Source organism: Stegostoma tigrinum, chromosome 46 (genome assembly GCF_030684315.1).
Source record: "Stegostoma tigrinum isolate sSteTig4 chromosome 46, sSteTig4.hap1, whole genome shotgun sequence".
NCBI classification, from domain to species: Eukaryota; Metazoa; Chordata; class Chondrichthyes; order Orectolobiformes; family Stegostomatidae; genus Stegostoma; species Stegostoma tigrinum.
The window spans coordinates 6,097,684-6,241,862 of NC_081399.1; the positions used below are offsets into that span (position 1 = coordinate 6,097,684).

At 41.8% G+C, this 144,179-nt stretch overlaps 3 gene segments (V, D, J or C); all 3 read right to left on the reverse strand.

Annotated features, from left to right (window-relative positions):
- Positions 1-49,923: 49,923 nt before the first annotated feature.
- LOC125449504 (T-cell receptor beta chain C region-like) lies at positions 49,924-95,933 on the reverse strand. The segment is given in 7 exon segments: positions 49,924-50,675; positions 53,474-53,580; positions 56,376-56,396; positions 56,866-57,210; positions 73,736-73,780; positions 94,151-94,450; positions 95,068-95,933. Coding segments are annotated over 7 exon segments (891 nt in total).
- A 1,536-nt stretch (positions 95,934-97,469) lies between these two features.
- LOC125449535 (T cell receptor alpha variable 5-like) lies at positions 97,470-98,469 on the reverse strand. The segment is given in 2 exon segments: positions 97,470-97,831; positions 98,371-98,469. Coding segments are annotated over 2 exon segments (408 nt in total).
- Positions 98,470-118,522: 20,053 nt separating this feature from the next.
- Positions 118,523-119,503, reverse strand: LOC125449536 (T cell receptor beta variable 30-like). The segment is given in 2 exon segments: positions 118,523-118,950; positions 119,337-119,503. Coding segments are annotated over 2 exon segments (474 nt in total).
- Positions 119,504-144,179: the final 24,676 nt, after the last annotated feature.

The window sequence follows — 144,179 nt, forward strand, 5'->3', positions numbered from 1 at the left end:
ACATTTAAGAAGTAAACAATAAGATTGAGAAAGAGAGCAAAGAAACAATAACCCTCACGCCATTCTGGCCGTCAGGAAATTTTCAATCAAGGCATGGTCTAAAGGCTGAGCATGTACCTGGCACCGTTCACAGTCCCAGTCAGAGGTGAAGCCCAGCAACTTGTAAAGAACGTCCCTCTCTATTATACAATGCAATCAACAGCCAGCAGATACAGAAACACAAAACTGCTGGCTGGCATAGAAAGCAGAAGATGGGAAAATAATCTGCAGGTGCTGTTTCTGGCTCATGAAGGAATATTCACTTGACTCATTCAAGGTCATACGGATTGTCCATGGCCCTTTAGCCCATTCTGTACAATCTAATTTCTCATGCCCCTGTCGAATATCATCATTAACTTTTAGAGCATTGGTCCATCCTATAGAGCACCGCATCCACAAACAGCCATTCCCCCACCACCAACACTCAGTAGGGGCAGTGTGTACTATCCACAAAATACACGCAGAAATTATCCTTACACAGCAACTTCCAAACACATGATCACTTCCATCTGGAAGGACAAGGCAGTAGAACCTGGAAACACCATTCCTGCAAGCTGCAAATCCCCCACTCAGCTACTCAACATCCTGAATTTGAAATGTATTACTGTTCCTTCACTGTCATAGGCTCAAAATCCTGGAATTCCCTCCCTAAGAACGTTGTGAATTTACCTTCAGCATATAGATTACAAAAGTTCAAGATGGCAATACAATGCCACCATTTCAAGGGGCAGTTAGGGTGGGTAATTAATGCTGACTGAGCCAGTGACACCAACATTTCCTGCATTACTACAAAACAGAAGTAATTTCATCATCTGGAAACATTACAACGCACCTGTAAGCTTCGTTGGAAAGTGTTATTTATTTATTTATTTATTTATAATGCGAGAAATTCGTGTAATCAGAGAATTTACTGCTTTACTGATGTTCGCTCTGAATCTAGACAATGTTGCTACGTAAATAAATGTGTTTGTACAACAACTTAATCTCTGCAGCATATAACCAACTGTCTTGAAGTGATACAGAAAAGGCGAATAATCGTCAGGATGGATTTCTTGAATAACATAATAAAAGAAATTTACAACAACAATTGACCAAAGGAGAACGAAGTTCCCAGAAATGGTGAAGAGCAAAATCACAGACTTCCTTCTGCTCTCCATCTCTGGGTCTCTGCAATTGTCTTCTTTGCTCTTACGCTTTAGCCTTTTCCGGACGCGACTGGTCACTAAAATATGCCTGACTGTCACAGCATTAACCAACAGAATTAAAGTGAATGGCAGTAAAGGAGTCAAAACTGTGTCAAGCCAATCTAATGCTACCCACCAAGTCTTAGTCAAGTAGCTTGATTTTGTTTTGCAGTAGAATGGCACGTTGTTGATTATCACCAAAGGCTCATACTGAAAAAAGAAAGGGATGTTTTTCAAACAGAACAGGGTGCAGGTTGTTCCTAGAACCACAGTCGCAGTTTTCTCAGTACAATATTTTATTCTCAGCTTCTGACAACAAATGGTCACAAATCGATCAAAGGTGAAAGTGACGGTGAACCAGACAGAGCAGTCCCTGGCTGCTCGGAACAGGATCCCAGTAACACTGCACGCAGAAGTGATGGCCAGGAAAGATCGTGGGTAATAATAAGTGCGAAATCTCCTCAGTATAATGTCAGTGATAATGACCATCAAATCGCTGGCAACCATAAACACCAGGTAGCGAGTAGTACAAGGGGAAATGCCACATTTTCCCTGGGAAAGGGTAACAATGGACAGCAAATTTACTGTTAAAGACAAATAGGAAAAGAAACTGTGCGTTACTCATCATAAATTCCTCCCATCTGTCGCAAGACAGCAGCAATAAGATTTTACCACCTAAAACCATCCCACAGTACGAGTTTGAATTTTAAGTTTTTCGCACCCACCTCAGATTGTCCTCTAGCCCATTCACTCAAAAGACAAAGGAGCTTCGACAGGGATTTAAATCACAGCAACCCCGACAAGAGCAGAAAGATGTTTGTGCTCTTGTCTTGTGTGCCAGGTAATTTTGATGTATTGTGCTGGATTCTTACACTTCTCAGCTCCAACTCTGGCAGGCACAGAAACCCACTAGAAACTTCATTCCCAACACAGTCGTAAGCCTGGTGATTTTAACTGTAAATCGACCAAAGTGCCCCTTTCTTTTGAATCAGGTGAAGCCCTGACCTTAGCATTCAGCTAAATCCTAGTAGCATTCATCAAAGCATCAAGAAACGGGTCATCAGAACGTGCCTAAGATTTCAGACAAGACTACTTCTTATGTCTTATACAGGGATAGCATAGCAGAGCACACAGGGTTCCCTTAGAGGCAATCAGTGGTTGTCAGGTCTGCTGTGACTTTAGACTGTGAATCTGCACATCTGTACAGACAGTTATAGAGTCATACAGCATGGAATCAAACCCTAAAATCTACCCAGTCCATGCCGATCATGACCCAAACTAAACTAATTGCACATATCTGCTCCTGGCCCATATTCCTCCAAAACTGTTTTATTCATATGTCTATCCAAATATCTTTTAAACATTATAATTGCTTCCACATCCATCACTTCATCGGGATGTTCATTCCGCACGTGAACCACTCTCTGTTTAAAAAGTTTGCCTCTTATTTACTTTTAAAACTCTTGTTCCTCTCACCTTAAAAATGTGCTCCGCAGTCTTGAAATTCCCCATCATAAGGAAAAGACAAGTACCATCAACTTGATTTATACCTCCCAATATTTTATAAACTTCTATCAGATCACGTTCTAACCTCCTACCATTTAATTAAAATGAGGTCCCAGGCTATCCAGCCTTTCCTTATGGGTCAAACCTTCCATGACCAGCAATATGATAAACGTCTCCAGGTACAACGATCCGGAGGGCAACCTTTTCCAGATGTGAATCTCCTGACTAGAGATGGTGAGGAAGAGAGAATTTCCGAAAGGAATGCCTTATGGTTGAAGGTTTACAATTCAAAACAGGTGAATATCCTCCAGTTCCTTTGCTAACAAAAAAAGGAAACGCTGTAAATTTTAAGCAGAATAATTGATCCAGTATCCAATGGATATTGGATCTACCACCCTTGTCGCGCAGTACAGTTTCCACACATTTCTCCTGAATGGCCTGGCCCTTATTCCGAGACTATGTTCCCTAATTCTAGAATTCTCCAACCAATGAAGATAATTTATCTTCTCCTGTATTTTCATTTTATTATCTTAGAACATAGAACATAGAACATTACAGCACAATAGAGGCCCTTCGGCCCTCAATGTTGTGCCGAACTGTCATACCGATCTCAAGCCCATCTAACCTACACTATTCCATGTACGTCCATATGCTTATCCAATGACGACTTAAATGCACCCAAAGTTGGCGAATCTACTGTTGCAGGCAAAGCGTTCCGTTGCCTTACTACTCTCTGAGTAAAGAAACTACCTCTGACATCTGTCCTATATCTTTCACCCCTCAATTTAAAGCTATTATCTTGTAGGAATTCCCTCAGATCATTCTTTAACTTATACAGTTCTCAATAAAACAGGGCTGATTTGTGTAACAAAAACAGAAATAGCTTAGCAGTGCTGGCAGCATCTGTGGGGGGCGAAAGCAGAGGCTTTTTTTTCAGATCCAGTGATCCTTCGTCAGATATAAACTTTCATGATCTCTATTCATATCTTCAAACTGTATGAAATCTGAAAAGATGACCGAACACCAAGAGAAGCAAATGCTGCAGCAAAAGTGAATTTGGGCGTTTCTGCCAATGGAGGATCGCACTGACAATGCCGCGCAGTGAATAGTTGTCACAGTTTTCGTGTCTGGGTAAGGCTGTCAAGTCGATGATCTGGAGACATTGTTGTTCAAAACCTAAAACCAGAGAGCAGATCAGCAACAGGTTAAAACAAGTTCGATTGCCACAATGCCGTACCAGGAATACCAATAATAGCAAGGATGGTGTAGAATGCTTTCTTCACTTGCTGGATTAGTCGAGTCATTTTTCCGTGCAAGGTGATCTGTCCCTTCCAACAGCTGATGAGCTTTTTGTTTGCATTCCTAGATGTTGCCTTATACATTGTGGAAGCTCCTTGGGGAAATTAAGGTTGCTTCATTGCTCAGCTTTGTTGCTGCTTTTCGAGTTTCCCTGAATGAACAAATGACTTAAAATGACATGTTTAATCTCAATTATGAAGGATTATTTTCCTGCTTTTCTTTTAAAAGGAAATAACAAATACAGAACCTGAAATTTACCGGCAAAATCACTGTACACTCAAACACCATGAGTATCATCCCAAGATCACAAGATATTCGAACTGATGTTGCATTGATACAGTTTATTCCAAGTGTGAAACATATGTCTCACAGCCATCCTTTGTACTCAAGAAGCAGGAGCTGCCCTCTTTAAAGACAAACAATTCACTCACTGATTCAAATGTGATGCTTCTCCCACACTGAATGTGTGCATAGCTGACGAGGTCAGCACTTGTCTCCCATTCCCAACTGACCGGGATATGCTGTCACACGATAGACGAAGTAAAATGAACATGCTGCCTTTCCAGAGGAATGCAATCTCATTGAACAAGTTAGATACATCACTTACATAACTTTTATTGACACTGTCCATTGAGATACATCACTAATCTCACCCTTATTGACACTGTCCATTCAGATATGCCACTTTCATAGAAGACACATTTAGAGCCTATACAGATTCAATGGCACAACTTTGAGGGGAGTACAGGAGCAGACGGACCACGAGGTTCACTTAATTTTCTGAAGGTTGCCAGGCAAATTCAAATCATTGCTACCAAGGATCCGCACATTTATAAATATTGGCATAGCGGGTAAAAACATGTATCCGATGCTACGTCTCTACAAATCATTGGTCAGGTACATTTGGAATCCTGTGCTCAGCACTGGATTCGTTATTTAAGGAAGGACGGTAGCTAGTCGTTGGCATCATTGCTGAGCGTTAGATCCAGAGACCTTCGTAATATTCTGGGGTCCTGCGTTTGAATCTTGCCACGTCTGGTGGTCAGATTTCAATATGATTTTAAAATGTCTGTATGTAAGTGTACAATGGTGATCTTTGTCTATTGTTAGGAAGGGAAAAAAAATGTTGGTTCACTGATGCCCTTTGAGGGAAGGAAACTGCCACCCTTACCTTGTCTGTCTGACATGTAATACCAGAACTACAGCAATGGGATTCACTCCTGAACTGCACTCTGAGCAGCTAAGATGAACAATAAATTATGCCGAGCGAGTTACAGCCTCATCACATGAATGAATGAAGGAGAGAAAAAGCCCTGGAGGCTGTTCAAAGGAGATTGACGAGAATGAATCCAGAAAGGAACGATTTCATATAGTAGGGGAATATAAAGAGACAGAGAGCAGTCCAGCATGGGAACGGGCATTTTGGTCCATCCATGCTGGCCAGACATCCTAAATTAAGCGAGTCTCATTTGCCAGCCTTTGTCCAATATTTCTCTAAACCTTACCATTTCAGATACTCATCCAGGTTCCATAAAAATATCATAATTGTACCAGTCCTTATATCCTTAACACCCTCTGAATGAAAATGTTGCCCGTTACGTCCTTTTCAACTCTTTCCCATGTCACTTTAAACTCATACCCTGCGGTTTTTGACTCGCCCATCACAGGGAAAAGGACTTGGCTGTTCAAACTAACCACGAATTTCATGATTTATAGACCTCTAAAAGATCATCCCTCAACCTGTGACAGTCGAAGAAAAACATTCCCCGTTTACTCAGCTCAAACACTCCAAACTTGCCGCCTTTTTTTGTAAATCTTTTCTGAGCTATTTCCAGGCTCACAACATTTGCCCTATAGCAGGCAAACATAAATATGAGCAGCATTTCAAATTTTGCTGAAGGAATGTCCTGTACAGCAGCAATATGACTTGCCAACTCCTGAACTCAACACACTGACCAAGAAGGTCAAGCTACCCAAATGCCATCTCTATCCTGTCTATCTGCGGCTCTGCTTTCAAGAAACTGAACCTGCGCTCCAAGGACTCTTGTTCTGCAACATTCCCCAGGACATCACTATGAAGTGTATAGTCCCTGCCACGATTTGCCTTTCCAAAATGCAGCACCTCACATGAAGGAAATTAAAATCTATTTGCCATTCCTTGGCACATTGACCCATCTGATTAGGGTCCCATTACACTCAGAGGTAACCTTTTTCACTGTCTTCTACACCTGCAACTTGGTGTCACCAGCAAACTAGCTAACATGCCTCCAGTGTTCACAGCCAAATCATTTAAACTAATGAAGAAAAGCAGTGGAACCAGTGTTGTACGTGGTGGCAAAAGACTGGTCACAGAGCTCCAGTCTGAAAAGCGCATCTTCACCAGTCTCTGTCTTCTGCGTTTGAGCCAGTTCTGTATCCAAAAGCAAGTTCTCCATCTGTATTTCATATAATCTAAACTTGCTAACTAGTCTACCATGTGTAGCCTGGTGAACGCCTGACTGACATCCATATAGATCACTTCCACCCCTCTACTTTCATCAATCCTCTTCAGTACTTCTTCATAAAACTCACACAAGTTAATGAGACATGATTTCCCATGCAGGAAATGATGTTGAAATTGTAACCGTACTGTAATATTCTACGATTCTTTAAAACTCTCAAAAGCAGTTTCCCATTGATCAAAGTCACTTCATGTCCCTCCTCCCACTTGTCTTAATTCATCATGGAATATCATTTATAGGCTTGTAGTTAGCTCAGCTGGTTAGAGTGTGATGCTAAGAACGCTGATCCCCATTAGCTCTTCCAAATTAAATGATATCTTCCTATCCTCATGCTGACCAAGTCTGTACGTTCTCAGCCACGAGTTTAAGGTTGAGGTGGCATGGCTTCTCGGTATTTGGTACTGCTGCCTCACAGTGTCAGGGATCTATGTTCGATTCCACCCTCAGGTGACTGTCTGTGTGGAGTTTGCACATGCTCCCCGTGTCTGTGTGGGCTTCCTCTTACTGTCCAAAGATGTGCAGGTCAAGTGAATTAGCCATGCTAAATTGTCTGCAATGTTCAGGGGTGTGTGGGTTATAGGGAGGTTGTCCTAGGTGGGATGCTCTTTAGGGTTGGTGTGTACCTGTTGGACTGAAGGGCCAGTTTCCACACTGGAAGGATTTTATGATTAGTCAGACACGGCTTCTTTCCTGCATGAAAACACGCTAATTCTGATTGATAAGGTTATGATTTTGTAATTGTTCTGTTATTACTTCGCAAATAATTGATTACAATACTATTCCGACAATATATGTCAGGCCAAACAGCAGATTGTCACACACTTTTTGCCTCCCTCCCTTTTTGAATAGGATTGTCTCATTAGTAGTTTTTCAAAACTCCAATACTTGCCCAGGGTCCAAGGATTTCGTAAAATTACACCCAATGCACCCATTATCTTTCTGGTTGGTTGTTTTCAGATCTAAGGATTCAAACATCAGGATGAAAGGTATTGTTGCCTTCAGTGTCGTTAGTTTCTCTAATACTAACATTCCTGTAATGGTGGTGGGAGTTAGTTCCTCACCCTTGTTTTTAGTGTTCATGGGATGTTCAAAATATCTTCCAACTTAAATACTGATGCAAAATATTTCATTAGCTGCCATTTCTTTCAATGTCCCTGCAAACTGTGAAAGGAGATTGATGAAGCACAAAGCATCGTTCCCTGTCTTGAGCAACCGAAAACGAGAGGTGATAGTTTCAAGCAAAGTGGAGTGGGGAGCGGTGTTGATTGGAAACAAATATGAGCAGAATTTCTTTCGCTCAAAGGGTGGACAATCAGTGGAACCCACCTCCCATAGTGCAGCGGGTGCCAGGGCATTTCAGGGGTGGATAAACAGATTTTTTAGTGAGGGCTGGGCTAAAGGGTTTTGGATAGCAGGCAGTTAAATAGAGTTGAGGCCGAGCTGAGATCATCCACGATCTCAACGAATAGTAGATCATGCTCGAGGGACTGAATGGCCTCGTCCCGATTCTACTTTTATTATTATGGCCACTAAGTATAAGTGAGTCCCGTCATGGGTTTTTACTACATTTGAACGTAGAAGAGTTACTTTCTGAGGGAAGAAATCTCTTTTCTCCTCTTTTCTCTTCCAGGCATGAGATCTGTGTTAAACGTTGAGGTGAAAATTTTCCAAAGGTATCAATCAATACTCTGTGGGATTACTGGTGGATTAGTGAGACTAAAACATCTTCCAAACTGAGTGTATTCTTATTAATGTGAGAACAAATCACGACAGCAAATTAATTCACTCATTATTGAATATATCTCTGTTCATTCAATTCTCAATCCAATCACAATAACAAACAGGGGGACTTATTTCTGGCAATCGACACTGTTGTTCACTCAAAATACTTCAGTCCCACCTCCTGATTTATTATTTGTGTAGTGATGCATCTAACTCAGTAACTAAACATATCATTTGAGAGGGACGCTGTGGGGTTACTTTCCTGCGTTATTTCATAGTGAACATTCATTCAATTTACTCTGCAGTTCAGCGTGTTGTAGAATTCAGCTCTTAAAGGACAGGCAATCCCCAGAGTGTGAAATGGCTCCATTACATTTGCCAATCAATTTGGGCAAAAGTCAGAACATAATGCAGGACAATATAAAGCACCTGCTCATATTAAAGGCCACGTTTGTATGTTGCATATTTCAAATCGTGTGCAATTGCCTTGGGAAGTAAGAGTGTTCATAGGTCGGACGACGGTAAATATGTGATCCCCTGCAGAATATCGGAATGTAACTAAACTGCACTGATTGTTTCAATAGCATTTAATTTGATTTGATTTATTGTCACGTGCAAAGATAGGTTTTGTTTGCAAGCAAGTCAGGCAGCTCACAGCTAGCAATGACGTACTGATCACAGGCAGTGTGAGGCTTATAGGTTATACTGCATAGAAGATGTGTGAAACACGATCAACATTAACAAAATCATTATTATGTGAAGCTAAAGAGTCGGTTCATCAGACTAATAATGGCATGGAAGAAGCAGTTCCTGGTTGGCGCGTGCGTTCAAGCTTCTGCATCTTTTGCTGAATGGAAGAGGTTGTAGGAGAGCGTTACAGAGTGGGAGGTGTATTTGATGATTTTGGTAGCTTACGCGCCGAAATTGCAAGTGCAAATGGAGCCCATGGATGGAGGTTGGCTTCCACGATAGTCTGGGCTGTGAACGTAACTTTCTGTAGTTTCTTATGGCCATGGGCAAAACAGAGTTGTGCACTTGCATAGTGTCTACTATGGTGCGTCTGTAAAGGTTAGAGAGGGTCCTTATGGAGATGCTGAATTTTCTGTGCCTTGAGTGTTGTTGTGTCTTCTTTATCATTGCATCACATAGCAATTCCAGGACAGGCTGTCAGTTGCCATCACTCCTAGGAACTTGGAAGCTCTCAAACCTCGAAATACCATGGTGACATGAAGGCTCAGTGGTTAGCACTGTTGCTTCACAGTGCCAGGGATACAGGTCCAATTCCACTCTCGGGTGACTGTCTGTGTGGAATTTGTATATTTTCCCTGTGTCTGAGTGGCTTTCCTCTGGGTACTCTGGTTTTCTCCCACAGTCGAAAGATGTGCCAGTTAGGTGGATTGGCTAATCTAAATTGCCAGTAGTGTTCAGGGGTCTGTAGCTTAGGTGGACAAAAGGGGGATGTATCTGGACGACACGTACCAAGAGTCAGTGTGGGCTTGTTGGGCCAAAGGGCCTGTTTCCATACTGTAGGGGTTCTAAAAAAAGCCTCAGTTCCATTGATGTTGTTGGGAGCATATTCTCTCCTTTCTTTCTGAAGCCAATGATCAGTTCTTTTGTTTTGCCAACATCAAAGAAGAGGTTGTTATCATTGCACCACAAAATCAAGCCATCTACCTACTTCCTGTATTCTGACTCATCGTTATTTGATATCTGCCCTGCAGCCCTGCTGTCATTAGCAAATTTGTTCATGGTGTTCATTTGGAATTTGGTAGCGCGGTCGTGGGTAAACAGCGAGTACAGCAGGGCAACTAAGAATACATCCCTACGGCATCCAACTTGAGGGTTATTGTGGTTGAAAACTGATTGCAGTCTAGGGATCAGGAAATGAGAGATCCAGTAACAGAGGGCAGAGTCGAGACCTAGATCTCAGAATATTGAGATCATTTTGGTTGGGTGGAAGTTGTATATTGTTGAAGGGGGAGCTGTAGTCAATGGGTATGAGTCTTATGTAGGTGTCATTGCTGCCCAGATGTTCCAGAATTGAATGCAGTGCTATGAAAATAGCATCCACAATGAACCTGTTGCATCAGTAGGCAATTTGTAGAGGATCAAACACTCCAGGATGCTTGAGTCGATGTGTGTTATGAATAGCCTAACATTGCACTTCAGGATTATGGAAGTGTGAGCCATTGGACTGTCATCATTAAGGCATACTGCACGTGCTTTCTTTGGTACCTGGATGATGGTGGTCTTTTTGAAGCAGGTGGGGACTTTGGATTTTAGGAGGGAGTGGTTGAAGATGTCAGTCAATACCTCTGGCAGCTGATTTGCACAGGGTCTAAGTGCACAATGGAGACTTCCATCTGAGATCGTTGCTCTCCTTTGGTTGACTCTCAAAAAGTCTGAACATATGTCTGCAGCACTGATGGAGGGAAAAGGTGTTTCCAGGCATTTGCGGCAGTGGCAACACACCAATGGTATTCTGCTTGAAGCAAGCATAGCAAGCACTGAAGGCGTTAGGGAGGGATTATTTTTTGTCCATTCTCATTTTGTATCCCATTATGTTGTTGGGACCTTACCACAGGTGATAAGTGTCTGTATGGTTGATTTAGGCCTTTAACTTGATCCAATAATACCTCTCATGCCTATGATGAACAAAGTGAAATAACTCAAATCAATACACAAGCAAAAACAAAATCATTGGGAAATATTTTACAGTAACTGTAGAGAGAGAATGCAGAGTAACCATTCTTCAAGAATGAACACACCAATTCAAACAGCTTCGGCTAGCCCTGACAAAATCCTGATGGAACTCAATGAAGAGAAAATTGAATCCTATCGATGGGAAAATAGGAAGACTGAGATTTTCTCTTTTCAATGTTAACAAGTCATGAAATCTTGAAATATTGGATTAAAAAATTAACAACTGACCTGGTATGAGTTTCTGTTTGCTGCCGAGATTTACAAATTAACTCTGTGTCACCCATTGCCTACCCAAACCACACCTCTAAACCCAATGGCATTCTTCCCCCATGTGACTTTTCTAGCAGATGTTATAATATTACAGTATGAAGGTTCTGAATGTAACATCGTACGATATTGTAGAGAACAAAGAAGAAGATCGGGGAACAATATAGCACAGAACCAGGCCCTTCGATCCTCCAAGTTGAGCCAAAACATCACACCTTTCTACAGTAAAGCTGTCTTTACTTACAGGATTTGTATACCTCTGTTCCCTTCTCATTCATGGTTTTGTCCAGGTGCTCCTTGGATGATGCTATTGTGTTTGCTTCCACTGCCTCTTCTGGCAACACACTCCAGGTACTCATAACTCTTTTATGTGAAAATCTTGCCTCGTAGCATTTCTGTTGAACTTTCCCTCCAATAACATAAACATGTGCCCCCTAGTAATTGACACCTCCAACATTGGGAAAAAAGCCTCATGCTTTCCACTATATCCATTCCATTTACAATCTAAAAACTTCCATCATGTCTCAACCTTGCTGTCTGTATAGTGTGAATTATAGTGAACATTGGCAGACAGGATGATATAATGGTGAATTGTAGCGCAATGGTGGTGCCTCTTCTACACCGGGAAATCTGGGTTCAATTCCCATCTGCTCCAGGAGTTTGTAATGACATCTCTGAACACATTGATTAGAAGAGTGATTTAAATTAACCTGGTGAAATGTGATTCATATTTGTAGGAAGTACGGAGAAAAGCATAATGTCGCTGTTTAAAATGTTGAAAAAATTCTAATGGGAATGATAATATCCTGACACAACAATTGGATATTTAATCAGAGATAATGGGATGTGAGTTTGCTCGCTAAGCTGGAAGGTTAGTTTTCAGACGTTCTGTCACCATTCTAGGCAACATCATCAGTGAGCCTCCGATGAGGCGCTGGTGTTATGTCCCACTTTCTATTTATCTGTTGAGGTTTCCTTGGGTTGGTGATGTCATTTCCTGCATTGGTGATGTCATTTCCTGTTCTTTTTCTCAGGGGATGGTAGATTGGCTCTAAATCAATGTGTTTGTTGATGGAGTTCTGGTTGGAATGCCATGCTTCTAGGAATTCTCATGCGTGTCTCTGTTTATCTTCTTCTCAAAACTCGCGAATCAGAGTTAACCTAAGATGCTGCTTGGCCTGCTGTGTTCATCCAGCTCCACACTTTGTTGATTGGATATTTAATGTGAGGTTGCAACCAACAAAGAGGACAACTGGTGTGCTACAGGTTATGGCCAGAAGATTGGAGGAAAACAATGAGGAAGACTGATGGGGTTTGGGTGAGAAAATGGACACTATTAAACAGGCAGGCACACACACATATTTACCAAAGGCCAGAGATGTTGGATAAATGTTGGGACCCTTGGTTTCCTTGATGTTTATTGCTTCCTGAAATACAGACGCAATATGAAAAGACGTTAAAAACAGTAAAGTAGGAAACTGGCAACTGCTAACAAGATAATGTTGAACGTCAGAAAGATGCCAGGATGTTGGTGGAGTAGATCGATAGATAGAAGATGAAATCCAACGTGGAAAAGTGTGAGGTGATAGATTTCGGTCAGAAGGGCAAAGTTGATCAAACATTTTAGCATTTAAAGCAAAAGAGGCTTTGCAGGCAAAGACATGCAAGGGCAGACATGGATTTCGATTAATGTCACTATATAATCCTGTCTGCCAATGTTTATAATATAATTCACACGATACAGACAGCAAGATTGATGGTAGACCTGCTAGAAGTTTTTAGATTGTAAATGGAATGGATAGAGTGGCAGGGGAGGTTGAGATAATATCTCTTTAAAAATCCTATGACTTAGGCCTTGTTAACAGTTACGGAGACTGCAAGAGCAACGAGATGTTGTTGTGCTTTTATAATGCACCAGTTCACGTTCAGCTGAAGCATTGTTTCCCGTTCTGGAAAGCACGTGATTGGAAGCATTGTGGAAACAATTGAGACAATGTCAAACAGGTTGAGAAGAAATCTCCCAGAGATGAGAGTGCTCAGTATGGACCATCGATTGGAGGAGTTGGGGTTGTTTCCTGATGAGCAGAGAGATCTCCGTGTCCACGTACACAGATCCTTGAAAGTTGCCACCCAGGTTGACAGGGCTGTTAAGAAGGCATACAGTGTTTTAGCTTTTATTAATGGAGGGATCGAGTTCCGGAACCAAAAGGTTATGGTGATGCTGTACAGAACTCTGGTGCAGCCGCACTTGGAGTATTGTGTACAGTTCTGGTCACCGCATTATAAGAAGGATGTGGAAGCTTTGGAAAAGGTGCAGAGGAGATTTACTAGGATGTTGCCTGGTATGGAGGGAAGGCCTTATGAGGAAAGGCTGAGGGACTTAAGGCTGTTTTCAATAGAGAGAAGAAGGTTGAGACGTGACTTAATTGAAACATATAAAATAATCAGAGGGTTAGATAGGGTGGATAGGGAGAGCCTTTTTCCTAGGATGGTGACGGCGAGCACAAGGGGGCATAGCGTTAAATTGAGGGGTGAAAGATATAGGACACATGTCAGAGGCAGTTTCTTTACTCAGAGAGTAGTAAGGGAATGGAACACTTTGCCTGCAACGGTAGTAGATTCGCCAACTTCATGTACATTTAAGTCGTCATTGGACAAGCATATGGACGTACCTGGAATAGTGTAGGTTAGATGAGCTTGAGATCGGTATGACAGGTCGGCACAACATCGAGGGCCAAAGGGTCCATACTGTGTTGTCATGTTCTATGTTCTATGTTCTAATATTCTGCTGAGGAAGGATCGGAAGGAAATCTACAAAATGACGTGAGATCTGGGCCAGATTAGAGGAATTAAAGGTTCCCACTCACCAAGAGATTCAAAACCAGAGGTCCCAGATTGAGGGGACTCAGTTAAAGCTGCAGAAGTAAGATGGAGAAAATACTGATTTCATACAGTGAGTGGTTAGGATCTGGAACGCCCTGCATGAGAGCGTGGGGAGACAAGTTCAATTCACATAAGAAGGCAAATGACATGCTGTCCTTCGTTGCCAGAGGACTTTCACTCTCTCTCTCAACCTCTCTCTCTGTCACACTCTGTATTTCTCTCTCACACACACACACTCTCCTTGACTCTTTGTCACCTGTTCACTCCCTCAGCTTGCTCTCACACTCAACCTCCCTCTCGTCCGTCAACCCTTCTCTCTCAGCTTTCTCCATCTCCATCTCACTTTTCCCCCCTCTTCCCCCTCTTTCTGTCGCCCTTTGACTCTCTCAGCTTTCTCTCCCATCCTTCCATTCTGTCACCCTATCTCTCTTCCTCTCAAAAGCCTTCTGTCTTCCTCTCTTGTGCTCCCACACTTGTTCTTTCTCACTTTCTTCTTTTCCCTCCCTCAACTAATCGCTCTCTCACTTTTTCACCCTCCTACCATTTCATGACCACTTCCACTTTCTTTCACCCTCACTCTCGCTATTGTCCTCTTTCTCTCGCTGAAGATTTCTCCCTCTATTGTTCCTTGTTTTTCTGCCTTTTTTTTCTTTCTTGCCCTTTCTCACTGTCTCACCCTTTGTATAATTTTATCAGTCATTTTCTTTCTTACTCTTTCTCGTCCTCCAGTGAAATTCGCGTCACTAGCGGATTGGAACTGAACAAACTGCTGTGAGTGAGATAATATGTGAGGTAGCCTTTGATTTACCAGGGAAGCTGGGGAAATTTGCATCATTGTGCAACTGTGAGGAAGCTGGGCATTGATTTTCATCATCACCTGGGCTGTTTGACTGTGTGTTACATAGTGGGCCTGGGAGAAGCGCATATAAAGCCTTCCCCATACTGGGTCATTAAGGCAATGCTGACAGGCTCCTTTCCTTAGATTACTCCCTCAGTTACTATGGATTTCTCACAATGATTCTGATGATTTTTTTTTCCAAAGCTGTTACAAACATGGAAACATAGAAAATATGCGCAGTTGTAGGCCATTATACTATAAAATGAACAATTGTAAGGGTTCATTTGGATACACAGCATATTCCTGTCTCTGGAGTGAATCCCTCATGCAGTTCCCTAAAAGGATTGATTCGAATGAGAATCCGCCACAACACGTATCAAATTATTTGAACAAAATTTATCAAGCCCACGCCACTTTTGTTATTGCACTTAAATCATGTGTTGCTGGAACCCACTTCAAACTTTTCAGTCCTTCCTCAGAGAATTAATTGTGTGTTCACCTGAAAAATGAATCACAATAAATTACCGATAAAGAGCAGCTTCTGAGATCAATAATGGATAATGATGTTACTATTTTTTTGACATAGTGGTTGCTTTTACTGCACTTTGTAAAGAAAAGAACGTTATTTATCCACGAGAGATAGCCACCACTGGCAAATGCACAGTTTCTTGAAAGTTACACCACAGGTAGGCAGTTTGGAGAAGAAGGAGGTTGGCACGCTTACCTTCATCAATCATAACATTGACTACAGGATTTGAATTCAGAAAAGATTAACAAGGGTCTTATCGAGTCTGGAATGTTTTATTTATAAACAGAGGCCTGAGTAGTTGGGACCTTTCTCCCTGGAGTATAAGGTTAATGAATTCATGAGGAGCATAGATAAGGTGAATGGCCCAGATCTTTTCCCGTTGGTAGGCGAGTCCAGATCTCTAGGGCATAGATTTAAAGTGAAAGGGGAAATATTCAAAAGGGACCTGAGGGGCAACTGTTTATCACAGAACATGTTGCACATATGGAATAAGCAGCTGGAGTAGGTGGTGGAGGTGGCTACAATTCTCACCTTGAAAAGACATTTCTAATTTTCTCACCAAACTATCTTGTGGAACCCTATCGATTAATATCTGAAAGTCCCAGTTTATGACTTTTCAGCATTACTGCATTCACTGCCTGTGTCACTTCTTCAAATAACTCAAATAAATTTATCAGTCACAACCAGCCCTTGACAATGCCTGTTGACTGTGTGGTGTTAACTTATTTTTGTCTTGGTGTATATTGACATTATTCCATATTATGGCCTCCATCCATTTTCCCACCATTGTTGTCAATAGTGACATGTCTGCAGTTTTCTGGTAATCCTTTACCCATTTCTGAAATCATGGTGTCATATTTGAAATTATTTGGTCCTGCGTGACTGTTCATGTTTTCAGAGAGGCCTGAAAAGAATTCTACCAAGATCTCTGCGATTTGCTCCTTTCTCACCCTCAGCAGTCTAGGCTGAATACAAAGTAGACCTGGTCACTTGTCTATCTGGAATGCTGCCAACGTTTTTTAAGATGTCTACCTTTCCTATCAGGATACTGCTCAGCTGGTCAACACACACATTTTCAACTGGGTCATTGTCACCATCCCTAAATGTAGTAAAGCAAAATGTTCAGTTAGTACATTTGCCGTGTTCTTTGTTTCAGTGACCAGCTTATTCATAATGTTCCTTATGGGCCCAATGCTATCTTTCATTAATCTTTGACAATAACTTTGCAAATATATTACTTAATTGAAAGCTGATATGCCATCATTTCCTGATGGATTTTATCCTATGTTCAGTGACGCATGGACAGTGACAGTAAAAATGAGATCAGTGATTTTGCTGGACGGGGAATAACAATAAACGTGAGGGTTCTGATGTATCTGGATGGACAGTGACAAAAAGGAGAGATCATTGAAGTATCTGATGGACAGTCATGATAAGAATGAGTTCAGTGGCGGATCTGAAGTGCCATTTTTATAAGAAGGAGATCAGTGATGTATCTGAATGTGGCGTCCAAGTAAAAGTGAGGTTAGTGGCGTATCTGGATAGACAATGACAATAGAGTGAGGTCAGAGGTGTAACTGGATGGATTGACACAATAAGAATGGGGCTAATGATGCATCTGGATGGATAACGACAGTAAGAGTGAGGTCGGTGATGCATCTGAATAGAGAGTGACAACGAAAGAGTGGTTAGTGATGAATCCATTGTTGGAAACATATCTTGTTCTCTGAGTCCTCTTTCTTCTGGAAAGGCAATATGTTCTCCTTCATGGTCCTTCATGTGGCTCCAGATCCTGGGGAATTGATAAACCCTCCAGTAAGCAAACCAAGCCTCTCAAAATCACTTGGCTATTGTCCAATTAATGGCAGAATTTATCTATAATTCCAAAAAACAGTTTATGCCTCTCGTGTCCAGAATTTGATCCTTGTGCAGTGTTATTCTTCAATGTTCTGCTTGTCAGGAATTCCGGGTTTGAATTCTTATACAATTTACCAATTTTAAAGTTGTGGTGTGATGTTGTGGATGCTCTTTTAGATTGTTCCATCCACAATTTTGCAAGTTTGCCTTCTTATCAAAATCTTCTCTGTTCCTTGTAGCATTTTGCATTCACTGTTTGATGACACAGCTATCCTGTGTCTGTTTAAATTTGTCTACAGAACAATAATTTGTCCTTGTGAGGTAAAGCAGCTAATTATCAAACAGCTGTTAAAACATTTTTGTTCATGTAGCCTTGATACAATCTTTTCACAGTCATGGCTAATTGCTTTCAATTCGTACGTATTTTTGCCTTTGTCCTTTAATAGTCTACTCTAGACATAGTTATTGCTGCTTCTTTCAATCTAAAAACATTCATTAACTTTCTGAAGTTTGCATAATTACAGTTGTGTATTATTTTTAGTTTGATGAGCACTCGTATAAGTAATCATTTTCCACCATATCAGTTCACATTGAAGCTGAGTTAATGCACCATGCACAATTTAAAAATGCACCATTTCATTATGTAGCACATGTATATCCAATAATAAAAGAGTTAAGAAATAATGATCAGTAAATAAATCATTAATGTACTTATTATTAGTTTAATAAGACAAAATTAGAGCAATAAATGTGCCATGTATACTTCTCCACTCCAACTTAAATATTCTTAATAGAACTAATTCCCTTCTCAACTGTTCTGTTTGTTGCTGACAGCAGAAGATGACAATAATGGAAACACGATAGACCCAAGTACACACAATAAAAGTAACAACAAGATGTGGAATTAGTGGAACCATCTCTATATTCCTTCCACAATTCCAACTAAGAATGTTCCTTTGTGTTTTTAATGTCTGCCTCTATTCACAGGCAATTCTGCTGATCTTTAACATGTAACTTGTGTATTTTTTTTCAAAATCCCTAATATTTCTTCCATATGTTGCGTTTACAGGGAAATATGGGCAATAATTTTGTCAATAAGACATAATTATTTCTCTAGTTGAATTAGTCACCTTCAAAAGTCGCAGCTTTCCTCTTCCTAATGTTAATCAATTCCATTCTTCCTGTGTGCATGATGTACGTAAAATGTTGACTCTGTGATAGTACAAACCAGGTTACAATAATGATATTCTTTTAAAGATGCTTTAATACAGTATTATCCTTCAATTGGATCTCCGTCTCTGATTATGTTGTCTCAAGTGGTACCTGAAACTTTGAGTGTACCATTTCATTATCACTAAACTCAAAACCGTATGTGGTTCATCCAGTTATGCAAATGGGATATGGACAAGCAATAAGTTTATCAGTTATTGACATTCCTTAATTGGTGTCCCTGCGACATTTACCCTTTACAGAACATAGAACATATAACAATACAGCGCAGGACAGGCCCGTCGGGCCTCGATGTTGTGCTAACCTGTAAACTAATCTTATCCCAACCCCACCCACACTATCCCATCATTATCCACATACTTATCCAAGGACTGTTTAAATGCCCCTGATGTGGCTGAGTTAACTACATTGGCAGGCAGGGCGTTCCACGCCCTTACCACTCTCTGAGTAAAGAACCTGTCTCTGACATCTGTCTTAAATCTATCACCCTTCAATTTGTAGCTAAGCCCCCTCGTACAAACTGAAGTCACCATCCTCGGAAAAAGACTCCCACTGTCCACCCTATCTAATCCTCTGATCATCTTGTTTGTCTCTATTAAATCCCCTCTTAGCCTCCTTCTCTCCAATGAGAACAGACTCAAGTCCTTCAGCCTTTCTTCATTGGGCCTGCGCACCGGACCAGGCAACATCCTGGTAAATCCCCTCTGCACCTTCTCCAATGCTTTCACATCCTTCCTGTAATGGGGCGACCAGAACTGCACGCAATATTCCAAATGATGCCGCACTAGCATTTTGCACAGTTGCAGCATTACATCATTGCTCCGGAACTCAATCCTTCTACCAATAAAACCTAACACACCGTAAGCCTTCTTAACAGCACTATCAACCTGGGTGGCAACTTTCAGGGATCTATGTACTTGGACACCAAGATCCGTCTGCACATCCACACAACCAAGAATCTTTCCATTGACCCAATATTCTGCCTTCCTATTATTCCTCCCAAGGTGAATCACCTCACATTTATCCGTATTAAACTCTATTTGCCACCTTTCAGCCCATGCATGAGGTAGAACCTGCCAAAATCTCACCCAGATGATGCTTTCAATCACTCCAATATTTTGTACTATTGTTTAACAGATTGCATTTTCAGCTATAACAAGAATCCTTAGCGCAAGACCTGTTCTGTTCCTTGCGTACATGGAACATTAGTGATTACCATTGTTAACCTCTTTAACTCACAGACAGAAATTTTACTTAAAATTCCTGTCCCATCTGCTAATTTCCTTAGATAGTAGGAACTGTAGGCACTGGAGAATCCGAGATAACAAGGTGTAGATGTGGATGAACACAGCCTGCCAAGCAGCATCACAGGAGTCGGAAAGCTGATGCTTCAGGGACAGGAAGGGCCCTTCTGAGGAAGGGTCTGGGCCCAAAGCATCAGCTTTCCTGCTCCTGTGATGTTGCTTGGCCTGCTGTGTTCATCCAGCCCTACACTTTGTTGTCTCTCATTTTCTTATGTGTCAGGTACGACTCCAACCAAAGAGTTTGCTCCCTGATACCCATTAATTCCAGCTTAGCTAGAGCTCCTTGATGTTACATTCCGTCAAATGCAGCCTTGTTTTCAAAGATTGCATTCTCATCTCATCTCTGGAATTCAGTTCTTTTTTCCCCATGTTTGAACCAAGGCTGTAATGTGCTCAGGATTTGAGTGGTCCTGGTGGAACCCAAACTAATGATGAAGTGAGTGAAACACTGGGTTACATTGTGCAGTCTGTGTTGCTTTCTCTCATTTATAGGTAATTTAGTGATGAATATGATCTATCCCTGGGAAACGTGTAGCCTCTCCCCCTGCACCACTCGCGGCCTGAACAAACAGCAATAAAGCACAGGAACAGGCCCTTCTACCGTCCAAGCCTGCACCAACACATTTTGCCCTTCCCCAGTCTAAAACTGTTCTCACTTGACATGATCTGCATCCCTTTATTCCCTTCCGATCTGTATGATGTTCCAGGTGCCTCTTGAATGCTGCTACTGTGTCTGCTTTCATCATTTCCTCTGACAGCGAGTTTCCAGGCACACATGAAACTTTATGTGAAAAAACACGCCTCACGCATCTCTTTCAAATTGACCACCTCTGCAACTTAGATCTGTGTCCCCTAATAATTGACAAACCCACACTGGTAAATTACATCAAACGTTCCACTTTCTCCAGTAAAGTTCTGCTGCTGATGATGATACACAATGTCCAGTCTTGAGTTGTTCAAGCAGCTCCAAATCAGTTATGGTTGGCACAGTGGTAGTGCTGTATAACAGAATGTAAACTTGAAACTTGATCTCAGCGACGACTGTGTGGCAATCATTCCTGCTGTCAGGTGCAGATGCATATTGGCTTAATGGGCTTTATGAGTTCAAGATACAACATCCATTTGGGTTCTAACATCGATTGTAATCTTGATGAAATTCAGATACAATAATCGTTGAATCCTGTAGTGTGTGAATACAAAGGACACTGATCACTTAGCGCGCATAGCAAAAGGACAGCAGTCAAACCGTTCTGAAAGAGACGCATTCATATTTGGAATGTGATCCTTGCAGGGTCACAGTAAAATGAAGTACATCTTTGAAACATGGTAAGGTCCGAAGATTACATTCTTCTGCAGGTGGGATGCAGCTTATAACTCCTTCCGTGCCCTATATTGCAGGCAACTGAGTCTCAGTACTAAAGACATTCTACTCCAACAGGGAATTAAGTGTCTGTCACAATCTATTTGTGGATCTTTGAGAGAAAATTTTAAAAAAGCTTCAGCATTTTTAAGCCTTGAGATTCCTGAGCCGATCTCACCGGGAATAAATGTAAAACTTTGAGAACATAGCGCTTCAGGGCTTACTACAGAGGGATTATAGAACTGAAGGCAGATCACTTCATACAGAAAATGCATTCTCCAATTGATCATATGCTGAAAGCATTTTACCTGATTCTAGCCATCATTGGAGTTCCTGGTAAGTGACTCTTCCCACTGAGTTTGCGTAAACCTGTGTGTGTTACTTTCTTGTTGCCCTCTGTGACTAACAATGTTGCATGCTGGTTAAGTGGTAACTCCTAAACAGACACCAAGTGATAGCATTTTGTTAAATAAAAATGACCTGCGTTCTATCTAAACGATCAAAACATTGTCTTGATGGAGAATCAACCTCTTAATGTAATTCACAGTCTGGCTGATTTATCTTTTTTTTTCGAGTCAGCAAATATTAAATCAGATGTCAGGGAAAGCAAATCTTGAATGAAATGGTACAATTAAAATCGATACCTTTCTAGCCTCATTGAACATAATAAATATTAAATAAAACCAGAGAGGTGATAGGTTCTTGGTCGAATCTGCATTAGTATTAGAAACAGCTCCTTACTTAGCACAGTCTAATGGGACAAACATAGTAAAAGTCAGATATTAGCAAGTCAGATATAAGTTGGAGTCGGGGTGAGAGTATTGATTTTAAACTTCAGATTGCCATGACTCCCTTTATTCCATGAACATTCCATGAACTTTCCAACCTGTACCCACTGTGCAACAAGAATTTCTGACCATCAATTTCCATTTTATTTTCACTCATGCCTAATTTGGTGGTAATTGTCATCTTGTCCCAGGGAAATTGTAGGCTCTCCGCCAACAATACTCGCTTCTTGGTGGCTACGGCAATAGCTGGTCTCCTAGTCATTGTCACTGACGTCAAACTGTATCATCTCAACGCTACTTATTTCCCAGTGTCCTTCCTCAACATCATTCCCGTCTGCAGTATTCGCTATGCCCTGCGCCATGCAGCCACAGACTGTTCAGTCTTGTACACCGTCACTTTTTCATTTGATCGATTTGTTGCCGGAAGCTGAAAACAAAGTACTGTAGCAAGAAAACTGTATCCGTGGTTCGAGCAACAACTTACATTTTAATCTGTTTGAAAAACGTCCCCTTTTACTTTTCTGTTAAGCCTTGGGAGATACTCAAAGATGTGCCATGGTTCTGCATTATAACTCCAAGCTATTATACTGACCCCAGATGGATGGGATATGACTGGTTTGCTATTGTCTTAACACGTTTGCTCCCGTTCATTTTCATTCTGCTGCTCAATGTTCTGACGGTCAAACATATTTTGGTGGCCAGTCGACCCCGTGAAGGGCTGAAGAGTCAGAACAAGGGAGAGAATCATCGTGACCCAGAGATGGAGAGCAGAAGGAAATCTGAGATTTTACTGTTTACCATGTCTGGCAGCTTTATACTTCTGTGGTTGGTGTACGTTATTGATTTCTTATAGCATCACAGGAACGGATCCTAATGATTATAAGAATGTCGAATATATCTTAGAAGAAACTGGAGTTATGCTTCTCAATTTAAGTTGTTGCACAAACACTTTATTTATGGAGCGACTCACTCTAAGTTCAGACATCAGATCAGGCGTGCTATGAAAAATGCATTTGCATCATTTATCCACTTATTGAATAAACAAAGCAACGACAAGTCACGTTTGGATGCCAGTGGATGCTCTTCACCTAAGAGCAGTGCACAATCAAGCTGGAGCAGTGGATGTAAAGGAAATATCGGAACGATCTCTGCAGTTTTGGAGAGGAAACAGCAAATATAGTCTTTACTGGTTCAATGCCATTCAAATTGTTTCAAAGTAAACTTGTTATTACTAAAGAACAATACCTTGAATGCTGGAAATCTTTTTATCTACGTCTCATATTTGGGAAGTATTCGATATGTCTGTCTCCCCTCCATTTATTTTAAATGCATCCGCCGGTGTCTCTGACCTGACCAACATTTATTTCTCATCCCCAATTACCGAGAGTGCAGTGAAGAGTCAACCACATTGCTGTTGACCGGGAGTCACATAGAGGCTAGAGAAGGTAAGGATGACACATCCCTTCCCTAAAGATGAGTGAAGAAAATGGCTTTAGCAAGAGATGACAATTGTCTCATCAGACTATAAATTCCAGATTTTTAAAAGTTGATTTTTAATTCTACCCTCAGCCATATCAGGATTCAAACCTCGGTTCCACGGAGTCTCTAGTCAAGTTATAACCCTACTAGGCCAGCACCTACCCAGCGAAACGTCAGCTTTTGTGCTCCTAAGATGCTGCTTGGTCTGCTGTGTTCATCCAGCTCCACACTATGTTATTTCCTCTCACCTCTCTGTTTCACTCTCACCCTCTCTCTGAGACTTTCTACTTTTCATTCTCTCTCCTTTTGCATTTCTCCCTCTTTCCCTACGTCCGTTTTTCTTGACCTATCTCCTGGTATCCTATTTCAGTCTGACGGACAGGGAGCGAAAGGAAACATCAAGAGCTGCAAGCTCGCTCACTGCGTTACATATATCAACCAACTGCATTCTGGTACAAAAAAAATTTTATTTCCAGGCCAACAGTTTCAACCTTTCTCTCGGACACAAGAGTTGCACCTTGAATTCTACAAGGCATGCCCTCCAACCGACCATTTCAGGCATGTGGCAGTGTCTCTACGGTCACCAGTTCTTTATCTCCCGTCAGTGGACAACCCACGGAGAGCGAATTCTTCCAGAGTTCACTGCCCAAACTTAATCTTGCTCTATTTTCCCAAGTTTGTCATTCCGTATGGTCGCCACCAGAGTGCAGTGTTGCCCAACAAATGGCAGCACTTTAAGGGCCTGTGACCGCTCCTCCTCACATTAAGGGCCTTTCAAACGCACTCGAGTATGGCTGTTTTCCATGTTCTGTGGGGCTGTCACAATGTCGGTTAATCGCCTTGCTCTATCTTCTGTCATACCACTCAGGATTATTTGGAAGTGTGTTGTGATTTTGCAACGGAAGCTTCCCCCCGCCCCTCACAACTACTTCCTCTCACATTCCCCTCCTGATCCGGACGAAAACTTGTCAGCCTGAACCTGGAGCTAATTTCATCACTGGCCATCTTATATGTATACATTTGTGTGTGTGTGTGTGTGTGTGTGTGTGTGTGTGTGTGTATATATATATATAAATATATAGATATATATATAGATACATAGATAGATAGCTAGTTTACACACCATGTGATGCATGGTTGGACGTCATTTGTGAGGTGCTGTGACCTACAGAAAAATACATCCACTGGAAGCAGCAGAAAACGTGAATGCCAGTGTGAGAGCTAAAAACACAGAGAGAATTAAGAACTCATCATCGTGTGGAGCTAGAGGAACACAGCAGGTACAGCGGCATCAGAGGAGTAGGAAAGTCAACGTTTACGGTCGGGGCCCTCCTTAACGTAAAATGTCGACCTTTCTACTCCCCTGGTTCTGCCTGACCCTCTGTGTTCCTCCAGCTCCACATTGTGCCCATCTGACTCCAGCGTCTGCAGCTCTTGCTATCTCCAAGAGAATTAAGACCAAGATATAGGCTCATTGCGTTGGGCAGAAACCTATAAAGAAAGAGAGGGAGAGATGAAAATAACTAATGAGACATAGATTTAGCGATGAAGAAACGTTATTGGAGGAATGCTGGAAAAGAGAGGGGTAGAAACAGACAAGAATCAGGAGAAAGAGAAAGAGCAAGAGAAATGGGGAGATAGGGAGAGAAGTAAGGGGGAAATAGGGATGCGGAACAGGAAGAATGGGTGTGAGATTTAGGAATAAACTTTGGACGGAGAAATGCAGAACAACTGTGATAACTATTTGGGGAGAGTGAGAGGTGAAAACATATGGAGAGTGATGGAAGGTACAGGGAGAGGGAGATTAGAGAAGAAAAAGAAGAGAAACAGTAAGTCAAATCCAGAGAGAGATGGAAATGGAGAGAGGAGTAGAGTAGATGACTAAAGTTAAGGAGCAAGAGATGGAGAGGCAGAGGAAAGGAGAGAGAGAAAAAAAAATTCCGAGAGAAGGAGAAAGGAAGAAGTTTAGGGTACGAGAGAGAGAAATAGAGACGCTGAGGGAAGTGAAACATGAGAAGAAGGGAGAGGAGATGATATTTATGCTTGCGTGAGAGAGGTATAGAAATTTCAGGAGAAAATGCCAAGGTAGTGGAAAGTATGTCATGACAGTGAAAGAACAGAAAGAGTCAGGGAGCATAGAGATAGGGCGAGAGATACAGAGTTCAGTATTGATGAGATGTTACAGATACCAACGATTGACAAGGATGAACACTCTGAGAGAACGAATAAGTGAGGAGTATGCAATTGATGCAACCAGGAATAAATCTTCTATTGTTTATCTTTAATTTTCTTAAACAGAGGCTGTACAGGACAGATTACACCTATGTACACCTTACTCCCCACCCCCATCTTATGTCTTTGAACCTGAATGTATCACCGTGGATGCAAGCAATTTGGCATTGTGCCAGCTTGGCTGATTACACCACAACAAAAATGTTCCCTTTGCCAACGATCCTTCCATCCCCAAGTACCGTGTGGATGAGCAACAGATTCGATGGCACCATGTAGCCACTCCTGATGGGGAGTGTTCCCAGGAAAAGAGGAGCTTCAGTCTCCCAGAACTAGTGAGCAGCCAAAAGCTCTGCTGTCCTGGAAAGTTGGTCTGCTCCAGACAGCAATGAACAGAGTTCGACCTGTTTGTTCCTAGTTCTATTGCACTGCGAATGCTGAGCAGCACTTTTGAGAGGGGACCAGGTTAATTGTTTTCGGTGAGTTTCTTCCAGGAGGTTATGCTTCTCTCAGCGACCAAAGTTGTTAATTTTTCATTGATCAGGAACTGAGGGCTGGAAGATTGAGGAAATTTACAAGAATTTTTACCAGTAGGACTTTTGGAATGTTTGAGCTTTGCAGGCAGGCAGAATAGGTTGGGATTATTTTCCCTAGAGCATAAAAGGCTGAGTTTCATAAAATTAGCAGGGGCATGGATAGGGTGAATAGTGGAGGTATTTTGCTCCACGGTAGGGGAGTCCAAAACTAGAAGACATGGTTTGAAAGTGAGAGGGAAAGTATTTAAAAGGGGCCTAAGGGGTAAATTTTCAAACAGAGGGTAGTATGTGTATAGAACTAGCTGCCAGAGTAAGTGATGTAGGCTGGTACAATTACAGCATTTAATTTATTTTCAGTGTGGGTGCAAGAATGGGAAATGTTTAGGGGAATATGTGCTAAATACTGGAAAATGTTGCTAAATCAGTTCAGGGTATCTGATTGGTATGGTCGAGTTGGTTTGAAGACTCTGTTTCCTTGCACAATGACTCTCTGAGTGAAGCAGTGTATCATGACAAGGTCATTTGTTTGAAATATGGAAGGTGATAAGGTGGAGAAATAAGAGAAAGAGTAGATGGTAAAATTAGTGAGATGGATAGGTAGAAAATGGATGTTAGAGGACGTGAGTGCAGTTGGTAGAGATTCAAGGAGACCAATAAAGTGCTGCAGCGAAAGAGAAAAGAAGTAGGAAGGAATGAAAGTGGGAAAGCAAAGAGAGATGGAAAGAGTGAAACAGAGAATGAAAGAAATACAGCAGCGTAAGGAGGAGATAGCATGAGAGGCCAACGGAGTGAGCGAGAGAGAGACAGAAAATGAAATGAGAAAGTTATTTTTCTTAAAGAAGGGTTTCTGGACTTAAACCATTAAGTCTGTTTTGTCCCTCCACGGATACTGCTGAGTTTCTCCAGCAATTTCTGTTTTTGTTTGTTTCAGGCTTCCTCAGCTCTTTGTGTTATTTTAAAGGGAGAAAGATGCATAGAGAGCAATATTGTGTTAAGTAGAGGGAGTAGAGGAGAAATGGCAAAAGAGGGAGAAAGCGAGACATTGGGAAAAAGATTAAACAATAAGAAGTCAAAAAGCAGAGTACAGAGAAATGGACAGAGAAATATTGTAAGAGGAAAGGGGGAATGGAAAGCCAGTGAGAGAATCAGAGACAGGGAGAGATAGATTACCACAGAGTAGAGTCAAAACAAATTGGAATAAATGTATTTTTGTACAGACAGAAAGCTGGAGATAAGGACAGGGGTGGGGAGAGAGAGAAATAGAGTGCAAGGGAGGGAAGAAAGGAGTTCAAGATGAGAGAGAGAGACAGAAAGATTTGGGAGGAAAATATTGAAGAGTGAATGCATCTATTCAAACAGGAGACTGCTAAATGTGTACTGATTTGGAAAGGAGGCAGTGAATAAATGAAATGGATACTGAGAGCTAGAGATCAAGAGATAGATGCGGGAGAAAAAGCAAGAAAGAGATGGCCATGGAATTGCACTGAATGCATATAAACATAAAGCTTGGAGATGGATTTAGTAGCTGAAAGGAGAATGGACAGCAGTGCAGATTTTGCATTGGGAGGGGAGGCAACATTAAATGTTATTGGGTCAGATTTGTAATCCCAGGAGAGAAAACAATCTCGATATTAGGTTTTTGGATCAACCAGCCTACAGTGAACTGCTGAATAAAGTAATCTCTCATAAGGTTCAACAGATGCCCCACTGTCCCTCTAGTTGCTGTCTTGCTCTTTATGTACTTGTAGAATCTCTTTGGATTATCCTTAATCTTATTTACCTAGGTTAACTCAAATCCTCACGTTGCACCCCTGATCTCCCCTTAAGAATGTGCCTACACTCTTAATAATTTTCCAAGAGATTCATTTGAACATAGTTGTCTGTATTTAATATGATTCATTTTTTTTCATTCTTTACTAGAACATCAATGCCTTTATTCATCTATTGTTCTCTAATCCTGTCAGACTTATTTTTCTTGAAGTCTTCTTCGTTATCAGAAGTCCTTTTCCCTGCAAGCAATCGGCTTCGAACTGTATTTTTGAAATTTCTTGTCTTATACCATTAACATTTGTCTTACTCCAATTAAAAACTATCATCTTAATGGAAGTCATTTTTTTCCATAATTATATTAACACAGATGGAACTATTTTCACTAAACCCAAAGTGCTCCCCAGCCATCACTTCAGTAACTTGTTGTGATTGATTATACAAAAGAAGGTTACATCTTGCTCTTTCCCTGGTAGGAGCATTTGTATATTAATTTCAAAAATCCTGAATACATTTAACAAAATCTTCACTATCCCAACGTTTAGCATGATTGTAGTCCCAGTCAATATTCTAACATTTATCTCAAGTCTCTCTACATATTTGTTCCTCAAGTTCCCTCTGAATGTTGTGATATCAATAGTACAAACTATCAATCTGACAATTCCCTTTTTATTTCTAGTTTCAATCTATATATTTTCAGCGAATTATTTTTCAGAACTATCCCCTCTAGTAACAGCAGTAACATTTTCCTTAATCACAAATGGCGATACACTTCCTCTTTTGCTTCTCTTTCTATCCTTCCGGTAGTTATTTGAAATCCAGAACATTGAGTTGCCAGTCCTGCCCATGCGTCAGGTTTCTGTAATAACTATGACACCCCGATTCCATGTTCGTAAACATGCTCCGAGTTCATCAGCCTTACTTGTAAGACCCCCTGCATTGAAATAAATAATTTAATTCTTCAGAGTTATTTCGTTATCAGACTTAGTCAGTCTTTTCTAATAAATGTTTTCTGTTCAGATTCAAAATCATCTGCATTTATCTTTGTATTCATCCTCTCACTTAGGATTCCTCCACCTCTCCCGGTCATATAGATTGCAGTAAAATTTGCAAATCTTCTGGTCAGGACGTTGAGCCCCTTCCAGTACAGGTGAAATAAATCATTTTTGAAGAGGTATTTTCTGCCCCAGGAGAGATCACAATGATCCGAGTGTCAGAGTACCTGATCATTACACCACCTCGACAGACATTGAATAATCTCACTTATCCTTTTATCTTCTTGTTTTCCTCATTCCATCTTGGCAACACCATTAAATCAGAGATTACTACCCCAGAAGCTTTTTTTTCATAATTCTTCTACCGAACCTCTTATATTTGCTCTGTAAAGCTTTAATCATTTCCCTAACTGTATCATTGCTACCAACATGTTCAATAGCTTCAAGCTTCTCACTCCCCTCCCCCTATTTAAGAATGTGTTTTAAACGTTTTGAGATGTCCTTTATCCTGCTACCAGGAAAATAACATACTATCCTAGATTCACGCTCACTGCCACAGAATCTCCTGTCTCTGCACCTGGCAGGACAGTCCCCTATAACAATTATCCTTTTATTTTTGTTTTCAATCTCCACCTAACATAAAATTCATTCTTAATGCCTAGGATCTGACTGCCTCTTCCATTTTCCTCTGAGAGACTATCTTTTGCGACAGTACCAAAAAGAGCTGATCTGTTTGAGAGGCGAACAGCCACGAGAGACTCCCTAACTGCCTTCTTACATTTTCTGACATTCATTCAACTCATTGATTGATCCAAGTGTGTAATCACTTCTCTAAATCTACTAACCATCTAAATCTGTGCCTTTTGTATGCTGCCAATGACATAAAACTGTGAGCATAGCTTACAATAGCACATTATATATAAAATAAACCATTGTTTCTTACCGAAAGCATCAATATTTGTCATCCAAGCAAAAGAAATAAAAGTAATCAAACATATAATTCTTAAATGAAATCAGTCATTTAGCTGAACAATCAAATTTCAAAAAAAAAATCCTCAAGTGCTCCAGCAGACAGCTTTTTAGACTTCTGATTTAAAAATTATCTCACTCCAGAGTTGTCCACGTGGCCTCTCCAAAAGCTCCAGAAACATAACTCTGCTTTTGACAAAAGTCTCCTCTACAATGTTAACAAAAAAATTTGTTTAACAATGTTTTTATTATAATAGAGCCAATAATGAATCAAAATAGAAATCTTATACTGTTAAAGTGTAACAACAGTAAGAAATCTGGAAGTAAGATACTTCTAGGACTACCCAAAAAGAAACTCATTAACACAACACTATTTCAAAAAGAAAAATCGCATGCTTTGTTTTGTGTTTTTGACTGTAAAAGAATCAAAAATGAATCAAAATAAAAGTTTTATTCTGCTGAAAGGTAATAACTGTTAGAAATTTTGAAGTAATTCTGGAAATGAGCTTGAATTTCAGGAGAAGCTGCAATGTAAACATTACTTTCAGTCTGTCACTGTAGAATTTGAGTTGAGTGAAAAGTTTAGTGTGATGACCCTCGAAGTCAAATAGTCAACAAATGCCCATTAGTTTAAGAAGCATTTAGACAGACACATGGGAAGGCAGATAAAAAAGGGGCATGGAATATATGCAGGCAGATGGACTTAGTTTTAATGGCATCAACGCCAGCACAGATAGGTAGGCTGAAGGGCCTGCCCCTGTGCTGCACTGTCCAATGTTGTATGTTCTGTTTTCCGTGTTCTATTTTCTATGCCAGGCGTATAACAGATACAAAAGTTAGTATAAAATCATGCACAGATATGGTTGGCCTGACTTTCATTGCTAGCCTGAAAAAAAGTCATATTTTATGCATCAATAATTAATATGTTTTATTATTTCCAATTTCTTACAGGACTATGTGAAGGAAAAGGTAAGCATTTCACTGTTCCACAGTCACACATACACAAAAAGGCACACACTTGCATATATGCAGATGCGTACATACATACATAAAACACATACACGTACATATATACAGGTACACACACAGAAACAGACACATACACACACACACACACACACACACACACACACACACACACACACACACACACACACACACACACACACACACAGATGTTATTAGCAAACATGAGCTAAGTCTTTGAAATGAAGTTACTAAGATGCTAGATACATTTGAGCTGCCTTCTGGAGCTAGATAGCACATAGTGCTGCTCCTGATAGTCAGTGGTGAAGGGAGTGAATATTTGTGGATGTGGTGTCAATCAAGCGAGCTGCTTTGTCCTAGAGAGTGACTGCTTCTCGAGTGTTGTTGGAGCTGTAACCATGCAGGCAAGTTGGGGGGGGGGGGACAAGTGGGGAGTATCCAATCACATTCCTGACCTGTGTCTTGTAGCTGGTGGATAGGCTTCGTGGAGTAAGGGGGCTTTCAAGTCCAGTCGAGTTTTTGATCAATGGTAACACCCAGCACATATTTGTTTATGTTCTTACGTTATTGAACTGTCTAGTTTCTGTGTTCTTGAATTCCACCCTCTCATTCAGTGCTGCTATTTTCAAATGAGAATCTTTATAATGATTGTACGATAAAGGTTGCTGTCTGTTTGCTTGCCTTGCAGTGAAGCAGATACAGAAACAGCAGATTTTTGCAAAAACTACCTATATTTTACTCATCTCCAAAGGCATCGTATACATGACCACAGTCAGCATCCTGCTGTTCAAGATGAAGGTATGTATCACGCAGAAGGTGCACCGTATGAATTCTTTTTCATCTAGTCGTCCACAAATTTCAACACATTTCCTGCTCCTAGACTCCACTGAGACATTTTTTCCACATGTCGATGGGCCTAACGGATTGAAACCATCTATCACTGGCCAAATGTTACTGGAGAGATCACACGCAGGCTGGGTGATTGTTTTTGCACAAAATAACCCTGAGTTTCTGTAGCTGCTATTTGTACACACCGCCATGTTTCCTGTCTTGGGCTTGGTACAGTTCTCCAGTGAAGCTCAGTGCAAGCTGGAAGAACAATCTTAATTTTCCTCTTGGGGACTCTGCGGCCTTCAAGATTCAGTATTGAGTTCAATAGCTTTTGGTGCTGAACATCGTCCTGCAAAGAAAGAAGGGAGCAGAGACAAAGTAAAAATGAAGTACAGGGGAGATAGGGATGCAGCTGGTAATAGAGTGACGGACAGATTGCAAGGCAGATGGAGTGCATTATCATGAGAGATAAACAGAGTGGAGAGAGGGAAAGCAAGACTATGAGAGGAACAGGCAGAGACGGGAATTTAGAAAAGTGCTGAAGGATATTAGAATGGTTGAAAAATTATAGAGAAATCTTATTCCTGACAGGGAGAAAGAAACACGAATAAATGAGTCAATAGTGTGCATGAGAAAAAAAAGATATAGAACTTGGGAAAGGATAACAATGCTCATTTAAGTAAAATAAATTTCAGCCTACAGCCAGGAAGGTCAAGTGTAAGGTTATTTTTTATGCACCCTCTGCTTTGCCTCACTGCCCCATTCTTGCCCCTCAATCCAGCAATATTGTCCCATCCTGTCTCTATCTAATTGTCCACTTGAGATTTGCTGTTGAATCTATTTCCACTTCCATTCCTGAGAAACAGGTTGTTTGCAAAACTCAGCATCAAACAATATATCCGTGAGTCCCTCACTCAGATTCATTCAAGAATCATACTAATCCTACTTCCTCTGATTTCTTGGGTATGTCTTAAGGCAACATTCCATACGTGACGCAATTTGTTTCTTGACCCATTCTAGTTTTCGGGAAAGCTGGAAAAATGTTTTGATTGAAGAACATCATAAAACAAATCATGATTTAGACAGTAGCGCACAAAACTATCCCAAAGAAATTAGAAAGAAATAAAATTTATTTGTAACGTTCATACATTGTCAGTTTCTATTGTTGATACATGTTTTGCTGTTTTATGCATCTGGAATGCTCTCGAGGTGGAAAATAAAGAGTTGTCAAACATTTAGGAATAAAAGTGTTAGTGTTTCTGTCTGAAGTCCTCCTTCATTGTTTTCTCACTTGGTAACTTGCTGGCAGAGGGTATTAACATTTTGTAGATGGTTTGATCAATTCAGATTTTCCATTTTGCTCAAAAGAGTACATTTGATTATAGTGAATTATTTGGATATCTATTTCCCTTGCTCTCTCTTTTGTATTTCATCACGAGAATTGTTATTAAACAAAGTATTGACATATTTTGATGGCTTGTATTTTGTCTTGGTGATGCTGGTAAATGTTTATGTCCCGGACATAAAAGACATGCAAGATGGTGTTTGGTCAGATTTATTTCAAATAAAACGTTCTCAATGAGGCAAGCATTAGTTATTGACCTCATATTGCCTATGAACTGTTTGGCTTACTAGGTAATCGTAGAGGTCAGTAAATCATCTATGAATTCCTATGCCTCTGATATCACCAGTATAGCATGGATTGTTTTGTGAGGAATGGCTAAACAGACTGGGACTCTATTCACTGATGTTTAGAAGAATGGAAGGTGATTTCATTGAAACATACAAGAATATTAAGGGGGTTGACAGGCTAAATGCTGAGAGGATGTTTCTCCACACGAAAGAGACAGGAAATAGAGGGCATAGTCCCAGAGTAAGGGGGTAACAATTTAACAAAGGGTTGAGAGTCATTGGAACGCCTTTCCACAAAGCGCTGCGGTAATAAAGTCTTTATGCATATTTAAGATTGAGATAGATTCTTGATCAGCCAGGAAATGAAGTGTGACAAGGAAAAGGCAGTGTAATGATCGAGAGAAATGTTGGATCAGGTGTGATCCTATTAATAGTGGGAAAGGCTCAAATGGCCTACTCCTGTCCTGATATGATACTTTGGTCTGGCTATTACATGTAGACCATAACAGATAATGAAGGCAGGCTGCCTTGCCTAAGGTGGATGAATAATTACTAGTTTTCAGTTATTACTCAGATTTACATTCTACCAGTGTCCGAGATAGAACTTGATCATATATTCCCAGAGGGTCATTTTAGGTCTGTGGAGTTTAGGTCCAGTAGCATCATAAGTAACACAAGGCAAAGGTAGGTGAAGAGGTCAATAAATCATAAAGTTTAATGTCATTGATTAACTGAGGTACAGAAGATAAACATACAACATGGGTGCAGGAGTAGGCTATTTTCAAGATTGCTCAGCCATTTAATGCGATCATGACTGATCAACCAACCCATTCAGCCCATAAAGTCTGCAACAACCACCTGAAGAGCAACTCATCCAAATGTGGCACCCCACTCTATACCAGCATCTCTGCATTTACCAGGACTGATCCACCTGGCCAACATAGCCCTGGGCACCACTTTGCAATTTACCATACACAAACCACATAATGTGCACATCTTTTGACTGAAGGAGGAAACTGCAGCATGCAGCAGAAACTCACACATATATGGAGAAAACACACAAACTCCACACAGTCAGTTACCCAAAGTTGGCACTGAACATGGGCCTCTGGCATGGTAAGGCAGCAGTGCTAACCATTGATCCACCATACCACCCATTGTCCTGCAAATTTCTATTTTGATTTGCACAAGATAGGGGTTCTGCAAGGTACTTTGTTATGAAAAGAAGTACAAGCATATGAATGGAATATAATATGCTGTAAATGCATAATTTGCAGATTTACTCAACAGATGGTAATTTCATGAATACTTGGTCAATTGCAGAAATACATCGCAGACCCAGAGCCCAATAGGACGGTGGAATGGCAAGGAAAGAGTAAAGAGTTATAGAGCTAAACAGCATGGAAACAGACTCTTCAGTCTAACTAACCCTTGTCAATCACGTATACCGCAGTAATGGCCATAGTGTCTTGTGATCTGGCAGCAGTATTCCTACTCCTGAGGTGGCCTAGGTTCAAATTGTTCTGACTTCAGATTTGCACAAATTTATGTGAAAGACTTAATGGAAAAATATCTAAGATTCGTGGATTTGGAGACAATGACGAGTGGTATTATCTCTGGAGTGTAATTCCAGGCACCCAAGTAATATTCTCGGGATCCTGATTTGAATCCTGCTGTGGTAGAATTTGGATTCTATGAAAGTCTGGAATTAAGAGTCTAATGATGATCATGAATCTATTGTCAGTTGTTGGAAAACACAATCTGTTTCACTTATGTCCTTTAGGGGAAAAGAACTGCCATCCATACCGAGTCTGGTTTACTCTATAGTGCCTAATGGGGCAATTAAGGGTGGGCAGTAAATGCGGGCCTAGCCAGTGGCACCCTGATACTGTGAATGAATAGAAAAAAACATGAGAGTGGTAAGATCTCAGCGTGCTCAAATATCATTTAGAGCTGGATTCTGATAGAAAGGAGCCAAGGGACTATTTAAAACAGGCTGACAATTAATTCACCTGAAAAGGTAAGACAGAAACAGCGAGTGAAGAGGGAAGCTTAAGTTAAGCACATTGTTAAATGCCTGGAGTCACTGAGAAGTGGAACTAGGTAACTCTTATAGTCCTCAGATTTTTTTTCCACAAATATCAAGGATTGTCATAAACACTATTAGTGCTATTATCTTTTGAAACAGAACGCTTGCAATTTCGTTCTTCAATTGAATGTCAACTGTCTCCTGGGCTGCTTTAAAAACATATTTCTGGACTATTAGTGGAGGCTGCTTGCTTTGTTGCATGACAACATAATGATTTTGTCCGTTAACCTATTTCTGTGCTATGAGTAACATGAATGGAAAAATTCAATGCCTGTGGTTTTCTGCAAAATATGTTTGATTTGCTCAATGTTTAAGCCGCAGACTGATCTGCTTTGTTTTTCTTCTCTTACATCTGCTGACCTACTTAATTGCTGGCAGCTGTATTTTAGCAACCAGGCAACCAGCATGCATGCTTTCTGTTTCTCTGTGTGATTTGATCATGTTTCTGTCTTTCTGCAAGTGCGTCAAAAATAATGCTCTGCTAGGAAGCTAGCAAGGACTAAATTTGACGAATCGAACTGATAGGGCAGACAGGAGAATTTATGCCATACTACTGTGCTGTTGAATGGGCGATGCAGTTCTCTTTGAAATCTGACTTTCTTGTCTCTGCCCAAATGAGTCCAGTCAGAAAATGTTCATAGGAACATGAAGCATACGGAAGAATTATGGTAAATTCAGTCCTTTGTGCTGTTCCTGCCATTCATTCGGACAAGGATTCTGGAAATCCCTCCCCAAGGGCATCGTGGGTCTATCTGCAACACATGAACTGCAGCATTCCAAGAACACAACGCATCACCAATTTCTCAAGAGACAGTTAAGGACTGGTAATGAATATAGGTAACCCAGCGTCCCACAAGTGAATATATACAAATGCAAGATCATGTCTGATTCGGCTACAGGTTCTAGTTCTAATGCCCTGCCTGCATCCTTGACTCCCATCTCTCAAAACACAATCTAAGTTGATTGGCAGTGCATTTAAAAACCCAGTCCCCCCTATCAATTAGTGAAAACAGTCTATTGTTGCACTAAATCTACCAAAATGGTTATTTAAGTTCTGATCAAAATTAATGCAAGAAGAGGCGTGCACTTTGATGTGCAGTCAATTTAATAAGTTAATCTGCTTAGTATATACACACATATATATAATATATACACGCATATAAAGTAGCTTAACCTACTTTATAAGCAAACTAACGTGCGAATTTATTAACTTGAAATACTTTGTGTACAAACTAAAGAACAAATGTATAAGGTTTTCGAGAACAAAGCTATTAGCATAGACTACCTTATATAGACGCAAACTTATGTGTGAATCCTATTCCTATAAAAGACTTAATATATACAAACAAATGGGTGAATCAATTGTCTTAAAATATTTGATATACATACTAACAAATGAATCGATTCATTTTGTCTTCTTTATACAAATGCAACAAATGAGCCTCCCTGCTGTCCAGTTGACTGAGGAATGGAGATGAAGACACTTGGAGCTTTATCTCACATTCAATTACCCTCAACCTGATATTGAAAGTCCAACAAGTGAGACAACGTATCTGATGATAACACCATTATGAATATAATGTTACGTGCTGCATAACTATTTCTTAGTCCTTTCATGGGTATTCTATTGTGCAAAAACACGTTGGAGAAACACACCCGGGTGGGCTCTGTGTTGTTGCATAGTACAGTGTCTTCCAGATTGTGTACGCTCTGGTAAAATTACCTCTAGATCTCCGAAATTTCAATGACTATAGGCCCAACTTTTTTTTGGAAATTCTTGCAATAGTATTGAAAGGTCATCTGATTGATTAGTTGACATTGATCAAACAGCTTGATGGGGTGGTGAGAGAGAAACAACATCCTGGAGGGCAGGGGCAGTCAATTCCTCAGAACAATTTTGATTTAACACTCTGATAACCGGGTTAGAATCTCTACAAATTGGAAGCAGGCCATTCAGTCCATCAAGTCCACACTGAAACCATTCCAACCACACCACCTACACTACCCTGTCCCTGTAACGCTGCATCTCTCATGGATAATCCACCTAATCTGAACATCTCTGGATGCTGTAGGCAAGTTCAGGATGACCAATCCACTTCAACTGTATATATTTGGACTGTGGAAGGAAACCAGAGCACCAGGAAGAAACCATGCAGGCATGGGGAAAACGTGCAAACTCCACACAGATAGCCACTTGAGAATGGATTGATCCCTGGCGCTGTGAGGCACCAGTGTTGACCATTAAATCACTGTGCCATTCTGCATTATAACAGGATGGATCTTATCAGTGAGCAGTGGCTGATGGGTGTTCTCTTCTGGAAATGGGATAATACCTGTATTCTGACTGTCAATGAAACACATTCATCTGTTAGGCGTGATGTAGGAATCATTTTGGAGAACAGCACTTTCTTTTCTGGACGAGCAGCTAACTGTGAAGAGAAATTTGTAATAGAGTGCTTGCAAGATTCTTGGGGGACTTGACAGGGTAAAGGTTGAAAGTTATTTCCCTTGTGAAAAAGCCTAGGACCAGAGGGCACAATCTTAGGATGAGGGACATTTAATTACGATAGAGATGGGGAGGAAATGTTCTCTCATACGGTAGCAAATCCGTGGAATTCTTTGCCACAGAGGACTGTCGAAATATGATCTTTAAGTATATTCAACGCTAAGATAGATTCCTAATCAGCAAAGGAATTAAAGATCATGAGGGAAAAAAAAACAGGGTAGTGACGTTGAGGGTGATCATATTGAATGGCACAGTAGACTCAATGAGCTGAATGGCCTATTTCTGCTCTTACATATTACGGTCTGATAGAGCTAATGTCACTCACCCATATTGTTCTGTTCTCTCCGAAATTATATCATTTACATATTTTATAACTGTCCAGAATTCTTGACCTCAACATGTCTATGCACTTTTCTCTTGAGGATAAATATATTTTTCTCTTAACATAGTAATCTATTGATCTTAATTTCTGTCTGTCTGTCTATCTATCTATCCATCTATCTGTCCATCTGTTTATCTAAAGATTTAAGAAGGGCCTGACAAGTAGTGTGTTTGTGGAACAGGATGCCAGAGAAAGTGGTTGAGCCATGTATAATAGTAACATTTATAAAAACATTTAGATAGATACATGGATCGGAATGGTTTAGAGGATATGGAACAAATGCAGGCAATTGGAACTCACTGACTAGCCACCATGGTCAACATGAAACCATTTGGGCCAAGGGGCCTGTCGCCATTCTTTTTACTCTGTGACTCTGACTCTTATCTATCGGTCTGCCTGTTGATCTACATTTCTTTCTATCAGTTACTTATCTATCAATCAATCCCAACTGATCACGCCATTTTGTCACACTACTTATCAAAACATTATCATTCTATCTTGATAGCTACCCATGTATCCTCGTGCTTCTTCTATTTATTGCTTGAATTATCTCTCACTCGCTATTCACTACCTCCCTGACCTCCGACTAGATAAGTTATAACAAAACAAAATGGAGCAGTGAAATTCCACATAGGGGTTTCTTTTTCCATTCTGAGTTCAGTAAGAAAACGACTTTGAGCGAGAAAAGCTGCTGGGAATAAATTGGATTGATGTTGAAGGAAGCTGAGGTCGGAGTAATTTATTCCTAAGGCGATAATGTCAAATACTAAGGCACATAGTTTTAGGGTGGGAAGGGAAAAATGTGAAGGAGATGTGCGAGGATTTTTTTTAACACAGTGTGTGGTAGGTTCTTAAAATGTGCTGTTAGAAGAGGTGCTAGAAGTAGATACGTTCGTAAAATTTAAGAAGCAATTAGACAGACACTTGAACAGGCTGGGAACAGAGGGATATAGACCATGTGCAGACAGATGGGAGTAGTTAAAACAGCTTCATGGTCGGCACAGACAGGGTCAGGCGAAGGGCCAGTCCCCCTGCTGTACTGCTCTATGTTCTAAGTTAAAAAGAATGTAGAAAACGAATAAGAGGAAGGCATATGGCATAAGACGGAAAGATGTGAGGAGTAAAGGTGAAAATAAAGTGTTAGTGAGAAGGAACACTCACCAAAGAGCAAGGAAAAGAAATAGAAATAACGAATGAAAGAGTAAGATAACTGAAGGATAAATAGAATGAAAAAGGAGCAAAGAATACTAGAAACAAATGTGGTAAGACACTTGAAAGTTTTTTTTTCGGAGCGAGGGAAAGAATGAGCAACAGATCGACTTAAACAAAGAGCAAGGAAATATTGATAATTGAACGAATACTAAGCTAACTTGTCACTTAAAACAGAAGGCCTGAGTGACAGAAATGACAGATATATTGTAGAAAATGATGTTTAGCTGCAGAAATATAGATTGATTTGACCAAATGCATCTAGCAGCGCTATTTGGCAGTTGGAGGAGTCACTGAGACATGATCATTAAAGAAAAAATGTGAGCAAAGAAATTGATCAGCCGCTCTTCAAACAGAGACTGCAGCGCAACAGGTGTTACATTCAGTCAAACCACAGTTACACCAGGAAACAGAACTACTTCTCGCAAACCTGAAGCACCCATGATAATGGCAAGTTTCAGTGCGCCACTCGAAAGTTTCAAACCAGCATCTTTTGTTTGACTTCTCCCTTTGCAGCTGCATTTTTTTTTCACGAGAGCCTTGTTTTGATATGTTGTTTTCCAGTGATACAGTGAAAAATAACAAGCCAAAGTAGCGAAGGACATGAATTTGTGATTCAAAACATGCTGTAATGTCATGTCCTGCAGTCCGTCAGCCAACTGCTTTCAGTAGAATGACATTTAGAATGCAGTTTATTGTCACATATATGCAAGTACAGGAATACATGAGTAAAGAGGCCAATGCACATGATTGCCAACTTAGGTAGAAAGATATCCAAGTACCAAACCTAGGTATAAATTAGAATAATAATAAATTAATTAACATAATAGTTCAAGCCCGAAAGTTCTAAAGTACGCATTCCATTCTGGTTTTCACCTCGAACCCAGGAGTCTGTGCTCAGCTTCCTTCAGGCTGGGCGTGCATTGCGCCTGTTAGAGGAATGGAAATAAGTAAAGAGAGAAAAAGAAGAAAAAGGAGGGTGGGGGCTGAACGAAAAGAGGAATAAGAAAAAAGTAAATGGATGGAGCGGACGAGAGAACCTACTGGCTTAGGAAACCTACTCAGCCGCCAGTAATTAAATTTCATTTTGCAAATGCCTTAAAATCTATTTTCTCTTCTTTGATATGAACTGGCATGATTTCTTCTTTCTCACTGCTCATGCGAAATGTTTCCACCCAGTTTGTCGTCGCAATGAAAAATCAGAGGAAGAATCAGCAAATATTTTGTGGAAGTGACTGATGGTGAATAACAGTGTGAGAAAGGTAGACTATGAGAGAGGAAGATGCAGAGAGAGGGAGGCAAATGCAGAATATAGAAACAGAGAGACGCATGCAAGGTGAAAGAATGAAAGAGCATCTTGCGGGAAAGGGAATGAGACAGAGTCAGACGGAGAAAAGACAGAATGACAAAAATGAAAAATCAATGCAGGATAAAGAGATAGAAAAAAAATGTGGAGCATAGAACATAGAAAGTCAGATGTATCTGGGCAGCTAGACGTGTAGAAGGAATGGCTTATACAGCATATAGAAAGACAATGCGTGTCAGTCGTTGGAGTGGGAGAGGATCAAGGAATGTTAGGGTTGGAAGTATGAAGAAATGCACAGAGAAAGTAAAGAATTAAAGATTGAGGAGTACTTGGACATGCTTCCTGAAATAGGTCCCCACAGGTTCATCAAACGCCTGGAAAACTCTTAGAATTTTTTGAGTGGATAATGAGCCAGTCTGACAAAGTACAGCCTGTACATATGGTTTGTATGGATTTCCAGAAGGTCTTTGGCCAGGTGCCACACAACAGGCAGCTAAATAAGGTAAGATATATATAGTGTAGGAGGATGGGCTTAGATTAGTTCACAGGTCGGCGCAACATTGAAGGCCAAAGGGCCTGTTCTGCACTGTATTGTTCTATGCTCTATAGAATAGATCATCATTCCTTCAGTAACACTGGGTGAAAATACTGGAACTGCCTCTCTAACAGCCTAATTGTGGGTGTAAAACAGCAAATGGGCTTTTGGAGTACTGTTCACTGTTCTGGTTGCTCTTCTGTAGGAAGAATATTATTAAGTTGGAGAGGGTGCAGAAAAGATTTACAAGGATGTTGCAAAGACTGGAGGGTTTGAGTTATAAGGAAAGGTTGGATAAGCTATGACCTGTTTCTCTGGAGCATAGAAGGTTAAGGGGTGACCTTGTAGAGGTTAGTGAAATCACGAGGGGCTTAGATAAGGTGAATAGTAAAGATGTTTTCCCCAAGTTAGGGGAAGTTCAAAACTAGAGGATAACAAACTATCATGAATAGAATATTTGTTGAATGGCAGAAGGCAGAGAGTTTGATTAAAGAGGTATTTTTCAGGATATCGGAGGAGTTCCACAGCGGTCGGTGTTGGGGCCACAACTATTCACGTTATGGACTAACAATTTAGGATAAGGAAATGAGGGCATTGTTACAAAGCTTTCAGATGATACAAAAAAAAGGCGTAGAGACAGGTAATGTTCAGGAAATGGGCAGGCTGCAGAATGACTTGGACAGACTAGAAGAGTGAGAAAAGAAGTAGAGAATGGAATACAGTATGGGAAATTGTGATGTTATGCACTTTGCTCGGAAGAAAAGAGACCTGGATTATATCTGTAATGTGGAAAAGTTTTGAACATCTGAAATTGATAAGATCTATGGGATACCAGTTTAGGATGCTCCTCAGGTTAATATACAGGTTCAGCTAGCAGTTAGGAAGGCAAATGCAATGCTAGCTTACATTTCAATAAGAATAGAATGCAAGAGCAGGGGTATACTGCGTTACAGTATCTGATCAGAGCCTATTTGGAATACTGTGAGCAACTTTAAAATCCATTCTTAAAAGGACGTAATGGCCTTGGCGTGAGACCAGAGGATATTTACAAGGTGATTCCCAGGGATGAAGGGCATGTACATGAGGAGCAGTTGAGAACTCTGGGCCTCTACTCGGTGGACCTTAAAAAGGATGAGGGGGAATTTGATTGAAACTTACAGTGACAGTCAGCAAAATAGTGAACAAGGAGAAGACGTTTCCACTAGTAGAGGAGACTCGTACCCGAGGGTACAGCTTCAGGATGAAGGGACAATCTTATCGAACTGAGATGAGGAGGAATTTCTTCAGCGAGACGGTGGTGATTCTGTGGAACTGATTGCTGCAGAAGGCTGTGGAGATCAATCATTAAGCATATATTGACAGACTGAATACAGCTTCTTGACTAGTAAGGGGATGAACAGTTAAGGAGGGGCACAGGAGAATGGGATTGAGTAACACATCAGCCATGTCCAAATAACAAAGGAGACAGAATGTACCAAATGACCTAATTCTGCCTCTACAGGTTATAGTCTTAGGGCGTGTGTTAATTGCACACACATATGTCTTTGTCAATAAAGAAAGAACAGAGAGGAAGTTGCCCGGGTAGAATGACGAATGGGGATAATGAAAAACAGACCTCAGAGGCAGACAGTGATAGGAAACTAAATAATGATCAAAAGATAAAGAAAAAGTTCAGCGCTAACCGTCCAAAGAAATCTCAGGGAATACAAAGAGACAGAAAATGATTCTCCTTCTGTCAAGTTGAATGCCCTCAATCAGCAAAACAAGCAGAAATTGTAACATTCTACGTCCGAGTAAGGATATGTTGATACCTCTACCCAGTATCAGTCTTATTTCCAGCCTGTTTGCAAAGATAATGTGTGCATGTCCTGGAAGGCAGTTGTCAGCTGCATTCTTAGTCATCATCAAACAGAATGGGCAGGGCAAATCCCTTTGTGCAAAAAAAGAAGAGAGCTACAGGCCAACGTGGTGAAGGATTAGAATGGATGTTGAAAGCTTAGGCATAAAGAAGCTGATTCCCTTTGGGGGTGTAAAATGCAACTGAAATCGTAACTATCACAAATATGAACATTGATTATAATAGCCAACTGACAAATTCATGGGGAAACTGCTTTGACCAGAAAGTGTTAAGAACCTGACCTTCAACCTAAATTGGTATATACATATTATTTGTTCATCATATGAGGGTAGCTCAAGATAGGTTAGAAATTATTGTTTACCCTAACTACCTCAGATCAGGTTGTTCTGAACTGCCTTCTTAATCTACATGAATTGTCTGGTAGGCAAGAAAATCCAACAAGCTGTAGGGAAGTGAGATGAATTTTTTTGCTTAAGTGAGAATAAAGGAATGGGAGAATACTTCCAATACAGGAGAGGGATTGCCTTTCATTTGATGGTGATTGCATTGATTTGTACCCAATGTGGCATGGTGGCTCCGTGGTTATCTCTGCTGCGTCAAAACAACAGGGACTTGGGTTGGATTCCGGCTTCATGCGACTGTCTGTTTGGAGTTGGCCTGCTCTCCCCTTGTCTGCATGGGTTTCATCTGGGTGCTCTTGCTTCATCCCACAGCCCAAAGGAGGGCATTACAAGTGGATTAGCCATGTTAAATTGCTTCATAGTGCAAGCTAGATGGATTAGACATTGGAAACGCTGGGGTGCAAGGATAGGGTAAGGGCATCGATGTGCAATTTACTTTGAAGATTCAGTGAAACCTTGGTGAGCTAAATGGTGTCTTTCTACACTGTACGTTCTATGTTGTCGTGTTCATAGAGGATTTGGTATGGAAGATGTCAGACCTGTCTTGGTGAGTTAACAGCAGTGCAACTTATCAATGGCACACAGCTGCAACGCAATGTATGAGTGGAGAAGGGGGCACACGTTGACAGTGATGAATAATATAGTAATCAATTGGGGTGCTTTGTCTTAGGTAGTGCCAGTATTGTTGTAGCTGCATTCATCCTGGGAAGTAGTCTATTAAAGTCCCAACATGCATTTGGCAATGAAAATATGAGCCACCCTGTACAAGATTCCTCTCCAGGGTAAAATCAATGAATTGTGGATGCTGGAAATCTGAAGCAAAAATACAAATTGTTCGAGAAACTCAGAAGGCCTGGTGGCATCTGTGTCAGGAAATAAAAGAGCTTCAAGTCCCATGTCCTTGCACCAGAACTGACAACAGGAAAGGGAGATAATTGCACTGATGGTGTGGTTTGTGGCACAGAAAAGAGGGTGGGCGGGGAGGTAGGGATAGTGAATACAGCATGTGTAGACAGAACCCAGAGAGTGAGGGCGGTGAGTGTCGGGAGAGAGAGAGAGAGAGAGAGAGAGAGAGAGAGAGAGAGAGAGAGAGCGATAAGCGCTGGGTTGCTGGGTAGCACGCTAACAAGAAATGCAAATGATTCATAATTGGTTGGCTTGCTAGGAGCAACCAATCCAATTCAGGACTTAATGGTATAAATGGTAGATTTTCACATTGGCAAGGCAATGAATAGAGTACTGGCTCAGGGATCAGTCCTGGGACCTCAGCTATTTAATTACACAGATTAACATAGAGGCAATACCAGATCCAATTTGGCAATGGCTCAAGGCTAGTTGGAAAAATAAATTACAGGGAAGACTTAAAGAGGCAGAGATAAATGACAGGTTAAGTGAATAGGCACAAAAACGCATCCACGGAAATAAAATGGTGTGCAGTGTAAAGGTATACAGTCAGAATCACACAACACCGAATCAGACCTTCGGCCCAATTTGTCCATGTTGACCAGGGTTCCCAAACTAAGCTTAACCCATCTGCCTGCATTTGGCCCATATCCTTCTCAACCTTTTTTATTCGGGTATCTGCATAATGTCTTTTAAATGCTGTAACTGTTATTTATTTTACTCAAAATAATAGAGAAACAGACTTTTTTTTGAAAAGGTATGAATCTTATTAAGGTTTATGCTCAGAGCAAGTCGGATATGCTCCGTATGAGATAGTAAAAACTGCTGATGCTGGAGTCAGAGATAATACAGTGTAGAACTAGAGGAACATAGGTGGCCAGGCAGCATCATAGAAGCCAGAAAGCTGGACAAAACATTAGCATTCCTGTTCCTCTGATGCTGCCTGGCCTGCTATGTTCTTCCAGCTCCACACTGTGTTATAACTTGGATTTGCTCAGGCAAGGATTGCAGAGAGTCATTGCACAAATGCAGCATGTATTTCAAGGGGATTTATGTGCATGACTGTGGCAATGTGCCAAAAAATGTAGGCTCATGATGATACGGCACTTAGAAAACAATGCACAGCTTTGACTATTAGGATAGGATATTCTTTCATTGGAGGCAATACAGTAATTTCACGAAATTGGTCCTTCAGATGAGGGGGCTTTCTTGCAATGAATGGCTTAGCAATTTAGGCCTTGATTCTCTGGTGATCAGAAGAGTGAACGGTGGTCTATTTGGAACGTACAATATTCTGAAGTAGTTTGAGGGGGTAAAAAGTTACAAACTATTTCTCCCAGTTAACAAAACTAAAACATCGGGAGTCAGCCTTCAGAGAAATTGATAATTGTGCACCAAACAGCATAAGAAGCAAGTGACAAATGGAGCTAAGTGATTCCACAGCCAATGGATTAGAACTAAGACCTGTAGTCCTGGCACATTCAGTCATGAAAAGTGGTGGACAATTAAAATTACTGCAGGAGGAGGCGCCACAAATGTTCCATCCCGAATATTGAGGGAACCAAGCACAACAGTGCAAATGGTAAAAAGATAGACCTTGCTGGAGAAACTTAGCAAAATCGGCTCTGATGAAGTGTCGCTGGACTGAAGATGTTGACTGTCCGTAGATTCTTCCAGGCCTGCTGAGTTTCTCCAGCAGTTTCTAATTTTTCTTCAGATTTCCAGCAATTGTCAGTCTGTATTGCATTTTCATGCAAAAGGTAAGACCAAGAGGGTACAGCAACTTTGAACCAGATGTTCCAAGTGGGTGATTCACCTCAATATATTTCGAAAGAGCCCCAAAATCATTTTCAGCCAATCCAATTCACTCCACGTGATATCAAGAATTGGCTGACAACACTGGGTATTAACAAGTCTAAAGATCATGACAACAGGTGGAAAATAGTACTGCACTCCAGAAGTTGTCGTATCTGACCTAAGTTTATCCAGTCCAGCTACAACACTGACATTTACCCGACAATATGGAAAATTTCCAAGGTATACCCTGTCAACAAAAAGTGTGAAATTCTAACTCATTCAATTGCACTCCTATCAATCTACTATCAATCGCCAGTAAAATGGTCGAAGAAATCATCAATAGTGCCATCCCTTGCTTAGAAATAACCATTTCACAACGACAATACAGGAAGTAAAATGGCTTGAAGTATAAAGTTATCGAGTGATATAGAGCCATAAGGCATGGAAACAGAACTCTTGGTACAAATCGTAAAAATAAACTAGCCCCATCCAGATCTGGGGAAGGATCACCAGTCCCAAAAAGTTAACTCTGATTTCTCTTCAGAGATAATGGGAACTGCAGACGCTGGAGAATCTGAGATAACAAAGTGTAGAGCTGGATGAACACAACTGGCCAAGCAGCATCTCAGGAGGACAAAAGCTGACATCTCGGGCCTATCCCCTTAATCAGATAAAGGGTTTTTCTGATGAATGGCCTAGGCCCAAAACATCAGCTTTTGAGCTCCTAAGATGCTGCTTGGCCTGCTCTGTTCATCCAGCTCCACACTTTGTTATCTCTGATTTCTATTCTCAGCTGCTGACAGGCCATCTGAGCTTTTCCAACAACTTCTGTTTGTGTTCCTGTCAAGTTTGAATTCGTCCTGGAGGAAATTTTAATTTGCAATTATGTGCCTGAATATAGAATTAGTGCTGACGGAGCATCGCTGAGCCCGTGAGGCAAACTCTGCTCCTTCTGCACAGATTCTGTCAGACATGCTGAGTTTCTCCAGCAATGTCTATGTTCTATGTCCATGTTTCAATGTCTATGAATGTAGCTGACCTGAACAGATTTTGTTTTTGTCTCAGGCAATCAGGTTTTGGGTTTAAAGCTGAGTGACAGACCCAGTTCATTTGTGAGCATACTAAACATGGGGGGAGTCTCAGCAGTCAAGATAGTCTATATGTATCCCTCATGCCTAATGTTAAACTGTCTCCAGGATTAACTTGATTACTGCCACTCTGCATCAACCACAGATATTCTGCTTTGCAAGAAGCCTTTGATAAGGTTCCACATGTTAGACTATTGGAGAAAATACAGAAGCACAGGATTGAGGGTGATTTAGCAGTTTGGATTAGAAACCAGCTTTCTGTAAGAAGGCAACGAGTGGTGGTTGATGGAAAATATTCAGCCTGGAGTCCAGTTACTTGTGTTGTGCCTCAGGGATCTGTTTTGGGACCGCTGCTGTTTGTCATTTTTATAAATGACTTGGGCGCAGGCATTGGTGGATGGCTTAGCAGGTTTGCAGATGACACTAAAGTCGGTGGAGTGGTGGACAGTGTTGAAAAATGTTGCAGGTTTCAGGGAGACTTGGATAAGGTGCAGAATTGGGCCAAAAGGTGGCAAATGGAATTTAATATGGATAAATGTGAGGTGATTCTCTTTGGAGGAATAATAGGAAGGCAGAATACCGGGTCAATGGAAAGATTCTTGGTAGTGTAGATGTGCAGAGAGATCTTGGTGTCCATGTACATAGGTCCCTGAAAATTGCCACCCAAGTTGATAATGCTGTTAAGAAGCCTCACGGTGTGTTAGGTTTTGTTGGTAGAGGGATTGCGTTCAGGAGCCGTGATGTAATGCTGCAACTGTAGAAAACGCTAGTGCGGCCTCACTTGGAATATTGCGTACAGTTCTGGTCGCCCCATTACAGGAAGGATGTGGAAGCATTGGAAAAGGTGCAGATGAGATTTACCAGGATGTTGCCTGATCGGGAGCGCAGGCCCTATGAAGAAAGGCTGAGGAACTTGAGTCTGTTCTCATTGGAGAGAAGGAGGCTAAGAGGGGATTTAATGGAGATGTCCAACATGATCAGAGGATTAGATAGGGTGGACAGTGAAAGTCTTTTTCCGAGGATGATGACTTCAGCTTGTACGAGGGGGCATAGCTACAAATTGAGGGGTGATAGATTTAAGACAGATATCAGAGGCAGGTTCTTTACTCAGAGAGTGGTAAGGGTGTGAAACGCCCTGCCTGCCATTGTAGTTAACTCAACCACATTAGGGGCATTTAAGCAGTCCTTGGATAAGCTTATGGATAATGATGGGATAGTGTAGGGGGAGGGGCTTAGGTTTGTTCACAGGTCAGTGCAACATCGCGGGCCGAAGGGCCTGTTCTGCCCTGTATTGTTCTATGTTCTATGTTCTAAAATGTGCAGTTTCACAACTCACATACTCAACCACATGTCAGCAACAGACAACAGGAGCGAGAATAGCTTTGAAACCTGTTCTGCCATTCAGCATGATCATGGCTGATCATTCGGCTCAGTCCCCTGCTCCTAATTCCTCTCCTCATCCTTGTAGCTCCAAGACCTATGTCTAACTCCTTTCTGAAAAAAAAACAGTCAATGTTTTTGCTTCAACAGTGTGCTGTAATGCAGAATTGCATGGGCTCACTATTCTCTGGATGAAAAATAAATTCTCCTCATCTCACTCTTAATAGGCCGATTCCCTACCCATTGGCTGTGACCCCTGCTCTGGGCTCCCCAGCTATTGGGAATATTCATCCTCCATTTACCCAATCTAGGCCTGTCAGAATTTTCCTCAGTTTTCATGAGATCACCCCTCATTCTTCTAAACTCCAGTGGATGTTGTGTTAACCAATCTGGTACTACTTCAGACATCGGCCCTGCAGCAAACAGCCTGGTAAACCTGCATTAGTCTCCCTTTGTAGAAAGAACCTCCTTCATCCGTTATCAATTCACTTTTTATGTCCACAAATATCTGAGATGTACTGGAATTCGGAACGTCTTATTTATCTGCAGCAGTTTGACCAATTCGAGGCGCAAGACCTGAATCTGCAATTGTAGTGTCCCTATTTCTGTAGTAGGAGACCGGAGTTCAAGTGCGACTTGCATTACAGACATGCAGTAGCATCAGCACAAAAGTTCATCAGTAAATATCTAATACATAAACTTTCATAGGTTCACCCATGCTAGAGATATGGCATTTAGCTCCTCAAGCTCCTGATTATATGAGAGACAGAAAGCATTCTTCCCTCTGATGTCCGCTACATCAGAACATGAGGACATTGAATCTCTAACTTGGGTGTTGGTGCCTCTGCAGAAAGTGTGTGGTGACCATTAATTTAACAACCTAACTTTTCTGAATAAGCTTTAATTCTGTCATCCAAACAACTGTGTATATAATATATATCTGAACATGTCAGCATTGTTTAAACAAAGTAATATTTGGCTCACGTTGTATTTTGAATGAAATAAAAGGGAGAAAAGTTTTATCTGGATGTTAATCTATTTATTTCTTGTTAACAATAAGAAGACTGCAAAAATTCACAAGCACGTTGTCAATGCCAGCTCCATTGACGATACCACAATGAATTATGATCCCAGATTTTCTTTCATAATCAAAGAAAATCATTCTAAAACTCATAATACATTGCTGCGTGAGTAGAAATTAGAGAGAACAAAAACAGATAGCTTCAAATAGCATTTGAATAACTTTCATCTTTCAACTTCTTTAAGATATAGACACCGTTATTGTAACAGAATCAGAGGAGGGCAGAGAAGGTTAAAAATAAGATTGAGCATAAAATCTGTTCTTGCTTTTCAAATTTTTGAACTCAATGGCTGACACTCAGAGAATGTTTTTTGCAGGAGAGATCAAATGGGCCTTGTTGCCTTGTAATTGTTTACAATAATATGTAATGGCTCAAATAATCCCACCCTCAAATTGACAACCAGAGAATTAATTGTGTAATTGTTTTGCAACCCTAAAAGCTGAAGCTTGCTTCTCTCGTAAGAACATAATGACATATCAAGATATAGACTTCTGAAAAATTAGCTAACACTCTAACTCTATTCCATTATTTCGCATGGCCAAGATGTTGAAGATCGCTTGTCAGCAAGATGCTTGAAGAGCAGAAGTAGTTGAGATCAAATCGCTCTGAGTATTCAAAAAGTGCATATTTCTTTCCTCCATACTGTTTCATGTGTTCCACCATCATCTTCAATGCGATCAGTCAAACCTATTGCTGTGAGAGATCTGGCACAAAATGAAAAGAATTGCACTTCATTATTGTAGAATCCGAGAATGATGCAATAAGGAAGGATGCTATTCAACACATTTTGCTTGCACCAGCACTTTGAAAGATTTTTTTTCCAGATCACCTTTCCTTCTCCATATCTGCAATTCTGCCCAATCATTGAAAGATCTTCTTCGGTTTGTGAAGCGAATATCAGGCCATTTCAAACAGACTTTCCAGGCAACCCTAACTGTTCCCTATACTGTCCATATTTTTAGCCACAGGGAAAGGTTTAACCTCAATTACTCTACAATAGGATTTTAACACCTCTGTATAAACACTCTTTACCCTTCTTCTCACCAAGGTGAACATTCCCAATTGCACCAGAGGCTGCAGAATACTGAAATTCAACATTTGTGATGCTATTTTAGTAAATCATCTCTCACATGCTTTCTAAGGCCTAAGGATTCATATGGTCTCTTCTGATCTTTTCTTTCAAAACATGTGAATTCATATTCCTACATATGTTCACCATTTGTGCATTTCACCACACTATTCCGGGGGCAATGTTGAGAGAGTACTACTGTGCTGTGAAAGGGATAAGGCTGAAAATCCTTCTTCCTGCTCCAAGTCAATAGAGTCTCTTCTCCAAACTTGCCAATGGGTTATTATTATCATGGCAATAGAAACCAAGTGACGCAATATTAAACTTGAATCATAAAAAATGCCAATTCCTGGGCACATAGTGTTGTTCAGAAATGAAAAGTATTTAATATCTAAGAAATATTAATAAGCTCATCAACAGGAAGAAAGTCACAACAAAAATTTATTCAAATAGCATGGATTTCTGCACTGCTATCACAAAACCAACAATATAATAACAAGGGTCTTTTTTTTCATTCACAGGATGTGGATGCAACAGCTAGGACAGTATTTATTGTCCAATAATTGTCCTGTAATTGTCCAATGGGCAGTTAAGAATGAACCACATTGCTGTGGGTCTAAAGTCATATGTGGGTCAGACCAGGTAAGCTCCGCAGTTTTCTTTCCTCAAGGGCTTTAGTGAGCAAGATGTGTTTTTATTTCTAATAATTAACATATTGCATCATTAGAATTCTAATTCCAGATTATTACAAAAAACAGTTCATGTTCCATCATCTGTCATGACGGTGTTTGAACTCGGATTCACAGAATATTGTTTCAGAGACAGTAGGAACTGCAGATGCTGGAGAATCTGAGATAACAAGGTATAGGTCTGGATGAACACAGCAGACCAAGCAGCAGCAGAGGAGCAGGAAGGCTGACGTTTCGGCCCTAGACCCGTCTTTAGAAGACCCTTTCTGAAGACGGGTCTAGGCCCAAAACATCAGCCGCTGTGCTCCTCTGATGCTGCTTGGCCTGCTGTGTTCATCCAGCTCTACATCTTGTTTTCACAAAATATTACCTGGGTTTGCTGAAGTAACAGGTTAGCATTAATACCACAATGCTATCACCTTCCCAGCTTTCACCAACAAATGTAGGAAAGCAAGGCATTTTTAAAAGGTAGGAGTAATGATTGACTCTTTGAAGAACCTAGTCAGTTTCTTTTCACATGGATTGCAGAAAGTTGAAATGTAGGGTGTTTTTTTTTTCATTTCTCAATGTAGATGCTCCTGGTGAGGATGCTCTTAATTGTCCTAGCAATGACAATATTGGTACAACAGACTGGCTTGCAAGGCCACTTCAGCGAATTCACTACTTCACCTTTCGCCTGGAGGCCCATTTGGTTTACATTTTGCTCTTTGCCTACTTATATACCTGTCAAGGTGTCTCTTAAATGTAGCTATTGTTTCCGCCTCCCCAACCTTCTCTGGCAGCGCATTCAGGCACTTACCACCTGCGTGTAGAAAAACCTCACGCTCATATCTCCCTTAAACTTTCCTCCTTTATCACCTTGTAATTGTCATGTGTCTTTTCCCTGGGTGATAAACTTTGATTATTCATTTTGCCCCTGACCGTCATAATTTTGTAAACTTCTATCAGGTTATCCCTCTTGCTTCAATGTCCAGGTTAAAGTAATTCATGTTTGTCCAATCTGTTGTCATAGCTAATGCCCTCCAAACCAGGCAATATCCTTGTAAACTTTTTTTTTTTACTTTCTCTACAGCCTCCACATCCTCTGGTTGTGTGGAGATGGGAATTGGATACAATATTCCAAATGTGGCCTTACTAAAGCTCCTATTAAATCTATGATTGAATTCATTGCACCTGACTAAATTTAGTGTTAGTATTTGGATGGAAGCTGCCAAGTCAGTGACTCGCTAAGCCCAGTTTTATTCCAACTCTCAGAAAGACCATTACCTTTCATTCAACTCTCGTGTCTGCTGCCAGTAACTCGGCACTTTGTTGCTTCCTGAATGAAAGCCTTGCTCTATTTGAATCCTTTGATTGAACCACCTTCCACCATACAGTCAGGCATGTCGTTATTTCAGGGATTAACCAGTTTTCCAATCATCTTTGAAATGTTTTTGCTTTCTATGTAGATAGTAACATGAAGGATTGAAGTGTGATAACACAAGGAGTTATCAAGGGAAGAAATGGTTTGCGTTGTTTTTAGTGATAGGCCTTTGTGGTTCTATGAATTAACAAGAACTTTCTTATAATTTACACTGGAATATCTTCGATGAATGTGCAAGAGAATTTCGTCTAGCAAATCTACAGTATAGGAATGCATCCATGCATAGGCAATCAATAGCTTAATGAAATACCTTTTGTTGGGTGTTTATTCAGGACATAATCTCATTTATGATATTGAATACTTACATCAATGCAATCTTACCTTGGACTTCCAAACAATCATTGACACGAACAGCGCATACAGGATGCTTTTGCAAATTACAATAAGGTACGTCACTCTAGCTGTTGTCATGTTCTGGAATTTAGCTTCTGTGGAGTGAATGCAGTGAAAAATTTGGTATTCCTCTTCACAGGCAAAAAGGGTTTTTAAAAAACCTACATTTGCTAAAAGGAACACCGTTTCCCATCATGAACCCAAGGTTACATTGGAATAAGAAGCTTGACATGGCCCAGGACAAAACAATCAACTTGATAGGCACCTTATACACAATCATCCACTCCTCCCCGCCCACCCCAACACCGGTGCTGATTAACTACAGTATATACCATCTACAAGATATATTGAAGCAATTTATCAAAGATCCCCAGATCTTCTATCTAGAAGGACAGGGCATGAGAAGCATTTGAACGCCCCACAACCTTCAAATTCCCTTCTAAGCCACTCACTATTCTGATTAGGAGATATAGCACCTTTCCTTCATTGTGACTCAGTCAAAATCCTGGAACTCCCTCCCCAAGGGGATTGTGGATCAATCTTCAGCACTTGGACAGCAGATGTTGAAGAAGACAACTAACCACTGCCTTCGCAATGGCGACCAAAGACGGGCAATAAATGCTGGCCCAATCAATAATCCCCACACCCCACAAAAACAAATTTTTAAATGTAACTAAGAAAAGACTTTGCTTTTGATTCAATGACTACAGAATTACTTCATTACAGCATTTATGCTGTATTAAGACATTATAACCACTACAAGTATCTATATACTATTCTGAGATGCTTTGAGAAATAATAAGTGTTGACCCCACAATATAAGGAAAAGGCTGAATTGGAAATTTGACCAGAAAGAATGTGTGAGTTTTGACTAAGTGAGTAGGATATACTTTGTCATGAAATCATGGTGAAAATGCTGTTTCAGAATTTCAGCTCCATAATCTAAATTGATGTCCTGGAAACAGGGTCTGCTCATAATAGGATGTGTTATATTTCAGATAGAATGCAAAGCCAAGGGGACAGCTGTTGTGTTGCCCATACATACAAAAGCTGCAACAATTTTCGTTCTTCTCAGAGCTATGGACAAAAATATACATTCCTCAGAAAACATCAACAACAATGATCTGGTCAGTTAATATTCTGCCTGAAGGACTTTGGCTCCCAGGGGCTCTCTGTGGACCAGTCAAGTCAGCTTACATTTTGTTTCTTTATCTCCATACATTGTAATTCAAAAGGTGGGTTGAAGGAGTTGAGGCTGTACCTTTGGAGAGAAGAAGGCTGAGAAAAGATCTTCTAAACATTTTCAAAATCCAGACTAATTTGACCCTGATCTAATTTGTAGATCAAAATAAACCGTTTCCACTCGGAGAAAGGATCAAGGTCACGAGGGCATAGATGTAAAGTGATTGCAAAAGAAATGTGAGTTAAGAGAGAAAGAATTGATATTTTGCAAAGCCAGTAGTTACTGACAGAAGACCACAAGATATAGGGGCATAATTTGGCCGTTAATCCTACGGCATCTACTCCGTTATTCAAGCACTGCTGGCATGTTTTTCAACCTCATTTCCTGCCTTCTCTCCATGACCTTTGATTCATTTCCCAATCAAGAATATATCAATGCTTGCCTTAAACACACCCAATGACGTTGCCTTACACCCCTCTGTGGGAAAGAGTTCTACGGATTTACCAGTCTGAAGAAATTCTTCCTCATCTCAGTTCAAAATGGTTGTGCTTATACTGTGAGAAATTGCTGTCGGGCCCTAGCCCCTCCTTTTAGAGAAAATATCTTTTCCACGCCTCCTCAATTCAAGCCTTTCAGGATTCTGCAAGGTTCAAACAGATTCACCTCATCTTTCAAATTTAATTGAATTGAAACCCAGTGTCCTCAACCACTCCTCGTATAACGAGCAGTTCATCCCTGGGATCATTCTGGTAAACTCCTTTGGACCTTCTCTAAGGCTAGCACATCCTTCCAGTTTTAGCCTCAGAACTGCTCACAATATTCCATTTTGTTGCCTGGCCAACATGAAATGAATGTAAGCATCTCATTTGCCTTCCTAATTGCTAATTGAATCTGCACCTCAACCTTAAGAGAGTCCTGAGCTAGAACTCCAAATTTTCTTTGTTCTTCAGATTTCCTAAACATTTCCCCATTTAGAAAATCACCTATGCCTCTCTTCTTCTTACCTAAGTGCATAACCTCACATCACATTCCATTCCATCTGCCACGTCTTTTCCCAATCTCCTAGCCTGTTGTGGTCCTTTGCGGTGCCCCTGCTTCCACAACATAAATTTTCCCTCCATCTGTGATAATGTGGTGTAGACAGTCTCAACTGAGGCATTGAAAATGGTATTAGATGAATATTTTGATATAAATCGCATTCAAGAGGATTGGAAAAGGCAAGAGATTGGCATTAGGCAATGATAGTCCTTCGTTGAATTGGTGCAGACAGAATGGGCTGAATGGTCTTTTTTGCTGTGTACGTTATTTATTTATACTATATGCACGTCATCTGTCCTGTAAAAAGCATTGACAGCTTTAGTTTCCAGTTCATTTCGAGCTCCAAGTCATGACCATTTCTAAATGTCAAACAGCTCATTCGTGATATCGTCCCTACATTTCTTGATTTTGAGTCCAATAGCACTCATGCTGTCAGGTAATGGTTTCTCTACTTTAGTTTCCCAAACCCGACTAACTTAACACCTAAACCAGATGTACTTCCAAGCTCCTGGTCTCTAAGTAGAACAAACCAAGAGTCTCCAACTCAACCCTCCAGGTGACATCACACATACCCACATATCTTCAGAATTGCATTCGCAGTTCGAAGACAACATATCCCCTAAGAAAGAGTCCTTACAAGAAACAGGAAGAAGCAGTTTTGAGGCTCACCTTTACTCATGCTGCAGATTTCTGAAAGAAATGAGATATGCAAGCAGTTAATATCAGAACGTAAAATCATAGATACAATAAAGAAGAGGCCATTCAGCTCATTACATCTGCAGCACCAAATAATACTACTGCTAACACTGTCTCACTTTCTTTTTCTTCTATCTCTCATTTTGTTGCTCAATCCCTCCTGCCATTAACAACTCGCATTCATTAAACTTGACTGTGCTTGACTGTTGAATTACAGCAGGAAAATGTTTTTCAATCATCATGTAAAAGCAGATCAAGAGCTGGAGGAAACAATGATACTGATATGCTGTGACTGTTGTTATCTTTATAACATTTACATTGAGCTCTATTTTCTTCGTGAGGGATTCAGTGATTTAATGGATGCTAGACTTTATGATCTGCTTGGCATTTCATTTGAAAGAGCATGGGAGCTTTATAAAACTTTCTTTGAAGTTTAAAATACGCTTCTTACTCACGAACATACCAGCATTGAGGTAAAGCTTTGACGTGTACAAAGTAGGCTGTGATCCATTTGAATAATGATTAACGCTGCACTCAACTTTCTTCAGATTGGCCCATTGTTTTTCGCTGAATCTTATCCGACTGCTGACTCTGTAGGATTTACCGTCTTTCTGTATGATGGATTCAGGGTCTGACTGAATTGTCGGGTCATTCTCCAGCTTCATCTCACCGTTGACATACCAGCGGATCTCAATGTTGTCAGGGTAGAAGTCAGTGATGAGGCACACCACGGTCGCTTTCTGTCTCTCTCGCAGCTCTGCTGGTGATGGTTTGAGGATCATGACATTGGGAAATCTAACCAGGTGCTCTGCATGATGAATAAACAAAGAAAGTGCAAATGTAGGTGACGTGAGGCAAATGATTGTCATCCAAAAATTATAAAAATCTTTCTACATTGGAACGTGCACAAGTGGAGTAGGAGTAGGCCAGTCCAACCATTGAACAGATCCTATCATTTCAGAAGGGTCAACCCCAAGATGAATGAACCATGTTTCCACCTACCTGTGAGAACATTTGACCCTGATGTTTTACAGATCTATCCACCGCTGCTGTTTTTTAAAGTATTACAAAATTTGTCACCCTCTGTGCAATCAGAGGTGTCTAATATCTCCATTTCAAGCGGGCTATTCCATTTGCTTTTCATTAGTGATGTCTTGTTTTAGATTCTTCCACTAGAAGAAACATTTTCTACCATCATCCGCCTTGTAAGTACCCCTCAGGATCTAATATGCTTCTTTCCTGTCGGTTATTCCTTGTTTAAACTCCAGTGGATACAAACCCAGACTCAGCCTTTCCAGGCATTAGTCTCGTGCACATTTTGCAAATTCCTTCCAATGCATTTACACGCTTCTTTAAAGAAGGAGATCAACACCGAAATCAAAATGTTGATTGTGTTTGACCAGCACAGACTCGATGGACAGAAGCGTTATTTTCTGTGCTGTAGAATTCTGTAACTCAATGATTGCTCTTGGTTTGGTCTCAGGAGTGCCCAGCATAATTGAAGCACAGCCTCAAAAAAATTGTGGCCAATTGATCTCGCAAAATGCAATAGCATTACAAAAGTTTTCCTGATTATCTGTTGTATCCATTGGCAACCTTTTGTGATTCATAAACTACGACTTCTAGATCTTTCTGCATCTCAGAACTGTGTATTCATTAACAATTGAGATAACATGCTACTTTACTGTTCCTCCCAAACTAGTGCCTATCATTATTGTCCATTACTAAACAAGAGATAACAAGCTGTCAAGCTGGATGAACACAGCAGGCCATGCAGCATCAGAGGAACAGGAAAGCTGAATTTTTGGGTCTGGACCCTCCTTCAGAAATGGGGGAGGGGAAGTGGATTCTGAAATAATAGGGAGAGATAGGGAGGCGGATAGAGGATTAATTAAGGAGAAGACAGGTGGAGAGTAGACAGACAGGTCAAAGAGGCAGGTATGGCGCCAGTAAAGGTGAGTGTTATGGAGAGTTATGGTGGGGAAAGTTCAGTCCAGGAAGGACAGGCAGGCCAAGGAGGTGGGATGAGGCTGGTAGAAAGGAGGTGAGGGTGCGGCTTCAGGTGGGAGGAGTGGATAGATGAGAGGAAGGTTGGACATGTTAGGGGGTGGGGATGAGCTGTGCGGTTTATGGGATGCAGTTGGGGGCAGGAAGATTTTGAAGCTTGTAAAGTCCATATAGATACCATTGGGCTGCCGGGTTCCCAAGCGAAATACCTTCAGGTGGCATCGTTGTGGCACTGCAGGAGGCCCAGGATGGACATGTCATCTAAGGAGTGGGAGGGGGAGTTGAAATGGTTCTTGACACAGGTGCAGCTGTTTGTCGTGAACTGAGCATAGGTGCTGCACAAAGTGGTCCCCCTATTTCATTTGGGAACCCTGTAGCCCAATGGTATCAATGCGTGCTTCACAAGCTTCAAAATCTCCCCACCCCCGGCTGTATCCCTAAACCAGCCCAGCTCATTCCTGCCTCCCTAACCTATCTGTCCTTTCTCCCACCTATCCACTCCTCCCACCTCAAGCCCCACCCCTACCTCCTACCTAGCATCCTCATCCCGCCTCCTTGACCTGCCTGTCCTTCCTGAACTGACATATCCCCGCACTAACTCTCCACCTAAGCTCATCTTTACTGGCTCCATCCCCACCTCTTTGACCTGCCTGTCTCCTCTCCATCTATCTTCGCCTTTATTCATCTTCTATCCACCTCCCTCTCTCTGCCTATTTACTTCAGAACCCCCTTCCCTTCCCTGATTTCTGAAGAACGGTCAAAGCCTGAAACGTCAGCTTTCCTGCTCCTCTGATGTTGCTTGGCCTGCTGCATTCATCCAGCTCTACACCTTGTTATCTCAGATTGAACGGCATCGACAGTTCCCACTATCTCTGTCCATTAATAAATTTGAGCCCACTCAATTTATCTGCATCCAATTGCAACCCCCTACTTACGTCATTCACACTATTGAGTTTCTTACCTGTTCTTTTCTTGTGAACAGATCTAGAAATGAGACGATTCGTCTGATCAGTAAGTCATCACCTTAAATTCGACGAAGGCAGGTCCCCAGCACTGATCCCTGTGACACCCCACTGCTCATTTCTTGCACTGAAGAAAGTGATCCTGTTATGACTATTCCATGCTCCCAGTTAGGAACACCATCTTCTATCCATGTCAATATGTTGCCCACTATTCCATGAGTTTCTCATTTCCACAATAAGTTATTAATTTACAACCCATAAACTGCCTTCTGGCTATGTAAGGCACAATGCATTCACTAATTTCACTCCATCCACAATACTCACTGCTCCCTCAAAGAAATTATTTGGTTAAACATGAATTCATTTTCACAAAACCACGCCCTATTCCCGGATCTTTTCTAACTGCATGCTGTAACAGATTTAATTATAGCTTTAAACACCTGACAAATGTTAAACTAATTGGTCAGGGTTCCCCTGTATTATTTAGAAGTTACATTCACAATTTTATAATGTTCATTAATTTCGCAGCTAATGGAATCTTCTGATATCAAGGGAAATTTGATCATTTAAAACAATCCATCAAATATCACGCTAGTCAGTTTTCAACAGCCCTGGGATGAAGGCCAGGAGGACTCAGGGACTTGTCAACGTGCAGATTATTCACTATCATTTCTCTGAAGTTTTTTATTTCCTGTATTGCTCCATCTGTTCTGTTTCAATCATTAGAAACGTTTTTGAGATTTCACTTTCACCCACTACATTGCTGACTGACATATCAAGATAGTCTATCTGTCATCTCCTTATTTTGTTGTCATTAATTCAACAGACCAATAATCGTTTTATTACTTCAAAACTATGTTTATTGAAAACTCTTAATGTTTCATTCATCATGCAGTTTTAGTCCCCTTACTTGTGGAGGGATGTATGTACATTAGAGACACGTAAGAGGAGGTTCACTATATTGACCACTGTTGACGGTGTTGTTTTATGGAGAGGGTTTGAGCAGTTTAGGACTATACTCTCTGGAGTTTAGAAAGAAGAGAGGAAATCTAATTGAGGTGTTTTCAGATGTGACTAGCGATTGACAAAACAGACATAGAGCATAACACGATGTGAAGCTGGATGAACAAAGCAGGCCAAGCAGCATCAGAGGAGCAGGAAGGCTGACGTTTCGGGCCTAGACCCTTCTTCATTTTTTTCTGAGGAAGGATTTAGGCCCGAAACGTCAGCCTTCCTGCTCCTCTGATGCTGCTTGTCCTGCTGTGTTCACCCAGCTTCATACCTTCTTATCTCAGATTCTCCAGCATCTGCAGTTCTTACTATCCATGAAAATATTCATCCCCTTTTTTCAAATTAGGAAAGTAACAAAAGTAATTTCAGAAACTTATTCTGAACTTTTACAAAACTCTGTTGGTTCATAAATTGAGCATAACTTCCGTTTCTTGACTGTTTGATTCGTAAAGAATATTAAGTCCTTGAGAACATGCAGAGGAGTTTAATTCTAATGTGAATGCACTTCTTAAGCCAAACAGAAGTCGCTCCCATGTAATGTCTTTATGAGAACAATGTGTCACAAATTTAAGATTTAGACAGGGATACATCAGGAGGTGAGAGCAGACTTCTTTCTTAGTAGATGCAGTGACGCTTAAGGACTTGGATCGTGGCTGCATACAAGAATTGAGGAAGTAGAGTTAATCAATGATTTTAGAAGGAATTTGAATGAACACTTGACTAAACAAATTTGCAGGTCTACGGGATAGCTTTGGTAAATAGGCATAGCTGAAAATCTTTGCAGAAATCAAGTATAGATTCGATAGGCCAAATCTCTACCTTCTCTGCCAAAAAGAAGTCTATTGCTCGCTGTCTCAGCCCAGTTTAATCTTTTACGTGGAATGTGATGTAAAATGAAAACAGGACATTCATGGAATGATACAAGAGAGATAGTGGATAATTGGTCCATTATGTTAATGATGATTCTTCTGTTGTGTTGTTCAATTAAGCCACTTCTTCAGTAGCACTTAAAGTAGCACATTTCAAACTTTTTCTCGATGTGCGTGGTTATCTGTACATTTTAATCTGCTTCCATTACGTGACAGAGTCTATTTTGTGTCACCAGAACTCACAGTTTAGATTGTGTTTCCATGTCATCACTGTGATTATTTTGTAATTCACTTTAAATATGTGACCTGTAGGCCACATTCTCTGCTGCCATTGTAAACGATTCTGCTTATTTGCCAACACAGAATCAATGATTTTGAACTACATGACCAGGTAGAGGCAAAAGATCTCCTTTGCTAAAGGAAATTGGCATACCAAATGGGTTATGGTGACAATTGAAAATATTTACATGATTTTCATTAGATCAGTTATAAATTCCAGTTGTTTTAAAATAGAATTTAAATTTAAATATCTTGCTGTGGTTCGATTCCTACTAATGTCCGGGAGGACTATCCTGTACTTCTGCATTAGTAGCCCAGTGAAAATACCACGAGAGAACTATTCACTCTAATCTGTAGCTTTATTTAAATTGACAAAACTTGTGCCTGCCTTTTAACAGACTTCCAGTGCAACATTTCTATTAAGAATGAAAGCATGGCTTGTCGGAAGTGAAAATGAATTCTACCATGTGTAAAGCCAACATTTATTCCCCTACACATCTCCACAAAAAACATGTACAATTTACTTCCTGTTTATTTTGCTTTTCTTTGCAAGGGAGTCACAGAGATGACAATACTCAATTGTTTTATTCAATGTTATAACACTGTCTGCATTTCAAAAGGACTTCATTGGCTGTAAAGCCGTGAAGTACTTTTGGGTATCACAGATTGTTAGACAGCTAAAGTAATGCAATTTTCTCTGACATCCTTTAAGATCCAACACGACCTTGAAGATAGTGATATATTTAACTGTATATCATTAAAGTATAGGTCATTTAGAGAACGTTCACTAGATAATTTCAGAGATGAAAGGCTTCTTTTAATCGGAGACATTGTCAGTTTATACCTGCAGTCACTAGAGTTTAATAGAATGAGAGGAGATCTAATTGAAGTATATAAGATACTAAATGAGATTGACAATGGGATGTTTATTCATGTGAGGCAATCTCGAATGAAAGATAATAGTTTTCATATAAGAGTTTAGCATAGAATTAAAACAGAGATAAGTAGGAATTACTTCTCTCAAAGGGTTGTGAATCTGGGGAAATCCATTGTCCAGAGTGCCATGGATGCTAGGGCATTGAGTAAATTTAACGAGGGGATAGACAGATTTTTAATAAGTAGTGGGATGAAAGGTCATGAAGAGTGGGCAAGGAAGTTGAGTTGAGGCCGAGATGAGATCAGACGTGATGGTATCAAATGTTGGAGCAGACTCGAAGGACTGAACTGTCTGTGCCTGCTCCCAGTCCTGATGTTCTAATTAAAAGCAAATAAATAATGACAAATTTGTTAAGACACATTTGGAGGACAGTGGAATGTTCTGGCATGCATAACTGTTGCTCTTAAAGTACTCCTGGCAATGTTCATAATTCTTATCTAGAATTACCTTCTTAACACCACACTGGAGTCACTGAGCACAATTAAACTTACATTTTCCAACTATGTTGCGAACTATTGTTAACTTGATGATATTCTCATTGAAAATGAAGCATTATATGGTAACCGGCAGCTGAAGACTGCAACACAAGGCCATTAAAAATTGGAACTCAACAAGGGTTGAGAGGAAATATTCACATTGTGGTAATGCCACTGGACTGTTCATCTAAAGAATCAAGAGTTTGGTCTCATTATATAAGAGGATGGTGAAATTCAAATACAATTAATTCATACATACATAATTAACAAAAAGTATGGAAATAGAATCTGAGCATAGGAACATGAGACCAGGAGTTAACCATTTAACCTCTGAGTCTGTTCAATGTGATCACAGCTGATCTGTTTCCTAACTCCATATAACTTCCTTGGGCCATAGGCCTTGACCTGGCGCTTCACAAAAACTTTTTTTTTTATTTTCCATTACAGATTTAAAAACAATTGAATTAGTGCAGACTGTGATTTGAGGAAACAATTTCAAACCTATTTCTTGTGTATAGAACTGCTTCCTAACATCTCTGTCGAATGAGCTACCCTAATTCAGACACAATGCCCGATGGATCCAGAATCTTCAACCAGTAGAAATAGTTTATCTTTATTTATTTTCTCTCTCCCTGTTAGTATCCTGTATACCTCAAATATATTACTCCTTAACCTTCTAAATTCTAGAGAATAAAGGCTTATCTGTCTTGCCTGTTTTCATAACTTAAGCCACGAAATTAAGTATCAATCTTGTAAATCTGTGTTGAACGCCTTCCAGGGCCAAAATGTCTTTTCTATGGTGTGGTATTCTGATCTATTCACAGTGCTCTAGGGGTTTGTATAACTGCACAAAACATCTTCATTCCTACATTCCAGCCCTTTAGATATGAAGCCAATCTTCCATGAGCATTATTGATGATTTTTTTTTAATTAGCTTCTGGATCACCAAATCTCATTGCACATCCACTGTATTTAACTTTATGCCTCCTAAATAAAGCCCTGATTTATCTTGTTTATTTTTCTGAAATAGGTAAAGTCATACTTGCTTATATTGAATTCCATTTGCCACAGATTTGCCCATTCATCTAACCTATCAATATATTGCTGTAAACATATGTTGTTGTTGGCATTTTTTGCAATGCTACCCGAATTTTGTGTTTGCAGAAAAATTGGAGATTTTAATTTTTATCCCATTACCCAATTTGTTAATGAATATTGTGAATAATTGAGATCCCAACACAGATTTCTTCATAGAAATAGCATTCATGATCATAAATCCATTAACAATTCTCTTTTTTAAAAAAACCATCTGTTTCATTTCAGGGAGGCGATCTGTCACCATTAGTCAGTCCACCTCATGTATAACTGCAGACCCACAGTAGTGTGGTTGACTATTAACTGCCCTCTGGGCAATTAGGGATGGACATTAAATTATTTTTCAGCCAAAGACCCCCACATCCTGTGAGAAAGTGTATAAAAATATACCCCAGCAAGTGTTTCCGAACTACCAGCACCAATCTCAAACTCCAAATCTTGCAACCAACAACATAAATCCAATTTCGACAGTGTAGTCATTCTAATGCAAATCAGAACTGGACCATGCATTAACAAAAATAAACTAATGGCATGTCTCTGAAGCAGAATTTATAGTTTTCTTTTATACATCTTTATCTATTTTCATGTCTCTGTCCCTACATGATCTTGGTTGAATGTGGCTCCTAGCCATTAACGTTAATTTGATTCAGGACTCTTGGGTCTTATCGCACGTTGAAGTTGCAGACTTCCTTACTTCCCTAACTGCATTATTCCCAGCTCACATTTATAGCAACTAAAGATTCATTTTTGTAATATTTACAGGGAAGGAATGCGAATAGAAAGCGCAAGCCACTAATGTCCAAGTTCAGAAATATTCTTAACCTGAGGCAGTGAAAAGTTTAAAAAAAAAAGATGTCTGTGTTCTCTCAGTCTGAGCCAGGAAGAGGGAGAAGCTCACAACAAGTACAAATCAAAACATTAATTGTGAGCAATGCAATCATTAGAAATGGGCGGCACGGTGGCTCAGTGGTTAGCACTGCAGCCTCACAGTGCCAGAGACTCAGGTTCGATTCCAGCCTCGGGTGTCTGTCTGTGTGGAGTTTGCACATTCTCCCCGTATCTGCGTGGATTTGCACCGGTTTCCTCCCAGAGTCCAAAGATGTGCAGGCTAGGTGGATCAGCCATGCTAAATTGTCAGTAGTGTTCAGGGGTGTGGGGGTTATAGGGGGATGCTTCTGGGTGGGATGCTTCAAGTGGTGGTGTGGACTTGTTGGGCCAAAGGGCCTGTTTCCACGCTGTAGGGAATCTAATCGAAAATTGAGTGGATATAGTAGGTGAGACAATCCAAGTGAGGACTAATGTAATGACTCAATAGGGCGCCAAATTGTCAACGCTGGAAAAAAAATCGAAACTCTTTTCGGCAATGCTGGGCAATGACTCAAAATGTTTTCTACGCCAACTCCCGTCAAACTGGAGCAAGTAATTTTAAAAAAAGACATTTCGAATTGGCCACCCACCTGTAACCATCAATGTGGTTCAAATGCCAAATGTACAATCGTAAATATTTGATAACATTGGTACAGAATAGGATTAAAGCTACCAATAAGTTAAGAGTGGAGATGCGGGACCTTCAGAGAGAAATGTTTGAACGTAAAAATTATATTCTCTTATATTCTGTATTAAAATATGGATCACGTGCTCTACAGTTTCATAGCAACTTGAATGCAATTAATAACAAATTGTCCAAAGATGTTTCAGAGGGCAAGTGGGAGATGACATATTGAGCCACATGAGTGCACATTAGGACGCATGGTCAAAATCTGTTGAAGTAATTGGCATTTATGAAGCATCTTCAAGATAACGAAGAGGAAAGTGGCAAACTGAATAGCTGAACTAAGAATTAACATGTTCAGTGGTTAAGCATTTGAGAGCATGGCTGTCATTGGTGAAACACTTAAATTTTATGAGTATGGGATCGATGGAGCGCAGAAGATGCAGGATGTTTGCAGAGCCGATGGAAATAATGGGGAAGGTACAGAAAGACTAAGAGTGCTTTAGTGACAAACATTGCAACACTGCATATGCCCCTGAGGTGATGTCATTATCTGAAATGTGTAAGCTCCGCCAACAAATTCAAAATGTCCTCATTAAAGAAATCAACTCAAACGCAGCTCTGTATTCACCCAAAATGAACAATGTTGTTCCCTTACCAAAGTCAAACTAATTACAATTTTTTCACAGTATTACAGGGCTGCGTTACGACTATAGGTGTTAGAAGAAGAGACCGAATTAGCTATTGAAAAGCCTGGTGCACAATCACCTGCTCAATTTATTTTTTTTTCAATTCAAACATTCTATTAAAAATTCATCTTTAGCAGTTCATCTTTAATCATTCCCGAAGAGGGGTATGCACGTATCTCGTATCTCACAAGTGGTGGGTTGAAGTTAATAATGTTGATCCTTTTAAGGAGAAGCTGGATAAAGACATTAGGGATGAAAAAATGGAAGAAAGTGTTCATATTTTGAGGTGAATAGGAAGTGGCAAGTTGTCCTTGCGGTAATGCTCACCAGCAATAAACAATAATTTAACCATGATACCAGAGTTTGACAAATTTATTTTCCCGATATGTATAAGGAGTACCAGGAAGAGAATGATCGCGGCTCGGCGAGACATTATACAGATTTATTCAATGACAAGAGGCATACATAATATGAATACCCAAGGGCTTTTCACCAGGACAGAGAGTCCAAAACTGGAGGACATTGGCTTAACATGAGCGGGGAAATAGTTAAAAGGGCCTTGAAGTACAAATTTATCACACAGGGGGTCATTTGTATATGGTACAGGCTGCCAGAGGAAGGAATAGATGTAGATACAGCATAAAATTGCGTTGAATCCATACAATGTGGAAGCATTTGTTCAATCGGTCCATTGACAACAAACTGACCCTCTGAATAGCATCCCATCTACACTCACCTACATCATCTCTGTAACCCTGAATTTCCCATGGGGATACACCCCAGCTTTCCAGCTCCCAGATACTGCGGGGTAATTTTACACGGCCACTCCACCTAACCTGCACATCTTTAGGCTGTGGGACTAAGCAGGAGCAATACAAGAAAACCATTCAGACCGGGAACAGCATGGAAACTCCATACAGAAAGTCACCCATGGGTGGAATCAAATCCAAGTCGTTTGTGCTGTGAGTAAAGTGTGTGCATGTTTATCATTATGATTCAGAAAGAGTGGATATTGGAGGTCAATCCAGACGAGGGCCAATGGGCATGATTGAATAGGTTGTCAATTCTTTAACATTGAGGATAAAAGCATGATAGTCATTGAGGGAAATTCTGAACAATGGCTCAAACTATCAAGCCTCCGTCTCATTGGAATGATTAGGTATAAAATTTTATAGAATATTTTGAATTGTTTACCTACCTGTGACCACTAATTTGGTTCCAGTGCCAAACTTATAATCATAGTTACTTGATCACAGTGTTAGCTTGACATGCTAAAACTACCATTGAGTTAAAACTAAAGGTACAGGATCTGAGCAGTGAGCTGACATAATCTTCGGTTATGGTTTAAAACAGAAATACTGCGCTCTACAGTGGATTGTGTTTATCCAACAACTTGAATGTAATTAAGGGCAAATTTTCAGAAGGTATTTCAAAAGTCAAGAAGCACAAATCATGTTGAGCCACATGAGTGTACAATCACATCAAGAATCTGGTTAAATAATTGGGATTTGAGAAGTACCTTCAAGCCAATGAAGAGAAAAAGCAGTCAACTGAAGTACAGAACATCAGTTCAAAAAGAAACTAAAGTGTATAGTGGTTAAATGTTTGAGGACATGGATATCTTCTTTTAAACGCAACTTTTATGAGTACAAAATTGATGGAGTGTGGAAGATGAAGGATGTTTGTAGAGCTGATAGAGATGATGGGGATAAGCACGGAAAGAGAACAAACTGTGCTTTAAAAACAAACTAAGTAGTTGTCTGAACTGAATTGGTACACGACCTGTTAACACTATATATATGTGTGTACCCCTGAGGTGACTACAGCGTCTGAATGTATAAGCTCACCCAACAATTTCCAAATGTCTTCATTAATGAAATGAACTCAAACATCAGCTCTGTACTCGCATAAATGAACAAACGTTTTGCTTTACCAAAGGCACACTGATTATATCCTTTTGCAGTATTACAGAACTGCATTACAAGTATAGGTCTAAGATGAACTGAACAAATTAGCCATTATAAAGTGGGATATAAAATCAACTGATTTTAAAAAATAACATTTAATTAGAAATTAATCTCACGCTGTTGGGCAGAAATTTCCCCCCAAGAATAGCTGATGCAAATATCTCATTACCACAAATAATCGGTTGAGGTTAGTACTATTCATATATTTAAGGAGAAACTGGATAAAGACAGCTGGGAGAAAAGAATAGGAGAACTTTCTTGGAGTGAAGTAAATAGGAAGTAGAAAGAGGTGCTTGGGATAATTCTCACCAACAATAAACAATAATTTAATCATGATGTTGTGGTTTGGTAAGTTCAGGGTTCCAAGAACGGAATGATAACAAAGAGTGGAATGATATTATAGAGGTTTATAAAATCACAAGGGGCATAGATATGTGAATAGTTAACGTTTTTACCCAGGTTAAGGGTGTCCAAAACTAGGTGCCATCTGTTTAACATGAGAGATGAAAGGTTTAAAAGAGTCCTGAGAAGCAACATTTCCATACAGAGGATGGTCTGTGTTTGGAAGAACTGCCAGAGGAAGTAATAGATGCAGATACAGTTACAACAGTTAAAAGACATTTTGAAACGTTCAACGGGAGAAGAGGTATAGAGGGGTGTGGGCCAAACACGGGCAAATAGAATTTGTCAAGTTTAAGGAACCTGTTCAGGATAAATGAGTTGAGCCAAAGGGCCTGGATCTGTGCTGCCGACTACTGATGTTGTAGCTTGAATGAATGTGAATAAACACTAGGATACAAAAGGACATGTATCGAATTTCGAGAACTCTCCCACCAGTAACGCAAGGGTTCAACTGACACTGCACCAACATTATGGTTGCCCAAAAACAGCTCATCACCATCTTCCCCAGGACAATTTGAGATACTTATTCATTGAAATCGCGTTATAATACTTTTAGTTCAGAAAGGGTTTGGGATTGTTTAGTCTGGAATTTTTTTTTGATTTTGATAATTGCATCTTTTCATGTTCAGACTGACGATCATGATGAGCAGAATTAGTTGTCTTTGCTTCCAATGCACACAGCACAGTCAACTCTACCCCTTCACTACAACAATATGTTGAGGTCCGAGAGTGCAATGTCTTAATTCACAAAGTAAAACAAAAAGATTATGATCTCTAACGGGCAGTTCATATTTGGACATCAACAGTGAACAAATTGTGAGGCATTCCCAGTCGCTCGGCGAGTTTTCTTTGCACGCAATTCTTTTGATGAGTGAAATGGTTAGTGCCGTGATTAACATTGCTGCCTCAAAGCATCAGACACTCCAGATGGATTCCACCTCATCTGTACATTCTCCCTGTTTGTGCGTGGGTTTCCTCTCCCAGTCTCATGCGTGCAGATAGATGGATTGGCTATGCTAAAACCATGTCATAATGTCCAGGGCTGTGCAAGCCAGCTGAATTAACCCGGGGAAATATTGCGTTATGGGACTATTCTGGATGGGATGCTCCTTGAAGGATAGTATGGGCTCGATGGGCAAAATGGTCTGCTTCCACATTGTAGGGATTCCATGACCCTTGGTTGTACTATGCGGACATTTAACGTGACTCCATCCCACCCCATACTCTTCCCAATGATTTGAAAACGCACACTCAGAATTAGCTGAACATCCCTGAATTCACCAGTCACAACCAACGTGGCACCGCTGGAAAAATAATATTTCCTCCGAGAAGACAGTGTGAAATACTTATGGAGAAACTTTACGGGGATCTAACCATATCCCGGCCGTTCATACTCAATGCCTTGCCAATTGGAACTGTCCGTTCTCATTAAAGTCTGACTTGGGCTTTTCGATCACTCAAGCCGGACACGAGCCAATTTAAAATGTTTACGCAGAGCAGCAGGGTCAAAATTTAAACTAACACCATTTCCAACATACGTCCGTCCCATGTAAATGGTATTTTACCTATCTGCACCCCAACCCCAACTACAGTTACAGTCCTGGAAACAACTAGAGTAGCTTTAATTATTAAATTTAACGTTGTGACGCGTATCTCATGGAATAAACGCTAACTTGTTCAAAATCATGAATCATGGAATTCCCATAGTGTGGAAGATGGCCATTTGGCCGATCAAGTCCACACTGATCTTCCAAAGAGCATCCTATCCAGCTGCCACCTAGCCTGCACATTATGAGTAATTTAGCATGGATAATACACCGAATTTGCATATTATTTGAACTGTGCCAGGACACTCACATAGACCCAGGGATAATGAGCAAACTCTACGCACAGGTTCCCCAGGGTGGAATCGAAACCAGTTCCCTGGAGTTGTGAGGCAACAGTGCTAACCATTGAGTAACTATGCTGCCCCAATGAATGCTGACCGTTCCCTAAAATAGATAGCCTGGACTCTTTACCAAATACATTACGCACATTGCATAAGAACACACACGGATAGTTAAACAGATTCACAGATGTACCGACAAATGAATATTATGCATTGCTAGACAGACAGACGTAGGGATAGACAGCTGGTCACAGTTGATAGACCAAACAATGGACATTTGTACGGTTATGCATCAACAAACTTACCCAAAACAGTCAACTTCGTGCCAGCCCCGAAGTAATAAATGCTAGCAGAACACAGAGCTAGATCCCTGTCTCAAAACCTTGAAGCTTTTTGTGAGAGCTGCCCTTAATGACAAGGGAGCCCGTGGACCCACAGGACAGAGCAAAGTGGGAAAAGGAGTGGAGGCCATTCATTCGTGTTTAGCACACTCCTGACAAATCTGGCTTAATTACATACTTTTCTTTCAGAGACTATGAATTTTAGAGCTGGAGGGTTTCCGTGGGCAGTCAAGTGTCAGCAGCACCTAGCGGGTATGGGTATGTACACTTGCATATCGTAAACGGGATACTTGTATTATTAAGGTAATCTCTACTCCCAGGATACCAGGGGAAAGGTACCCTCTGATTATCCTAATGACTCCTTTAACTATCTTAATCGTTTAAATCAGTAAAGCCTTCAGCTTCAAATATCAACGCATTGCTAGAAATAGTAAGCATCATAGCCTTAGTAAATAAGGACACCTACAATCAGGAGTAGGCCATTCAGCCTCTCGAACGTGTTTCACCATTGAATGGCATCATGGCTGATCTGTGGCCTAAGTCCATATGGCTACCTTTGGTCTATGTCCCTCAACGTTTTTACAGTGCAGCGAATCCAGTTTGTCGTTTGTGGAATAGTTTCAAACATCTACCACCCGCTATGTAGAAATGCTTTATATCAGGGGGTGGCATGGTGGCTCAGTGGTTAGCCCTGCAGCCTCACAGCGCCAGAGATCCAGGTTTGATTCCAGCCTCGGCGACTGTCTGTGCAGCGTTTGCACATTCTCCGCGTATCTGCATGGATTTCCTCCGGGTGCTCCGGTTTCCTCCCACAGTCCAAAGATGTGCAGGCTGGGTGGATTGGCCATGCTAAATTACCCGTAGTGTTCGAGGATGTGTGAGTTATAGGGGGATGGGTCTGGGTGGACTTGTTGGGCCAAAGGGCCTGTTTCCACACTGTAGGGAATCTATAATCCATATCATCTTTCCTGCACGCCCTGTCTCTAATTCTCAGATTATGACCTTCATTCTAGAATCGACAACTAGTGCAAACAGTTTATCTTTATCTACCCTGTCTTTTCCTGTCAGCGTCTGGAAGGATATGATTAGATCAGCTATTAACCTCCTAAATTGCAGAGAAAACAGGCCTAAATTATATAAACTCTCCTCATGACTGAATCTCTGAAGTCTAATTATCAATTTTGTAAACTTGCACTGTACTCCCTCAAAGCCAATATATCCTTCCCGTGACGTGTGCCCAGATCTGCTCACAGTGTCGAAGCAGGGACTAAGCTGGGCTTGGAATAGCTGTAGCATGACTTCTGTGTCTTTTTATTCAAGTAGACTAGATATAAGCACCAGCATTCCACTAGTCACCTTGATTATTTTCTGAACGTGTTCGTAGTATTTTAAGAGTTGGATAAAATAGTAAATTTGCCTTGTAAATTCATCCGAAGTACCCCAGCTCATTCAAAATTCAGTTATAAACTTGGAAAGATAAGTCGACATAAGTAAAAGGAACCTTTCACTTCATCTTCTCTGGTCTGCCATTTACTTTTCACACTTAGTCACTTTCCCACTAATTTCACAAAACCGCTTTCCACTTCATATTTTAGCAATATTCATCTTTGAATTAAGCCATGCTCTTCTCATCAATCTAATCTCGTGTGTAATGTCACACAGTTCTGACACCATCACTCTGTGAGCACAGATGGCTCTCCTGAATAAAGGATTTGAATCCTTCCTTGCGTCCATATACATAGGGCTTCTAGGTATGGTGTTCTCAACAAATAGAAACATATTCCAGATGTCTATCTCATCCAAACACCTACTTCATTGATACAGGGTCATGGACACAGCCTTCTGTCACCTTGAGGGTAAACAGCATTAATATACAGAGGGAGCTTGATGTCCAAGTCCATGGCTCCCTGAAGAGGAGACAATTATGATGGATAAAGTACCAAAGAAGGCACACAACATGGTTACCTTCATCAATCGGACGTTCGGCATAAAAATTCTCAAGTCAGGTTGCAGGTGCACAGAATTGAAATTGCCCATCTTTGGAATATTGTGTGCAGTTGTGGTCACCGCACGACAGGATTGATGTGTACGTTTTGCAAAGGATGTTACCTGTAATAGCTATAAGGAAAGGTTGGACAAACTTGGATTGTTTGCAGGACAGGGGCGAACTGAAAGAAGAATATACACTAAGACGCATAGATAGGTTAGATAGTCAGTTTTCCAGTGTGCTACGTCAAATACTAGGGAACAAACATTTAAGGTGAGAAGAGGAAAGACTTTTTTTTCCACACAGAGTGTGGTAGTTGCCTGGAATAAGCTGCCCAGGGAGGTGGTAGGAGCAGAAATGATAGCAACGTTTAAGAGGCATTTCGACCCACACGTGAACGCGCAGTGAAGAGGCAGGACACGGACCATATGCAGCTAGATGGGATTAGTTTAGAAAGATACCGCGGTCATCACTGGTATGGTGGTCCAAAGAACCTGGTCCTGTGATGTTTTTTGAATGTTTCGTCTCTTTTGGTGATTCTAACCTCTTGGTTTGGCATCAACGTTGTTAATTCTTAAGGAAAACTTAGCTGGTGCCTCTAAAGCACTCTACAAGCTGCAGTTTAGACATGCATAAAATACAATTGAACGGACATAGTTTTAGGTCTACGTTCGTATCAAGTCTGCTATTCTCACATGTCAATGTCTGGGATTCTACCTACGCCCTCAGTGTTGCATGTTCTGGTAATTTTACAGAATCTCCGTCACGTTCCAACTCAGTTTCTTCTACTGTATAACGGGTGCAACAAGATCTAAATCATTTCCCTCAGCTCCAGAACGTTTTATTCTGTCAATTCTCTCACCACCATCCTTCCCCACATGGATCCACAATTTATAATAATTCTCTCAGTATTACTAATTTGTTCACTTACCGACAACGACCAGCTTTGTCCCAGTTCCGAAGTATGCTTCATTGTAACACAGCAGTAAGACCCTGTTTCAAAAGCCCCATCTCAACCAGTGCTCTTTATTTATTCTATTCAAATTCCACCTATCCTAAGGACCAGAAAAATTCCTACATCTATGGGGTGGTGAGGTGGCCAATCACTCCTGTAATCTACCAAATCCACTTTCACATCCACAGATCAAATTAACAAGCCTACAAATTCTGCCCAGATGCATGCCACTATAGGAGTTTAGAAGTTTCCTGCTCTTGTTCTGAACCAAGTGTTACATTAAGTTGACACTGGGTGACTTAACTTCGTGAACGAAAATCATTTTCTTGGTAATCAGATCAAACTCCCGAGTTTCCTTACATCTGTGATGAAGACACAAAGGGAATAGTGTCCTGCACAAACTGAGAAACTGGTCTGATTTTTCGTCGCTGCTCAAACGATTTATAACTGACCAACCCCACAGAATAGATCGTGAGAAAGCCCAGGAAAGCATCAAAACAAAAAACACAGGCTTACATTGCCAATTTCCTTACCTAATACTGTCAGTTTGGAGCCCAGACCGAAATGAACTTCTCTTCCAGCACACCATCAGATCACTTCACATCAAACCCCTTCTACCAAAGAGGCAAAGACGATCCATTTAAAATAATGTGGAGAGCAGGTCGACGGGAGCCCTGCTTCAGAGAGTAAGCACTTTCCAGAGTCTCACAGAGGGGGATACAAACAGTTGAATTTCCTCCAGGATAGCAATTTGGATCATAATCACCTCACATTTTGGAATGTTGATCCTTGGCTTATATCTATCCAAGAGGTCAGTGTTCGATCTAAGTGAAGAATGAGCAATTGTTTCAGGTGTTACAACCAAAACCTATTCCTATTTCCAAAAGCTAAAGCCAGTGAAAGTTTCAACATCGTTTGAAGACATTAATGCCTTGGTTCCCACAATAACCCAAGTGCAAATGCTGAACGATTTGGTGTCATTACTAACGTTCTTCGCCTGATAATCTGAGGGGTTTTTGTATAGGGCCTGCATGGGATTGTATCATCGTGAGTTCCCTGTCCCCACAGTGATACACACTCGAACAAAAAGAAAGGTAAAGTGTGTGGCTGCGCCTCTTCGCTTGGTTCAAAGTCCTTTAGCTGCTGCTGTCCTATGAGATCCAGGTGTTGAAATGTAGTTTTGTAGTTCTTGTCGAAATTCATCTTGAGTAGTTCCTTAACATTGGACTCTGTGCTCCAGGGTCTATTTCCTGGGATGTGCACCAAGACAAACATTGACTGCCTCTGGAGGACCATCTACTCAGTGAAAGATACAGTTCGGTTGCTTGAAGCTTGTTGGTCTTCCAGAACAAGGAGTTGACCTCAACTGAGTCTTAAAGGCTAGCCGATGCCAGGGTCCAGGACTACATGCTGCAGAATACACCAAGATTGATTCAGCTGCTGCGAAGATTCAGTGGGCAAAGACCACAGCTGCTGCGAAGATTCAGTGGGCAAAGACCACAGCCTGGGGTCTTTCCACCAATGTTAAATGGGACTCCTTTCAATTATCAGAACCTTCTGGTACCTCAAGTATATGTAAGTACATTATACAGGTTAGAGATGCTTTAGGCTTGTTTGTTGAATGAGTCTAAATCCAATCTTTGTTTCTCCATATGCTACTGTAGAGAAATGAAATGTCTATGTACCCTTGTAAAGATACTTCTACGAAATTAATGTCTTTTTTAAAATAAAATATCAGTTTTAGCTTAGGAGGTGGAGTCATTCGAAGGTGCCACTTTACCAAGTGATGGTGGAATAAATCTGGGTCATGAAGTGGTCAGTCAAGCAGAGGCGCTAGCAGTAAAGAAACTGCAGAAGATGTCATTCCATACCTCGGGAGCCTGTTGCCACAGGAACAGAATGAGGCCATTCACCACCTTTTCAAACATTATACCTAGACAGGAAGATGACGATACCATTCATCCCCTCCTCCAGTTGGTTGCACAGAAACAGGAAGAAGGCCATTCTGAGAATTTGGTGCTTGAATATTCTGATATTCTGGATTACTTTGTTTCTGTCTCCTGTCTCTATTGATTGTTTTCACTGGTCTTCCTGCTGTTGAACGCGATCTGACCTCCTTCCTCTCTCATGTCGTTTTGCTCTGTCTCATAAGGAAAGCAGCGTCAACAACCTCTTCAGACACAGCACACTTTTACGCACTTGTGACCTCCCAAACTATATTTCAGAAGATTTCTACATTTACAAAGCCAAGGGTGCAAATGTTGCTTCGATACTTGGTTAACATGGCTTGCATACCACTATTTGAACCGACCTCCTTTGGAAACAGTTTGCCTTCATACACACCTGCACTAAAAGTCTGTAGCTTTAGAAGAGCTGACGTAAACTTTGACGAAAAACAAAACTAATAAAGACAGAGGGAGGAATGATACAGAAGTGCCAAAGTTTTACAAGGAAAGACGATTGCATAGCCAACAACATAAGTGTCTTACTCTTTTCCCAATAAAATTCAAGGCTCAAGGTATGGAACCAGCGTGGTTCCTAACCGTTAAATAGCAGCGCTGAATGTTGTTATGAGATCCATTACAAAAAGTACAATTATAGCCCAGTCTAGGAATCGGGCTTAACCCCCACATAGAATCTAGATCACTGTTTGTATATCCATTTTAATGCAGTAGGTGACACGGAGGAAGGTACAAATGAAAGTATCTCAAGGGAGTTGGAGCATAACTAAGGAAGTCTTAGTGAAACTGCACAGGTTCTGGTGAGAACGCATAGAGATATGGAGGCATACAGTTTGGAAACAGACCCTTCAGTCCAACCAGTCCATGCCTAACATAATTCCAAACTTATTAAGTTAACATAATTCCCCCACCTCATCCTAAAACCAGCCCAGTTCGCCCCCTCCCCCCACTGCATCACACAATGAGCCCAGGTCTTCCCCTCCACCCAGTGCATCCCAAAACCAGCCCAGACTGTCTCTGCCTCCCTAACCTGTTCTTCCTCTCACCCATCCCTTCCTCCCAGCCCAAGCCACACCTCCATCTCCTACCTACTAACCTCATCCCACCTCCTTGACCTGTCCGCCTTCCCTGGACTGACCTATCCCCTCCCTACCTCCCCACCTATACTCTCCTCTCCACCTATCTTCTTTTCTCTCCATCTTCGGTCCTCCTCCCCCTCTCTCCCTATTTATTCCAGAACCCTCACCCCATCCCCCTCTCTGATGAAGGGCGAGGCCCGAAACGTCAGCTTTTGTGCTCCTGAGATGCTGCTTGGCCTGCTGTGTTCATCCAGCTTCACACTTTGTTATCATAATTCCAAAATAAACTAGCCTCACCTACATTTCCTATTCATGCACTTATCCAAATTTCATTTAAACGCCGTAATTCTACCCAATCCACTGAGCAGTTTTAGTCCTTATATTTCAGGAAAGATATTATTACATTAGAGGAAGTTCTGAGAAGAATGATCCCTGGTTTGGGGGATTGTCTCATGAGCAAAGTGTAACAGATTGGGACTCTTTTCACTGGAGTTTAGAATGATGAGAGGTAATCTCATTATAACAAATAGGACTCAAGTGGCTTGACAGGGTAAATGCTGAGAGACTCATTGCAGAGTCTAACAACTGAGGCATAGACACAGAATAAAGGAGCGCCAATTTAAAATTGAGTTGAAGAGGAATTTCTTCTCTCAGAAGCTCGTGAGTTTTTGAAACTCCTTGCCAGAGGGAGCTGTAGGGCACAGAGTCATTGTGTATGTTTAAGGCTGAGGCAGATAGATGCTTGATCAGTGGGGGAATCATGTGTTGTGGTGAAAGGGCAGAAAAGAAAAAATGAGGAATAACAGATGAGCCACGATCCAAGTGAATTGCAGATGAGGTTCGAGGGGTCGAAATGTCTACTCTGTTCCAAATTGCTTCGGTCTTAAAAGGTCTCAGAACAGAATGCTATGTCTTTCAGGGGTGATTTTACAATCTGGAGCTCTATCTGTTAGAAGAGTGAGCACTAATTGTAATGTGAAAAGAGACGCTTGAAATTGTGGAATAGTGCGGTTGGGTCCATTTGATGTATTGTGGTTCTTAATTAGAGGAGATCAATATCAGACAAAAGTTAGTGTGACCAATGAGAAAGTCTTGAGCGCATGTTTTGTCTTCTCGTTTGATAGCCATTGGATGGTTAATACTGAGGAGAGCTGTAGTGAGACAGAGCGACACTTTCAGAAGTTCAGTCTGAGGGAAATATGCACTGTTGGAGTGTCAGCCCTTTGGGATTGCTGCATAATTGGAAGGTTGATACTGATTGAGCACAGCAGTGTTTGGAGCGTCAGTGCTGTGGGAATGCTATGCTGTTCAGTAATTGTACTGCGGGAGTGCAACTGTATGCAGCATCAGCACTGTGGAAGTGCTGCCCTGTGTAGCGTGAGCACTTTGAAACCGATGCTCTGTGCAGTGTCAGTAATATGCGTGATTTACCCTGTACAGGTTCAGCACAATGAAGAGAAAAGGATTTCAAAGGGACAGTACAGATAGTGGGCTACCCTGTCTGATCTTGAGTGCTGAGGAAGCATGGCAGGGTCTCATTGACACTGCTGAGGAAGCATGGCAGGGTCTCATTGACACTGCTGAGGAAGCATGGCAGGGTCTCATTGACGCTACTGAGGAAGTTGTGCAATCTGAGTGGGAAGCAAGGGAATGTTCACTCATATGGATTAAAGAATTCCACAATCATTATTTGAAAATGGTACATCAGATTTATTCGAATATTCTGCAAACGTTATCACTCAAGCAACTTCATCAAAGAGGTTATCATGCTCAATTTAAAATTCGTTTTGTCAGAGATTTCTGTGTATAAATTGGGTGCCTTGTTTCAGACATTATAGTAGTGATTACTCATTAAGTGAATATTCAATTGTCTCGAAAAAAATACCTCACTGAGTTACTGAAGTTGGCCGAGGTAATCCAGCAATGATCAAGCTAAACCAATTTGATCCTTAAAGAGAATGTTGAATTTGAATCCATAAATTTTGTAGTGTTGTCTTTTATAGCCCTGCCCTTAACTCCACTGAGATATCACTTCGGCAGAGAGAAAGAAATCGTTGTGGCTTTCAGGAGGTTATTGGTCTATGCACACTCTGGTATTGAACCACGTAATACAACGAATACCAAGTATCACTATAGACATAGACGTCTAGTTTAAGCGATAGGGGATCAGTCAACGATTGGCAATAGCTGTTTAGTTTCGAGGAGTACATTTTTATTCGCTGCTCAGAAGTAAAAAGTCTAAAAGACGTGTTCGATTCCTAATACTCGTTCGATTCCTAATACTCAATGTAAGTTGTGTAATTTGATATAGGTCTAACCTCAGTGCTGTACTTTAATGGCAGGTACTGAGGCAACAGCCTAAAGAGTACACAACATACACATTCCACTGATTTATCGAATCAAACAACTTGAAATGTTACCCGAAATGAGTACTCAAATGTTTGCCCGGTTATTCGTCTCTTCTGTGACAGACAAAAGGCAGGGAGTTGAGTCAGACTTTAAGTAAAGCAACCCTTTTTTGAATAAATTTTCAGGTGCCAATGCTTCTGGATTGTTCAATCGATATAAGGAGCCAGAAAGGTCAGGGATATCGTCCTTGTAAAGGATTATCCCTCAGTTTTGGACTGTCCCACAAAAGGAAGTATCTTTTCCACATACACCTGGCACATTCCCCTCAAGTATTATTTGTTTCAATTATGTCAGCTTTGACTCTTTTAACTCTAAAGACCTCGATCATAGCTCCAGAGGTTCTAGTTTAAAATAATGGATCCTCAATCAGAATAGAGATGAGGAATTAGTTCCCCCATCAGAATGTTGAACGATTTTGAAATTCCCTTCCTCAAAAGGTACTGGGTGCAATTTTCTTACAATGCAGAAAGATAGATTCTTGAATTACCAAGGAGGTAAAAGATTATTTGGGTCACGTCGGAATGTAGAGTTGAACTGAAAATCAGATCAACATGATCTTATTGAGTAGTGGGCCAGGGTCAATTGGCTGAGTGGTATGATCTTGTTCCTCCATTGTATATTCATATATCTATTAATTTTCACCGATGAAGATGACATGTTTGTCTACATTTGCCAGCAAGTGAGTTGGAATTCCATCAACGGGTAAGCTGCCAACCGAAATCTTTGATCCTGCCTAGACTTTCCTCGTATGGCAATTCACTCATAACAGATATCAGTCAAGTAAATTTTGCTCGACTGTTTCCAACACATTAACCTCTTTCTATAAGTACAGTAACCACAGTACTCTCACTAATGCCCTATAAAATCAAAACATCGCCTCTTCACTTTTACACCGCTTGCCTAAATTACATATCAGCTGCAAAGAACCATTATGGATATAAGCATGTAAAGAAGTGATTTTGTTGAATTTGAGCTATATTCTAGCAAAATAGCACCTAAAGTAATGTATTTCATTTTTTAAAAAACTAAATTCTGATGTATATCAGCCTTGGTTAGTTTTGCCAAGAAATGTTTCCTCACTTTTGCAATGTTGTGTTTCCATTTGGTAATGTTACAGAAAGGAAGAACATTTCGATAGAGAGAATAACATCATCATTGTTTGGACAATATGAAAGACTTGCTGGCAATGACACTTATCTTAGCAGCTGCAAAATTATAGGAAGCAATTCAAAATGTTTATGCCATAAACACCACTTTCGGTTTTAATAATGCTATTTAATTGCAAGACAATGAAATGGGAATCAAATGATCTGTCAGTGTCCTTTTTTTAACTGGAGAAACTGAGTGTCTGTCATGACAATTATTCAATGGTACAGAAAGAGACATTAAGTCTTGTGTTGCCTTTATGTCAGTTTGAAACTGGCATGAGTAACAGCGGAAAAGAAGCTGTTACTTTCATGGACCACACTTTTCTTGAGAAATTTCAGTAAAAGAATTTATAGCTGTTGCAATGCAGTTAATATTCTGGCCATGCAATTTAGAAGTCATTCAGGTGCCCACAAAAGAAAACATTGTATTTGACACTTTGGTAAGAGCACATATGAAGATAACCAAAGTCTGTGGTCAAAATGGGCTTCGGTGAAATATGGTATGTCTGAATCAGCATGCCAAAGAGAACACATGCAACGTGCTTCAACAACTATCACCGTAGCTCTGGTCTCCATAATTATGAAATACTTCATGAAATTGATCACGGTTCATATCAGGTCTAGAATCCCAGCCTGCCTATATCCCTTTCAACTTGCCTATTGATACAAAAATTCCATGGCAGACCTCATTAACCTAGCCCTACACTCATTCCTGGAACATCTGGATAATAAGGGTCATACACCAGGGAACCATTTTTCAACTGCACCTCTGCTTATAATACTGTAATCCCAAACAAACTAACCTACAAACTCTGAGACCTAGGTCTCTATTCCATCATTTGCAACCGGATCCTCAACTTCCCAACGTTTAGGCCGCAATAAGTGAAGACAGACAATAGTAGAGCCTCCACAACAACCGTCAACACTAGTAACCCACCAGGTTGCATACTCGGCCAGCTACTCTAAGGCAGATGTTGATAAATTTTACTGGACAGATGGCCCTTGACAGGATCCTCCACTTCACTTCCCAACTGACTCAGTCAAAGGTCTTTGTCAGGTTAATGGAAGCTAAGTAGAATGGTTGGTGTTGCTCCTGACATTTCTCTTGAAGTTACCCGAGGAAAACTAGGCCTGTCGCCTATTTTCCAACATTCCCCACACTTTGAAATCTACCTGCCTCGGCAATACATAACGTTGACCCATTATGGACAGAAACAGAGAGAGGTGACATCAGCCATTCACTGTTTTGAGCGTTGTGCCTGGTTATTTGAAAGTTGGCCATTGCCACTTTCATTCTACAACAAGACTTTTTTTTAACAGAGTAAATAAGAACGAAGGTTGTTAATGGTCTGACAGATTGAAGTTTTCCTGCAGCACTCAAAGAGGATTAAGATATGGTCATATACTTCACCAAGGCTAGAAGGTCACGTTCGGAGCAGCAGTTAAAGGAGATGCAGGACAAGAACACCAAACATTATTCCTTCCAATTTTGGTACAGCTCTCAGATACTGCACAGCCTATCACCTTGTAGCTAGATTTAATGATAGTTGTAAATGGTACATCATCGAGAAAACTTCCAACAGACATCCCCCATTCCCATCGAAGAAACAACAGATGTCTTGTTTATGAATACTCTGAAAAATGGCCCACAAGGTTGTCGCACAAGTTTAACGGATATTATCGACACCCTGCAAGTTGTTGATACAGATTAGAACCATTCATACATTTCTTTTTTTTTGGAAGTGGAAGCAAGTCATCCTATGTCAAAGTTTTGCAGACTTGTTTGGAAGTTGCTTCATCGTTCCAGTTTGCATCTCAGGATGGAGACATAGGAGGAAAAACACATGAGGCGGTCTGTTCCTGTGAGCACTTTATTGAGTGTAGCGGGCAGGCACATTGCAAGGTTCAGGAATACGTGTTGTGGGATGCTTTAAAACTTCAGACAGCTGCCATCCAGGAGCAGTGGGGAAACCCCACTGTCTAATTTCTTTCTACTGAAGAACAGTGGGGATTCCAAAAAGCTATCGGACTCTCCCAGTGCCTCATATGTATACCAATATTCTCTTGTGTAAGGAAGGAATACCTCTGGGGCTATTGCAACTGTGGGGAAGGTTAAACTGCAATGTTTATTTTCTTTTTCTGTATATGTAAATACTGTGCAGTATCGACTGGGTCTAGTAACTACGTATGTTTATAAAGGTTTTTTTTTAATGAGTAAAGTATAGTTTTGAAGTCAATAAAATACCGTTCCTGAGAGCGGTACGTTCAGTTCTCAACAGCCCCCTTGCCTCAAAATGAATGCAAATAGTTTCCTACACAGTAGAAAATGCCCCTGTTTTAACAACTGCAAGGATGGTCTGAGGGATGTCAAGTTCCAATGTCCAGCTCTGCACAATTGTTTTAGAACCTGTTGTAAGGCAAGTTTTCATGAATAACGTATTGGTGTCCAATAAGAAAAGTTGCTCAAATATGATAGTTGTTGTCGCAATGCCAAACAGATACAGTATTCTAATGGGGTAACGAGAGATACTTTAGATATTTTGCAATGAATTTGTTCACAGATGTTTCCAAACAGACCTGGAGCATCTCTGTATTGCACTCAGGTCTCCTGGCTCGGAGGTACGAAGCCTATCACAACATCATAAGAAGCTTCCTCATTTGCTCCAACTAACTTCTAATCAATCTGATTGGAAATGCTATTGCAGATTTCTGCAGAGTTGGAAGTTCGATGCTGGTCTCCAGCTCAGAGGTAGTGACACTAACAATGCTTAATGGCAGCACCCAGCATTCATCGTAGATGTCTTCCTATCAACCTATTGATAGATATTGCAACAACCTCCGTATCATGTGGGAGTTGAATCCAGTTTTCCTGACTCAGTCAGGTGTATGATTGCAGGAAAAAAAGACGTGTTTCCATTACCTGCAGCTGACTCGCATTCAAGATGATTATCAAAGAACATTGAAGAAGTCTTGTTTTCGCTCAGTAAATAACAGCTACCATGCAGCTTCTCGGGGCTGAAGCAATTGTTAATCTTGAGGAGACATGTCAGAATATTTTTCCATCAGAAAACACTTTCTGCTCTTTGGGAGAGACAGGAGATATCAATAAATAACTAGGATAATCAGACGTGATATTTATTTAATAAAATTCAATTTCATCCATCTGCTCTGGCTTTGAAACTTTTTCGGTAAACACACATGTTCATCGAGGATAATTTGTCCAAGGTGCTATTCTGTATAACTGCAGGAGCTGTTTTGGGCATGCTGCACGGACAATCTCAAACAAATCATGAAGTTATCAAGAGGAACAGGCAACAAATCGATGCTTTTCTGAAAGAATCGCCTCATTCGCCCAAGTGCTGCTTTATGGGGAAGATCAGAAAGTGAATGAGAGCCTAACCTTAACTTTCAGACGAATAAAAGCAAAAATGTTGTGAAGAAAGGACGGATAGACTGAGGTCGTTTTCGTCAAAGCAGTGGAGATTGAGAATGGACAGCATTCAGGTGCAGTGATAGTAGGAACTGCAGATGCTGGAGAATCTGCGATAACAACTTTTTCTGAAGGAGAGTCTAGGCCCGAAACGTCAGCATTCCTGCTTCTCTAATGCTGCTTGGCTGCTGCACTCATCCAGCTGTACACCCTGTTATCTAGGATTCAGATGTGTAAGCTTCTGTGGGGGATAGACAGCATAGACAGGAAAAAAACATTTCCCCTGGATGGGTGGACAATTAACTGGGGACAAAATTTAAGGGGTGGGTCAGGAGTTTTATTGGAGGTGGGAAGAAAAGCTTTTTCACACAGATGGTGGAGTGAGTAAGGAAGCCGCTGCCTCTGATGGTGATAGAACAGAAAGCCCCATCACAATCCAAAAGGATTCATATCGGCATTTGAGATGCCAGGGCATACAGCGGCATGAGGAATGTGCTGGAAAATAACCTCACAATATTTAGATAACAAGGTGTAGAGCTGGATGAGCACAGTAGGTCAAGCAGCATCAGAGGAGCAGGAGAGCTGACGTTTCGGGTCTGGACCTTTCTTCAGAAATTTTTCATTTCTGAAGGAGGGTCCAGAGCCAAAAGGTCAGCTTTCCTGCTCCTCTGATGCTGTTTGGCCTGCTGTGTTCATCTAGCTCCATACCTTGTTATCTCAGATTCTCCAGCATTTGCAGTTCCTACTATCTCAGAATACTTAGGTGGTTCCACGACTCTATCTATCGCTCCTGAGAGACTGGGAAGTTATTTTGTCCGCTCAGGTCGTTTTGTTGCAAGGCATGGAAGTCGATCTCAATGACGAGCTTGTTGAAACATGCCAGCAGCTCTTTCCTAATCTCCTGGTTCATGCTACAACAGGTTGTTAGGCTTTTGACCAAGTTCTGAGCCTGTTCAAATCATTGTGATTACTAGCAGCGCAGTAGTAGACTGCAGTACCAGTCGGCACCAAGCTCTGCATTTTCAGGCTGCACTACTTCTGACTGGATCGAGTGACTTCAAACCTCTCCTTGAAGCCCTCTGCTAGCGTGGGTTCAGATCCGAAAATGAAGGTTGCTATGAGCTGCAGCCCTACTCCTCTGGTCTGGCTGTACCTGTACATCCAGTTTTCACTAGTGTCGTTTTGGTAACAGTGAATCTCTGCCATCTTCCCTTCACCAACGGACAAGCAGTTCTCCCATTGGGAAACGAGGGCGCTCCTGCAGCCAGCTGAGGAGAAACGGGAGAACAGACAGGGTCAAATTTTGAATGTTTACTATCACTAAGATGTGTCCATTTCTACGAAGGGAATCAGGAACTGCACTCGCAGAGCCTGTCAACTCTTTGACACCCACAGACAGAACTGCAATACTCTGCGCACTTAGTTACCGTGTGGCAAAACTCGGGAAGGCTCTTCATCGCCACGTTTGGCTGCAACGCCGATTGTTTGCGGGGACGCAGGCGTATATCTCCGGTTTCCTGCATTCCATTTTGCTCAAAATTCGCCCGCATTCCTAAGACATGACATGCCCCTATTATAGGGAGAGAGTGAATGACCTCAGGCGCTCACTGTTGCGGGCATTGTGACTGGTTATTTGAACGCTTCCACTTTTCCACTTTTCATTCCACTTCGAGAAAATCCCCTTTCTTTGCATTTTTGTTTTTAAGAGAGTAAACAAGAAAGAAACTTGCAAATTATCTGGCTGACACAAATTAGTCTCTGGCACCAAAAGCAGATTAAGACTTGCTCAATCAATTCACCAAGGCTGGAAGGTTACCTGGGAGCAGCAGTAATAGAAAATGCAGAGAAAGAGCACCGAACATTTTTACTACCTATGAGGTACAGCTCTCACACGCTGCAAAACGTCTCGCCCTGTCGCCAGATTTAATGCTTAGCCGTAGATGTGACCTCATCGCGAGAGAGCCCAATAGACCTTCTGCATTCCCACTTAACGAAATTTAGCTGCCCTGCCTATGAAAAAACCAGTAACTGAACGACAAGGTCGTCAAGCAAGTTCAACGCCTTTGCCAAACCCTCCAGGTTCATGATAACAAAGTGTGGAGCTTGATGAACACAACAGGCCAAGCAGCATCTCAGGAGCACAAATATTGATTCACATGTCTGGTCTTATTTCGCAGAATGCACATCATCTCATGTAAAAGAACAGAGTAATTGTTTAGAAATCGCATCATTGTTCTATTTTGCATTTCAGAAAGGGCACAGAAAAGAAAGTCAAAGTGGGCTGACTGCTCTGAACGGGGTCTTTCAGTCCTCAAACTCATCCTGTTGCCTCAAAACCAATATAAACAGTTTCCTGCTAGGGCCTAATTGTCTCAGAACTGCCGGGACAATCTGAGAGATGTCAAAATCCAATGCTCTGCTTGTTAGTTTTTCCCTCTTCAAGAATTGTATAGAATTCTTAAAAAGCGTTTTGTACGCACATAACGTTTATGAATAACATATACTTTTGCAACATAAAATCTTTTCCAATTATGTGAAAGTTTGTTTTTGCAATATCAGAGGGTCCTCCCTATGACAGAGAAGATAGGTTTTCAGCTGGATATAGGGTGAAAATGGAGATACAGATCTGTTTCAACGCACTTCTTCAGAGATGATACTAAAGAGCTGTGGAGCAAGTGTATAACGGCCTCACAAGAGCCTTCCTCATTCATTCCTTCTAAACAGAGTGGTCAAAGATGCTATGAAGCACCTCTGAGTAATATGGGAGTTTAATGCTATTCTCCCTCCTCAGAAGTTGGGATACTGCTGTTGTTCCGCAAGAGTCCGGGATGTGATGACAGAGAAAAGTGTCTTTGCATTGTCCGCAGCTGCCTCTGATTCAAGACAGTTAACATTTAACATTGATGAACTTTTGTATTCTCTGTTCATTCATACAGACACTGAGAGTTCCCGTACAGCTTCTCAGGGTTGAAATGAGAAAGTTGACCATCTTGACCAGATATGTGGAAATATATGCGATCAGCAAGCAAGAGGTAGCGCCACAGACTCGAGTATTCATTAATACGATTTAGTATGCTGAACCTGCTGTTACTTTTAATCATTTTTTTTTGACAAATACAATTCTCCTACGCTAAGGTGACTAAGATGCTATTCTGTATAACTGCAGGAGCTACTTTGGCTATGCCACGTGGACAGCCTCAAAAGGAGTTACAAAGTTTTCAGAGGCAGCAACCAGCAAATCAATGCTCGATTGGAAGATTTGCACCTCAATTTCCCAAGTGCCGTTTCAGGAAGAAAATAAGAAAGTGATTGCGATGCTGACTGTTATTACAGGTGGAATAAAAGGAAGGACGCTGTGAAGAAAAGAACTTGGCACAGAATTAGTTTTCCTCAGAGGACAGGAAATTGGGAATGGACTGGATTCAGATGTACCAGCTTATGAGGAGGATAGGCGTAGTAGACGGGCAATAACATGTCCGCTGGATAGAGGGATCAACCACTGCAGCCAAAACCTAAGGGAAAGGGCATGAGCTTTAGTAGAGATGAGAAGAAAAGCTCTGACCCACCGAGGGTGGAGGGCCTAGTCACTTCCTGTTAGAACAGAATGCCCCATCATATTGAAGAACGATTTCGATCTGCACTTCAAATGCCAGGCCATACACTGGTAAAGGCAAAAGTGTGGGAAAATTGGGCTCAGAATATTTAGCTGGTTGTTTTTGACCAGCGTGAATACCATATGTTGAAGAGTCTTCTTCTATACTGTAGAGCTCTATGACTCTATCTACCACTTCTGGGAAATTAGGAAATTATTTTGTCCGCTCGGGAGGTTGTGTTGAACGGCAGGGAAGTCTATTTCTATGACCAACTTGTCGAAACCTGCCAGCAGCGTTTTCCTAGTCACTGAGCTTATGGTATGACAGGCTGAGAAATTTTTGACCCAGCTCTGGGCCTGAGATCATTAGCACCTCAGTAATTAACTGCCGTTTCAGTTGTCTCCAAGCTCAGTGTTTTCTGGCTGCACCATTTCCGTCTGGTTCTGGTGACTTCAAGCCTATCCTTGAAACCCTCGTCAGACGTGGGATTAGAGCTGGTAACAAAACTTACTATGAGCTGCATACTGTCTCATTTGAAGCCATGATACCAGTACTTGTAGCTCATGTCCGTGAATTTGTAACTGCATTTCCACCATCTTTCTCTTTCGTACGGCCACCCGCTCCAGCTACTGGGAGACGTCAATGCTTCTACAATTCACTTTGTGGAGAAGATAGAAAGAAAGATGAAACAGTTGAGACGAAATAGGAACTGACACAACATAGATTGAGAGAAACAGGACACCTTGCACAGAATCTCGCAAATTCAGTAGCTGAGCCTTTGAAAATAACCAGATTCCTGAATGAACTCAATTTCAGTCGCTGTTCTCTCGATGTTCTTTTTCTTTGTAAAGTTTTGACCAGTTGCCCGCTGCAATGAGATTAGCGCCATCCTCAATCACCCCGTAACACCGTCAAGGAGGGTCAAGCGTGTTTGCAGTCCATTCACGGCATTGACAAGTTTCAAACACATTGTTTTTTTTTGGTTTGCAATGTAGGCGGTGGATGAATGACCATTACTAGGATCCATGATAAGTATGGGTTCACAGAGAGGCAGCGAGATCAATCTTGCCTCGGTCATGTTACAGGATGAGAATTGACTCCTCTTCCCCGCTTCCCATTCTGCCTCCAACCAAAAGCAGAATTTGCTGGAGAAACTCAACGAGAATTTACCAACTGATAACCCAGTCTTTTCCTCTTACTGTCTTAAAAACCCGGTCTTTTACTGTGAACGCTTTGAGGAAAGATCACTGATGAAGCAGATGAAGGTGGTATGGCCTAGGGCACTAGCCTGATGCACTTCTGCCGAGCTGAGATATCCAGCCCTCAATCATGTTCCTCTGAACTCAGAATTAATCAAACCTGCCGTGACTTGTCTATCTATATTTCCTAATTACATTACTATCAGAATCGTTCGATGCCACAATCGGTCTACGGTAATCTTGATGCCAAGGGCTGTCGACTCATTTCTTCCTCTCTTGAGTTCATATGCTTTTTTTTTACTCTCGCGTTCAGCTGTTTAGTGCATGTTTGGAACGAGGCTGCAATGAGGTCAAGCGTTGAGTGTGCTTTACAAATTTTAACTGTTAAACAGGTTACTGTTTGAAAGTGTCATTTGGTAACGCTCTCATAGATTCGTTGAGTTATGCAGCACTGAAGCAGACCCTTCAGTGCAACTTGTCATTAACAAACAGATATTCTAAATTAGTTTTGTCCCATGTTCCAGCATATGGCCCATTTCCTTCTGAACCCTTCCTATTCATGTACCCACCATGATGCCTCTTAAATTCATAATTACACCCACCTCGACCATCTCCTCTGGCAGTTTGCTTCATGCTAGTACCACCCTCTGCATGTCAAAGCTTCACCCAGATCGCTTTTACATATGTTCCCAACCATCTTAAACCTATGTGTTCTAGTTTCGGATTCCCCAACCCTGGGGAGAAAAATAAATGCCTTGGTATTTTACCCTATCCATGTCAATTTCACCCTCATTCTATTTGGGAAATTCTGACAGTGGATGGATGGGATGATAAATAGTCGGAATGGAATAGCTCTGCAATTTCTGGACCGGACATAATTGGGCAATCTTCCATATTGTAGTCTGGGTGCCGGGATTGTGGCTGTGAGAAAGCGTTTGCCTTTTCATCAATGCTAGAACGTTAATTCTCATGCTCAGAAGCAGTAAAGTGTCAAGGCCCACAGCCTGCACACTATCATAGCATCCAACCATTTCCTGATGTCACATGGTATGAATTGAATTGAATGCAGAAAGACGTCTGAGATGTACAAAACCTCAGAGGCGACAGAGATGGATTGTCCACTCACCAGTGGCTGTCGGTGCTTCCAAATGCTTTGCTTACACAGTGAGATTGTTTATTCCAATCAATATTTCATCGTACACCACTATCCACAAAACGTCGTGTAGGAGCATTGCTGAGCTTTGATGTGATCTCTTGGTTGTGGGATCGATTAGTTCTATCCATTCGAGGCTGTTTTATACATGAATGTCCCTTTGTTTATACATGAGTGTCCCTACCACCTCATTTTCGGTAGGGAACAGCGTGCGGAGCTAGAGGAAATCAGCAGGGGCAGGCAGCATTAGAGGAGAAGGAAAGTTGACGTTTCGGGTAGGGACCCTTATCTCACACTCCAGCATCTGCAGTTCTTACTATCTCTGATTTTCCGTAAGTATTGTGTTAGTCCTGACGTGCGGTCCTGCAATCTTCATTGAATGGGTACTGATCCCACGGCTTGATTGCAATGTTAGACAAGGTGACATGCTGGGCCGTGAAGTATAGATCATGGTTGAATAAAATTCTGAAGGCCTAAAGTGCAGTTTTGGACCAAGTGTTGGCGTTACAGGGCTGGTGGAGAGATATGTGGAGAGGCAGAAGAATACACAACTTTCTTCCCATCATTACGTCAGGATCAATACTGAGGGGGTGATGTGAAAAGTGAAGCTATCATCTTAGTCAAAAACAGAAGGAGCAAATTAGGAAAATTTGAGCTGCCTCATTCCCGAGACTAAGTTAGCTGAAGGTCTGAGATATAAGTCAAAGCTAATGTTGGTTTTTGCGGCGGCTTATGGAAGAAACTGTTTTCATTGAAAGTAGAGTTGGTAAACTCAAATTTGACCATATTCGTAGAGGGAAATGTAAAAGTTGAAGAAGTGATTCCTCCTGACCGCATCAGGAATTAGGATCCAGAGTATATTTCCTGCCAGGCCTAAGTAAGTAATTATGAGAAGATATTTGGGGAGTTAGGTGAGCAAGAAATATTCGCCTCCCTTCGGGGAAGAGCAGCACTGAGCTAAAGTTTGAAATTTAACGTTATAGAGGCAGAATTGAATCATTGATCCTGTAGGGTCTGCTCAACACTGTTCTCATTTTTTATTTATTGAGTAAGAAGTGATGCTTTGAATTTTGATTTACCACATTGAGAGTGATGAATCATTGGAGGATCTCTGCATCACCTCAGCCAGTTTTATGCTAAATCTCTCACAGTTTTCAGCCGTAGCTGGCTGGATCAGGAATTATTGTCTACTACTTATTACCCAGATGATACATGAAAGTCAGCCTCATTATTATTGATCTGAAATCACAAGTAGGATAGACCAAGCACATAGATAAGCTGCAGAGCTGGGCGGAGAGGTGGCAAAAGGAGTTTAATGCAGACAAGTGTGAGGTGATGCACTTTGGTAGGAGTAACCAGAAGGCAAAGTACTGGGCTAATGGTAAGATTCTTGGTAGTGTAGATGAGCAGAGAGATCTCGGTGTCCATGTACACAGATCCTTGAAAGTTGCCACCCAGGTTGACAGGGCTGTTAAGAAGGCATACAGTGTTTTAGCTTTTATTAATAGAGGGATCGAGTTCCGGAGCCAACAGGTTATGGTGAAGCTGTACAAAACTCTGGTGCAGCCGCACTTGGAGTATTGTGTACAGTTCTGGTCACCGCATTATAAGAAGGATGTGGAAGCTTTGGAAAGGGTGCAGAGGAGATTTACTAGGATATTGCCTGGTATGGAGGGAAGGTCTTACGAGGAAAGGCTGAGGGACTTGAGGCTGTTTTCGTTAGAGAGAAGAAGGTTGAGAGGTGACTTAATTGAAACATATAAAATAATCAGAGGGTTAGATAGGGTGGATAGGGAGAGCCTTTTTCCTAGGATGGTGACGGCGAGCACGAGGGGGCATAGCTTTAAATTGAGGGGTGAAGGATATAGGACAGATGTCAGAGGCAGTTTCTTTACTCAGAGAGTAGTAAGGGAATGGAAGGCTTTGCCTGCAACGGTAGTAGATTCGCCAACTTTAGGTACATTTAAGTCGTCATTGGATAAGTATATGGACGTACATGGAATAGTGTAGGTTAGATGGGCTTGAGATCGGTATGACAGTCGGCACAACATCGAGGGCCGAAGGGCCTGTACTGTGCTGTAATGTTCTATGTTCTATGACATATTGCCGATTTCTTTCCATAAAGGACCTGGTGAATCGGATGTTTTATATTTTTTTCTGACAATAGTTTCATGGCCATCATGAGATTCCTCATTCCAGATTTTTTTATTGAATTAAAATTGCACCATCTGTCATGCCAGGATTTAACCCGGGTCCGAGAATGTTACTAGACTCTCTCGATTAATAACTCAGTAGTAATGCTGATAGAGCATTGCCTGTCCATCGTGAAGTTGTGTCATTGGAACTGAGACGAGCTACTTCGTTGAACAGGCTGATAATTTTAAAAGCCAAAAGAACTACAGATGCTGTAAATCAGGAACAAAAACAAAGTTGCTGGAAAAGCTCAGCACGTCTGGCAGCATCTTGAGGAAGAAACAGAGTTAACATTTCGGATCCAGTGACCCTTCCTCAGAACTGATGGTAGCTGGGAAAACAGCAGAGGCTGATCATTTTGATGACTGTATATATTTGAGCTATTCAATGTTTTGGTCTTACAATGACACGGTGAAGAAGGGTTTGACACTGTTCTGAGCCTCTTTTGATCATTATGCTCACCAGCAGTTTAGTAATGAACCATTGTCTCCCATCTCTCCATATTCAGCCCTTTTCCGGGCTTCAGATCTTCTTACTAGCTTAAATTTGTCCTTCAACCCTTTTAAAGACAGGTGCCCAAGCAGGTAAAGGAGTTCACTGTCAGCTGCTACTCTTTGCCACCACACTAGCAACACCAGTACATACTTAAGCTGTGAATGAATTTCAGTTAATGTATACCAGCATCTTCTCCATTTACTTAAGTATTCGTAAACAAAAGCTCTCCCAAAGCCAGCACAGAGGAAAACTGAGAAACAGACTGATCCAACAAGTACAGATGGCACGGTGGCGCAGTGGTTAGTACCGCAGTCTCACAGCACCAGGGAGCCAGGTTCGATCCTGGCCTTGGGTGTCTGTCTGTGTGGAGTTTGCACATTCTCCCCGTATCTGCGTGGGTTTCCTCCGGGTGCTCCAGTTTCCTCCCACAGTCCAAAGATGTGCAGGTTAAGTGGATTGGCCATGCTAAATTGCCCATAGAGTTCAGGATGTGTAGGTGGGTTATAGAGGGAATGGGCCTGGGTCGGATGCACTGAGGTTTGATGTGGGGTTTTTGGTCTAAGGGCCTGTTTCCACACTGTAGGGGTTCTGTGAAATACTGATACAATGAGGATGGAGAAACGTCATCAGTCAGCACACACGAAAACTGCCATACATGCTCAGCTTAACAAAGTGTGAAGCTGGATGAACACAGCAGGCCAAGCAGCATCTCAGGACCACAAAATGCTCAGCTTGTTTTGTCTACAAAGAGTGGACACATGGCTGAATACCCAGTTATCAAAGCGAGTCCTTCATCCCATGCCAACGGAGTACACGTGGCCTTGTTACTGAATGGTGAAGGAGGCTGAATCTCGATCTTCTCACATACCATGCCACCAGCTCTGCCACAGTTGCCCCACCCTCTAGTCTAGTGATTGCTGTCCCTCACTGAGATGGGTCATGTGTCTAAATTCATGCCTAATCACTGATAGAGAGGGAGCAGGCTGTCTGGGCCAGTATATCTTTTCAAACATCAAGAAATACATCGAGGTATATGAGGAATGTTCAGATGATGTCTGGCAAAAGCAGATATTCAGTGAGCTGTGCCCTGCCGAGAACGTTGAGAGGCTGTTTGAATTTCTCCTGGCTCTGTATTCCTTCCTGTGTGTAGGTTAGGCGGATTGGCCGTGCTAACTGGCCCCATCACGTCTAAAAATGTGTGGGTGGGTTAGCCATGATAAATATGGGATTTGGAGATATGTTGTGGTTGAGTCTGAGATTAAAAGCTCTTCGGAAGGTTTGTGCCAACTCGATGAGCAGAATTGCCTCTTTCTGCACGTAGGGGTTTTATGATTCTGCTGTGCTAAAACAGGATTAGATATATATTTAAACACGATAATGTTTGCTCCGTCCATGGAAAGGTTAAGTCGCAAAATTAAGCAGGACACAGTTTAGAAAACTAACAGCTCGGTCCTAATAGAACTCTCTGTCCTCTGCAAGTTATTATACTGCATGAGACTGTTACCTCTGTTCGGCGAGGGACCCTTTGACTTTGATTGGATAGTGAATCTCATCTAAAATTTTACAGGATTCTTTTACCCCATTGCAAAGTTACAGGAAAAAGTGTAGTCATCAAAAAGGAGTAGTCGGTTTATGAACGCTGTGTACTCGAGCTTTCCAATCTATGTGGTCACAGTCTAACCGCTCGCTAGGTTTTTTCAACAACCCTGCATTTGTTTGTTTCACTGTGATCACTAGCAGCGCAGAAATAAACCGCAGTATCAGCTGCCTCGAGCTTCAGGATTTTCAGGCTGCACGATTTAGTACTGTGCCTGGTGCCTTTGAATCCTTTATCGAAATCATCCTCGAAATTGGGCTCTGAGGTACCAGTTGAGGTTGCAACAAGCTGCGGGGCTGCTCCTTTGAGCTGGCGGTACCAGTACATGTGGGTATAGCTAGTGTAGTTTTGGTAACAGTGCATCTCCACTGTGTTTCCCTTTTGTAGAGACAAACGCTCTGGCCATTGGGAGATGAGGGCGCTTCTACAAGTCGCTAAAGGAAGAAGATGGAGAGAAAAAGAATTCGTTTGAGGATGAATTATGAATTGTTTGCGGGAACTCAGATATGTCCTCTGGTTTCCATCTTAACACTCTTCTAACAACGCCCGCCTCACAAAGACACATCTTTTCCCCATTTTAGAGAGATACAGTGGCCGCAGTTGATCACTGGTGTGGGCATTGTGCTCGGTTATTTGGATGCTCAGCACTGCCAATTCTAATTGATAGACAACGAATGCGGCTCGTCAAATGCGGATCAAAAACAAAAGGAAGATATGTACAGAAGCAGAGAATAATGCAGCTTCAAAAGGTGCATTGGCCCATTTAATTTCTCTCTCTGAACATCGTTCAAGCAATTTTCAGTTCCAATGTATTCCACATTATCACCCGCAAATAATACCAATTTTGACGTTTATGTATCTCCTTGACATGCAGTACAATTGTAGCTGCTTCTCTGGCCATACAGAACATTCTGCAGCAAGACAATTTTGTTTTTTTTTTGACAGTAGACAAGAACAAAATATACAGCTGATCTGGCTGACCAAAAATCCACGACAGCACCAAAAGCGAATTAAGACCGTCTCAAATATTTCACCAAGGCTGGAAGGTTACCTGGGAGCAGCAATAACAGGAGATGCAGAGAAAGTGTACCAAACATTTTCCCTCCCAGCGTGGGACAACTCTCACAAAAATGCAAATCCTCTCGCCCTGTTGTCGGATTCAGTGTTCAGCTGTGAATGTGACATCATTGTCAGAGCTTCCAGAAGACCTCCTTTGTTTCTATATAAGGAAAGGCAGCGTCTATCTTTGACTACACCGTAACTGGGAGATATAAGCCAGCCACTGCAGGATCACAGAGATTGTAATGATTTGCATGTGTCTGTTTTCTTGGGGAGGGCGGGAGGAAAACAATTCACTTCCGGTCTAAGGACGGAACAATCGGTGAGATGTCGCAACACTGCTCCATTTTGTATCTCGGGACAAACTCAGAGAAGAAAGTTAAACTGGGCAAAGTGTTGCGTCTGGACAACCAACAAGTCAGTGAAAGACACTCTTTTGTTTTTCCAGAACTTGTTGATCTTCCAGAACAAGGAGTTGACTTCGAAAGAATGTTGCAGATTGGCATACTCCAAGGTCAAGAATGACATGTTGGGGGACACACTCATGCCCGGCGCAGCTGCCACCAAAGCGCAGTGGAAAAAACTGTCTGAGATCTTCTTGCTTGAGTTAAATGGGGGTCTGTTAAGTTATTGAACTCTCCTGGTGTCGCAAGTGTGTGTAAATATAGTCTGGTTCATGTAAGGCTTGCCTTTCGTTTGTTTGTTAGATCGAGTCAAAATCCAATGTAATTTTTTCTTTTCTTCATATGCAACTGTACAGAACTAAGCCATGTTTACAAATATGGGAAGAATTTGTTAATGAATAAAACATATTGCTGAAATTCAAAAAAAGACTTTTCCTCCCAGGGTCCGTTCAGTTCTCAAACCACCCTGTTGCCTCAGAATGGATGTAAATACCTTCCTGAACGGGCTGAAAACGCATCTATTTTCACAACTGCGAGGGTGATCTGAGAGATATCGAATTCCAATGTGTTGCTTGGCGCTTTTTCCTGCCTACAGAAACAGTTTGATGACTTGTTGCACGCACATTTCTTTTCATCAATTAGAGATACTTTTGCAACATAAAAACTCTTCCACTTTTGGAGATTTTTTTTACAATACCTCAGGATCCTCCCAATCCCAAAACGTCAACTGGATTTGGAAGTGAGATGAAATATTAGATATTATATAATTTTGAATGCACCCGTTTAGAAATGTTATTACTTATCTCTGGAGCAGATATGTATTCAACTCAGGCTTCCTGGCTCAGAGGTAGCGAGGCTATATCTTCTCCACAAGAGTTCGGAGTGTGATCACAGAGAAAAAGAAAGTGTCGCCATCGTTCACAGCTGACTCTAATTCAACGCGATAATCAATGTGCATTGACAAAGTCTTTTTTTTTAATCTCTTGATTGACACAGTTACTGAGAGCTACCATGCAGTTCCCCAGAGCTGGAACAAGGAGATTGAAATCTTGAGAAGACATTTCGGAATTTTTCAGCAAGCAGTTGTAGCCCTTTGTGGAGAATGGAGTCGTGAAATTAAAGATACGCAATATACGAGCAGTTTAGTTCATAAAATCTAATTCGTTTCATCTGGTTTTACTTGGAAGCTTATATGTTCTCCCAGGCTAATATGTCTACGTTGCCTTTCAGTATGAATGCAGGAGCTATTTTGACAGTTGCATGGACAATTTCAAAACAATTTAAAAGTTATCAGGGTCAGCAACCAGCAACTCGATGTTCGATTGCAAAAACCACCTCAGTTGCCCAAGTGCTGTTTCAGGAAGAAGGTAAAAGAGTGAATTGTTCGCTATGCTTTATTACAGGAGGAATAAATTAGAAGGATGGTATGAAGAAAGCTTGGACATGACTGAGATCGTTTTCCCCACGGCAGAGGAGATTGCGAATGGGCATAATCGAGATGTATAAGCTTATGAAGGGCATAAACACGTCAGACAAGAATGAATATTTTCTCTTGGTGGAGGAGTCAATGACTAGGGGAGTGGTTTTAAGTTAAGACACAGGAGGTTCGGGGGAGATGTGAAGAAATAACCTTCACACAGTTCAGGGAGATAGTCTGAAACTCACTGACTGTACGTGTGGTAGAGGCAGAAACCACCATTACATTGAAGAAATAATTAGATGGGCACTTGAGATGCCATAGCATAGAATAGTTTGGGAAATGTACTGGAGAATGGGTTCTGAATACTTAGGCGATTGTTTTTAACCAGCTTAGACGCAATGGACTGAGGAATATTTTTCTATCCCATAGACTTCAATGATTTTATCTATTGCTTCGGACACACTGGGAACTAATTCTGTTCACTCAGTGCGTTAGGTCGTGAGGCAAGGACGTCTACATGAATGACCAACCAGTTGAAATCTGCCAGTAGAGGTTTCCCCATCGCATGGCTCATTGAATAACAGATTGGTAAGTTTTTGAACTAGTTCTGAGCCTGTTAGAATCGCTGTGATCATTAGCAGCGCAGTAGTACATTGCAGTATCATTCGGCACCAAGCTCAGTATTTTTAGGCTGCACAACTTCTCACTGGGTCTAATAACTTCAATATGCCCATTGAAACCGTCTTCTGGCTTGCCCTCAGAGCCGTAAATGGAGTTGACAATAAGCTCAAGGCCTGCTCCTCCAATCTGGCGGTACCAATACATGTAGCTATTGCTAGTGTCGTTTTGGTAACAGTGCAACTCCGCTGTCTTCCCTTCTCCAACAGACAAGCGGTTGTCCCATTGGGAGACGAGAGCACTCCCGCAGCCAGCTGAGGAGAAAAGGGAGAACAGACATGGTCAAGTTTGAGCCACAATTCACTAGGAGAGGCAATGTCCACCGATGACACCAGGAACTCCCATCACACCAATCACACCTACTCACAGCCGCTCGACTCCTTGACACTCTCAGATCAAGCAGCAGATCTCTGGTCACCCAATCACTCGGGAGCAAAACTGGGGCACACGCCTCATCACCATGATTGACTGCAATGTTGATTACTTGCGGAGACCCGGGTGCATTGTGTGGTCTCCTATATTCCACACCCTTGGAATTCCGCCCGCTTCAAAAAGACAATGCATTTCACCATTACGGAGACAGAGAGTGACCTTAACTGCTCACTGATGTGGGCATTGTGCCGCATTTCTTTGGAAGCTGGGCATTGTCAATTTTATTCTGCTACGAGATAGACTTTTTTAAGGGCATAAACAAAGACGAAACTTGTAAATGATTTGACTGACCAAAGTTCGTCTACGTCGCCAAAAGCAGTTGAGACCGTCTCAAATAGATCAGCAAGGCTGAAAAAGATACCTGGGAACAGCAGTAACAGGAGATGCAGAGAAAGAGCATAGAACATTATCTCTCACAACTTGGTTCAACTTCTCTCACGCACCAAAAACCCTCTCGCCCTGGCACCAGATTTAATGCTTCGCTTTAGATGTGACATCATCACGAGAGCAGCCAATAGACTTCCTCTGTTCCCATCCAATGAAAGCCAGATATCTTGTCTATGAATACCCAACCAGGTAGCCTTACAAGTTGAATGAAATTGCCCACCCCTTGCAGGCTCATACAGATTGGATCGATGTACTTCAGTCTGTTTTCTTTTCTGGTGAAAGTCAAGTCATCTCACGTCAGAGGACTGAAAAATCGGTTAGATATTGTAGCATCGGTCCATTTTGCATTTCAAGATGAATAAAAAAAAAAGTCAAATTGAGCAAGCTATTCCGAACAGGGTCCATTAAATTCTCAAACCACTCTGTTGTTTTAAAATGTATGTAAATATTTTGATACGCGGACAGGGGTGTAAAGGGGATGGCGGGTGTGCCTGTGTCTTTACATCTGCAAGAATGATCTGAAAGATGTCAAATTGCAATTCATCGTTTGGCATTTCCGTTTTCTCTAGCAAAAACGTTGGAGAACAATTTGCAGCCCTTTTGTATCCGCATACTTTTTATGAATAAGATATAGTTTTTTTTCACTATAAAGATTGTTGCAATACAAATACAATCCTCCCTGTGCCAGAGAAGACAGATTTTCAGTCAAATAAAGTATTCTGGTAGACTGAACACGCAGGTAGGTATTTTGCAATGAACATATTCCAAAATGTTTTTACACAGCCCTGAAACAGGTATATAATGAACTCAGGCCTCTTGGCTCAGAGGTAGGGAAAATACAATTGTAACACAAGAGCCCTCCTCATTCATTCCAGATAGCTTCTGATCAATCTGCTCAGCGATGTCACCACACACCTCGGAAGAATTTGGGAACTTAACCCGTTTCTCCTGGCCCAGGAATACTACCATGGCTCCAGAACAGGCCATGTGTGAATAGAAAAAAAGATTCCATTGTTGGAAGCCGACTCTAATTCCAAATGATTATCAACGAATATTAATGAAGTTTTGTTTTCTCTGTTGATTTTCTCTGTTATTGGGAACTTCCATGCAGCTTCTCAGAACTGCATCAAGAAAATTCCTAATCTTGAGAAGGCATTTTGGAAATTCATTATTTTATCCACAAACATTTACCGCCTCTGAGCAGAAAGAACTGGTGAGATTAACAAGACCTGATCATCAGAAGTGAAATTTCGTTAATAAAAAGTAGTTTGCTTCATCTAGTCTGACTTCGAAACTTAATTTGAAACGCACGGTTATTACTCTAGTTCAATACAGCTAAGATGTCATTCTGTATGAATGCAGGAGCGTTTTGCCCATGCAACGCAGGAAATCTCAAATAAAATTACAAAATTTGCAGGAGTAGCAGCCAGAAAATTGATGTTTGATTGAAAGAGTCAACTCAATTGCTTAAGTGCTGCTTCGCGAAGATAAGAAAGTGAATGGGAGGCTATCTGTTAAAGCAGGAGGATTAAAAGGAAGGTGTTAATTATGAAGAGCGATTGGGCAGATTGGAGTTATTTTTCAGAGAACAGACAAGTTGAGGGGGTTACAACTGAGATGCATGAAATTATGAGGGGAATAAACAGAGTAGACAGTAAGAAATTCGAACGCTTGGTGGAGGGATCAATGACAAGCGGGTGTAACAACGGCTCCGCTGGCGCAGAGTAGGGTCACCACCTCTGCACTACAAGAGTCGTTTTTCTGCTCGACTGTGTGTATTCCCACTTGAGGCATTGTTTCCGCAACTTCCACCTTAATTGAACATAGAAAGCGACAAACACTGCCAAAGAACAACTGATAATCTTCAAAAAGATCTTGTTGTTCCTTTAACAACCAGAAGTTACATTGCTGGACAGTATCCCGGAAACATCAGTAACATTAGACACACATAGGCAGTCCACAGAATGATTCTGCAACCCAGTGCCGTCTCAAATCATTGTAGATCAGTTCCTGTTTTACAAGCTGCTTTGTTACTGCTGCCATCTCTCACTTGGTGACTGAATGCGGAAGTTGCATCATTACAAGCGCTGCCGAAAGTATAGCTCTAAGCTACGCATCAGGCTCTCTCTTAACAGTGCGGTTTGCTCGTATTTTGCCTTGATGGGTGCTTTGCAATTTATTTCATAAGTAAATAATAATTTAAGTATAATTTCATAAAGCTATGTACCTGCCTTGAGGAACTACGAATGATTCAAAGGCAGTCCTGCACAGATCACAGAAGCTGAATGCAGTGTTTAATACAAGTGTTCCAGGTGTTTGGCGCACTTTTGTTGCAGTTGTTCCTGGGCTGTGGTTTGGCCAGCAATTATTACCCATCCCAAAAAGACCTTGAGAAAGTAATGGTCTTGGGATATAGAAATGTAGAAAAAGGCCCTCGAGCCTGATACACCATGCAATGAGATTAAGGCTGATCTGTGGCCTAACTCCATATATCCTCCTTCGATCATTATCCCTTAATATTTTTGTTTAATAAGCATTTACCTATATCATATTTAAAATTAATAAGTGATTGTAAATTATCATAGTAACTGCCGTTTGTAGAATAGGCATCCCAACATCTGCCAGTTTTGATTGTCGAGCTGCTTCCTAACATATCTCGTGATGGCCGAGCCCCACCCTAGACTTCAGAACCTCTAACCAGTGCAAATGGTCAACCAATTACCGACCTTGCGTTTTCCTGTTAGTGTTTTGAAGACCTTGTCTTTTACTGTTAATGCTTTGAAGGAAAGTTGGTTGATGAAGCAAACGAAGATAGTTGGGCCAAGGACACGACCAGATGAGCTGAGATATCTGAACTTCAATAATTTCCCTCCAAGCTCAGGATTAAGCAAATCTGCATTAACTGCTCCCCCCGGCATCATGTAGTTTCACTTTTAGTCGTGTCCTTCAATGCCACAATAGATCTACGACGACCTCGATGCCAAGGGCTGTCATTCATCGCTTATTCTCTAATGTTCAGATTTTTAGACCATGCATGTAAATAGGCCCAAATGAGGTTAGGCATTGAGAGTGCTGATAGATATCAACTGAGTGTTTGTAAACTGGTTATTCTCTAAAAGTGCCGCTGGGTAACAATGTCATGGAGTCATTGAATTAAACAGCACAGAAACAGACTTTTCAGTCCAACTCATCCACGCCAACCAGATTTCCTCAACTGATCTTGTCCCATTTACCAACATTTGGCCCAATTCCCTCGAAAAGCTTCCTATTCATATACTTATCATGATGCCTTTTAAATGCTGTAATTATACCCAGCTCCACAACCTCCTCTGGTACCTCGTTCCAATCACACACACTCTCTGCATGTAAAAGCTGCATCCAGGCCCTTTTTACTGTATTTAAGTTCTCAACTTAAACCTATGCTCTCTAGTTTTAGACTTGTCTACACTGAGAAAAAGACCTTGGCTATTCACCTTATCCATATCAATTTACACTTTCTCTCAATTTTGGGAAAGTCTGAGAGTCGACGGATGGTGTGGCAAAACATCCGAGTGGAATTGTTCTGCAATTTGTGGACAGGGCGTTAGTGGGCAATGTTCCAGATTGAAATCTGGATGTCAGGGTTCCGGCTGTGTGAAGGATCTTGTCTTGCAGCCAATGCTGGAACGCCAGAATATTATCAGATTAACGCCAAGAACAATATCCTGCACAGTAACATTGCATCCAGTTGTGTCCTGATATCATATGGAGTGAATTCAATTGATTGCAGATTGATGTCAGAAATCTCTAAAACATCAGAGGAGACAGAGATGGATCGTTTACTCGGCACTTCTGTCTGCAGGAGCTTCTACATGCCTCTCTTTTGTAATGAGGTACCATGTATCTCCACCATTGAGGACGATATAGTTTATTCTATTTGTTATTTACATATACACCACCATCCACAAATTGACGTGTTAGGGGCATTGCTGAGCTTTGATCCGATCACTTAGTTTTGAGACTGATTATTTCTGCCCATTCTGTGCTGTTAGGTACATGAGTAGTTTTTTTTTGCAGTTTGAACGAGTTAACACCTCATTGTCCAGACATGGTCTCCTGCAATCTTTGTTGAAGCACTGCTGATGCCATTGATTCATTGCAATGTCAGACAAGGTGATCTGTTGAGCTGTAAAGTGTTCATTATGGATAAATAGAATTCTGATAATTCTGAAGGTCCATAGTGCAGTACTGGAACTGCCACGTAAGTCCAGTGACGACAACAGCAGGTCAATGGCTAGAAATCCTGCAGTGAGTAACTTGCCTCCTGACTCCCCAAAGCCTGCATACCAGCTGCAAGGGATAATCAAGGGTATGGAACAGTTTCAACTGAACAAAGTGTGGAGCTGGATGAACACAACAGGCCAAGCAACATCTTAGGAGCATGAAGCTGATGTTCCTGGCCTAGACCCTTCATCAGAAAGCTTTACAAGAGAGTTGCAGTGGGAGAGCGATCCCCGAGGTTTGTCTGGAGGAAGGAGGGTAACTTCTTCAGGTTAGGCATCCCCGGAAGAGGCTTCGCTTTGAGGTTAAAATTGTGATCGGATATCTTGGGAACTGCAGATGCTGGAGAATCCGAGATAACAAAGTGCGGAGCTGGATGAACACAGCAGGCCAAGCAGCATCTTAGGAGCACAAAAGCTGACATTTCAGGCCTAGACTCTTCATCAGAAAGCTTTCGACCTGCCTGAGTGAAGAAAGCTTCAAAAGGAGTCAACAATCTCGACACCATCCTCACTATTTGATCCACATCCGAATGCCAAAATTAAACATTCGCCCTCAGCAATACATGCTGTGTGTGTAAAGCTCAGAACCAAATAAAAGTCTCCCCGAATGCATCTCCAGCATATATACCAATCTTTTTCTAGCTGCTATCAGTTCTAAAGAAGCCTCACTAGACCCAAAATTGATTTCTCATTTCTGTCTACAGATGCTGTCAGACCTGATGCGTTCCTCCAGCAATTTCTATTTTTGTTTCAGATTTCCAGCATCCACAGCTGTTTTTTTTTTAAATTCATTTTATTGCACCAATACTGTCAATGCTTTTAGAGAAGGGTGGACAACACAAGGGGTGGACAGCGTCTTATCTCCCCTATACAACTCCATTTTGATTCCACCTTCTACCTCTTTCCCCCTTATCGTTAATTGTACCTCCCCCAATCTACCTGTTCAAAGATAACATTGCATTCCATCTGAAGTCGAGAGGGAATGAAAACGGTCCTACTGGATAAGAGGTAGTGAATCTACCATGACGCAATAAGAGCTTTTCATCTTGGTTTTATTGCATTGCCCGTAACGTGCACAAATTAAACAATTGGAAACATGAGCAATTTAATAGTCCAAATTGTCACCATGATTTAATGGCGGAAGGTCTATTCTATTGTGTGATAGTAATTGCAGATGTGGACAAATCAAAAAAGCACGCAGTATTGTCTTATATCTGCAATCCTGACACAGGATTTGGGATATTCATTAACAGTTGACCAGGACAATATATCTGTGATTTCTGGAGAAAATAATGTGTCACCGTTCAGAAAGCCATCAAAAATAAAGTGAAACCAGAGGCAGTCTCTATTGCTCACAGACGTAGGAGAGAGTACAGTCCCACTTCACAGTCGCTAAGGGTACCTCATCGACCATAAGACCATGCGATTTAATAGCATAATTAAGCCATTCAGCCCATAGAATATGTTCTTCCTTCCATCCTGGCTGATATGCTTCTCAACCCCATTTTCCTGCCTTCTCCCCGTATACTTTGAACCCATTATTAATCAAGAGCCTATCTATCTCTGTCTTAAATACACTCAATAGATTATGATCAAAAATTGCTAGGCTTTAATTTAGGTAATGGGGACATCATCCTTATATAAGCCATTATGTTAGCAATGAGAAGGCTCAAATCGAAGGTGACACATGAAAGGTGAACTGGAAATAAGGGGACACAATTCCCTTTGAAGACGTCCAAAGTTGTCAGGAGCACCAATGCATCGATTTCAATGGAGGCCAGAACCAAGGGCCACAGTCTAGACAGATGGCATAGCCCATTTATGACTAAGACAGAATGAAAAGTTTTCAACCAAAGAGTGATGAACTTGCAGAATTCTCTTCAATTGAAAACAGGTGAGACCAAAATAATGAATGATTTCAAAAAGCATTTCAATTTCTCACTTACAGCTAAAGCAATGAAAAGGTACTTGGAGAGAGGGAGGACAAGAGACTGAGTTGGATGATCAGACGTAAAAACATTGAATGCCAGAGTAGTTTCCAAGGACCGAATCGCATACACATGCTGCTATTCTCTATGCTTCGGACTCACAATTCTTTGTCCAACCTATGCTGATGCGTGTCTTGTGTATTTCAATGTGAGAGTAATCAACATGGTGGGCAGACTTAAAATGAGCAGCCTGTTTTGGATACTTTAAAAAAAACTATTCATTTATGACCAGCGCATATTACTGGTCCCTAGATGCCTTTGAAACATTGGTGGTGAACTGCATTCGTGAACCACGACAGTCCAATTGTATTGGCCCACAAAGCCCTTGGTGGGGGGAACATTCCAGAATTATCTTCCAGCGACATTGAAGGAGCAACAATATGTTTCAAACCCAAGATGGTGAGTAGCTTGGAAGAGAACTTGAATGTGATGCCATTCCATATATATGCTGTCCTTGTCCTTTTAGATGGAAGTGGTCATGGTTTTGAAGGCAACATCAAAAGGTATTTGTTGAAGTTCTGCAGTTCATCTTTTAGATGGTACAGATTGTTGCGACTGAGCGTCAGTGCTGGAGGAAGTGGATGCTTGTGAATGCAATGTCAAACAAAATGACTTTGTTGTCTAGGATAATGTGACTCTTCTTGAGTGTTGTTGTGGTCGTACTCATCCAGGCAAATGAAGAGTATTCCATCACACTCCTGACTTGTGCTTTAGTCAAGAAGTGAGTTACTCGCCGCAGTATTACTAGCCTCTGTGCTGCTCTTGTTGCCACCATTGTTATGTGGTGACTCCAGTTAAGTTCCTGTCAATGACATACTCGCAGGATTTTGATAGTTGGGAATTCAAAGAGGGCAACATCATTCATTGTCAAGGAATGGTGGTTATATTGTTTCATATTGGTGATGGTCAGTTGCGTGGAGCGAATGTTACTTCCTACTTGTCGGTCCAAGCCTGGATATTGTCCATAACCCATTGCATTTGAGTATGGACTGCTCTAAAGAGTCGTGAATGATGTTAAACATTGTGAAATCATCGGCATTCATTTCCATTTCTGATTGTATGATGGACGGAAGGTCGTTAGTAACGGAGCTGCAGATGGCTGGGCCTAGGACACTACCATGCAGAACTCCTGCAGGGATGTCCAATAGATGGGATGACTTACCTCCAACCACCACGATGATCTGTATATATATCAGATAGAACTCCAACCATAGGAGAATTTGCTCCCAATACTCATTGATTCCAGTTTTGTTTGGGCACCTTGATGTTACACTGCACCAAATGCAACTGAAATGTCAAGGGCTGTCATTCTCACTTCACCTCAGGAATTTATATATTTTATATATGTTTAAACCAAGACTGTCATGAAGTCAGGAAATGGCTGGCCCTGGTGGAACCCAAGCTTAGCATTATTAAACAGGTTATTGTTGAACAGGTGCAATTTCATAGTGCGATTGATGATACCTTCCATCACTTTACTGATGATTAAGAGTAGACCAATGGGGCAGTTGTTGTCAGGTTTGTATTTGTTCTGCTTTCTATACATAGGGCATATCTGGGCAATTTTCCACATTGTTGGGCAGATGCCAGTGTTGTAACTGTATAGGAGCAGCACGTTATGGAGCACAAGTCTTCAATATTATTGCCGGAGTGTTGTCAGGGCCTGTAGCCTTTGGAGTATCCATTGTCTCCCAGTGTTTCTTGATATCTCTTGGAGTGAATCAAATTGACTCAAGATGAGTGACTGTAATGCTGGGGACAACAGCAGCAGGCCGAGATGGCAGTTCTGGCTGAAGGCTGCTGTGAAAGCTTCAGCCTTATCTTTTGCACTGATGTGCACGGCTCTCCCATCAATGACATTGAGAATATTTGCTGGTGCGTTTCAAATTATGGTAATGTTGCACAAATCAATGTTTTCTGGTGAAACCGAGAGACAAATGACATTAGACACTACAGCAGCACTGGCTTAATGAAAATCTGAAGGTTCTTTGGAGTTCTGATAGTTCTGCTCAATATGTTGGTAGTGTTTGAATTGGAGAATTAAGAGTGCTCTGTCTCCCTCGGCAGTAATATTGATGACACATATTGGCTATGGCTCCAACATAGCCTGGCAGCATTTTGTTTGCTTTTTTTTTGTTTTGATCATTGAAAATATTTCAGCTTGAATGGGTGGCGATTGCAGCAGATTGATAGTGTGCCTGCCTCGGACACAAAATATCTAATTTCAAGCCCGACTTGTCCAAGAATATTATCCAAAGTTGACTGAACAGGTATGGAAAGGATGTTTGTGTTCAGGTGTTCACATACAAAAAATTGTGATGTAGTTTCTGACACGATGACAGAAGCAGATTTAGCAGCACTTCTGAGATAAGAACACAAAACTGGAAATGTATTTTGAGAGGATATAACTGCTGTCCATTGAGAAAAGAGGAGGAAGATGAACTATGAAACCGACTCAGAAGATTGAATCTTCCACATAACCATTTCCATACAACCCCAGGATTTTCTCCTCTGTGTAAACAAAAAGATCACGAAAAACAAAAGTAGGCCATTCAGCCACTCGATGCTCCTCCACCACTATGTATGATCACAACTTGTGTGGCACTTGTCAAATCCTAATTGTTTCCTTTCCTTGTCATCCTTAATTGCCTACCAATCAAGCATGTGCTTGTCTGAGCCTTAAATATACACAAGAACTCAGCTCTCTGTGCCACAGTTCCAAACATTCTCAACCATCTGAGAGATTAAATTCCTCCTTATCTCAGTTTTAAATTGGTGTATCTGTACTCCAAGAATATGCAATCTAGTTTTAAACTCTCTCATGTGCTATTGTCCTTTCAGCATTTACCCTATCCGGTTCCTCAAGGATCCTACCTATCTTGGGGACTTGCATTTAGAATTGTTCGCCAGTCAATGTTTGGGAAGCTATACTAACCTGTTCTCCTGTCAGGACAGTGTTTGTAAAATTGGACAAATTTCAACATTCAGCCAGTAAAATTGATGCTCTTGAGTTTTCCAATCTGCTGGCTCACATGCTGACAGGGCTTTAAGAGGTTGACCCATTCAAACAGACTAAATGTTTTGAGAATGGCATGAATCTTTTCAGAGCTCTTCTTCTGGGGAAGAGTCATTGGGCTTGAAATGTTAACTAAGTTTCTGTTTTTGGAATTGCTGATTTTCTTCAGCTATTTCCATCTTTCAGTTCATTATTTCTCCTGAGGGGCTGTTACCATTGTGTCACTGCACACTATTTCAACAAGATTTCAATTTAATCCCATTTCCGCTGCAAAAGCAAACACAATAAAGCACGATGTCCGAATTTGTGCAGTCCTTTCAAAATTCAGACTGGCCATGTGTGGAAATGACTCAAAAACAAAATGCAATATGACTCTCACTTCTTTGTTGAAGACAATAATAGGAAGATTCAATTCCCTTTGTGGCGGTAATTTTGCCAGGCAGCATGCTATCCATTACAGAAAATGTGGATGCTCCTCAAAATGGGAACTTTTGGCATCACTAGGGCTTGTGGTGAGATATCTGGAGAGGCAGAACAATATGCTAAGTTCTCTCTATTTCTCCAGTCAGGTTGTTCAGAATCAACATCCAGGAGAAAGCGAAGGATTAAGCTATCCCCTTAGTCGACAAAAGGATGAGCAATATAGGAAAAGTGGAATTGCTCCATTCCCAACAGAAAGCCAACAGGAGGCCTGATCTGATCAAAACTGACATTGGGTTTTGATGGTATTCATGAGGAGGAACTGTTTCCATTGATATAGTTGTTAGTAAACTCAAATTAAAGGCAAATCTTAGAAGGAAAAGGTGGAAGGTGAAGAAACATTTCTTTCTAACTGCACAAGGAATGAGGATCTGGTTTATATCTCCTGCCAGGTCAAAAGGACCAATTGTGAGGAGATGTTTGTAAAGGCATATGAACACAAAATATTTGTTTCCGTTTGGCAAAACAGAAAGACTGAGTTGAGACATAAAGTTTAGTGTTATAGAGGCTGAATTGAATCTTTGACCCCATGGGACCCAGTCAAGATTGCTCTCATTGTTTAGAAGGTACGGAAGTGGACGTTAAATTTTGATTGGCCACACTAGCAGTGATGAATCATTAGAAGATCCTCCCATCCTCTCAGCTATGTTTTTTTTTCATTCTGTCTCAGTAAGTATGCATTTGTGTTGACCAGCATTTATTTCCCACTCCTGTTTGTCCAGAGAGCAATTAAGTGTCACTGTCATTGCCGGGGGTCTGGAGTCACAAGTAGGCCAGATCAAGGAACAATTGCACATTGCCTTCGCTGAAGGATAAAATTGAATCAGATGGCTTTTTTTGTTCATACAACAACAGTTTCGTGGCCATCATTAGATGCACAATTCCAGATTTTTATTGAATTTAAATTCAAGCATCTGCCATGGCCGCAACATCGCTGGTGATTCTGGTTAATAGTTCAGCGATAATAGTACATTGGCGTTGTCTCCCTCTGTTGCGTTATTGCTACCTGAAACAAGCTATATCAATGAACAGGCTGTTCAATTTGAAATATTCGAGTTTTACCATGTTTTCCTCTAACAGAGTGACAGTGCAGAAGGTTTTACACTGTTCTGAGCTGGTTGTGATCAACGTATCATCATCAGTTTAGTAATGAACTGCCCATCTCCACGTTCAGTCTTTTCTGCGGTCTCCAGATCTTATTCTTGGTTTAAACACCTCCTTGAAACCCTCTTAGAGAAAGGTCCCAGAGGCAGAAGAGGAGTTCACTGCATGCTGCTACTCTTTGCCACCACACTAGCAAGAACAGTTTATGCTTAAATTATTAGTGTCTTCAACTGGAATATACGCCCATCTCTTCCATTTTCCAAAGCACTGCGAAAGTACTGAAAGCAGCCTAGAAACAGACTGAGAAACGCGTTGATCAAACAAGTACCGCCATTATGATGATGGAGACAAATTTTCTATCAGCGCACGAGGTGATTACCAAACAGACTCTAATTGTTTTGTCATCAAAGAGTGCAGTCATAGTTGAACACACGTTTGCAGATGACTGGAACTGGTCACATACCAATGAAATACTGTTGGTGAAGCAGGCTGAATCTCAGTCAGTTTCTAGCACTCCATGCCACTCACTCCTCCGAAGATACACTGCCGATGAGTCAAGCGAGTCTGACTGGTCTCCTTAATGAGCTGGGTGATCTGTCCAGTTCTATGCCAAAGCACTGGTACCATTGACAAAGTGGGAGCTGACTAGGACAATATATATATTTTTAAAAAGCAAGAAATGTGTGTGGGTAAATGCAGAATATTCTGATTATGACTGGCAAAAGTGGGCATTCGAAGAATTTTGATATGTCGACTTCATTTAGAACCCATTTCAATCGTCCCTGTTCTTGTATTCTGTGCTGTGTGCAGTACAGGTGATTTGGACAGGCTAAACTGTCTGGTAGTGTCCATGGTTAGCCATGGTAAATGTGGGGGCCTGGGCCTGAGGCGGGACTGTCTTCTGAGGGTATGTGCAGACTTGATGGGCTGAATGCCTCTTTCTGCACTGTATGTTTTATGGTTCTTCGCTGCCACAAGATGTGTGTGAACCTGATCAGATTCATCGTGCTTCGGACGGGATAAGTCATAAAATTAAACAGGAAGCAGTTCAGAAAAGTAAAGCGCTTTCCCAAACTGAACCTTCTGTAGTCCACAAATTATTATTCTTTTTGAGACTGTCCGCTCTGCTCAATGAGTACTGAACAGGGTCTTTTGATCTTGGATTGGATATGTTGCGCGTCTATAAAGTTACAAAACGTTTTTAGCCCTTTTGGAGGTTTTAGGAAAAGGCCTAATCATTATTAAGGTGCGGGTGTATTTACGAATGTTGTCCACCCGAACTTTCTAATGGGTCTGTTTACAATCTAACCGCTCGCTATATTTCTGCTAGCTTTCAACCCGCTACGTGTTTGTATCGCCGTGATCAGGGCAGTGTAGAAACAAATCGCATTATCTGATGCCTCCAGCTCGAGTTCAGGGCAACTCCCTCCCGACTGTACACCATTATGCTGCCAACTCTGCTAGGTCTTCCCTGCTGGTGTCATAGAACATGTTCAGTGATGGTGATTGTGGCGCTGGGGACATTGTCTGGCAAGTATGAAGCCATAAGTATGACTATGTCAGGCTATTTTCTAGTCGGTGAGACAGCTCTGGCAATTTTGGCACAGGGCTCCAGATGTTAGAAACGCGGACCTTGGAGAGCCAACACAGTTGTTTGTGCTGTTAATTTTTTGCGGTGTTTCTGTTGATGCCACGTGACCCGACTCGTCCCATGCCTTTGAGACTTTGCAATGATTGGTACAACTGAATATCTTGCTAACCCATTTTAGAGGGCAACATTGTTGTAAGCCTAGAATCAAATCGAAGCCAGGCCTGGTAAGAATTGCAGATTTCCTTCTCCAAAGGACATGAGTGAACCAGATGAGATATTTTTTCGACAATGGACAACAAATTTCTCAGTCATCAATGGTTTGTTAATTCGCCATATGTCTTTTCATATTACTGAATTTAACTTACACCATCTGCCGTGGCTAATTCGAAACTTAGTACATTGGCTAAGTACCCGGATGAATAAACTAACCAAAAATATTGCGAGGGCATGCTTCCACACATTGTTGGAAACCGAGACAAGTTACATTGGTGAACAGTCTGTTAATTTTGAAGACTGCATATATGAGTTTTGCCATGCTGTCATCTCACAGTGTGACTGTGCAGACGGCTTTGACACTGATCTGAGTCAGTTTGATCATTGTGATCACCAGCAGTACATCTCTCTGCATTCCACAATTTCTTCAGTCCCCGACCTTCTTACCGGTTTAAACCTGTCCTTGAAATCCTCCTGAAAACAGTTTTCAGAGGTGGCAACAAATGTCAATGTGAGCTATTACTCTTTGTCACCACACTAGGAATACCGGTGCATGATTGTTATTAGTTCCCTTTAGTTAATACACACCTACATCTCTTCAGTTTTTCAAGGCACTGTGAAGCAAGAACTGTCCTGAAGTCAGTAGAAAGGAAGACTGAGAAGCAGTCTAATCAAGCAAGTACTGCTCTAATGAGGATAGGGAGACATTATCTGATAGCACACATGATGAATACTTTGTCAACAAACAGAGCAGTCATGGTTGAAGACACAGTTACCAAGGAGTGTAACTATTCCCGTGCCAACGGAGTGCAGTTGCTCTCATTATTCATTAGTGAAAGTGACTGAATCTCTGTCAGTTTCTCATATTCTATGCCACCAACTCTCCCACAGTTGCATCATCTGCTAATCTAGCAACTCCAACGGTGTCAAAATTGAGCAGGGCCATGTACCTAGTTCCATGCCAAGCATTGGCATCATCATGTTATTAAATGGGATCAGGCTGGCAGGATCAATACATTATCAAAATAAAAGAAAATAAAGATGCATCTGAACAAAAGAAAACAAGGAACAATACAGCACAAGAACATTCTGCCCTCCGAGCCTGTGCCAATAAATCCTGCCCATCCATACTAAAACTGTCGTCGCTTACTGGATCCATACCCCTCTGTTCTATTCCTACGGATACATTCATCTAGCTGATTCATGAATACAATTGTAACTTCTTCCACCACCTTCTCTGACTGCACATTCCTGGTACTTGCCACTCTTTATGCAAAAAATTGTCTCGCACGTCTTTTTAACCCCCACCCCACAACACTGAATGTGTGTCTCCTCGTAATTGACCCCTCCACCCTGGAAAAAACAGCTCCATACTTTCCACTCCATCTATGTCGTTCACAAACTTACAAAATTCTGTCTAGGACAAAGAACAAAGAAAAATACAGCACAGGAACAGGACCTTTGGCCCTCCAAGCTTGCGCCGATCTAGTCATCCCTCAACCTCCTGTGTACCAATGAAAATAAACTCACTCTCTCCATAGTCAGCAAGAACTGCAGATGCTCACGTCAGCGATAACAAAGTGTGGAGCTGGGGGAACACAGCAGGCCAGGCAGCACTAGTCGAACAGGAATGCTGGCGTTTTCAAAGGTTCCCGACCCAAAACGTCAACTTTCCTCTTCCTCTGATGCTGACTGGCCTATTGTGCTCCTCCAGCTCCACACTTTGTTATCTCAGACTACCCAAACATTTTTGTCCATAATTAAAATACCCCATTCCAGACGACATCCTGCAAAATATTTTCTGTATCCTCTCCGAAGCACCCACATCCTTCTGGTGGTGTGGTGACCAGAACTGCACACAATTTTCTAAGTTTGGCCATGGGTAGGTACAGACTGTTCAAACATTAACTGGCAGAAGGGCGCATTCACTGAATCACACCTTGTTCAGATCATCCGGAAGGCGTTTCTATTATCCCTGCTACTGCATTCTTTACTGTTTGCATTGTAGTTGGTTTGACCTTGTTAAATTGCCCGGAATATCCAAGGAGTTGTAAGCGGTTTAGCCATGAGAAATGAGGAGTTCTGGGGCTAGTGTAGTGGTCTGGTTAAAGGGCAGGACTCTCTTCGACCGGGCCGGTGCAGACTCGATGATCTGAACGGCCTCTTTGTTAATTCGTTCAAGATTTGTCATTAAACAGGAAGCAGATGAGAAAAATAACAGTTCTTCCCTGATGAAAATCTCTGTCCCCGACAATTTATCATTCGACATGAGACAATCCCGTCTGTCAGTGATTACTGAACGGAGGCCTTTGTCCTTTGACTGGATAATGAAACGTATCTAAAAAAATCACAGAGTGTTTTTACCCATTTGAGAGGTTGTAAATGGGTGCGATCTTCAGTAGCCAGCCAATGTATTTTGGGCTTTTCCCACTCGCGCTTTCCAATCTATCTGCTAACCCATGAGGTTTTTGCAGGAACCTCATGCTTGTTTGTATCTCTGTGATCGCTGGCAACACAGAAATAAACTGCATTATCGGGCGCCTGCACCTTCAGAATTTTCAGGCTCGATGGATTAGTTGAATGGGAAAAGAAAAGTGACAGATGGATTTTAATAAAAACAAGTGTGTGGTGATCCATTGCAGGCAGAAAACAAAGTACAGATCAAAATATGTTTTAGAAGGCACAAATTTAAATACAGTGAATGTCCGACAAGATTCCAGGGCATAGCTTTGTTTTTAAGATGCCACAAATATGTGCACAAATTAGTCAAGAGGCTTTGGAATGCTGGCCTTCTTATCTAAAAGGCTTACATAGAACATAGAACATAGAACAGTACAGCACAGAACAGGCCCTTCAGCCCACAATGTTGTGCCGACCATTGATCCTCATGTATGCACCCTCAAATTTCTGTGACCATATGCATGTCCAGCAGTCTCTTAAATGACCCCAATGACCTTGCTTCCACAACTGCTGCTGGCAACGCATTCCATGCTCTCACAACTCTCTGCGTAAAGAACCTGCCTCTGACATCCCCTCTATACTTTCCACCAACCAGCTTAAAACTATGACCCCTCGTGCTAGCCATTTCTGCCCTGGGAAATAGTCTCTGGTTATCAACTCTATCCATGCCTCTCATTATCTTGTATACCTCAATTAGGTCACCTCTCCTCCTCCTTTTCTCCAATGAAAAGAGACCGAGCTCAGTCAACCTCTCTTCATAAGATAAGCCCTCCAGTCCAGGCAGCATCCTGGTAAACCTCCTCTGAACCCTCTCCAAAGCATCCACATCTTTCCTATAATAGGGCGCCCAGAACTGGACGCAGTATTCCAAGTGCGGTCTAACCAAAGTTTTATAGAGCTGCAACAAGATCTCACGACTCTTAAACTCAATCCCCCTGTTAATGAAAGCCAAAACACCATATGCTTTCTTAACAACCCTGTCCACTTGGCTGGTCATTTTAAGGGATCTATGTATCTGCACACCAACATCCCTCTGTTCCTCCACACTGCCAAGAATCCTATCCTTAATCCTGTACTCAGCTTTCAAATTCGACCTTCCAAAATGCATCACCTCGCATTTATCCAGGTTGAACTCCATCTGCCACCTCTCAGCCCATCTCTGCATCCTGTCAATGTCCCGCTGCAGCCTACAACAGCCCTCTACACTGTCAACGACACCTCCGACCTTTGTGTCGTCTGCAAACTTGCTGACCCATCCTTCAATTCCCTCGTCCAAGTCATTAATAAAAATTACAAACAGTAGAGGCCCAAGGACAGAGCCCTGTGGAACCCCACTCACCACTGACTTCCAGGCAGAATATTTTCCTTCTACTACCACTCGCTGTCTTCTGTTGGCCAGCCAATTCTGTATCCAAGCAGCTAAGTTCCCCTGTATCCCATTCCTCCTGACCTTCTGAATGAGCCTTCCATGGGGAACCTTATCAAATGCCTTACTGAAGTCCATATACACCACATCCACAGCTCGACCCTCATCAACCTTTCTAGTCACATCCTCAAAAAACTCGATAGGGTTTGTAAGGCATGGCCTACCCCTCACAAAGCCGTGTTGACTGTATTTGATCAAGCCATGCTCTTCCAGATGGTCATAAATCTTATCCCTCAGAATCCTTTCTAACACCTTGCAGACGAAAGACGTGAGACTTACCGGTCTATAATTGCCGGGGATTTCCCTATTTCCTTTCTTGAAGAGAGGAATTACATTTGCCTCTCTCCAGTCCTCAGGTACGACTCCAGTGGACAGCGAGGATGCAAAGATCTTCGCAAGTGGCGAAGCAATTGCATTTCTCGCCTCCCAAAGCAGCCGAGGACAAATCTGATCCGGGCCTGGCGACTTGTCAATCTTAATGTTTGACAAAATTTTCAGCACATCAGCTTCCTCTATCTCTATCCATTCCAGCATGCACACCTGCTCTTCAAAGGTTTCATTCACTACAAAGTTGGTTTCTTTCGTAAAGACAGAAGCAAAAAACTCATTTAGGGCTTCCCCTACCTCCTCAGGCTCCACACACAAGTTCCCTATGCTATCCCTGATCGGCCCTACTCTTTCTTTGACCATTCTCTTATTCCTCACGTAAGTGTAAAATGCCTTTGTGTTTTCCCGGATTCCTTCTGCCAAGCCTTTCTCGTGCCCCCTTCTGGCTCTCCTCAGACCATTTTTGAGCTCCTTCCTTGCCTGCATGTAATCCTCTCTAGCTGAACTTGACCCTAGCTTCCTCCACCTTATGTAAGCTACCTTCTTCCTTTTCACTAGAAGCTCCACCGCTCTCGTCATCCAAGGTTCCTTAATCTTACCCCTTCTTGCCTGTCTCAGAGGGACATATTTACTCATCACTCCCAACAACTGTTCCTTAAACCATCTCCACATGTCTATAGTTCCCTTACCATGGAACAACTGCTCCCAGTCCATGCTTCCTAACTCATGTCTAATCGCATCATAGTTTCCTCTTCCCCAATTAAATATCCTCCCATTCTGCCTAATCCTCTCCTTCTCCATAGCTATGTAAAATGTGAGGCAGTTATGGTCACTATCACCAAAATGCTCCCCCACCACAAGATCTGATACCTGCCCCGGCTCGTTTCCGAGCACCAAGTCTAGAATGGCCTCTCCCCTCGTCGGCCTGTCAACGTACTGCGTTAGGAAACCCTCCTGAACACACCTTACAAAAACAGCTCCATTCAAATCTTCTGCTCGAAGGAGGTTCCAATCAATATTAGGAAAGTTAAAGTCACCCATTACAACAACCATACTGCGTCCACACTTTTCCAAAATCTGTCGACCTATGCTTTCTTCAATCTCCCTGCTGCTATTGGGGGGCCTGTAGTAAACCCCTAACGAGGTGACTACTCCCTTGCTGTTCCTAATTTCCACCCATACTGACTCGGTAGGCAGATCTTCCTCGACAAAGGAAGCTTCTGTAGCTGTGATACCCTCTCTGATTAGTAGTGCTACACCGCCTCCTCTTTTCCCCCCTCCCTATTCTTTTTAAATGTTCTAAACCCTGGAACATCCAGCAACCATTCCTGCCCATGAGAAACCCATGTCTCTGTTATGGCCACAACATCATAGCACCAGGTACTGATCCATGCTCTAAGTTCATCACTTTTATTCCTGATACTCCTTGCATTAAAGCAAACACACTTTAACTGATCCCTTGGTTCCTTCCCAGGAAAATCCTTCCCACTAGCTGGTCTACCTCTTGCTACTGCCTCACCTGCATCAACGCTCACCTCTGGTATACAGCTCAGGTTCCCACCCCCCTGCCATACTAGTTTAAACCCTCTCGAACTACTCGAGCAAACCTTCCACCCTGGACATTGGTCCCCTTCCAGTTCAGATGCAACCCGTCCTTCTTGTACAGGTCCCACCTTCCCCAGAAGGCATCCCAATTATCAACATATCTGAAGCCCTCCCTCCTACACCAGCTGCGTAGCCACGTGTTCAGCTGCGCCCGCTCCCTGTTCCTCACCTCGCTATCTCGTGGCACCGGTAGTAAACCAGAGAACACTACTCTGTTCGTCCTGCTCTGCAGCTTCCATCCTAACTCCCTGAAATCACTTTTTATATCCTCAAACCTATTTCTGGCTATATCATTTGTGCCAATATGTAACACGATTTCTGGCTGTTCGCCCTCCCCTTTCAGAACTTTATACACCCGATCGGAGACGTCCCGGACCCTGGCACCAGGGAGGCAACATACCTTCCGGGAATCCCGATCTTGCCCACAAAATCTCCTGTCGATTCCCCTAACTATCGAGTCCCCTACCACGAGTACTTTTCTATTCTGCCCCCTTCCCTTCTTTGCCACAGTGTCAGGCTCAGTGCCAGAGAACTGACTACTATGGCTTTCCTCTGGTAGGTCATCCCCCCCAGCAGTATCCAAAACGGTATACTTATTGCTGAGGGGAATGCCCACAGGGGATCTCTGCACTGTCTGTCTGTCCCCTTTCCTCCCCCTAACTGTAACCCATCTATCGTTGTCCTGAGCCTTAGGAGTGACCAACTCCCGATAACTCCTCTCAATTACCGCCTCTGCCTCCCGAATGATCCGTAGTTCATCCAGCTCCAGCTCCATTTCCCTAACACGGTTTTCAAGGAGCTGTAGCTGGGTGCACTTCCCGCAGATGTAGCCAGCGGAGACGTGTGCCACATCTCCCAACTGCCACATACTGCAGGAGGAGCAAGCAACTGCCCTAGCATCCATACCCCACTTACCAGACCTGGGCACTACACCGTAGGAAGGATGTCATGGCCCTGTTCGGAGTTCTATACAGGTTTAAAAGAATGATACCTGGATTTCAGGGATTTAGTTATGAGGAAAGATTAGACAAATTCGGCTTCTATTGTCAAGAATTTAGAAGATTGAGGTGGTGACCCATTCGAAATTTTCAGTGTATTAACAGGGAAAGGCATGTTAAATAAAGATAAACCGTTTCCACTGGAGCAGTCTAAGAATTAGGTTTAAGCTGTTAGAAATTCTTCTGCATGCAAAGACTAGTGGAAAGGTGGGGAGTGGAGGGTGGTTATTAAAGTGGATAAGGAAGTTCAGAAAAGTCACCAAAACTATCCTCTGAAAGAATGCTACTTTTATGTAAAGAAAACATTATCAAGTCGAGCACAGAATTTGGAGCGAAGGTATTTGTTCTTTATCTCGCTGCACTATAGGAACGTGACTTATCTGTACCTTAACGCATGCCCCTTCCCCCCACATTCAGCCATGGAACGTGAACTCCAATTCATATTTTTTCATGTCTGTTGGATCACAAAAATCTCAGTCACAGTTTGGAAGTTAACATTTTTTTTCATCAGTTTCCATCAATGTAAACTGCTGTTAGATCTCCTTTCAGCCTTCTTCTTTTCAAAGGGAACAGTCTCAAATTCTTCAATCTATTTATATTAATTAAGTTTCTCATCCCTGGAAGCAGTTTCGATTTGTTTTGTTTCAGGACAAGTTTTAAGTTGAAGCGTAGGCGACTGAAACTAGGTGATTTGAAACAAAGGAAGCAGATCTGGGTTGATTGACTGCGGTGGGTCTTTTTTTGTCACTGTGCCAGATGAGTTTGTAGCGCTGTGCCCTATCTCCAGTCCCGCAGTGATAGACCGCCATGTCCTTTAACAGCACTCTCTCCAACTTGAGCTTTAACATTCTGTCATTGCTGGTCCGGCTGATGTCAAATCCATGTTTGAATCCCTTTCCATACTCAGGCTTTCCACCACTGTAAAAGTACCCAACTAAAGTGAGTGCCTGCCCAGGTCTCTGTTGGTACCAGAACATGTTGTCCTGGACTGTTCCATTTTGATAGCAATGGAACTCGACCGATTTCCCTTCTTCAGAGACGACCCGGTGAGGCCACTGATACAGCAGATCTCGCTGGACACTGCCTGCAAAAGTCGGATAAGCAGATCAATGGATTCATTCACAGTCAGACACCCAGACTCATCCCGCTTTGAGATCATGGAGAGTGCATTTACGGGTTAATAAACTCGGAGGTAACTCGTTAATATGGACAAGCTACAAAGTCGTTTAGAAATAATTTTCTTGCAAAAGACGCCTTCATCCCGTGAAAGAAATGCAACATATAAAACACCTTAAAGAAGACTTTACATTAAGCTAGCCTTTCAATTTACGTAAAATATAGATACACGATTTGGACGCACGACAATGTTGAGGTAATTTCACGGCAGATGTTTCAAGACATCTACGATTTCTCGATGTAAAAGTAAGACATTCTTTATTACTAAGGATAAACTCTATTATCGATTCTTACATGGAATCAGTAACAGAACTAAAAACTGCAATAAACTCGAAAGCATCCTCCAGCAAGGTTTAGTTCAGTAGCGACTCTCTTTGCAGTTCAGGATTTAATCTTGTCCTGGTCTTGACTTACTAAGCCGTTTTATCAGGAAGGCAAAAATGCCGCACACTGCTACTGCTCTGGAGATTGCCACAGTGTAACTAACAAGACCTCTACCTCTGTCCTCATCTCCTCACCACACCCCCACCTCCAATCCAGGATGTGGCATCAGTCCACCCCAAAAAATCAAGTGTTCATGTAACTACTCCGGCAAAAGTCATCGACTGCCAAGAAATTACCATTTTCCTAAAGGTAGGATTTAACCGACGTCCCCTTGACGTTTAATGTCAGTCAGCTTGCTCGTTAATATTGTGGGAACTTCGATTGACCAGAAACTGGGCTAGAAAGCCATGTCAATTCTATAGCTATGTAAGGGCTGAGACGTTGAGAATCCTGCAGGGAAGTAAGAGCTCAGCTCTACATGCGTAAAGCATAAAGCAGGTCTGCTTTGGAATTATCAAACTCGCCTGGATCAATGTACGATCTGCAACGGTCAGAGTACACGATCTACGAAGTGCATTTTACACTATCTACAAGGTGAAGTAGACACCTTATACAAAACACGACGTGAATATTCCAAAAGTTGCACTGGGCCAGGAGGTTGCACCATCTATAAAATACAGTGTGCACAATGTACAAAATCCAGTGCGCATCATGTACGAAGTGTCATGTGCATGATGATGTGCACAAGATGAAGTGTGCACCATAAAAACCGTTCAGTGAGCAATATCCATAAAGTTCAGCATGTGTAAGTTCTAGTGTGCACCATCTACAAAGTGTAATGGGGCGCAAGTGTGCACAATTTCAAAGCACAATGGGGTACGAGTGTGCAACCTGAACAAAGTGCAATAGGGTAGGATTGTACACTTTCTTCACGGCGATTCCAATCTTATAGTGAATATATCTCAACGAGGTAATTCCAATCCTTTAGTGAATATATCTCTGAAATGGTATGAGAAAAGACATTCAATTTAGACGCATTCAGGATCACCAATAAATTGTGTCTTTGTCAGGAGTACAAATGTGCCAAGATTTAACTATATATTTTCCGCAAGTAAACCGCAAATCTTTCCTTTCACTCCTTTCCTCACCCACCTTTGTCTTTCTATTTTTGGAATCCTCTTCAATATTAAACAATCGTCTACTTTAGTCAATCACAAGAAGAATGTGCACCATGGCCCTGTACACAAGCATTCTTAAGTCATTTGTGGACATAGCCAAAGTGAAAAATCAGTGGAGAGGCTGTAGATTTGCTCCATGAGGCCGCTAGACCTGCTGTTATGTTATCAATCTCTGTCCAAGCGTTTCGGCCCTCTATCTCAATGAGCCTTCAGCGCCTCCTACTGATAGGAGTGAAAATCTACCATTTATGAAATGAAGAGTACCATAGAGTCATTTTGAAATTGCTGCATAAGAATACAAGTCGATAAGACATGAGAGCAGAGTTAGCCCAATCATCCCATCGAGTTTGTTCTGCCATTCAATGAGATAGGGTTGATCTGATAATGATCAAATCCAATATTTTGCCCTTTTCCCGTAAACTTTGATTCTCTTCCTGATTGCAAATCTGTCCATCTCAGTCTGAATATGTTTAGTGGCTCAGACTCGACGGCTCTCAGCAGGAAAAACAAAATTCCAAAGATTCACTACCCTCCTTCTCATATGTGTCTTAAATGAACAATTCATTACTCTGAAATTATGCCCTCTGGTCCTCAACTGTCCCAAAAGGGGGAAACAACTTTTACAAATCTTCCTGTCAAGTTTGCAAAGAACCTTTAAGTCTTAATTAGGACGCTCTCCTCCTAAACTGAAATGTGCACATGTCCAATCTACTCAACCTCTCCTCAAAAGATAATCCTTCCCCGTCTGGAATCAATCTCGTGTACTTTCTCTAAACTGCCTTCAGTACCTGTTTATCCTTCCTTAGATAAAGAGCTTAAAACTGTTCATAGAATTCTAAGTAAAGTTTTGGGTTGATGATACAGCAACAGTAAAAAAATGGCAATATAATTCCAAGCCAGGATGGTGAATGGCTTGGGGGAAATTAGCAGAGTGTGTTGTTCCCTTGTATCTGCTGCCCCTGTCCTTCTAATTGATAAAGTTCATCAGACTTGGACTTCAGTACCTGTGTAGTTCTGAATGGCGCACAAGATAATAGAAGCTTCAGCAACCATTCCTCTCTCGTAAAATTGGAACAGTGTAGAAGGAGAGTATTCATCCCATTGTTCCTGTGCCCACCCTATTGACTAATGCCAATCTCATGCCTTTTCCCGGTATCCCTGCACACTATTTCTATGCAAATAACTATCCACTGCCCCTCTTGAATGCTTCTGAATAGATTCTACCCCTCCCACTTTTCAGGCAGTGCATTGCACACCCTAACTACTCGCTGTGTGAACAATCTTCTTTTCTCACATCATCTTTGTTTCACAATTGCATCACTCTAAACCTAGGTTCTCCTTCCTATTATGAATTTCTCCTTATCTGTTCTATCCAGCTATCTCTTTTTTTTTTCAGTTTATGATGGTGTGAACAACATTGATGAAGCAACTGCACATGGTTGGGTCCTCTGCTCCAAGGGGGTATTGCAGTGATGTCGGGGCCTGCAATGGTTGATTTGAAATGGTTATAATTTTTGTCCTATCTTCTCGTAATGACTCCAACCAGCGAAGACAATTACACTCTGATTCACCCAGAGCCCACTTTATTGGGACCTTTGCTGCCATGCTCAAATGCTGCCTTTGTATAGAAAGGCAGACACACTTAGCTAGTCCCCGTGTTTCAAAAGGGTAGCATGGATAATCCAGGAAATTACAGTCCAGTGAAACTCACGTCAGTGCTAGGAAAATTATTGGAAATTATTTGTAAGAATTTGGAAGCAGATGGACTGATTGGCGATAAACAACATGGATGTGCAAGGGTGGTCATGTCTCATTAACTTGAATGAGTTGTTTGAGGAGGTGATGAAGATTATTAATGAGGAAAAAACGATTGAAGTTGTCTACATGGACTTCAGTAAAGCCTTTGACAAGGTTCTTCCTGGCAGACTGGTACAAAAAGGTTGAAGTCACATGGCATCAGGGGTGAGCTGGAAAATGGATACAGAACTGGTTTAGCCATTGGAGACAGAGGGTGGAAGAATTCTTTTGCAAGTAAACCGCTAATCTTTCCATTCTTGCCTTCCCACCCACCTTTGTCTCTCTATTTTTTGTATCCTCTTCAATATTAAAAAATCGTCTACTTTCGTCAATCACAAGAAGGACGTGCACCATGGCCCTGTACACAAGCAATCCTAAGTCATTTGTGGAAATAGCCAAAGTGAAAAATCAGTGGAGAGGCTGTAGATTTGCTCCATGAGACTGCTAGAGTTGCGCTTGTGTTATCAATCTCTGTCCAAGTGCTTTGTTGCTCTATCTCAATAAGCCTTCAGCGCCCCGCACTGATACGAGTGGCAATCTATATAGAGGCCTGTGACTCATGGTGTTCGACAGCAATCAGCGCTTTGACCTCTGCTTTTCATGATCCATGTAAAAGATTTGGGTGCAATGTCAATGACCAAGATTTGGTGCAACTGAAAATTAATTAGTAATGTTGCAGATGATACAAAAATTGCTGCAGTTGCGTATAGTGAGGAGGATTGTCAGAGGATACCTCAGGATAAAGATCAGTTGGAGGCATGGGCAGAAAAAGAAAATGGACGATGGAGTTTAATCCAGACAAATGTGAGGGGATGCATTTTGGAAGGTTAGGTACAAGTGGAAATTATACAGCGAATGACAGAACCCTTAGGAATATTGATTTGAAGATAGATCTTGTTGTGCAGGTCCACAGATCCTTGAATGTGCCAGCACGGGTAGGTAAAGAAGTAAAGAAAAAGGCCTGTGACATTTGTGCCTCCGTTGGAAAGAGCGTTGAACATGTAAGGATAGATAGGTTATGCTGTAGCTTTGTAGAACTTTATTTAGGCCACACTTGAAATACTATGTACGTTTCTGGTCACCACACTACCAGAAGGATGTGGATGCTTTGGACAGGTACAGAAAAATTTCAACCCGATGCTGTCTGGTCTGGGAAATTTCAGCTATGAAGAACAGTTAGATCAATTGGGCTTTTTATCACTGGAATGCAGGAGGTTGAGGGGTGATTTGAAAGAAACTCAGAGGGCGATCTGATAGAAGTTGATAAAATTGCGAATGGCATAGATATAGTGGAAAGTAAAAAGTTTCTTCCCAAGTTGGAGGTGTTAATTACTAGGGCACACAGTTTCAGGGTATAAATTAGGAAATTTAAAAGGGATGTGTGAGGTGTGTTTTTCACACAAAGAGTGGTGAACACCTGGAATATGCTGCCAGAAGAGGTGGCAGAGGCAGGCAAAATAGCAAAGTTCAAGAGCTGCCTGATTGAATCCATGAATAGGAAGCAAATAGAGGGATATGGATTCTTTAAGGGAAGGCAGTTTTAATATGGAAGGACACGAAGGGTTGGTGCAGTCCTGGAGGGACGAAAGGGTTATTCCTGTATTGTGCTCTTCTTTGTTCTTTGTTCTAAGTAAGTGTAAAGTGTTGCAGATGTAGTCAAAATAAGATGCATGAAGACCACTTTGAAGAATAAGCATTACCTCTTTAACTCTCTCCACAGACACTTTCAGACCTGCTGAGTTTCTCCAGCATTATCTGTCTTGTTTCAGATTTACAATATCCACAATATTTTGGACGTAATTGAAGACTAGAATGGAATCAATACTCCAAAACCAAAGTATCTGAACATCATAGGTGCAGTCTCATGAAGGTGCCTACAGGCCAGACTGTGCAGAATGCTCCAGATGTGGAGGTCTAGAAATAATGACCAGAAAACAGTGCTGGCGAATTTGTGGCGATTCTGTCTCTGAGCTTGAAGACCTGAGTTCAAGTCCCTGATCCAGAGGGTGTAAAGGCAGTTCTGAACTGTTTGATTAAGAATTTGCGCAAGGAGAGCAGACATGTGCACCATCTGCCATTGATCAACAGTGCTAGTGAAGTGGAGTGACGTTGGCATTTGTGGTGCAACTGAAAATTCAGCGGCCTTACAGTTGTGGGGATCAGAGATGAGCTTTATGGATATCTAACAGGTTACCACTTGCTTCCAAAGGGTGAAGACGGGATTGGGTACACTAGTTCCTATCATTTCTGCTATTTTTTTCAGACTGGACATCTGAATGAAGAGTAAGTCAGATGAGATTAAGGGACAATGGATGCATTAAGACATTGGTATCCTAGTAAAGAATAAAATAAAATCCAAATTTAGATATAGGCAAGTTTTTTTTTTCAATGAACGTCTTAATCAATGTTTAGAGTGCAGTGGCATTCTTGAGAAATAAATTAACAAGGTACAGAGGGATACGACATAATATAGTCAGATAATGTTAAAGATAATCCAAAGAGATTGAACAAATTCAGTGAGAGCAAAAAGGGTAGAACCCCACAAATATCAATGAGGTTGTCTTCGTGTTGAACCCCAGGAGATGGGAGAGACAATGAATAAATGTTACGTGACAGTGTTTACTGTGGAGAAAGAAATTGAGTCTAGAGAATGCAGAGAATGTATGATGGCTTCTAACATTACAGAAGAAGAAGTACTAGAGGCCTTAGAGAAAGCAAAGGTGGGATAAATTTCCAGCTCCTGATCAAAATGTATCTCAGAACCATGTGGGAAATAAGGAAGGAAATTACAAGATAAAAAACATCTCCATCATTTATAGCTATGCGTGAGGTGCCTGATGATGGGACGGTGGCTAATGTTGTATCTTTTTACAGAAAGGTTTTCAGGGGAAACTGGGGAACTATAGCCTGTAAGTCTGACTTCCATTCTGGATAAATTGTTAGAGCTGATTGCAAATTTTAGGATTTGTGGAGATTTCAAGAGGTAAAAATTGATTAAGGATAGTCAGCATGGGTTTTGCGAGGAAAATCTTGTATCACAAACTTGACTGAGTTTTTTTTGAGAACATTGCTGGAAGGTTTGATGAGGCAAAGCAGTATGCATTGTTTACTTTGACTTTAGTAAAGGCTTCAAGTAGGATCTGCATGCTGGCAAAATTAGTAAAGTTAGGTAACAGTGCTCTTGCAAAGAGACATTAAATTGGGTTGACAGCAGGAAACAGTAATTTGGATGAGAATATAGAAGGCATGATCAATAAGTTTGCCGACGACACTAAGATTGGTGGTATAGTAGACAGTGAAAAAGGTTATCCAAAGTTTCAAAGGGATGTTGATCAAATGAGTCAATGGGTTGAAAAATTGCAGATGGAGGTATTGCATTTTGGTACAATAAGCAAAGGTAGGTCTTATACAATTTTTGGTAGGGCCTTGGGAGCTATGTAAAATAGAGGGACTGAGGAGACCATGCACTTAATTTTTTTTAACAAAGATCTTAAAGGGGGAGAGGACAATCTTTAACACAGGCAGTGGTTTGTGTGTGGAATGAACTTCCTAAGGAAATGGTGGATGTGAGAACAATTACAACGTTTAAAATACATTTGGTAAGTGCATGAACAAGAAAGGTTTGGAGGGTTATGCGCTAAGAGCAGGCAGCTTGGTCTAGTTTAGTTTGAGATTATGTTCGGTATGGACTAGTCGAATGGAAGTGTCTGTTCCGGGCTATATGACTCTGAATTTATTACCATAAGATATTGGAACATAATCAGGTCTTTCAGACCATCAAATCTGTTCCACTATTCGATCATAGCTGATATGTTTCTCAATCCATTCTTTTTCCTTTACTAATCAAGAACGCATCTATCTCTGTCTTAAAAGATACTCAATGATTTGGCCTACAGTTCCTCTGCAGCAATGTGTTTTACAGATTCATCACCCTCTGGCTGGAGAAATTCCTCCTCACCTGGATTCTAAAGTGTCGCACCTTCACACGTGCCCTGTCTCCTCGTGGAAATATTGTCTCCAATTGTAGAAGCGAATGTGGCCACATGAGGTTGCCATTCACCACGTGTTCCCTGAAATGTAACCGTCCCTCAGCACAGGGGACATGGATTATTTTCAAAGCATGCATTGACTGCTGGAAACACTGATTCCTGAAAAGGCTATGGAATCTGACAACATTTCAGCCTGAAGACTGGTGCTCCAGAAATTGCTGCTCCCCTAGCCAAACTGTCAAGTATAGTTACTGACATCACTCTGACAATGTGGAACGTTGCCCAGGTATGTCCTACGCATAATAAAAAGGGGGAATCCAAGACAAAAAATTGTGACCTGTTATTCTTGATCATCAATAATGCGGTGCTAAGTGTCATCATCACTGCTGTCAAACAGATCCCAGTCAAAATAACCTGCTCATTGACTCCCAGTTTGCGTTCTGCTGGGGTGCCATCTTCTGACCTCATTACAGTCTTGGTTCAAACATGGACAAAAGAACTGAATTCCCCAGGTGAGTTGAAAGTGACGGCCCTTGATATCAATGCTGCATTTGATCGACTGCGGCAGCACGCAGCCCGAGTAAAACTGAAATGAGAAACCACTCTTAGGGTTTTTTCTCAGTGTTGTTCAACATGGAGGAGTACTGATTCATTGGATGAGGGAGGACTGTATGTGATAATCAGAAGACGGTTTCCTTGCCCATATATAACCTGTAACCGCGAGATTTCATGGAGTCTGCAGCAAATGTTGAGAACTCCCTGGACATATAAAGGTAAAATCATTCTGGCGCGCGGGACATTTTCCATAAGGTATGATTCTGTGAGCATGACTAATTCAGGCTGTTGTTAGACTAGCCTCTGAGACAGCTCTCCCAATTTTGGCAATAGGTGCGGATGTTACTAAGGACGATTTTACAGGGTTGTTTTTGATAGTTCACAGAAATGTCTAAAGGACTTAACCTCCAACGCCACCCCCACCTTCCCACCGCATTCCTGAAAAAAGGGAATGGAGAAAGGAGCCATGCATTGAAGAATTGTTATGTTTCCACAATTGCTTGACTTAGATCCTTAAGCACCTCTCTACGTTGGTTAAATACACAGCAGTTATTACAACTGGAGTTTCACATCAGCATTGTCAGAGTATATATGGTAGAATCGATTTTTAAACCATAAGGAGCAAATGTGGGCCATTCACCCCATCGAGTTTGTTCCACCATTCAATGAAATCATGGTTGATCTTATTATCCTCAACTCTGTTTTACTGCCCTTTTCCCATAACACTTGATTCCCTTCCTGATTAACAATCCATCTGCTCGATTATAGACATGCATTTACAGTGCATTTATGAGGCTTTCTGCGTGATGTTTCATGTTTCAAGGAAAGACCCAGGCACATACTTTCAGTGGATGTAACAACAGCATAACCATAAACGTCGTCCCTACTGGTAAATTGTGATTTATTGTTTCCACATCCGCTGTGTCCTGCTTTCATTACCTCCTTCCTTCTGTTCTCCAATTCCCACAGAATTCTCCTCTTACTTGTTGGTTCATCGTGATTTCCTCCACTACATTGTCTCTCATGCCAGAGACTGAGATTTTTGGTATCCTGTTTGAGCAGTTTTGTTTTAAGGATGCAGAATGCTTTTTGGTCATGCTCGAGATACCTGTGATTCCCATGTATACCATCCCAATTGCTTCCAGCACTTCAACGCTCAATATAATCAGGACCCCATCTCCCAAAGCCGTGTTGATTTAAAATTCCATTTGAAAACCCTTTTCGTGCTGAGCTTTTTACCTGATAAATGTGATTCCTTGCACAGTGTTTCAGTAATATCAGAGTGCCATGCAGGAATTTCTTATGAATAAAGGTTAATCAGATTGAGATTATACTCACTGGAGTTTAGAAGAATAAGAGATGATCTCATTGAAATTTAAAGGATTCTTAATGGGCTTGACAGCGTGAATACTGAGAGGATGATTCCCCTCATGGGAGAGTCCAGGACCACAGTGCATTTTCCCCGAATAAAGGAACACTAATTTACGACTGAGGAGGAGGAATTTCTTCTCTGAAAGGGTTGTAAATCTTTTGAATTCCTTGTCACATGGAGCTCTATGATGGATCCTTGCAAGTATTTATGATTGAAAGCGATAGATTCTTGATCAGTTGGAGAATTAAGGGTTACGGGAAATGATCAGGAATGTACCTATCCAGGTACATTCCTAAGGCCCTTGCTCCCTTGTACAGTTGCATTCTTTACTCACCTGCACAGGTACATTATACTAAACTCCCTACTCTCAATAACACTTATCCCTTCAATTGAATTACAACTTTTCATGATAAGTTTCAAGGGAAAAATGTTTAAATGATTAAATAAAGATAAAATTGAGAATAGCTGGCACTTGAAGATCTGACTCAGATTCGATGGTCATCTCACTAGGTCGAGCCCGATGGGAATAACCCAACGAGTGCGATCAAGTGCCTGATATTAGTACCATTCTGCTACTTCATAATTAACGCTACTTCATAATCCTTTCAGAACCTTTTCAAACATTCCTTTCTGCAGAACATCTTAGTTTGTCACTTCGAGGCGGCTTCGTGATGAATACAATGCTGCAAAATAATCAGGCGTGGGCACCTTCAGATGTTTTATTATGTGACAGATAGGTTCTGGAGTTTTAATTCAAATAATTAAAAAAGCCTCAAACTTGAACAAGTTTTACATTTTTTGACGTGTTATATTAAGCATAATCAATATTCTTCTTCAAGCTGAAATGGTGCGTTTGTTGCTGCAGCTGCAATTTAGATGGGCTGTGAGCGATGCTGCCCTTCTTTACACTGAATCCCTGGCACGTTTACACCTCAAATAGGATAGCAGTGCCCAACCACTGACCCAGGGAAGGCCTTAATATCCATCTGTTTAATACACAAACACAGAAACAACTTTGAGGGAGAAAGATGTTGAAATGTCTTTTCATTCATTCATCCTGAGACCACATAGCTTTTATTTCTGCACCCAAAATTGGTTTAGTTCCTAACGTTACATTTTACCTTTATTTTGTCCCCGTAATTATTTAAACATTTGTCCCTTGAAACTCATCATGAAAAGTTGTAATTCAATTGAAGGAATGAGTGTTATTGTGAGGAGGGAATTTAGTACAATATACCTGTGCAGGTGAGTGAAGAATGCAACTGCACAGGAGAGCAAGGGCTTTAGGAATGTACCTGGATAGGTGATTAAAGGTGCTGTGAAGTTGCCTGTACAGGTGAGTGAGGTGTTTGGAAATACACCTTCATGTTTAATTGAGAAAGAGATAAATATGAACAGCAGTTCAGCAGGTCATGGGGAACAAAAGGCCATTACAGATTATACGGTGAAAAATAAAATACTTTGACAGAGGCATACAAGTTACATTGCACTGGGCGATGCGAGGCAAAATCAATATTAAAACGTTCAGCATTATTGAAAGTTAGAGAGTCCTTTCATCAGTCTAATAACAGCAGGGAAGAAGCCGTTCTTTAACCTGCTCTTGCGTATATTCAAGTTTCTATATCTTCTGCCTGATCAAAAAAGTTGTAGGCGAGGATTATCGAGGTGAGATAGGGCTTTGATTTTGTTGACAGCCTTTCCACGACAGCGAGAAGTGAAAATGGAGGCCATGTGTGGGAGGTTGACTTCTGTGATGGTCTGGCCTGTGCACACAACCTCCTGAAGTTTCTTACTGTCCTGGGCAGAGCAGTTGCCATACCAGGCTGTCATGCACCTGGACAATATGCTTTCTATTGCAATGGAAAGTTGGTGACTGCCATTATGGGCATACCAAATTTCCTCAGCCACTTGAAGATGAATAGGCATCGTTGTGCTTTCCTGACTGTCACATCTATGTGGAAAGTCCAGGACAGGTTGTCAGTTAACGTCACTCCTAGGAATTTGAATCTCTCAAACCTCTTAACCTCTGCTCTGTTGACATTTTGGGCATATGTTGTCCTCCTTTCTTTCTAAGGTCAATGATCTTTAGTTTTGCCAACGTCAAGAGAGGTGTTGTTATCACTGCACCAAGCCACCAAGCCCTCTATCTCTTTTCTGCATTCATATTAATCATTGTTTGCTATCCATTCTAACATGGTGGTGTCGTCAACAAACTTGTCGGCGGTGTCCATTTGGAATTTGGCAACATGGTCGCTGGTGTACTGGGAGTACAGCCGATGGACTGAGGCATCCCTGGGAGGTTCCAGTGTTGACTGTTACTGCGTAAGAGGTTCAGTTGTCTATATTCACGTATTGTGATCTTTGGGTCAGAAAACTGAGAATCCAGTTCATTGGACGGAGCTGAAATCTCGGTGCCAGACTTTTGAGATGAGTCTGGAGGAGATTAGATTAGATTCCCTGCAATGTGGAAACAGGCCCTTCGGCCCAACAAGTCCGCACTGCCCCTTGAAGCATCCCACCCTGACCCATCCTCCTTTCACCCACACACCTCTGAACACTACGGGACAATTTAGCATGGCCAATCCACCTAGCCTGCACATCTTTGGACTGTGGGAGGAAACCGGAGCACCCAGAGGAAACCCACGCAGACACAGGGAGAATGTGCAAACTCCACACAGACAGTCGGCCGAGGTTGGAATTGAACCCAGGTCCCTGGTGCTGTGAGGCTACAGTGCAAACCACTGAGCCACCATAGATATTGGTGTTGAATGCAGAGTAGTCTGTGAGCAAGGCTTTGACAGAGGTGTCGTTGCTGTCCAGCTACTCCAGGCAATGGCGTCCTCTGTGGACCTGTTACATTTGTAGGCAAATTGTAGGGGACCGAGACAGGCTGGGTTACTGGAATTGATGTGGGTCATGACGAGCCTCTTGAAGCACTTCATGATTATACAGGCCACAGCCACTGGTCGCTTGTATAAAGGCACATTGCACATGCTTTCCTATGTACTGTGATCATGGTGATCTTCTCGAAGCAGGTGGGTATTTCAGCTCGTGGGTTGGTGTGTTTGAGGATTTCAGTGCATACATCTGTTATTTCGTCCACACAGGACCTACGTGGTCAGCTGAAGCCTGTTGCTTTCCTTGGATTGACTCCCATGAAGACTGATCTGATGTTTGCATCAGTGACAGTGGGCACAGGTCATCTGGAGCTATTGGGGCAGATAACACCACACCGCTGGCATTCTGCTGGAATCGAGCATAGAAGGTACTGAGCATAGCAGGGAGGAACGTGTCTCTATCTGCCATTGTGTTCTGCTTTATTTTGCATTCCATTATATTCTTTCAGCTTTGCCACGGGGTGGCAGAAGTCTGCCTTGTTAGTTTGGGCCTCTAACCTGGCCCGGTTATGCTTCTTGGCATCCCTGATAAATTTGCAGAGGTCATTTCTGGAGTTTCTGTATGTATCTGGGTCGTGTGACTTAATTGTTGTGAACATACTGATACAGGAGACTGAGGGATTGGTAATATGCTTCAACATGTCAGTCAATGCATCGTGAATGCATTTCTACAAGTGAATGGGGGATTTGAGAATGAATCTGAGCAGGTGAGTGAAGGTGCTGTGAATATAATATACAGGTTAATGAAAGGATTAGCAATGTACCAGCATGGCTGGGTGAGACATTTCAGAATGTACCTATTCAGGTGAGCAAGGTGGTCGCAAATGTACCTGTGCAGGTGTAGGAGGGTGTTAGGAATAATCTTGTACTGGTGAATGAGACTGTTGGGAATGTACTGATCAGGTGAGTGCACGAATGAGAATGTACCTTAACTGGGTAGTAAAGGTGTTGTGAGCTTGCTTATTCAAGTCAGTGAACACATTTTGAATACACATGTGCAATACGTGAGGGAGTTGGAAATGTACCTGCACAGGTGGGTGCTGGAGTTGTGAATGTGCCTGTACAGGTCAGTCAGGGAGGCTAAGATTTAACTGTACACAACAGTGAGGTGTTTGGGGATGAACCTGTACAAGTGAATTAAAGGTTTGGGAATATATTTGTACAGCTGAATAAGGGGGTTATGAATGTGACAGTACAGGTGAATGAAGGGCTTTTGAACCTACCTGTACATAAGAGTGGTGGAGCTAAGTTGTTTTTCCAGGTGTTCAAGTGGGTTGGAATGCTCCAGAATTGAAAATTTAATACTTGGTCGTCATTACATTGGGAAGTTAAGGTGTTCAAGCTTCTTCTCCAGGCTGAACATCCCCTGGAGAATTGTGACTGCTGGGTTGAAAATTCACCAGAACATATTGGGCATTGGTTTAACATAAAAAGCATAAAGGAAACTTTATTTGCTCACCACAGCCGTGACAATTATTTCTCCCTCTCAGCTCTGAGTTTCAAGAGCACAAAATCTTTTTGATTGGTCCACCACTTGTGCTGAGCCAGAATTTTCAATACACCAATGCTAATATCGAAAATACATGTCCCCAGAAGTGTGTGAGTAGTTCAATTAGTTAAAACTTGATCAAGGAATGAAGAAGGTGTTTTGAAAAATACTCAAAGCAGTTTGAGTCTGCATGCATTGATTTTTTTTTGCTATTGACCAGAACCTTCCTCAAGGCACCGTTTGATTTGATTTATTATTATCACATATACCTAGATACGGTGAAAAGTGTTGCTTGTGTGCTAGCGAGGCAAATCATACCTTACTTTAGCACATCAGAATAAGACAATAGAATGCAGAATATAGTGTAACAGCAACAGAGAAGGCACAGAGAAAGAACAACTTCAAATTATGAGATATTTGCTCAAAACTCATATAACAGCGGGGAAGAAGCCGTTCTTCGATATGTTGGTAAGTGTTTTCAAATTTCTGCATCTTCTGACCAGTGGAAGAGGGTGGAATAGAATCGAAATGGTGCTGTCGAAAACTGAGTCCTGAGAATGGCGTGGAGGGCATGGGCGGTGATGATGGACTGTCATTGACTCGAGAATCCTTACCAAGAGCTGAGAGTGAAAAGATGTGTTGAATGCTATTTCTCTGCACTCCCCATTCTCTGATTATATACCTGGTCGCAGGAAACATATAATGAGCAACTTCCGGTCAAGGTGGTGGCAGAGTAGGAGTTCCTACACTCCTGTTTATTTCTCGTTTCCTCCTGTTCCTTTCCCTTTTCTCTCCTTTTTCATGTTTTCCGCTCTTTTGGTGTTCGCCTCCCCAGTGGCAGGTCATTGCTGGTCTCGGAGGCTCGCCGTCAGTCATGGCTTGGCCTCTTATCAGCTTGTGGCAGGTCCCAGTTTGGCCTTGGGGTAGCTCTTATCCCAGTCTCTCGGCGATCCGTGGCGAAGTCTCCGCTCGGCTTTTGAGAGGATCCGGCCCGGATATTTTCCTGGAACTCCGGAGAGTTTGGAGAGGCAGTAGCTTCAGCAAAAATGGCGATGCCTGCAGAAGCGTCATCAGGAACAACTGCTGAGATCGACTGGAAACAGAGACATGTGGAGGACTCATCAAAGGCTGTCGAAGTTTTAACGTTTTCCTTCATTTTCCTTGTTTAAACGGCTAAAGGCATTAATGTTAACTATTACATTAGTTTTCAACTATTCTTTGAAATAATGTTAAACATTTTAACTCTCGTTTCTCTTAACACTTGTCTCCTCAGTTTTGTTCGCACTGAAGCATCTTGGTACCTAAGAAGGCACTCTGTGTGGCGATGTGTTACAGTTTTTTCCGTACTCCTGCATTTCTGTAGCTGAGAACAAGCGACAATTAAATCAAAATAATGATATGAATACAATCGTCTGGCCCCATCTGTTGGTGGAGAATGCGAAATGAATTCCACTGGGATTGGATGCAGGTTTTTGCAGCTACCGAGACACGTCCTCAAACGTTGTGCTGCTACGCGCGCAATAATAGACAGCAGCGTGAGATTGAGAGGCGTCTCTCAGTTCCAAATTAAACTGTGTTTCACTGGTTCGTTTACCCTGGTAAGGCTCAGATGTGTAATTTGTAACAGCTCCTGTTGTAGCAGAGTAGAATAAAGCTTCTATTGCCCGGTCTGCCTTCTGTCTGTACCAGTACATAGATCTGTAATCGATATTCTTCAGCATGCATTTGATTGTTACCGAGTCCCCTTCTGCAACTGAAACGGTGGATGGTGACTGCTCCACATAGGAGGCCAGATTCCCTGTCGAATATAAATGGGACTTGATTCAAACTTCTGACAAGAATTCATCAGGACATCTCAACAGAGAATTTCCAAACCCATAAAACCTGATACAATAAAAGAAAAAGGTAAAGCACATTTCAAGCATTTTGTATTCAGGTTGCGTAATTGTCAGGTTACTGTGAAAATTCATGCCAACAGTTTTAAGCAAATCCAGATCCAATCACAGCAATGCTTAATGACAAGTGCATATGTTCTTCTTAAAACGTTGTTCCAGGTTGAAATTTTGGATCAGCACCGGCTTTTGTCCAAAGAGGCCTTCTTAACGTTTCTCTCGGATTGAAGGGCACAGTTCGGTTTAACGTTATGTGTTCACAATGAATCTTGCAAATGTAAAAGGTTCTTTCGGTAATGACGCGCATAATGTCAGACTTGACTTCCAGCTGCAGGACCTGGACTGAGAATCGGTCCTATGATTCAAGAACAGACGAGCGAATGCAACCAAGTGAACTATAGCACATTCGACAATACGCTATTCCATTCAAGTTGTGACCTTAACTAACCTGTGAACAGTGGAACTATGCAGGTGAGCCAACAGACTTCGTACAATATGATTCTGTTGTTTAACTCCATCTCCTTCTGTTTGCAGAGTTCAGTCCAATGACACCTGTGAAGGCACCTTATCTGATGCGTCTGATTAAATACACCACATCCAGTTGTTGTCTCTTATTCAAAATAATTTGCTGCGAAACTTAAACCCCAGTTCACTATAGTTCTTGAAGACTCATTGGATGGTAGATGACTGGGCGGAGTTTATAGCAGAGCTCGAATTCCAAGAGGTTTTGTAGTCTGTTGTCAGTAAGAAAATTCTGACATTGAAGATGACGCAGGATAAGCTGTTTAGAGTGTAATCTGTGCAAGAAGATAGATGTTTGCCTATTGAAATATTCAGATCTGAAATGCATGGTCTGAAAGTATGGCCTGACCAGAAAGTCAACAAATTTCAAAACAGATTTTGATGAATATGTGAAACAAGAAATGACAGGAATGGGGGAGAATGGTGTGGGGAGAAATGAAATGAATACCCTGAGCAAGACTGGTACTATGAATACGTACCAGAACTGATAAACCTGATATTTAAGGGAGAAACAATCTTTGACAAGAGTTTGGTGAGCACTTCTTTAATTCTTCCTTGGGGTGTGGCTGAGCTAGCATTTATTGCGCATCCGGATTTTGTTATTTTTACTAAATCACAGACTGAGGGCATCGCCAGCTCAGCAGGATTTATCACATCTCTAATTTTCTGGAGGACTTCCAGTGAAAATTATTTTGCAATAGGTAAGAAGTCACATGGAAGTCAGAGGAAGGAATGGCATTTGTGAAACAGTTGGGTTATTCCAAAAGTAGACAATTGCTTCATGGTCATCCTTAGACCCCTAATTCCAGATTCCTATTCATTGAACTCGAACTATAACATTTGCTGTGGTCGGATTGAACCAGAGTGCAGAGGCATCTCTGTTTCTCCCAGAACAGTCCAGCTGTAATACCATGAGGCGTGGACGCACTGTTTGGTGAGACAAATCTGCAAGAAAGATGAGATGCTCTGGTATTCTGGGTACAGAGCTTGCATTATTTGACACACTGTGGAGTGTCTGGATGATCTGCACATTTTGAGAGCAGTACGACAGGCGAGAACATAGCAAACTGATTTCAGTTGGACAAGGGATGGTCATCAAAGGCACAGATTTCCACTAATTTGAAAAGTAATTAGATATTGGAGGGAGATCATGTGATTCTCGAGAGTTACTGAAGGAATAGGCTGGGAATTTTCTTTGTGAACAACAATTTGTAATGAACTTTCAAGCATGCTGAAAGTCTTGGAAGCAGGAACAATGATAATGTTAGAAAGGTGCAAGGAAGTATGTGAAAGGAAACGATTCACTGAATCGTAAGTCAAGAACAAAGGGAGGTTGAGATCAACAGAATAGTTTTCCGAAACATCTGGGAAAGAAAATATGGCGTAACTTCCATTTTGTGTACTTCCTCTTCTCTAATTATCAATCTGGCGATACAAAATGTGCCATGAACATCAATCGCCTGCCCCCACCTTGTGGGGGGGGGGCGGGGGGGGTGGGTTGGAAATGGGTCCTAAACGTGCCCGGAATCGAATGCAGGTTTTTATAGCTGCAAAGACATTTCCTCAAACGCTGTGCTGCTGCACGCACAATAATAGACAGCCATGTGAGATGGAGAGGCCTCTCTCACTTCCAAACTAAACAGTGTTTCACCGGGTCTTTTAGCCTGGTAAGGCTCGGACGTGTAATTTGTAACGAAATCTTTTCCAGCAGAGTAGAACAAAGCTTCTATTGCCTGGTCCGGTTTCTGTCTGTACCAGTACATGCAGCTGTAAGCTGTATCTTTCAGCTTGCATCTGAGTGTAGACGAATGTCCTGCTGAAATCGACACAATGGATGGAGACTGCTCCACGTAGAAGGCCAGAATTCCTGAAGAATGTAAAGTAGAATACATTCAAATTTATAGCAATAATTCACCAAGACAACGGCTGGTTTAAATGGAGTAAATCCAGTAGCATATAACCTGTCAAAATAAAAGCACGTTTTAAACCAGGTTCCAAGCACTTATCATTTTAGAACATAGAACATAGAACAGTACAGCACAGAACAGGCCCTTCAGCCCACGACGTTGTGCCGACCATTTATCCTCATGTATGCACCCTCAAATTTCTGTGACCATATGCATGTCCAGCAGTCTCTTAAATGACCCCAATGACCTTGCTTCCACAACTGCTGCTGGCAACGCATTCCATGCTCTCACAACTCTCTGTGCAAAGAACCCGCCTCTGACATCCCCTCTATACTTTACTCCAACCAGCTTAAAACTATGACCCCTCGTGTTAGCCATTTCTGCCCTGGGAAATAGTCTCTGGCTATCAACTCTATCTATGCCTCTCATTATCTTGTGTACCTCAATTAGGTCCCCTCTCCTCCTCCTTTTCTCCAATGAAAAAAGTCCGAGCTCAGTCAACCTCTCTTCATAAAATAAGCCCTCCAGTCCAGGCAGCATCCTGGTAAACCTCCTCTGAACCCTCTCCAAAGCATCCACATCTTTCCTATAATAGGGCGTCCAGAACTGGACGCAGTATTCCAAGTGCGGTCTAACCAAAGTTTTATAGAGCTGCAACAAGATCTCACGACTCTGAAACTCAATCCCCCTGTTAATGAAAGCCAAAACACCATATGCTTTCGTAACAACCCTGTCCACTCGGGTGGCCATTTTAAGGGATCTATGTATCTGCACACCAAGATCCCTCTGTTCCTCCACACTGCCATGAATCTTATCCTTAATCCTGTACTCAGCTTTCAAATTCGACCTTCCAAAATGCATCACCTCGCATTTATCCAGGTTGAACTCCATCTGCCACCTCTCAGCCCATCTCTGCATCCTGTCAATGTCCCGCTGCAGCCTACAACAGCCCTCTATACTGTCCACGACACCTCCAACCTTCGTGTCATTTGCAAACCTGCTGACCCATCCTTCAATCCCCTCATCCAAGTCATTAATAAAAATTACAAACAGTGGAGGCCCAAGGACAGAGCCCTGTGGAACACCACTCACCACTGACTTCCAGGCAGAATATTTTCCTTCAACTACCACTCGCTGCCTTCTGATGGCCAGCCAATTCTGTATCCAGACAGCTAAGTTCCCCTGTATCCCATTCCTCCTGACCTTCTGAATGAGTCTACCATGGGGAACCTTATCAAATGCCTTACTGAAGTCCATATACACCACATCCACAGCTCGACCCTCATCAACTTTTCTAGTCACATCCTCAAAGAACTCGATAAGGTTTGTGAGGCATGACCTGCCCCTTCACAAAGCCATGTTGACTGCATTTGATCAAGCCATGCTCTTCCAGATGGTCATAAATCCTATCCCTCAGAATCCTTTCTAACACCTTGCAGACGACAGACGTGAGACTTACTGGTCTGTAATTGCCGGGGATTTCCCTATTTCCTTTCTTGAAGAGAGGAATTACATTTGCCTCTCTCCAGTCCTCAGGTACGACTCCAGTGGACAGCGAGGATGCAAAGATCTTCGCAAGTGGCGAAGCAATTGCATTTCTCGCTTCCCAAAGCAGCCGAGGACAAATCTGGTCCGGGCCTGGCGACTTGTCAATTGTAATGTTTGACAAAATTTTCAGCACATCAGCTTCCTCTATCTCTATCCATTCCAGCATGCACACCTGCTCTTCAAAGGTTTCATTCACTAAAAAGTTCGTTTCTTTCGTAAAGACAGAAGCAAAAAACTCATTTCGGGCTTCCCCTACCTCCTCAGACTCCACACACAAGTTCCTTATGCTATCCCTGATTGGCCCTACTCTTTCTTTGACCATTCTCTTATTCCTCACATAAGTGTAAAATGCCTTTGTGTTCTCCCTAATTCGTTCTGCCAAGCCTTTCTCGTGCCCCCTCCTGGCTCTCCTCAGACCATTTTTGAGCTCATTCCTTGCCTGCGTGTAATCCTCTCTAGCTGAACTTGACCCTAGCTTCCTCCACCTTATGTAAGCTGTCTTCTTCCTTTTCACAAGAAGCTCCACCGCTCTCATCATCCAAGGTCCCTTTATCTTACCCCTTCTTGCCTGTCTCAGAGGGACATATTTACTCATCACTCGCAACATCTGTTCCTTAAACAGTCTCCACATGTCTATAGTGCCCTTACCATGGAACAATTGCTCCCAGTCCATGCTTCCTAACTCATGTCTAATCGCGTCATAGTTTCCTCTTCCCCAATTAAATATCCTCCCATTTTGCCTAATCCTCTCCTTCTCCATAGCAATGTAGAATGTGAGGCAGTTATGGTCACTATCACCAAAATGCTCTCCCACCACAAGATCTGATACCTGCCCCGGCTCGTTTCCGAGCACCAAGTCTAGAATGGCCTCGCCCCTTGTCGGCCTGTCAACGTACTGAGTTAGGAAACCCTCCTGAACACACCTTACAAAAACAGCTCCATTCAAATCTTCTGCTCGAAGGAGGTTCCAATCAATATTAGGAAAGTTAAAGTCACCCATTACAACAACCCTACTACGTCCACACTTTTCCAAAATCTGTCGACCTATGCTTTCTTCAATCTCCCTGCTGCTATTGGGGGGCCTGTAGTAAACCCCTAACGAGGTGACCACTCCCTTGCTGTTCCTAATTTCCACCCATACTGACTCAGTAGGCAGATCTTCCTCGACAATGGAAGCTTCTGTAGCTGTCATACCCTCTCTGATTACTGGTGCTACACCCCCTCCTCTTTTTCCCCCCTCCCTATTCTTTTTAAATGTTCTAAACCCTGGAACATCCAGCAACCATTCCTGCCCATGAGAAACCCATGTCTCTGTTATGGCCACAACATCATAGCACCAGGTACTGATCCATGCTCTAGGTTCATCACTTTAATTCCTGATACTCCTTGCATTAAAGCAAACACACTTTAACTGATCCCTTGGTTCCTTCCCAGGAAAATCCTTCCCACGAACTGGTCTACCTCTTGCTACTGCCTCACCTGCATCAACTCTCACCTCCGGTATACAGCTCAGGTTCCCAGCCCCCTGCCATACTAATTTAAACCCTCTCGAACTACTCGAGAAAACCTTCCACCCAGGACATTGGTCCCCTTCCAGTTCAGATGCAACCCGTCCTTCTTGTACAGGTCCCACCTTCCCCAGAAGGCATCCCAATTATCTACATATCTGAAGCCCTCCCTCCTACACCAGCTGCGTAGCCACGTGTTAAGCTGCGCCCGCTCCCTGTTCCTCACCTCGCTATCTCGTGGCACTGGTAGTAAACCAGAGAACAGTACTCTGTTCGTCCTGCTTTGCAGCTTCCATCCTAACTCCCTGAAATCACTTTTTATCTCCTCAATCCTATTTCTGGCTATATCATTAGTGCCAATATGTAACACGATTTCTGGCTGTTCGCCCTCCCCTTTTAGAACCTTATACACCCGATTGGAGACGTCCCGGACCCTGGCACCAGGGAGGCAACATACCTTCCGGGAATCCCGATCCTGACCACAAAATCTCCTGTCAATTCCCCTAACGATCGAGTCCCCTATCACGAGTACTTTTCTATTCTGCCCCCTTCCCTTCTTTGCCACAGTGTCAGGCTCAGTGCCAGAGAACTGACTACTATGGCTTTCCTCTGGTAGGTCATTCCCTGCCGCCCCCCAACCCCCCAGCAGTATCCAAAACGGTCTACTTATTGCTGAGGGGAATGCCCACAGGGGATCTCTGCACTGTCTGTCTGTCCCCTTTCCTCCCCCTAGCTGTAACCCATCTATCCTTGTCCTGAAACTTAGGAGTGACCAACTCCCGGTAACTCCTCTCAATTACCCCCTCTGCCTCCCGAATGATCCGTAGTTCATCCAGCTCCAGCTCCAGCTCCATTTCCCTAACATGGTTGCTCATATATATGGTCACTGCTTTCCTTCCCGGCTGCCCCTCTGGTCCTTGTCACTTCCTCCGCTGCTCCCGCTCCTTCTGTGAAAGAGAAAAACACCGCTGCCCGCTCCCGGTAAGTAATTTTAAAAATAAACTGCTTTACCTTAGCTGCAGTCTTCCGAGTCCGTCTTACCTCCGCTGCTGCTCGCACTCAAAAATTTTGTTTACTTAATTGTCAGGTTACTTTTAAAATTTATCCCAACAGTTCTGAGCGAACCTAGATCCAATCACAGCGTCACGTCTGTTCTTTTTAAAGCTTTGTTCCAAGTTGGAATTTAGGAGGAGGGGTTGCTTTTCCCCAAAGAAAAGTTGATATTCGTTTTCTCCGACGGAAGAGTGCAGTTCTGTTTAACACTATGTGCTCGCTGTGAAACTTGTAAACTCTGTAATGACAGCTTCAATTTCCAGCTTCAGGATCTGGAGTGAGAGTCGGAGCAATGACTCCGAGATGGGAGAGTGTTAACGAGTCAATGACAGCTCATTTGACAATGTATTGTTGTGTTCACTCTGTGACATTGACTGACCTCGGGACAGTGCAAACATCCAGATGAGGTAGTCGGCTTCATGCAGCATGATCCTGTCACTTCGCTCTGGCTCCCTCTGTGAATATAATGCTGTTCAATGACAGCAGAGTAAGCAAATTATCTGTTCCATTTGATTGAATACCTCACATTCGGTGGCTATTGCTTTCTGTGACACCATTTGCTGAGAGGCATAAACTCCATGGCACTATATTTTTCAGTGACACATTAATTTGAGAAATCACAGGGCGGTGTGAATAGCAAGACTTAAACTTCAAGAAAGATGAGATAATAAAATATGAGGCTGGATGAACACAGCAGGCCAAGCAGCATCTCAGGAGCACAAAAGCTGACGTTTCGGGCCTAGACCCTTCATCAGAGAGGGGGATGGGGAGAGGGAACTGGAATAAATAGGGAGAGAGGGGGAGGCGGACCAAAGATGGAGAGTAAAGAAGATAGGTGGAGAGAGTGTAGGTGGGGAGGTAGGGAGGGGATAGGTCAGTCCAGGGAAGACGGACAGGTCAAGGAGGTGGGATGAGGTTAGTAGGTAGCTGGGGGTGCGGCTTGGGGTGGGAGGAGGGGATGGGTGAGAGGAAGAACCGATTAGGGAGGCAGAGACAGGTTGGACTGGTTTTGGGATGCAGTGGGTGGGGGGGAAGAGCTGGGCTGGTTGTGTGGTGCAGTGGGGGGAGGGGACGAACTGGGCTGGTTTAGGGATGCAGTAGGGAAAGGGGAGATTTTGAAACTGGTGAAGTCCACATTGATACCATATGGCTGCAGGGTTCCCAGGCGGAATATGAGTTGCTGTTCCTGTAACCTTCGGGTGGCATCATTGTGGCACTGCAGGAGGCCCATGATGGACATGTCATCTAGAGAATGGGAGGGGGAGTGGAAATGGTTTGCGACTGGGAGGTGCAGTTGTTTGTTGCGAACTGAGCGGAGGTGTTCTGCAAAGCGGTCCCCAAGCCTCCGCTTGGTCTCCGTCTCTGCCTCCCTAACCGGTTCTTCCTCTCACCCATCCCTTCCTCCCACCCCAAGCCGCACCCCCAGCTACCTACTAACCTCATCCCACCTCCTTGACCTGTCCGTCTTCCCTGGACTGACCTATCCCCTCCCTACCTCCCCACCTACACTCTCTCCACCTATCTTCTTTACTCTCCATCTTCGGTCCGCCTCCCCCTCTCTCCCTATTTATTCCAGTTCCCTCTCCCCATCCCCCTCTCTGATGAAGGGTCTAGGCCCGAAACGTCAGCTTTTGTGCTCCTGAGATGTTGCTTGGCCTGCTGTGTTCATCCAGCCTCACATTTTATTATCTTGGATTCCAAGCATCTGCAGTTCCCATTATCTCAGAAAGATGAGATAGTTTGGATTGTAGACATTAAAGGCGATGCACGATAAGTCGCTTTATGTGTAAATTGGAAACGAAGACACCTTTTCGTACATCGACATGCTCTGACCTGAAATCCGTTGTCTGAAAACGTGGTTTGAGTGGAAAAGCAGCAAATTTCAAAACATCTTTCAATAAATAGATGTACAGAGGAATGAGAAGATTGAAGGAGAGAGTAGATGGAGAGAGATGAAGTGAGTACTGTAACAATTTCGAAGAATTGTACATACATTGGGAATCTGATATTTCAGGATGAAATATTCCTTCAAAACACAATGAAGACTTTTTTTAAAATTCATTCTCGGTGTGTGGGTGTCCTGGCTAGGCTAAAGTCTTTTATACATCCTCAATTTCAAAAAAAAATTATTCACGGTATGAGGGCCTTGCCAACTTAGCCAGAATTTATTCCCCATCGTTAATTGCCGAGAGGACAGTTCAGAGGCAATCACTTTGCTTTTAGTCTGCAGTCATATGTAAGGCAGGCCAGGTAAGGACAGTAGTGCACCAGTTGATCACGTATTCCCAGAAAATTCCTGCGGTTCTGGCTGAACAGAGCAATGATAATACCACTGAGCCATCGCCGACACTTATACTAGACAGGTGGTGGTGAGATGCCTTCTTGAAATTTCGTGGTCTGTTTTTTTATGGCTCTGCAGAAGTGATGGTTTGCTGGGACACTTCAGAGGCACTTCACAGTTAGCCTCAATGAAGTCTTCAGGACGGCAGATTATCTTCCTAAAAGGGCATCCATGAAGCAGATATGTGAAATTTAATCTCAGTTTCGTGCTCACAATAACATTTAACAGGCTTTGATCTGCTCATTTTTAATGTATAATTAGTTTCTCGAAACGACACTTAATGATACAAACTTTGATTCAGCAAGGTTGTAAGGAGAAATAGGGGAACAATAGACCTCTGAGTCTGACTTCAGTTTTGGGTAAATTGTTGGAGATGATTATAGAATGTAAAATTTATGGACATTAAGGGAGGCAAAAATTGATTAGGGACAGTCATCATGATTTTCTGAGAGGAACATTGTGTCTCCTGATTGAATTTTTGAGCAAGTTACGAAAAAGATCGATGATGGCAGAGCAATGGGTGTTGCTTATTTGGATTTAGCAAAGCCTTTGACGCGCTTCTGCATGGTGGGCAAAACAGTAATAACAGATCACATGGGATTCGTGATGAGCTTACCAGTTGGATGCATAATTGGCTCAAAGGCAGCCGACAGAGTGTAGTGATAGAGGTGGTGCTTTTCGGCCTGGTTGTCTGTCTGCAGCGGTTTTCCACAGGGATCAATTCTGAGACCTCTTTTGTTTGTCATTCACTTAAATGAAATGGAT